Genomic DNA, 144,179 nt, shown 5'->3' on the forward strand with positions numbered 1-144,179 from the left:
GTCTGTTTGGCTATCTAGTGCTGTGCATACTTACATTTTTGCAAACAATACATAGCAAAGAAGAACCAGAGTCCTCACAAAGCATATAACCTATTTATTACCCATAGTAGTTAGCTGGTACCAGTTTATTTCAGCTTGGAGAGTAACCTGATCTTCTCCAGAAAGCAGCTACCACTTAAATTTTCATAAGCAAGAGTACTAACAGGATCTTTGGTAAGACACATGCTATAGAGAAATCCATCTTTTGCAATAATAGCTATTAAGAGCCATAAACTAATTGTAGATAATGGCCTACCATTCAATGGCAGTAATTCAGCCACTTTATTGAGATATATGGATTTAAGCTGACCATTTAAAGACCTCAGCATGCATGAAGAAAAGGGAATAGATTGTGAAAAGACTTGTTAAAAGTAGCAAAGATGATCCTGAGTTGTCTGTATATTATGGCACTGAAATAGTCTAGATTTCAAATGAACTTTCAGTGACCTCTTACTGCAAACAGGATAGTGATGCAAAACAATCAGCAGGCCATGAAGAAGGGCAGCAGAACAGCATCAGCTGAGCAGATGGGAGGTCTGTTCCCACAATGGGCTTCCTAAGCTGACAAACAGGATCTGGGGTGCCCTGCACCATGCAAAACAGAGTCTGGGGGAACATGGCTTATTTTGCAAGTATTGTCTTAAAAATAACTAAGGCCAAATAAATGCAAAAGAAAGAAAATATGTCCTACAACAAATATTTCTTATACTTTTGAGTATGCGGGCAATGGCTGCAAAGTGGTATTGCTGCCTGCGTGTAACTGAAGGTTATGCAATGGAGCTGGGATTAAGAGTCAAAGACCTTTTACACAAAGGGTGGTGGCAAGCAACTTCTCCTTGTTTCAGTCTCAGAGCTGCTTGATAACTCTAGGACATGAATTAGCCAGTTTGAGCTGTAAGTAGGACTGAGCTTTAGTTATCTTCAGTCCTTGTTTTGTCTTCCATCTTCTGAGAACTGATTGAAAGAGACACTAGTAGATCCTAGAGTAAGAAGATCCTTTCCGATCTACTCTTAGCACTATGTATTTTCATGTTTTTCTTTCCTTTTTCCAACCTTGCCTGGGGTAAACCTATATGTTTACATCTTGCCTACTTCAATAGTCTCGTGCTCTCATGACTTCGCAGTCTAGTTAAACCTTTACAGGTGTTACAGGATATTTTTCAGACAGATCCAGTGATTCCCTCCTTAATGCTTCACAGCCATCTCAAACAACACCTCTAACCAGCCTGATGTCTTTGTTTTTCACTCCACAAAAACTCATTTTAAAATAAATTTAATTCTCCTACTTATTCAATGAGTTATTTCAGTCTCATAGACAGAAAGGGGGCAACTATGCTTCCATTTTTTTTTTCCCTTGCTGACAGAGCTATGGGAAACACAGTCAGATTGGAAGGTTAAAAGGAGAGAAAGATAAAACACTGGGTTTAGTCAGTAGTCTCAAAAGGCAAAAGAAGAGTGACCCACTCAATTATGCTAACAGTTATGAAGCCGGTAAGTAAATATTAAGCAGGAAGCTTGGTATCAATATTTAATTAATGGATTAATGCAAAGATATCAGTCCTGATCTATAAAACAGTGAAGCTTCCTGAAAGGTAGATTATTTATTAAAGGGATACCAGTTATACCCCGACATGGAGAACACGTCCCTGGCAGGGATGTGGAAAAGGAGTGGTGGGATGAAGTGGGCTCTTCTCCTCTCTTCTGACACAGAGTACGTGGGCACTGAACAGGGCTATTTCATGCTATGCACGCCTTAGTAATACGAAATGTAAAAGTGTTTGGGAAGGGAGGGAAGCAGAAAACTGGCATAGAGAAACATGTTACAGAGGAAAGGGAATAGAGGTGCTCAAGATAAAAATAATGCGTGAAGAATGCCCATCTTACAGTCCTGAGATGCTGCCTGGGTCTTCAAAGGCACGTCTGCACCCATTTGCCTCTTTGAGTGAAAAAGTTCTCTCTCTCTGGTACCAATGGCACTCCAGTAGAGCTGTCATTCCTTTTTCAATAGGATCCAGCTCACCCATGATGAAAATGCAGCTGTCTGTGGGGAAGCACAGTGCATGGTGCACAGTGATGCTGCACAGTGACAGGGACATGAATTAAATGCCTAAGATGAATAAAAACAATGTAAATTTAAATAGGAGAATATGATTATTGAAGGTGAAATTAGGTTTGGAAACATGATAAGAATCCATCCATCTGTGAAAAGTGCCAGAAGATTTTTTAATGAGATTTTCAGCTATAACCATTGAGGCACCATCAGTCCTGAGGTGATAAGATTACAGTTTGAATGAGTGTAACTATGAAAACGGAACTGTATACAGGGAACTGACCTACTGTAGAAAACCAATTAGGGTCTACAGGGGGACTAATGGGCAAAGAAAACAGCTATACAAAGTATCCTATGGAAAAAAAAAAACACTTTGTTATAATTCAACAAACACTTGTAGATAAAATTGTGGTTATGGGTGACTTGATGCATAAGATAGTATAAAAGAAGAAATTAAAGCTCTAATAAATTAATGTTGCTTGAACCTATATGCTGTTAGGCATAATGCATTGCAAAGGACAGGATAATTAAAGAATAGGAAGGGAATTAGTTCTGGGATCTAACAACCATAATGTCTGCAAATTTACCTGTGATCTGAAAATCAAAACCAAATTGGACATTTGACTTTGGGAAAGTGGGTTAGGAGAACTGAATTAAAAATAGACTAATTACACATGAGAAAAGACATATGGGGATCAAGTTTAGAAATATGCTAGTAAGCACTTGTTAAGTCCTCATATGCCTCACAGAAGGCAGTTTATGAGGACTGAGGAGCCTCTTTTTCCACTGGGGTCAGTAGGTTCGGCCCAGCAGGCAGGCTTGTACAGGTAGGCATGACTGTCCTTTCCGTGATGCCAAGGGGCCTTACCCAACTGTACGGCAGCTGGGCTGCCCCTGCCTCTCCTGCGCATCTGCCTGTTGCTGTATAATCATATTTTATGTTCTGCTAAAGGGCAATGAAATGAGACTGGGTCCAGCACTGCAGCTACATGGCTGCTGATTTAGGGCTGGTTTCTTTGATTTGTAAAATAATGACAGCGTTTGCTTGTGTCTGCTTGCCTAAGACCCTTTTTGCAGACCATGACCCTAATATTTGAACCTCAGAGTTATGTACTCCTGGCTTTGGCTTTCTTTAGATGAACAATCTGTTATTTCCATCTGGTCACTATTTTCTTCCAAGTTTACGGGTTATGGTGGGTTTCACTACCAGAACCCATTGCAGTATTTTTGTCTTTCCTTCATGCAGTCTCTTTAGTGTGGGAAATGGAAGGCTTAGTGCTAAGTAAATATTAGCTTCTAGGCTAATCAATTTCCCCTAAATGAAAGAAAGACAATTTCCTTAACTTGAAATACTTGTCTCTCTTTTCTCAACTTCATCCTCAATGGATTCACTTTATAGATTTTTTTTTTCTTTTTCCCACTAATTAATTCCATTGTCATCTATTTTCCTTCAAAATGCCTTGCGGCTGATTATCACAGAAACAAACAGAATGCAATGAAGTACATTCCTAAGGAATCTGGATTTAGTGATTGTATGAACAACAACCTTTACAACTAGTTTTCAAGAGCAATCCCCACTCTAACCACAAAGCAAAGTTTTGTTAGAAGCATTGCTGTAGTTCCAGCTCGTATTTTAAACCCATACCCACAATACTGCTCTCTCAAGGAAAAAAGATTTGATATTTTCTCTTCAAGTATCACAATCATCAAAAATATGGTAATAAGCACAATATTTTTCCCAGGAGTAGCAAAGTAGCTGAGGTAAGTATGTCCATGAGCACTCAAACTAATGACATACTGACAGTATGTGCATTGCTCATAAGTGCAAAATAAAGATTTGACAAATTTTAATGTGCAAAGCGCTTAGTATTAAAACCATGCTGCTAAAACCACCCTAAACAATGAACTGTCCTACCGAGGTGTCTGTCCATTGTACATAAGGGTAGTTGAGACAACCAGATTAGGTGAGAAACTTAAGTTTAGAAACGTCCAGTAAATACCTAAAGCTAGCAAGATATATCCTAACTTTTATTCTAACTAATTGCCTTCGAACAAGTGTAGCCATGATTAAAACATTGTGCTTGTTGCAAGATTCTAAAGAAAAACAGACATTTAATAAAACAAATCCATTTTAGTATAATAAAATACATCAGGTATGGGATATTTTATGAAAATGTTTAATTCAACTGTTTCTTTGGAATGTAGTAGTCATAGTTTGGAAATTTAAGTTACAGTTCAGTTCTATGTGATTTTTTTTTTATGCTACTCAGTGTCTGAGAATACAAATGTCATTTAAAGTTAAGGCTTCGCTGTTCATTTTGAAACAACAATTTACAAGTGTCATATTGTCATAGAAAATAAAAATTTCTGTAAAAAAAATTTGCACAAAGTTTTATGATGGTACAAAACATGAAGCAATAATATACCAGTAAAATGAAATCATTTTACTACAGAAGATTTTTATAGTTTTTCAATAAAGAAAAAAATATGTTATTTTACACTTTAAAAATTATGAAACAATCTAAAACAATATAAACTGAACATTTTGTAACACTGCCTTTACAAATTAATAACTTTATAAACATATAATTTTTTTTAAATATATTTATCAGTGCAAGATACTTTTCAATGTAAAGTTGCAGTATCATTTTTCCTTTTTTGAAGGGCAACTTTCATTCTATTACCTTCAGAGAAATCAAATCTTCAGTGCTAGATCCTCATTATCATAGTAAGGTCTGAAGACCACAAAGGAGATACAATTCTTTTTATGTTTACTATTCTCAGTATGTTAAAACATTACAGAAAAACAAACAACCACCAGCTTTACTCTTCAAACAGACCAAGACCAAGAGCTAGCTGGTCCAGAATCTATTGAAATCCATGGGAATATTTCAAAAAGTTTTGCATCTGGGCTCCCCAGTGGGATTTTCTCTTCAAGGCAACATATAAATGTAACTCTCAGGCTAGTGGACTAGAAGTGTTTTGAGCTAAGGAGAGCAGATCCTAACACAACTGAAGCACATGGTGGTATGCTGAAAATAGTTTTGAAAAATCCATTATCTTTGGGTTAATTAACTAGCTGCTGCGATACCATGATGGTCAACTTACACTGTAAGACATAAATGAAAATTCTGCCTCTGCCAAAGTGAGCTTGTCACTTGGGCCATTTCATGGTCTAAATTTTGGGCTTAATTTTCAGGCCTTAGGTGCTCCGTCTCACCTTCTGGATGACCCAAGGTCTAGAGCCTGGGGAGGTAATTCTTACAATTTAGGTAAAGGTATGATGACCTGAAGTGTGTGTTTGAATATTCACTATAGTCTCTGCTTTAGGAGTTCTTTGAAGTTGCAACTGTCCACTGTTTTTTCTATTAAGTCTTCCTCTAAAATATTTTCAACTACCTACCTCATATTTTTAACCTTTAGTCTCCCTCCCTCTTCTTCAATTTCTGGGTTACTGGTTTCCACAGGATTTTCTGTTTTGTGATTAGTTTCTGTTTTATGATTAGCATTGTTTACATTGGTAGATATGCTTCAAAACATTTAATTGAGAAATAGGGGTGTATTCTGTTGCTGTAGTAATTCAATGGTGAATTAGCCCTTCTGTAGTCCTAACCCTGGGCAGGATACTTCATTGCTCTACTACAAAATCAGTTTTGGAAAGGACTAACTCCAGAAGTCACAATCACTTCCCTGGCTCTGTGGAGGGAATTCAGTGAGGAAGTAGTTCAGGACTTCACAGGACACTCCTTCCACCAGGTTTGCACTGGCTGAAGCTCCCCAGCTCCAGCTGTGTTGTGGAGGTCACTGCAGATGGCCTGGGGCTGCCCTCACACTGGTAGGAGGGGAGAAACCTTCTGCCCCCTCACCTCCTCCTGCGCTCTCCTGAGCACAACATACTTGTTTCTTTTTACCCTTCTGGACCAGCTGCATAAGCTGTTGGATATTATTTGTCCAATAATATTTGTCCCTAAATATTAAAAAATTGCCACATAATTGTTGAGCACATTTTCCTGACAGCTTAAATTATCTCAGCTCACGGAATCTATCACTATCTGCACTTCTGGTCAAACAGAAACCTCGTGGTATGAGATGTCAGTCAGATACAGCAGAATGGTACGAACATCCCCTACATGCACTGTGGGATTTTATTCTGCCCCCAGTACCCATGTGCAAGCCCAATTAGCATTGATTAGCATGAAAATACAGGTTTACTGAGAGAACAGAAGTCTGATTCAGGTAGTGGCAGGAGGAGGAAAGTTTCTCATTTTAAAGGCAATTGTTTCAGTGAGGGATTCATTTTCCCTAGTGTAATTAACAGGCAAGTTGTTCAGGATAAAAGATGTGTTTCATGACTTCAGGAAAAAAGATACTGTCACTTTATGCTGTTAAGAAGAAACCCAAAGTTCGACTTTGGAGGGTAAAGTTAAGAATTTTCCCTTATTTTTTTAACACAAACTCTAATAAAATCCTTTGCCATTACCAGCAAGTTAAAGCTGCAGTTTTCTTTCCTTGGCAATGGCAAATGTTTATGCAATCTACTCAGAGAGAGAAAGAGAGAATGAGAAGAAAAAGGGAGAGAGATTTTACATTTGAAAATACATTCTATATGAAAGAACAATAAAAGGGGATATTGCAGCTTTATACAAAAGGGTCAAGAGACATGAAGTTGAAATACAGAAAGCAGAACAATCGAGCCAGGTGGTCAAATCTGATTAGCAGTTGCCTTGCTTAGGCTACTTTCTCACCCTAAAATATACTTTTCTTTTAGTCAGTGAGCCATCAGTATATGATTAAAGACAAGGGCGCAACTGGAGAGAAGCAGAGCTGTAGTCAATGTTAACACAATGAGAAGCAGTACAAACAAAAAGGCACTTGAGAGGACATACACTAGCCAGTGCCAAGGACTTTTTTTGTTTAGATTTTAGGCAGTACACTCGGTTACCAGTTGTGTCTGATGATGGCACATACTCTTTTATGGAGTTCACAAGCACAAAATTTAGTACAACACTGAAAAACATCAATAAAATTTGACTGTATTGCTTCGTAAACAGAGCTGACACACTATATTGGTACTGATGCAGCAGTACTTTCAAAAACATCCTAAACCTTCTTTGCCTATGCACAACACGAGCAATTATACACAAATACAGGTGCAGGAGTCCACTAAATTGCTGTTACTCCAATAATTTCTGGGCACTGAGCTACAGACAGCATGTCCATCCAAAGGACCCCACTGAATACATTTTGTGACAGCATCTTGGATTTTGCACAGTAAAAACAAAATTATCCATTAACAGAAAACAAAAGAAAGGGAGAGAAAGAAAGACAAAATGAACTATAAGTCAATCATACTTGGTCTCAACACCAGCATTTGATTATTTCAAATAAAACCAACAGAAAAAGCAGACTGTACATGATTCAGATTGTTAACACAGGTTGGTGTCCATGTTTATCGGTTACACACTCATTGAAGCTCCTGAGAAAAGCTTGGCTCAGTGTCATCAATGCACTTTTCAGCCTGTACAGTAAAAGAAGATCAACAGTTCCCCAGCACGACCGAGCTATGTCCTTCCATCTCGATTCTCTGAAACTTCTCCACTCACTTTATACCTTCATGCTTCCGAGTAAGAATTCTGTGTGTTTAGTTTGTCTTTCTTCAGTTTTACACCATCGACCAGTTCAAAATTGTAATTCTCCAGTGCAGACAAGTTCCTCTCTGACATCCCATTGTGCCAACAAGCACAGTACAGGACAACTCCACAGATGGCTCCTAAAAGCACCCCAAGTGCGCTCATGGCTATGATAGTAATAAGGATTGGATCTAAGGTTTTCAGGACGTTGCCTGGTTTCCTGGAGATGTTGTCATCGTAGTCCTCATCTGTATGATATCGAGGCGTAAACCCTGAAACGGAGTAAAGAATTGCAAAATGTTCAGAACAGATTAGAGTTAGAGCTTTGTTTGATGAGTTGGAAATTTAGAAAAAGAATATAAAGTTTTTGGCATAAATTGCTACATAATTTGAAAACCTAGCTTCCTGGAGGGTAGTCATAAGCAGCTGAAAACTATAATGTGGCCCAAATAGTTGTTGATTTCTTCATACTGTTCTTCAGTCATTGAATCTGCTACATGATATTAGGGGTCTGACTCTGTCTTGATTTACATAGGAGTCTTGGGAATGAATAACCAGACCTTTTGGTTATATTTTGCCTGTGGTATTTAGCTCCAAAATGTTAAATAAATATTATACAGCTCAGTGTGAATATTTATAGTCTTAGACACTGATCAGGAATTTCCACCGAGTTTGAGTCCATCTCCACTTCACTGACTTCAGGATTGGACCTTGAAATGCAAACAGGGACAGAACTGACACAGCAGAGCACTCTGCCCCCTTGTGTAAATATTCACTGGGTATCACGTTTTCCCTCACCTCTTTGAGTTTATTAAGGACATAAAATAAACTTATAAACTTTGCTAATTGTTGCAGGAAAAGCAAAAAACTCTTTCTGGACAAATGCTGCTTTCACTGAAACCAATGATAACAATCCCACTGACTGTAACAGAAAGGAAAAAAAAAAACACCTAAGCTCTATGCCTGAAAAAATGCGACTATATTTTATTATTGGGACAATATGACAATTATGATCCATTTAATGATCCATTTACAGCTATCATCATTGAAAACGATAATGCTTTGGTAGACTGGTCATAAAATGACATTTTCAGCAAGGTCTGAGAAATGATTAGCCTGAAGAGTTTTGAGCCTAATTACCTAGACACCGCATGAGGCATAAATTGTAAGATATAATGATAGCTTTTCTTCAGCTTTGGGCATGCCTTCTAGATAACAAAATATTATGGATCTATAGTGTCTGTATGTATAGATGTATGCAATGTAACAAATATATAAAAATATAATTTTAAATGTTTGAGATAGTTATAAATGATAGAAAGTCTGTAAGATTGTGTGGCATAGAAGAATTAAAATATGAAATCATTAGTATAAGTATAAGCTTTTTTAGTATTTGATCTAGATAAATAAAAAACCTAGTACTATGAGCAGTTAAGAGAACCAATCTATAAATAAATAGATAAATAGAATACAAAAATTCACATGAAAATACACTTTTAAATTCATGTTCTTGTAACAATAACACAATTTTTACCTGTTTGATTACTTTCTGGGTCTTCTTCATCTATTTCATTCTCCACATCAGTTGATTCTAATGAAGCAAAGAGAATTGACATTGATTATTAAGGTTACAAACACTGATTGACTATCATGCTGGCAATAATGGTATAGCAGATTTTTCTGTGTCAGAGCATCATTATGTCAGCTTGACAGAACTGTTCATTATGATGGGCTCTGAAAATTAATGGAGAAAAAAGGATTTAAAAACTCCTCTCCACCCAATCTTGGCACAGTTTTAGAGTTATCAGCAGGGGTTTTCCATGCCTAGGAAAGAGAAATCAGTGTGATAAATTAGCATCTCATTCATTGTATTTACAATTTTGGAGCCCAATTCCATAACACTTCATCAGTGAAGGCATAGTTAATCACAAGAACAGTTTCACCGACTGCAGCAAGACCACTCATGTTTGGGCTGCAGACTGAGCTTTTGGCTTTGGCTCCTAAAAGGAGGACACCACAGAAAGATCGGGCACCGTGCCCTGCCTCTCTTTCCTGGTAATAGTCACTCTGGTGGCCTAGGATGAACCCCAGGAGATGGACTGCACAATGAAGAGACTGTACAGTCTTCTTATTTGGCAATGAAATTACCATGTAGTAGAAGCCTGTCATGTTATCCCCAAATGGCTGTTAGCCACAAAGGGTGAGGAACACCCTCTATTATTGTTCTCAGTTGTGCTGCCAACTCAGATGGCGTAAGTTTATACTTCTGATGCCGACGCTTCTCAGTTCTATTTCCTCTCCTATGTGAAAGTCATTGCTTAATCTCCATCGTGAAGGACAGGATTCAGTTTCTTGTGTTTATCTGTGGGTGCTGCTGCCAAATTACATGCAGTATGCAATGCAGATATGATCAGCAGTGACTGGAATAACTCAAGACTGGCCAGAAATAAAACCTCTGAAATAGTGGCTCAAGAATAGCTTGGCTCAGATGTGGAACAGGCCATGATCTAACATTACTCAGTGATATATGTCTGGGAGCTGGTGACTATAGCAAACGAGTCACAGCAACCTCAGAGCTGCAGAACAGCAGAGGACAGGGCAGGGGCCATTGCACCATGCTTGCACATCCAATGCGGGTTTGATACAGTGCTTTAAAAAACCTAGGATAGTTTTCAAGTGGTAAATGATCTAAAAAGGGTGAAGAAATTAAATTGGAATTTTGAGCATTACTTAAGTCAGGTAAGAGCATTAGGAAAAGCAGAATAATTTTAAGAGTACATCAATAAAAATACAGGGAGAGATGTGAGGATGTGAATGCGCTGTGACCCATCAGTAGGGTGCCAGTTCTGAACCAAAAGACAGCATCACTGCAGTACTGAGGTCAGCCTATGAATTAAGCTATGGGCCAAATCAGAGTGTTTTCAGTGCAAAGTTTCCGATATAGGCAATAATTATGTGTCCCTTTCTCATAGAAAAAGCAAACAAACAGAAAAAGAAACAAAGAAAAACAACCAAAACCAAAAACCCCCAACCCCTCCAACCAGCTACCTAAATAAATCATATTTTGGATGAGATATCGATACATTCTTCCTATTTGTACTTACTTCTGCAATCCTCTTGTGCTACGTGATTGTCAATATTAATGTCATCCACAGCAATTCCTCCATTTCCTTTTCCAATTTCTCCCTCTATAACCACCTAGAAAAATAAGATAATTTTCACATTGTTTTCATGTTAACACACAATTGAAGCATTCAGGAAATTTTAATTAGCTGTTAACACACGTCTCCAGTTGTCACGATGCCATATTACATATACTTTGATTGTGGCCTGTCAGTCAGCACTGTAAGTCTTTCTGAACTTACACATGCAAACGTGAATGTATATAATGTCATAACTTCACTGAAGTCTTCTACATCAGCAGCAAAACTGTGGCAAGGATGCAGTTTTGTGACAGATGAGAAGTGATTTCTAATGTATTTATTTGGCCTTCTATAACAAATTGCTTGTATCACTGTCATCTGAGATGCCATGAAATATGCCACTATTATTACTGTCACAGCAGCAGCACCTCATCTGTAGGTATAAACCTGTCTACGTAAATCCTCCAGTGACATTTTCTGCTAAGGCGTATAAAACATGACCAGCAAGGCCTCCATGGCATCATCTCTGTCAGCGTAGCGAACGATGGCCACACTCACCTGGTAATGTTTCACAGACTTGTGCAGAAGAACACGTCCCTCCTTCCAGCAGTTTGCCTGGTGCCCGCTTAGGGTCCACAGCACCTGGTCGTATTCATCTGGCTTTTGGTACCGCAGCTTGATCTTCAGGGTGCCGACGTGCGGGCCGGACATATGGTACCAGAAGGTCATGCAGTGGGCAGAGTTCTGTGAGTAAATCACGGGGCTCAGCAGCCGGGCAACTTTGCCTTTCTGGCTTTCGTCAGCTTGCGAGTAAATGAAGTTGCCATCTCCTGCTGTGACAGAAGGACTGCGTTAGAAATAGTGACCAAATGTCATTTTATTTGTTCACCGAATAAACCCCAGCCCCAGCCACCCCTGCTCGTGTTGCCTCCTGCCAAGTCTCACAGCTGAGGGCGGTGCTCTGGGAGCTCTGGGGAAGCACGCGTGCCCCAAGGAGAGTTTATTTCTGCTGGCCATTGTCTCCTGTGCTGCTCACCAGGACGGCCTGTGCCAAGAATTGCTCAGGAAAGGAGGCAAGAGCATGTTCAGTGTGACAACGTATGCTGCACTAGTCAGTGGGCACCTCTTGAGGAGAGCCTGTCCTCATGCAGCAGGCTTGGCAGAAATCCCCTGGGCCTGCTCCACACTGATTGTGCAAAGAGCTATTTTAATCTCTGTTTAGTCTGCGTTTGAGAAGGCAAGGTCAGAATGGGAAGAGCACTGGAGAAGAAGATAGCTGTGAGCAGCTACGCTCTGAGATCAGGAACTGAAATCTAAACAGTGTTCCTAAATCAAGTTATACTATTGTCACAAATGGTGCCAGAGATATTCCATTTGATTTTGGCAGCAATATATTGGGCTCCGTATTTTTGAGAGCCATTTTCCAGAAGATTAAGATTATGGTTGGTATTTTCTGAAGAGCAGAATGGATCTATACGTGTTGAAATCTGAACACTGGATCCCCTTAACTTTGAAAATCACTTGTTTAATCACACTGGGAGGGAAGCAGGGGCGAATGTAATTTGGTAACAAACAAATGCTAAGTGAGATACTGACTACAGTGAAGTGCTTGTGATTTGCACTAGCCAAGCCGCCATTTCAGTCAGGTGTTGAACAGCCTATTTGCAGAGGATTAGGGTAGAAAAATACAAAGTTCACCTGTTGTGGGTGAGTAAATTGCATACATTATATAGTCACATAACAGGATGGAAACAGCATTTACTGGCATATGTTATTTGCCTATATGTTCTTTCCAGCTTTGCTTCTGTGTAGAGAGCAGCACAACACGTGTGCAAATCTCATCAAAGAATGGTGACAGGGAAATCCAAAGGGAGGAAAAAAGGAAAATAATCACAGCGTTAGGATGTCATCCCAGACGACCTAACTGGCCAAAATTAATCATAACGTACATTTTGAAGTGGTGTATAGAATATTCTGCTGTCATAAAGCAATTGTTGTTGAATATCACTTATGTGGAGTTTCTTCAGCTTTATACAAGTAAAGCTGAGGGCAAGATATACCTGGGGATTGCTCATTGCTCTTCTGCCAATGTGCAAGGTGGCTTTGCTGGTTAATGGCCACACTGAGGGGCATGGTTAGGATGGCAGTGCCATTCAGACTGCTTGTGGTCTGCGTTCACACTCACCCCGCCTAGATGGCAAACCTTGCAGGTGAAGGTGCCCTTGGAGATGAAGGAAAATTCTGGACAATATTGAAAGTGAGTGCAGCAAGGAGCGAAAGGAGCTGCCTGGAAGACTTATTGAAGTTACAGTTGATGGAATGGATAAGCCTTCTGCACTAGCAGGGCCCAGCAGAAACAACAAAATCTCATTTGAAAAATATCATTTCTTCATCTCTTGATTGAAGACAGGTTCAGTCTCTCTATAATCCTTGGTGGCAAAGTGCAGATAGCTCTCATTTCCAGAATATTATTGCAGTGCTGGGTCAGGAACTCTGTCTTCATTGTCTTAATTAGAGCTTTACTTATGCATGCCTTTTAGATTTTGTCAGTCTCTGGCTAACATAGCTTTTAACCTCCTTTCAATGTCAGATCCTACTGAGCCATTTCACTTTACTTTACATCAATTTTTCCACCATTACAGCCTTCACTTCAGCTAACTGCATTTAGTTAATTTGATGCCATTTATTTGTACAATGCCATTTATAGTCAAAGTATTATAAGTTTCTTTTTTTTTTTTCTTTCCCTGAAACTACTGTACTTGTCTTAAGATTCAATTGAAAATGTCTCAGAATTTAAAAAGTCCAATTTTGTCTAATTTCCTTGTCATTCTCATTAGGCAAAGGGGTTGCAGAAGTGGGAAGGGGGGGTTCATCTCTAACACATTTGATTAATCTGCACGTATGCAAGAGAGAACACTGAAGTGAGAGGCTGTGCAGGTCACACACTGCCTTCCCCTTCTCCACTAGCCAGCAGCATATTTATTGCCTAATTATGCAGAGCCATGAGTTAGATACTACAAAACCAACCAATCTATTTCCGGTAATAATTCTGGAAAAACTCTGCGTGAGCAAAGGGATCACTGCAATCGCCAGCTCCTGTTGGAGAGGAGGAGGACATCGAAACAAGTCCATTGGGGAAATTTTACTTGCAACACCTTTCTGTAGCAGACAGTAACTATAAACAGGAATAGTTCATGAGGTTTGTTCAGGACAGTATCATTTAGTAAGTTATATTTGCAGAATATTTGGCTTTTTTTTTTTTTTTCCCCTACCCTGGATGGCAGTTATCCAAAGGCTAGTCAGAAGGAGGGAATATCTTCAATTCCTGACCATAAATGATCTTTATTCCCCAACAGAAGGGACAATTATGGTCAGTTGTGTCTACACATAACCGATCAGTTTGCCCAGACTTATCTTTCCCACAATACATATTTTAGGTATAACTCACGCTCCTGTGGTTTTGGAAGGCATCTTGGTATAAAACAGAACAACTTCTTCCCATGTAAAATGCCTAAATCATGAACTCATGATTACCTGTGTGGTCTTGAATTGGCCCAGTTTTGCTGGTCAGAATTGCCCACTTCAAATCCACCTGGTTGTCATGTTCCCAGTGGCACAAAGTTTTGTGAGATCCCCAGCCAAACCCACAGTTGAAGTTGTATATTGGCAACTCTGCAGGAAAAGAGAGAAAAGAAGGAAGGAAATATGATTATTAATTGCATTATTCAGATTTTGCATTTCAGAACCAAATGTATTTATTTGATATTTAAGGGAGCCATTCCCACTTGAAAGTCTGAGAAGCCATAACAAGAGCAGCCCTTCTAGGAAAAAGATGAAGAATGGCTATGTCTAGTAAATGATATAACTGTTTTTTGTCTCTTTATGAACCATATTTTGTGACATTATGTCGTTAGATTAATTCTTCTGATTTGCCCACATTGTCTGATACACATTGTCTGATAACTCTGTTGTAATATATATGACTCAAAAAAGAAAGCTCTGGCTTATCAGATATATTCACTGGTTGTTAATATACATTTGCACCATAACTGTGCAACAAATCACAATGAGATTTGGATAAAAATAAGAAAAGTCAGGAATACTAGTGAAATGTCCTTGCCCATAAAGGATTTCTGGTGAAACGTATAATACGTGGCTTCAGTGTGAAACAGTATTTCAGCATCTTCCAGACAAGTAGGCCCACAAGATGGCAGCATTGAAATGGACAAATTGAGACAGAAAAGGGACAAATGTGGCTGATTGCCAAGTGAACTGAAAATAAGCTTCAAAACAAGCTCCACGTAAAACAAGGGAAGTCTGGTATTATGGTCAGGATGAGATCATATCTTGTTTTCAGCTTCTCTTCAATTCTGCCCAAAGGTTTAATACCTAGTAGCTTATTTTATTCAATACAACTTGGAATTTGGATGGGAATATTATACAAAGATAGCACATAAATCCCGTGTATTTCTTATTTTCAGAACCAGTTTGAAATCTTTTGGGCTTTTGATTTCTACCCCACTGGTATGAACTTTCACCTCACCTTGAGCAATGGCAACTCCCACTAGAGCAATATTCTTTCTAAAGCAATGTGACCAAATTCTGAAGTCTTTTCTCAGACATGACTCACGCCTTATTAAAGGAAAAAACTTAGGTTTAATTTAACGAGATGCTTTGTGCAAATATAAACTGAGAACAAAGGACTCTGTGCTCCCATCACTATCAGCTCTCGGGGAACAATTGCGTTCTTTTGCTATCTCTCCCATTACGTAAAAATAAAAATTAATAATAAAAAAAAAGAGAGAGAGAGAGGTAATGTAAAACTTAGAATGTCTTTTGTTTATTGTGGGAAAATATGGAGAAATGTGGGAAGTGTGCTGGGACCTGCAGCCGGGCAGACCTTTGAGGTGGATCTCCTTCAGTCTGAAGAGGCAAAGACCTTCTCCACACAGTGAGCAGCCCAGGGAAGACTGGAAAGGCTTTTGAACTCACAAGCCAGATTTTAATAGGAAGTAAACTAGAACTGTTATTTTATGAACCTCAAAGGAAACCTCAAGTGAGTAGGTTAAGACAGGACAGATACAAAAGGGGTTCATCTATCACTCTCTCCTTGCTCGCTGTGTCCTTGTTCAGTGAGACCTTGCTCCCAGACAAAGTTTTAACTCAACTCACCGTATTCCTGCATGGCAGCCACGGTGCCCTCTCCCCTCTGGGCCCCTCAAAATGCCCTTCTGTCAGCAGAGAGGTCTGGGTGCATGGCAGATCCCATCCATCCCTTCTGCTACGGCAGCTCAGCACTGAGCCCTGTCTCTTCTCCTGCCTTTCATCTGCCCCATCCCACCCGCCGCCCCCGCCCTCCCGCCGGCCTCCGGAGGGGTCTACCCGACATTGTCACGGATGCGGCATCCTAACTGGGAACAAATGAATTAAACAGATACTGTCTGTTGCAGGAATTCAATGTGGAGAAAACGTGTTTCCTGGCAGACCCCAGCCCTTTCTAGGAAAGGGGAAGATCATGGTGAATAATCTCTCTTTGGGCTCACAACGTGGAAGAAGCAGAACTCAGCCTGTGCACACATGGGTACAGAAAGGCAATCCATTATGTTTCTTACTTCAGTATATGTTTTGTATTTTTTTTTCCTTTCCTAGACAATGGGACCGTGATCAAAGAGATCTTGTCCGAAAGGGGACATCTGAAAATCAAGGGGAATTTTTTTAAAGAAACAGAGTGACATTGAAATGAATTAAAGGGTTTTAAGTTTGTGAAAAATATCCTTTCATTGTCAAGGAGGCCTAGAGAGAGCTATATTGCATGGCTTTGACATCAGAGCCATGAAACAGAACTTTAAAAAAGGCCCTAGAAAACCTAAAACAAAATTAATTTTATTAATCCCAAAGGATTATATCATGCAAAGCTTGTAATAGCCTGCGTGGTATTCAAACCACAAGAAAGGAGAACAGTGGTAGAGAGATCACATACATTTGAAGATGTAACAGCAAAAATGAGCATATAGCACAAAGAAACTGAAAGGACAGGGATTGTTCAACTCTGAATAAAAATAAATAGCAGAGGACACAGGAGAAATATATAAATGAGTGAAGAATCTAGAGAAGGAAGATTACAATGTTCTGTTTTCCCCATTTCATAGCCCGCAAACTATGAGGCATCCAGTGAAGTTCAATACTGATCAAAGGAAATACCTTCTCATATAGTGTGAACAACACTGCTTCCCTTGAATGCTGCTAAAGCTGAGCACAATTCGAAGAAAACTGGACATTGAAATAGATGAGAAAAATATCCAAAATTTAATTGTTAATTCTAAAATGCATGGAGTCACAAAAGCCTTCTGCTTCATGGTTTGAAGCAAGCTCTGAACACTGGGATTAGAAGGAGAGCTTCAAAGCAGGACTAAATTTCACAGCACCATCTAATAAAGAATTTTTGTACACTTTCATTTGAAACATATAGGCCAGTAAACTGGCAAAGAGCCTAAGTCTGATATGCTTTGGCCATGCCTGTGTTCCTTGGCTTTGGTCTCACAGGCAGCATAGAGTAACATAAAAATGAACTTCTTTTCCATGCAGAAGTTAATGAGAATCCCCTGAAATTGAGCAGGATTAGGCATGTAACCTGCTCTCAGTCAGCTACTTTTTGCTAGGTCCTTACTGTTTTCTCAGAAGTGATCGTGTTAATGCCTTCCTTAGACAATCACAGCAATGGAACTGAAGGTCAAAGGCAAGGCATTTCAGAGTACTCTCATTTTATGGGCTCCTTAAACATGCCATCTCTTATTGTCTGTTCTTAAGTCTCTTCCAATACTTCTCCCAGGGACCCATAAAAAGAAAAAATAGACCTGCTAGCCAATTAATAACAGACACTTGTAGCATCAGGATAGGTTCATTAGTCGTATGGACAGGAGGACTGTCCCAGCAAAAGACATAATAGTTCAATTCTTCTATTAAAGGTCCCAGGGGGCTGATACAGTAGCTCACAGTAATCTACAGGCAATCTGTCCTCTTCTTTGTCCTTGAACTATAGCTTGGCAGCTCTTGGGAAAGGAAGGAAAGTAGAGAGGAAGGAAGGATGAGTAGCATTTGGTGAGCTCCCTTTGCAGCGCTGGCCCATTCCCCTGCTAAGATAATTCCCTTGCCAAGAGGTGATTGATCTTGGGGTTTGTGCCTATTGAGAGGATGAAGAAAACCAGCTATTATGTAACTAAATAGCACCACTTCAGATGAGAATCTGAGAGGGAGGTGTGACGAAATCCCATATGTCTTTTTGAAAATGTAGGGTACGTGATACTGAATTAAAACAGATTTATCCTCAAAGAATAACCAACAGCTGTACTTCTTGACCACATCTTGCTCACAGCTGGAACCATTACTGCACACGAACAAGAAAGTCATTTGAAAATCTAGTTGAGTGAGTTTCTTGCAAGTCCATTAATCTTTTGCGGCCCACAGACTTTGACATATTTTTATAACTCTTCTGACAAGAGGCAAGAAAGAGCATGATGGCATTAAAAATGCTATGAAAATTCTCTATAGGATGCTCTTGCCAAAGGGTACATCAACATTAAAATGAGAAATTACAAACATAATTTGGACCACTTCAAAGTAGTATATTGGGTCTGATTCTTATTTGCATTTCACCTTTTTATACTGCTTATACTGGTGGCATAGAATTACCTTAAATGATAGTAAATTTTAATTTAAGTGCTTTAATATCCCTTTACATCCCTTTATTGATGCAAAGTTGTCCTGCCATAAATGAGGATCAGACCTATTCTACCTTTAAATTATTTCTTTGTGTAGATTTTAACCTCAGGATTTCTTATTTATATTTTCCTGAAATACCTCTTACATGGATGAATAACAAGATAAGTTACTTCTTGAACACTGCTTTACAAAGGACTGAGCTTACATTCAGAGAGTACATAATGTAAATGAACTGCTTGCTCTGGATGTAAATATCTAAGAGTCAAGAGTTTCAGATAGTTCTGTGGAATTAAAAGAGATGTATTCAAAAAGGCTAGATGTTGGTGAGTCGTAGGACTGAGGCCTGAAAGGTATTTATCTTGACGGACAGGTTTGCTAAAGGCACCTTTTTAAGTCTGAGGAGCAAAGTAGATCTTCTCTTAAAAAAAAATCAAAGCTTTAAACATTTTTAGCAGTTTGAAATCATGATTCTTTTTTATTTTCTTACAATTCAGTCCCCTTGAAATGAACTGCAAAAGTCTCTTTGATGGAAAGCTTGTTTATACACAAGGCTTTCCAGCTATTTGCACTTAACTGTTTCCACAGTGTATGAAAGCTGGCGGGAATAGGATAATCTCAGGCTTTGACACACACAAGTGTGTTAGTCTGGGATAACAAGATTAGGGGTGTTTGCAGGCATGAGTGCAGGCAGGTGGACAGCAACGTAGCTGTTAGCACGTATTATTGCAGAAGTACCTGTGCCACGGCAGGAGCTGGTACGGAGAGGGCTGGGCAATATGTCCTGAATCACTGTGACATGAGCTGTTGTGGCTGGCAATGGCATGTGTAGCTCATGCAGGGTTACCCGCAGGAGCCTGCATCCTGCAGCTCTTCCTCAATAGCTCTTTGGCTTGGAGGTCACCATTTGCCTCGAGGTGTATTAGTATCTTAAGGTAAACCTTAGGGGGAGTTATGGCTGAAGCTGAAGGCTCAGTCCTTGGTGTGTTAAATGGATACCTCATTCAGCTTGAGAATAGCTGAAAGAGCTGGAGTGTGCTGATCCCCTGATCCTCGGCCAGCTGAGGCCAGGGGGAGCCCAAGCAGCTCTGTAGCTTCAAGGCCAGTTTAAACTATGATATTTGTGGCTGCTGTAGCAGGCTTTTGCTCCCTGCAGCATGGCCTCTAGCTCGGACACACTTTCTTGTGCCAAAGAGGTCCAGCCGTGCCCCCTCCATAGAGGGAGATGCACCACCGCCATGCCAAGGAGGCTTTCCCCATGTTGACGGGAATTTCTGGCTGCCCCTTTTGGGGAGTTTTCTGGCTGGTTTTCAGTGAGGGATTACAAAGCAGCTGGAAACCTTTATGTCTTAAACTGCAGATTTGGGAAACCTTATTTATTGGCGTCTGACTGAACTCTATCTCTGATCTTTGTAATGTGCTGCCATGTGGGAGCCTGGAGTTTGGGATGTGAACTTGTCCCTTATTCCCCGGAAGGAAACAGCTTCTACCAACACAATGCAGGGAAGTAGCATTGGCATGCTCTGAAGGGAACCTCATAAACTTCTTCAGTAGAGAAAAAACTTGGCTCATCATGCAGTAAACGAAGGTGGTGCAGGAGGGAAGTAAGGAGAGAAAATGAGGATATCTTCATCTCTGGCAGAAACAGTCAATCTATTATTGGAGAGTCCCACCCAAGCCAAAGGGATTAAACACAACCTGTAACTGCATCTGGTACTGTGGAGGAGCGAGGAAAACTGCATACCACAGAGGCACTTTATGAATTTTCAATTAGCATTTGTTTAAATGCAAGAAAACAGTCAAAAGAACTGTAAAATAAATCCTTCATTTCAGCCAAATAAAAAGCTACAAGATTGTTTCAGACAGAAAAATCCAAATGTTCTACTCAAAAACCACTGCGATACCTCCCTCCCCTTCCCCAACCCTAAATTTTGGGGTTGGGGGAGAATTGCTGGCTGAGGGAGAATAGCACGGAGAAGTGTCCTGCGAAGGCACTGGTACCCCTCAATCTGCCCCGCTCATACAGCAGGGCAGAGCTAGAAATAGTATACGCTGACCAAGCAAACTGTACAGCCCTGGAGACAAATTTTAGGGACAGTAAATGCATTTGCTTCTGCAATGTCAGAACGCAGAAGCCGAGAGGGGGAACAATGTCAGAGAGAAGCCAGCTCTATCTCTTTATCAGCTCGACACCACTGGTGTCCTGTAGGAAATTTTTGCATTATTAGTACCTTTCTTCTACTTGAAGCAAAAGAGGTTTGTGTCACATAGTTGAGGAAACAATGATAAACACTTACCCACCCTGTTAATAAATCACTTGCAAGACTGTGTCTGACTGTACCTTAATGGAGGAAATGGGAGTAGCTGAAAACTGACCTCCTTACCGCTCTCCAATCAGTAATGCACAGAGCTTTAAACTGGTGTTCCTAGTCTCTACGGCTCAGATTTTCTGCCCTAATCTGTCCTCTCTTCCACTCCCAGTAAATTGTACAGGATATTAAAAAATGCTATGAAAGCTGCGGAAGGAGCAAAGTAAGGATTTTAAAAGCTGCTAGTCATTGTATTGATTAAGTAAAAAGGACCTGCTGCCAGTGACAACTTCTTTCTCCCCTTTCAAGTTCATGGTAGCAGTTTATGTAACCCCATTTTGAGAAAAATTGCTAGAAAACAATATTGTAAAACTGCCAGCTCCCTGGTGGAGAAAACTGGCAAACTTTACTTGTCTTAGTTTTGTAAAACCATGGATATAAATAGTGAATGGCTTGTGTGGCTCTGTTTTTGTTTTCCTGGAGTTTGCAAACACACTTTGTGTTACTGACATGCCACATTTAGAGACAGTGCACTGTGTGATTAAGTTAGTTCAATTTTGTCAGCATTTGGCATTTGCTGATGCAGAAGGAAATCTTGTTCTCTGCTGTGTCTACATGTGGATGAAAGGAATAAAATATTTACTGTACAGAGCTGAGAGACCAGATGCTTCTTTACTTCAGAGACTTTTAGGGAATGGGGAGTCAGGAAGTACTGCAATTCATTATTTTGTCTCTGGTATGAAATTTGGGTATGGAATTTATTACGTTTTTAATAAGTTTTTTTTTTCTTTTTACCTGGTTGTAGTGTATTGTCTATTACTGTTGGCTTTTCTGTATTCAGTACTGTAGTACCACCTGGAAAAGAAATTATGCATGTCATGATACATGGGACACAACAAAGGACACAGCAATCATCAGGAATATCCTATATCTAAATCTGAAATATTACCACCTTTACTAGACATGTAGGTAACTGAGTATGTTAAGCATGAAAATATGACATTAAAGGTCTGGTTTCCTTTATAAAAAATAAAATAAAATAAAAAATTAGTATTTGTCATTAAATAAAGCTTTTTGTCTTTGGAGTCCTTGCAAATACCAACTAATAAATCCTCACCATGTCCTTACGGTTGTCCTCACTTTATAGAGAGTGATTTGCTCAAAATCACATGGGATATCAGTGACTGATCTCCCTAGCCCCTCCTAACACTCACCCATCTGTGCATTCAGCTATGACATGCTTGCCACATCAGAGACCTGAGCTCCTCCAGTCCCTGCCATGCTGGGTCCTCCCTGTGCCTTGCTTCTCGGCTGCGCTGTGGCCCCAGCTCACAGGAGAGGTGTGTGGGAATTGCCCAACTTTTGGCTACCATCTAAGGCAGGTTTCACTTCTGTCTCAAAAAGCAGGAGGAATTAAGAACTTTCCCTTTGTCTTCTTCTTCAAGCAGTTGAAAAAGAGGTGAGCGGGGTCACGGCCCTCTCCCTAAGCCCACTAATTTTAAAAATACTTGACTTTTTTAAGGTAAGCCTTATATTGATAAGGGAAACAAAAAGTAAATTAGCGCAATTATAAATGCGCAGTGGGGTGCTGATTACCAGTCAATAGTTTTTCTCTTCTCCAGCAAGCAAGTACTTAAAGCATTATAGAAAGGATGACTATGATGACTTCCAATGAGAATGAATGCCTGAGCTATATCAGCTTTATGTTTGTGAGAATGATCTGATGGGAAATGCTATACGCCACGCAAATAGAGCAGCTCTGTATGGGGTCCAAATAGAGCAGGAAGGAATCTGGCCTACAGCACAATTACAGTTAATTGCAAGGAAGGCTTCATTGTGATACTCACATATGTGCGAGTACCATCAGGGAAGTGACTCTAGCAGCCGTACCCAGGAGAACGCAGGCACCATGCTCGCACTGGGAGTGGATGGAAGAGGGGAAGGCACTGATAAAACCCCTCTGCCTTTCTCTGCTAGCCTTAATGGACCGTGAGATTTACATACTTTCCTTCTATGCATTTTGGAGGAAGAAAAGAATATTTGCAATGAAATTATTGGTAAAATCACTTCTGTGCATTTTTGTGTTATATATAGCATCGTAAGTAAAACACAGAATTTCTGCAGTGTCCACAATTGAGCATGCACTGGCCAGGGTTTCTAGGTGGTGTAGTAAATTATACTCAAGTGTCTGCACTTTGGTAGAAGGGCAATGTAGTAATTTTCAATTTTAGTAGTGAAAAAGGTTCAGTTCCCCAGAAAGCTGGTGTTCAGGAAGGCTGATAGCTGTTCCCTTGTCTTAGAGGTTATAAATGGCTCCCTAAGCACAGCCTGCAAAAATTGCCAGAGGGAGTTTCTTCTGCTCAATAACCTTTCCCGAAGGGATATGTGGGATGCAGTCCTGAGCTGCCTGAAGCACACAGACTATGAGCAAATGAAGAGGAAGGTGCCTGCATAGATCTGTCTCCTTCCCCTCGCACAGCCTGTATGTGAAATATGTCTCTGCCTATTGGGTCTTGCAAGACAACCCTCAGCGTAGGGCTTTGCAGGAAGCCCCAGGGTTTTCTGACCCATCTCTTTGCTTTCAGAAAAATAAAAAAAATACGTTTAGTAATATTGAAAGCTTCCTGAGCTACCTTAACACAATACAGACTATTTTGTCAGACTCCCTGCATGGCTCTTATTCATAAAGAATAAGATTAATCTGGAACACTGATTTGAAAAGCAGTGACAGTGACTGTGCAGTGTCTTTTCTGCTCAAGAATTGTTTTTCAATATTTGATTTGCAACATGCATTTACATGAGACATTGGCAAAGCTCAGAAAGCTGAAACTGCACTTTCATTTGTATCTGCTGTCGGATGTTCTACTTGGCTGCTTCCAAAAAGCTGATCTCTCTCTTACCTAAGATTTCCCAAAGTCCTCTTGGCCAGCTATTGCCAGGTTTTAATGCTATTTTATGTCATGGATATAAGAAGTAATAAACATTTATTAGATAAGTACACCAGGGAGAAGTGATGAAATAACCCGTGTTGCTCTGTCCAAAAATAAGCTTAGCTGCTGTAGCAGTATGGATCTGCTACAGAAAGATCTCCTCAAATGGGCCCAGAGCTATGTGGAGCAAGTGACCTCCAAGAAGAGAGAAAAAATGTAGTGGTGCAGTGTCAGCTGTATCAGAAGGACACTGGTTTGGTGCAGAAGTGAGAAAACAGGAAATTTAAGAAGCTTTCTCCCTTCCAAATGCAGACTACGCTATGTCCCTCCCTGCTATTTTTCTGCTAGTGATGGCAGTTTGGAGAACGTCAGCCCCTCTGTGGCTGTAATGCAGTGCTGGTGGGGAAGCTCATGGAAATCTTTCCGGTGGTATATGTGTGAGTATGCTTTGATGACACGAATCTGCTTTGTTTCTGTCTGAGAAAGATTTGGGGTTGATATTTGAGTCCTACGCTAAATTTTAGGTGTGGAAGAGTATCTTCAGCTTAAACAATATTTCATTTTGAGTTCTTCAGTCTCAGACAATAAATCTCAAAAGGTTTGTCCATCTTTTTTCTTAATAAGAGGAAGTTTGATTAGGACATTTGATTAGACACAATTCCTGCTCAAAAATATGCCCTCTGTTCCAACTAGTCACTATTATTTGCTTCAAAAATTACATAGCTGAGAAAACAATCAAAAGTATTGTCATATGTAAAAGGCAGATGTCTATGTTTTGACAGCACTGACAATACAAACTGCATACCAATGTCCATTTATGCTGAGTGATTAAATCAGTGCAAACATTTAGCTGGTTACTGGCGATGGGTATGAGCTACAATGAAGCTGCAATGGAATGAGGATGGTTTCTGCACCTGTCAGTTGGTAGTCATCACCTGTGCCACTGTGACAGTTCGCCTGGTCATCATCACACTCATCTACAGGCTTGCCTTCGGAAACGGTAGGAACAGCTGTAGGAGCTGAAACAAAATTCAGTTGCCCAGTTAAAAAGTGTGCTGGAGAATCAACGTGCAATTGGCACTAACATTTTGATGAGTACCATATGCTGTCATCATGTGTTGTTTTTGAGGAAAGGAGCAACTCTACTTTGCAGGTTAGTTAGTATTTCTTTGCAACGGAAAGCACCTGTTCTGCCTCCTGCCCTAGGGCACTCTGCTGTGTCTGAGCTCAAGGGCTGTGCAGCAAAGCCCTGGACTGGCTGATGAACGCTTATTCCTAAAAAACAGGAGTGGAGGTCTGGCAAGGCAGAATGGGAGTCTCAAGGAAGGACAGAAAACCCATCAGTTTATTGCATGGCCAAAGCACCTGTGAGCAGGCCTGTAAAAGGCAGCAGGAGGGCTGCGTGCTCAAGGTGGTGATTCTGCAGCACCTACCACATTGCCAAAGAAATCTCTCTGCAGAGCACGTATAAGAGAGGAAATGTCTGAGCAGAGTCCTGGTAACAGTGGCAGGAAGGCAGTGTGATGTAGAATCACTTTGTGCTCAATGAGAAGATCTGGAAGAAGTTGCTTTTGTTTTTGTTGAAGTTATAAATAAGTAAGACATCAATGATGTCAGTCATCCCTCCTGGCCACCTGCTTGCTTCTCACTGGTGATGACTTTCCGGTAGCTGCTGCATAACCAGTAAAATCTGACCTTCGTTATTACAATTAAGATCTTGAGATTTGTGAAAGACGCCAGAAAATATATCTAAATCCCAGTGTCTGCAAAACATATCACATCTGGAAAATCAGGATATGGATACCTGGTGTTATGTTTAAGTTTTATGCTCTAAGTATAGTTCCCTGGCTTAAGATAACCAGGCTGGGAACATGGTCCAGGCTTTGCCTGTTCTCAACTACTGTTATTTTCATTAACAATGCTTTACTGTATTATAAGCTGTACAATAATGCTTCTCTTCCGTGGATTCTTCTTTGCCCTTCTACTGCCTCCAGAGTCCACTGTCCACACAAGATCCTATGCACTTAGACTGATAATGTCAGAGGGGATGGTAGTTTCTGAAGTAGCTATATTGTGGGCTGAAACAAGGACCCCAGTCTGTGCTTTACAGGTATAATCTAGCCCTAGTTTAAGAAACACTTCTCTACCTGTTATGAATTATACAGAGTGTCTGTTCCCCATATCTCTTTAAAAACCCCTCTGGGAGCTCCCTCTAGCTTTCTGCATTGAGTTGAGTTTCTCATCTTGATCTTCATGCCCCTGTATAGCCTCAAGCTTGCCTACATCTCTGCCATCATTTCATATAAACCCCCTGGGATGCTCTGAGCTTCCCCTTGCTCATTACTGCTGGAGAGCTGATTTCTACTCTTGTCTGTGCTTATCTCTATGCTTCTCTTCTCATCTCAGCTCCTGTCCTCCTCAGGAAATCTCAAGTAACTTCTCTTCATTCAACTCCCTCTTTAAGACAGTTATACAACAAAGTTTTCTTATTATGCTTCTCTCATGGGTGCTTTGAAATTGACCTTGCCTATCCGTGGGTGACCTACAGGTGAGCTACCTTCAGAAGTGCATCACAGCGGGAAGATAAATGCAAGTAATGTGTCCCCGGGGAACATTATGCTTGGTGAAGCAGTTTCCCAAAAAGCAAAGGCATTTTGCCTAGTTAGTCTGCTCTTTGGCTCCTCCATCTCACTGAGTAACACATTCTTGTAAGGTGGTCCATGGGTTCACTTCTTGATGTCTAGGTGGCTACAGGACCCCTGTGGCAGGAGGACGTTACCCATGGGTTGTGAGTTTACACAGGGCAGGTGCTGAGTTTTCTTTTCTCTTTTCTGAGCAAGCAGCACAATAGTCTGCAGGAACTAAGAATTCCCACAGGAAATGAGGACTTCCTGCAGGAACTAAGAAGTATTTCCAACCTACCCACCTTCCGGGACAAGTAAAAACCACACTTATTCAGTCTGGCCTTCACTAAAAACAACACAGAACGTGGTAGTTCTCACAGAAAATACTTCCCACTTGTCTGCCTTGGGAATGAAATGGTGAGAAAGAAATGGAGGCAGAACATTCAGTTTCATTCATCTTGGGAGCCTGTTCAGCTACTTCTTTATGAGGTATCATAAGAAACCCCCAATAATGTGTTTTGTTACTATATATGTATTGTTAAGCTCTGTGATTTATAACCCGTGCCACTATAACATTATCCACCACATAAAAATGTGAAATTCATGTAGTTATCTGTAGTTATCTATGATGTTAAATAATTATTGTTTATATAACAAAAATCAAAGCATTATTATACCTCACGTCACAGCCCAAGGATAAATGTCTAAACTTTGCTTTTCCTGGTCTTTCATCTCTTGACATACTACTGCAAAATTAAAGCTTGGTATGGAACACAGGGGACCTCCCTTGCTCCCCAAAAAGAGGAGCACAGACCCTATCCAGACAAGTAATCATTGTCTACCATACTGTCTGGTGCGACTTTCACGTTGTTTGAAGGAGCAGGAGGCATAATTGCTGTATTTAGTCCAACACACCCTCTGCATTCTCAGAAAATGTCTCTTCCTGGGTTGTATCATGGTAACACAAAATATAAGTTCCTTTATTTTCTCGTAATAGCTCTATGCTTCTTGAAAGTATAATCATAAGGTTGCTTAAGGGAACAGAAAACCATGTGGAGAATATCCCTGTGATTCAACAAAGGAATGGGAGAAAGAATAATATTTGTGCCTTGGGCATATTCAAATGTCTGCAGAGAAGGAACTGATTAGTCCAAGAAACAGCACTAATGGCAGTCACGGAAGCGAGAGTCCAACGTGCTGCCTGTACAGGAACAGCAGTGTTCAGCAGTAGTCCAAGTACAGAATGTATGTGTGAAAATAATAAAGTGCATTCATCTCTAGCAGAGCAATTACCTTCGAGTTCACAGCCCAGCAGCTCCATTCGCAGTCCCAGTCCTCCGTGTGTGGCTCTCTCAGGGTAGACACGGATGAATCTTGTCGATACAGGTTCAAAAGTCCGCAGTTCAGGTGTGTCGTAGTTGGTGTTTCCTTCAAAAGTCTGCAAAGCATAACAAATGCTACTTGTTAAAAATGAAAATATATTTTCAACATTTTCTTCATTCTTTAGCTTTTTAATTAGGTGAGATGTAGGCCAGATTCTAACCATTTAATAAGTGTCAGACTTTCCTGCCCTAAATGAGAATAGAAAATACACAGTTTAAGCTTCTTGGAAAAGTAATGCATTTCATTTTTCATTTTTCTTTTTTCATAAACTCAGTAGCAACCAATCCATCAGGGTCATAACAAGAGCTGAGTGTTTAATGAGACATGTTTTTAAATGACGCTCTGATCTGGGGTTTAGCTGGGTGATATTTTCAACAGTTCTTAGGGAAAAAAAATGACTGAGGTGAAGATCCTGTCACCTTTTAAGTGGTTACAATAATAATCCAACTATTCAAGAGAAAATTTCAATCTGATTTCCCCCAGTGACAGAGTTTCACAAGTTGTAGTTATCTCAAAAGGCATAAATTAAACTCCAGGAACAGTAGCTGCAAGAGTTCTTCCAGTGAGACTGCTATTGAATAAGAATAAAAAGAAAGAAAGAAAGCAAGAAAGAAAGAAAGAAAGAAGAAAGCTGCTTCCTGATAAAACTGCAATATAATCTGACGGGTAAGGCAGGTCAGCGAATGTACATTTCAGACAAAAATCTCTAGTCTGAGTTGCACTCTGGGTTCTTCAGCCGTAAAACAGCTCTCAATGGCATTTGTTTGATACTTTCAGCTTCCCGTCAGTGAAATTTTGCATATGGAACATGTTATAATTTGTACTTAAAGCAACACCCTGGGTGCATCCATGGAGATAATCGGTCATGAGAATGAATTAACTGTACAAAGAAACAGTCCTTGCCATGAAGTGTTTACGAGCCAAGACAGGCAAACAGTTATTTTTAGCCTATTTTATGGTAAAAAGTAACTCCAGAAGATCTTATAGAGAATAAAGAACAATATATGAAAATGCATATAACAATGAAGTAAAAGTAAAGTGTTTTCAACTTTTCTTTGTATGAATTAGTTAAATTACAAATCATTAAAACTAACTTATATGAACTGTTTAGAAGCGCTGTTACTTCCAACAGATAGCTGTGAGGTCTGAAGCTTACTTCTGGAAGAAACCACCGCCTGTCTGCCTTTCATTTTGAATGATAACAAAACCCAACCTGCAATAAACTCTTCCTATTGACCTGGGGGCAGAGAAAACAGAAGCCATGGGAAAAACAGGCTGCATTGTCCAAGACAGAAAAAAAGCATAGGTAAAACCAATTGCTTCTTGTATATTTGGTGCAGTCCTAAAAGCCTTGCTTGTTTTTGCTCTGCATCTGTTTAATGAACCAATGGTCCAAAATCTCTTCTGGCCATTGGTTAGAGTGCCAGTCACAAAAGCCAATGATGATGGGTGGCTATGACCAACTGGATTAAAAGAAATAATTTCTACATTAATGCTTCTGCTCCTATTTCGTAGGGAAGACTTATCTCCAAGGTGCCTTCAAGGGACACTGGCTGACCTGGTGTTCTGACAGTGCATGGAAGACAGTTGTCAAGAATTCACATGTAGATGGCCTGTCAGATCTAATTAAAATGCAATTATATATTATTATATTTCAACAGCAATGTAGTGCAAATGATCAGAAAAGCTACCTACCGTATGAGAAAGAATGAATGCCATTTTATGTGCAAAAAGTAGACAGACACATGTATCTGAGGAATCCTTGCTTCCTTTTTAATAGTAGTCTTAATAACAACATATAATAATGAAAAATGTTTTATAAAAGACATCAATACTGGAGTACTGACACATAGACATTAGAATTCAATAGGCATCTAGAATTATATTGAATCATAATTATATTGAATCATTGTCCTTTGTAGTGCAGAGCTGCCTGTGATTCAATTTTGACTGTTCATTTAAAACACGTACTGATATTCTTTGTGGGGGAGGAGAAAAAAGTATACAGTAAAACTTCATTTTGTGAATGTCTTTTATATAGGCTATGTCACAAATCGCTTCTTGCATACTACTCACACTGCAAAAACAAGTATAATAAATAATTGCTAAACAAAAGAGAATATAAATAAGCAAGAGGGAAAAAAAGTCTTCCTAACAGCTTTTTAAATCAAAACAAATATGGCAGAGAAATTAAAAAAGGTTGTTCCAGATGGCAGGATATTCAGTTTCTTGTGCAAGACATGACCAGAGGAGGTGTGAAAAACAAAAAAGGTCATCAGTCGGTAAGTGGAAGTAGGAAAGAAGTATGGAAGACAAAGATGAATATACTGAGTAAGCTTGAGCAAGACTTTGGAGAACAAATACCAGCTGGACTTTGAAATGAGTATGGAGTTGTGCATGGTCATTTGAGGATCTGAGTGGCGTTCACCCCTCTGTGTGCTTGATAGAGGCTAAAGGGGGAAACATTCTGCACAGTCAAAAACAGCGGAAAGTGGGTAAGCTAAAGAGGAAAGAGTTATGGTAGTCCTATGGAAGGAGCTGCAGGTATGGATGACAAGATTCCATTGAGGACCAAGGTGATGTTTCATCCTTTGGACATATTCTGTTTTTACATTTAGCTTGTCATTGCTCTCTCTTTTCCTAACGTGCAGTTGTTTGTTTATTGAAAGTCGAGACTTTAACCAAGTGAAACGATGTGTTTCATTTCATAAAACAGGGCTGTTTCTAATCCACGTTCCTGCTGTGACTCATTATAGCATTCTGTCCCATCCAGCTCTACTTACATTTAAAAATACTACATTCCAGTATTAACATTTTAAATCCCTCAGACTCCCAAATCATAGGATTTATCTAATTCTCTTTAAAGAAAACTTGTGCTTTGGAGGAAAGTTTATTAAATGTCTTGAATTTTGGGGAAGGATTATAATTAGGCCACAAGAGATTTGAATTCCAGCCCTCCTAGCTCCATTAATCTTTGAAAGTTAATTTCTGGTAGTGATGAAAGCTGAGGATGGGCTCAGTGTGTTAGTTAGCACTCTAGTTTTCTTGTCAAACCGTTAACTTCTGACAATGATGGCAAGTGCTTGTATTAGAAAACAGAAAGCCATGCAGCAGACGGCGCACTGCTTTGAAAGCATATGGCATTATTTTTTTCCCTCATTGAGCCACAGTGCTCATGTACATGTCAAAACAACATCTATTTTAGAAAGAAAATGGTTAGATCCCATTGTTGATTTACACTCTCTTCACACTTTATGATGAAGTCAAAACTCATGGTAACAAGAGAAAGGAGCTGACTGCAAAGGCTGAATTCATTTAGTTTTAATCCCCAAAACAAATGATGAAAAGTGATGAGAAGTGAGAAAATGCAGACATATTCAGTGAGATTAAAACAGGAGAGAATGAAGTCCAATATTTACCAAATGTGCCTGGAAAAGCTACATCCCTGGGCCCACTCAGTTTTTCCTTTAACGAAATATAGGTTTGTCCAATTGAAGAGTCTCTATAACAAAACAGCTTTTACATTTAATTTTCAGACTGACACAGCTAAGATATGGAACAACTCTCAAGGTTTCCATCTGCCAAGCACTGTACTGATTTGCCTTTTGAGGGCACGTTTCTGGTGGATCAGATTCCCTGATCCTTCCAGTACTGCAGCACCAGTCCCTGAACAATTGTGTATGCCCACTGTTTCCCTCAAGGGAAAGGAAGGAGGACTGAGAAAGGGTTGTGACTCTCAAGGCAAAAATACACTTTGTTGAGCAACAGTAGCAAAACTAGATGGAAAATAATGAATGGGATTTGGGGTAAATTTTCTAAACAGTACATTTTATGTCCTGAAGAGCATACATTCAAAGACAAAGCAAAGTAGGTACATTCTCAGAAGCTTTTCTGGAGAGTACTAATTTTTCTTTTTCTTGTCATTTAACCCAGCAATTCATTTGACCCTTCCCTGTAAATCCCTTGCAGTTTTTGCTTGATCCTACAAACCAGCTGTCCTTTATTCCCAATCACACACCAAGATGCTTCACTTGTAATAGTACAATAGTACTTTCCACCTATGATGGGATAACGTCAAAAACGACATCACTCTTGCAGTGCGACTTAGATCAGACCATCATGGAGAGCCTGTGAAGCTCTCAAAGCAGCCTACAGGCAGTTCAGAAATCCAACAGGTACCCCATTGAGTTAAATAACACCATCCTCATTCAGCTGCTTAGAAAAAAAAGAAGCAGAGGAAAAATAATTCTGTGTCTCAAATACGCTCACTCACAGTCGGTGGAAAACTGCAGATGGAACTCTACTTTTTTGGTAGTGCTGGATATTACAGTTACATGGGATTTTGGAGTAACCTAGGGGCTGAAGAGGCGCATCACTCTTGGCAGAAGTCATCTTCTGAACTAGCTGCTGAATACACAAAACCTTTGCCAGAGTGGTTAATGTCCTGAGATCAGCTCCTGCACTCATTGTACCACTACCACAGCATCCCTTCAGTGTTTTTGTCCTACAAACCCTCCTGTTTAGCTTCATCCTAACATTGTGCCTTTCCAAGATCAGAGATAAAGGTATAAAAATTTAATATGAGCTCCTCCCCATGCAGAGAAATCCTCCTTACCTTTATCTTTTTCTTGCTGGAATCCATGATCATTTTCCAATCTGATCCATTGTTGCTGTAGCCGATTTTGAATTTTTTCATGAATACTTTGTTTTCTCGGTGCTTGCCTCCTTGGACAATTATGCCCCTCACCTGTTTTTCTTCACCAAGGTCTATTTGAAGCCATTCATTTGTATATGGATGAGTAGTTGGTGGCAGCGCCCAACCTGAACGGCTTGTTATGAGGCGAGCATTTTCTGGGATCCAGTTTCGATCAACTTGAGTAGATGCAGTAATCTGAGAGTCAGGAATGAGCCCAGACACCATACCCAGCATCCCAGAGCAAGGGTAATCTACAAAGAAAAAACAAATAAACAAAAAAACCAATGAACTAAATAGTTAATCTGAACAAACACCAAAACAGAAACAGGACATATCAATCATTTCAACTCTCATAAGCAATTTCTTATTTCTTTTTTATATCCAAAATAATCTTTTTGGATTTGTATATAATTTTCATTTGTTCAAACTTGCACATCCTAGTTTTGGCAGGAAATGGAAGTACCAAAATACCACAAGTATTTCTGGCTTGATGGGAACCAAAAGGATCAGAAAATCTTATTCTATTCTTGTTTTCTATTCTTCTTGCTAAGCCAAAGAGTGCAGGGTCACATCTGAATTTGTGAATATTTCCCTAGGGAAAATTTCCCAAATCAGCCAAAACCCAGTTGCAGATTACTTATTTCTTATGATGCTGGAAATTGAAATCTTTTATATATTCTATAAAATACAGTTTATTGTTGTACCTCCATTTTTCTATTGCATTTCTTTGGTCTCAGGCATTTTCAAAGGACATAGAAACTAAATAGTTACTTCTGTTATAGTCCCAGATAAATATAAATTGAAAGTAGGAAAAGCTACTAACAAGGAATGAAGACTTCCATTATAGACTCTAATACCAGTTCTACTGATTTTACCTTCATCTAATCTGGAAGGATTTCATAGATTGACTTGGAATTTTATAACTCTGTATTCATTAATCTTATTTTCCTACTCCATGGAAGCCAGTCCTAAGAAACATTTTCAAGACTGAAGAAAGACATTAAGGAAAGAAAAAAATCATAGAACTACTAAAAATTAGTGCAAGTAAACTGTATTAAGTACTATGAAATGACATTTTATAGAAAAATCAGATTTATAAAAATACTCAATAATTAACATTTACTTTAATATACACCTTGTAAAAGGTTTTATAGAAGATTATTTTTACTTTACATATACAATGTTAATACATTTTTGTAGGAGTCTAAAATAATTCTTGGTTGTGCCTGTTTATTTTTTTCAAGATAGTATTTTCATGGTAGTAAACACCTTTTGCTGTTACCTCAGAAAGTACTTTGGGCAGTTATTTGGGTAGGTGTCTGTGTGTTGTAAAGGAGTTACATTCCAAGAAGTGAGCACCGGTGGGAAGCTGGGTTTATATGTCTAGATGCTGGAATAGGCATCAGATCTCAGGGTCTGTACCTTGCTGTGTTTATAAAGCTAGATATGTATATGAAATCTGCTGAGATCAAACTACAAATAGCAGTCAGGAGAGAGAGGGACAGGAGGGTAAGGAAGGGAAAACAAGAAGTGAATTTGGAAAATAGCTGTGTATCTCAGGCAATTTGCAAGGAGCTGCAAAAGAACTACATGAAAAGTAATTGCACTTTATTTATTAAACTACTTAAAGTTGAACACTTAAAAGAGAATGCTAGAACATTAAGATAACACTGGATGTTTGTGTTGTTGGGTTTTCTTTCTCAATTTGTTTACATATCTACATTCAGACCACAGTGGAAATAGTGAAGATGCATTTCAGTAATACAAATAAAAAATGCAGCATAGGCACAAGAAGTTCCCTTGTTTTTAAAATCCTTCCCAAGACCTACCTGTTATCTTGCAGCCATATACTTCAAATCTCAGCGATACTCCATTTTCCCAAGACACAGGTCTAATTCGCACAAACCGTGTTAAAACTGGTTTGGCAAAAGGTCTGTAAACAACATCAGTGGGATTGCTATTCCCTTGAAACACCTTTATGTGGAAAGAAAAAGTATATATATGTTAGATTTTCTTTTAAATCGTGTTTATAATTCTGTGCTTTACAGATACTAGTGATACAAGGTCTAGCCAGGATTATTTTCGTGGGGGATGAGAAAAAAGACTTACATGGAGAGCTATCTCATTAAACTGCTAACACAATTTTGCAGAAAAATAAGCTTTCCTTTAGGAGGAAAAGATGTTCAATTATATTAAAAAAATACTTGACACCTGCCACGTCCCATAGCACACCATAACGCTGCAGAGCAGACCAGGGGAGCTCAGGGCCACCAGGAGAGCAGGAGCCCCCCTGAACACAGCAAGGCTCTGTCCACTCCTTGCCAATGTTGATGTATTCCTAATGCCCAGGTCTGTATGCAGCTCTTTGCAAATCAAGGATTGCCATGTCCTGGAATAATCTCTCACTGCCCAATTAGGAGAGTTTTATTCCTTGCACACTCACAGAACGATGCAAAAAACTACAAAACCTCATGCCCAAGTTAAAGGTTTGGATTTCAGTTAGACCATGTAAAAATCCCTGTATGGAGTTAAGCTAAAAACACATATTGTTTTGCTGTCCTTGGACATAAGTGTTTTTCTGAGTGTGTTGTGCAACCCTCGCTCTGTTAACCTTTTGTTTTTAAATCCTTTTAACAAACACTCAGTATTTCTATCTCCTTGCATACTGAGATGGAAGTCTATTTACAATCTATATAGCAGGTTCTAAGATTTTCTCTGAGTCCCCTGAGGCTAATGGGCAGATCAGATGAACAATAAGACTTCCACGAGAAGAGACAGGATTGTGCTGTGCTTTCATGTCGAGGATCCTGCAAACACACTCCTTCCTAGCAGAGCTGAAACGTTGCAATGTTCTAGTCCAAAGAAGGTGATTCAGCTTCCTGCCTCTTTCTCACGTAGAGGGAACTGACTTCCTGTTGTTTGCCAGGGCCGCGGGCCCCTGGCTTTTTATGGGATATTCTTCCATTTCTTACATACGGTGTCTACTTTCCTGTTTGTTACTTGCAATAACTGCACTAATTTGCAGCAGAGGCCAGAAGCACACAGCTGCCAGCTCATCAGGCCCGGTTATTTCTTAAATAATTTAATATTGGAGTTTCATACCCAGCAAGAGATTTTAAATTAATCTACATATCTTTTCAGCAATTATTATTATTTTTTTTCTCTGAAGGACATGCTGCCATTCTCGAGGTGTGCCCCTATCCAAAGCAGTGAGTCTCCCTAATGCACACAGCTCCTGACGAGTGCACAACTCGCTGAGGCTTCCTTCAGGACATTGGTGGCTGCCTGTCATTTTTCCGTAGCCAAGCCTCCTTAACTTTTGATTTGAGTAAAGATACTAGAGGGAGACCGGCTGTACAGTTTTTTTCTTGTCCTAATCAACAGCAAAACATTGTTATTTTAGAACCCTGATTTTTTTTAATAAACCCTCTGAATAAATACGAGACATTTAGTTCAGTTCGCTATGAATTAAAGACAGCACGTACAATGGAAACTCATGTAAAATACACTCTTGGAGAGTTTACAAATTGAAGCTGATAATGAAAATCGGGCATGGTCTGAATTTGAAAGAGGCATTTGTTCAGATGACGGGAACCAGAGCCAGGAAACTCTGTGTCTTGTACGTGCTGCAGTGTTGGCTCCTCCTGTGACTTTGGGCAAGTCAGATATTGTACTTTTGCAAATCATTACATAGTGCCCACAGTGAGGCATGTGACCTTCTAAAGTTCCTTCTCAACTGTAAAACCAGGATAACACCTGTCAAAGAGAGGCTTTCAGGATTCTTTATTATTATTATTATTATTATTATTTGGTTTGTTTGTTACAAAGTCTTTCAAAGAAGAAAGATGAACACACTGATCACTGCTACCATTTTGACTAGATAAGTGTAGCAGCCTTGGCATAGCACTTACAGATGAGTAAGGGACAGACCAGTAACCAAATATTTACAGCTAGATATGGTTACACTGACAACTTAATATTACACAGCCATTCTGAATCCTTGAAGAAAGACCACAGAAAAGCTCTTTTGAAGAGAGTCAGCACAAAACCTTTCCAGTTTCATCAGCCCCTTGGCAGTTGCTGGGGCTGCTGCCCCTGGGTATGTCCCAGGTGAGGCAGGAAGGGAGGCACAGCCTCACTGGGACTATTCACGTGAGAGCTGGAGCAGAACTGACTTCTCAGTAACGAGCTTTATGCTCACGGTAGCAGATAATGAAGATTTTTCTTATGAGTGTCTAAAGCTGTTTGATTGGGAGGTCACAAGGAGTAAATGCGCTGATAAATGGAAAGGTGATAAAAATCTATAAGGATGGAAAGGTATGCCTAATTATCTGCCTGCATGACCTCCACCACTGAAATGCTTAGATGTCTAACAAATTACTAATGACTCGGTAGCACTCCTGCAAGACAGCAGGGCTATGCTGAGGTACTGAAACCACACATATCCAGAGCTTTGCAGCAGACACATACATACATTTTTTAAAAGGTCCCCCATATTGTTTTCTCAAGGTCACATAGGAAATTCTAGCAAACTGGGAAACAGCAGCACACTCCAGGGAAATGAGCCAAACCACTCTAATTCTGATGGCTACAGCGGGCGATGCAGCACCTTTTCACCTGCTCGAGTCTGCCCACAAATAATTTCTGTGGCCCATCTCTATTGAGACAGTTTCTGTCTTTTGGATTTGGGATACTGTGAACCTTGATCATGCTGATTAAACCTTTATTTTTTTTAATTTATTTATTTAGAACAGATAGTAACTAAGGAGTTCAGTAATCTATTCCTTGGACAAAGAGAGGTAAAAGAGAAAAGACTTACAACAGGCTTGTTTCCCTCCTTAAGTGTAATCCAGTCCTCTCCATTGGAGCTGACATCTACGCGGTATGTTTTCAGGTAATATTCTTTCTTTGTTTCTTTAGAGATGGCTCCTTGGGTCCCAATTCCAGAAACGAAGCGGAGAAGGCCTAGATCCACCTGTGGTAATGAACGAATGGGGATGTGAGGTCAATCAGTTCAGAGAACAGCAGTGCTGCAGACGTGACCCCACCATCCCCACATGTTTTGCAGAGATAATAAGGATTTGTATAAGGGAAATTGCAGCATATTATTGACAACAACATGGTCATAGTCTCCTCTTTTGCTAACAGTGTCTCACAGGAGACAGGAACATTTGCCTGATCACTCAGGAGTGTTACCCACATGCCAGAGATTTATTTTTGCTCTACGGGGGAGGAACCAGAAACCCTATCAGTGCAACTGGCAATCACTAGACTGCAGACAAGTTACTTGTGAAGTTCCTCAAGGACCAGTCTGGTGAACAATCTTCCTTAATACTCTCATTAACTATCTTGCATAGATGCTAATGAAATTTGCTGAGGACACAAAGCTGCCAGGCATTGCCAATACAGAGGAGAGTAAAGCAGTGAGAGCTGAATGACCCTGAGGATTGGAGTATTAGAAATGGGATGAAATTTACTAGTACAATATCAAAGCCGTGCACTTAGGGAACGATAACAAGAATTCTGCTGAAACCCAGGAGCTCATCACTTGCAAACAGACAGGGAGAAAAGAAACCCATAGTGTATTACTTAGTCACAAGATAATTATGAATCATGGTGTAATTTGTAGGGGAAAAGGCAAATGTAGCTTGCACTGTATGAGGTATTTGCAGGAAAAAAAGAAGGCAGCATTAACACAAGTGCAATAATTCTCTTCCAACTGACAACTGTAGTGAACTTCAGTCATTAGAAAACACTGGCATTTTGAACTTGCTGGAGAAATGGAGGCTATGGTGTGCACACGAATGCATGTTGGAGGCTTTCTGTCTTCTTCCACCACTCTCTCTTTCTCTTTCCCTCATGAGGTTACATTGCAACCAAATGGAGGATTGATGTGGGTTAACCCCCTTTTACTCTCCCCCCTAAATTATTTGCAATACAGATCTGTTTCCTCATCTAGTTCATCTCACGGCATCACTGAAGTTGAGCTGGGAGGATGATGCTGGGTGCCAGAGCATGGCTACCAAAGTCAGCTCTGCTAGCAAAAGAAGCCTTTGTCCCAGCTGCCAAATGGCTGAAACTAGGCACAAAACTTTCTCACTGCCTGGTCAGTAACCACAGAGTATGAAACACCTGCCATTTCCTTACTTCCTTTCTTTAGCCATAGCAACAAACCGATTAAAATCAAATTAATCACCCTGCCTTCTCCACAGCTAGAATATTCTCTTTGTTTCCTAAAACAAGCCATTTAATTTCAACACAAAATTACACTGTTCACAAATTATTAATCAAAGCAATTAATTCACCTCAACTTCAGTTGTCCAGACTTTAGTAGCACAATAATAGGTTGAATTAACCCTTCTCATGTAAATGTCCTATGAATGTCTCAGGCCTTCTCATTATTTCCAAAGCATGCAGGATGCAGCATATAGGTCCCCTGTGTCCCACAGGCATCCTTTTTCCTGGATGTATGTCATATATCCAAAGGCGCTGGAGCGGTTAAATCAACATGCTCTGCATTCTCTCTCAGAATGCTGAAGGAAGTGCTACTGAGGACAGGCTGGCTGCTTTCTCAATGCCCATGTCATATACAAGTCATTTTGAAGTCTTCCAACACAAGAATAGGAGCCTTGTGTGCGACAAATAAAACTGGCTTTCAGCACAAAGCTGCTGCCCCTGCCACAGATTTTAAAGCTGGTAAAGTCTATACGCAATATTTCAGCCTTGGTCTTCGGAGGTGAAATACTGCAACATTTTGTTTTGTCTTGATAAAAAAAAAATAAAAAATCCAGTCTTTAAAAAAAATAAAAAAACGGGAGCACCGCCTTACAAAAACAATCAAGTGATTTAAAGTAACTGGAGAGTCTCAGATGTTAGATTGTTGCAATCTGAAAGTTAATGGGGGAATCTGGGCATCATTGCACTGAGCAATCTCAGCTTAACTTCAAATGCTCTCCAAACTGTACTCTGCTGATTGTAAAGTGTGCTGCACTGAGTTATGTCCAATACCACATTCACTTTCAGGCTGAAGTGCACTTGAAAATCTGGAAGTCTGAGGGAGTGCAGAGCTAAGTTATTTAAATGATCTGCTTCTCTTACAATTTGAAACAGCTCTTCAGTTTTGAAATGATTAGGGTCCCAAGCCTGTACCGTTCCAACTGATTTGAAATGATTCTAGTAGGGGCTTTTTAATATACAGTAAGTACTTCATTGTGAATAAAGTCAAGCAATGGCCTATTGCAAGAGTTCTAGACATCTGAGGACAAGTTAAAATTTAACATGGGGGATTTAGGGGAAGATTTGATTAGCTGAAGCGTGAACGGACAATTGCAGCTACCGATCACTGGCTGTTCAGGCACCTCATGCTTGTCCCATCAAAGAACTTCAGGAGCTCAAATTTTGCTCAGGCCCAGGCACCAATATTCAATGTACCCCCTTAAATCTTGGGGCATTGAAAATCCTAAAATACTTTAATTTAAAAAACCTGACAGAATTCAAAAGGTAGGCAGAAATTCTCCTGCCAGAAATTAACAGCTTACTGGGAGAGAGAGACTCTGAGAAGGCCTCCTTTTTTTTTTTTTTTTTTTTTGGCCTACAGGTAAGGAAGAGGCAATTCATGATGCTCCTGGCCCTGGTAACTGGGAAATACAATGTGGGAGGGGGGCATCTCCTATCATTAGGAAGAACATCTCCTCATGTAGATGTGCTCTCCCCAGATCAGCAAATCTTCATGTACTTCGTGAAAACCAGAGCTATGTCAACAACAGCCCTAGCTCACCTAGGGGCAGGTGGCTGGAGTGTTCAACTGTCTGCTGCAGCTTCGAATCCCTTGCAGAGGCAAGCTGCAGCCCCGGACCTGCTGCGTGCATAGGGATGTTTGCTCACAAGTTGATAGAGGAAAAAGAATCACATTTCTCCATCAGTGTTTTGTGAGAGAGGGACAGTGCATACAAAAAAGGTGGGGTTAAGCAGCTGGGAAGCAGAAGGGTTGGAATTAGTAGCTAGACTAGCTTGGTCTCAGCACGGAGGTCCAGAGGAGAGGTAGAGCTTAAAGCATTTTCATCCCTTTGGCTGTTCTTTGCTCTGGCCTCCAGAGGAACTGCTCCTCTCCAGGTGCATAAAAACAGAATTGCAACGCTGAGCACCTCTCTGTAGTGCCTAAGTGTGTTTGTGAATCAAGTTCTAAATTTACCAATCTTCTTCTCTAAGTAAGGGGATAGAAATAAATTATGTAGAAGACTACCTTGGAAACTGCATGAAACATCTTAAAGAAGCTGTTAAACTCATCTTCATTAATCACTTTGTGATGATTTTTTTTTTTTAGCTTTACCTTTTGTAAAATGCAAAATTGTGCATAGAGTACACATTTTAAATGTCACGGGGGACTGCTCAGGGTTGGAACTCAACCATGTCAACTGCTAATAATGACTGGAATCTGAAGGTACCAAAATGTAACAGAGGTAAGACAGCTCTTCTGTACTGTTACCCACAGGAACCACTGCAGAGTGGTAGCTAGTAGCTCTAGTATAGATGTGTCACCAAATGGTTAGGAACTCCTATGCTTTTTGGAGACTTTTGCTTCTTGAGTCATGAAATTTCCAGTCAGCTTAATATGTCCTCTCAACAGAGGCCTCCAAGTGTTTACATGACCAGAGGTAAACCATTTTTCTCAGATCCAGTCACTGCCAGCCAAGATATTAATATGAATCCTTAACAGCTAGCTTTTTGTTTTGGACTTCGTGTCCTTTTTGCTTCAAGAACTTGTGTTTCATGTAAAAATGAACTGCAGAGAGATATGGTGATGAAACACAGTACTTTTGAAGATGAACATCAAATGCATTTCCCTGCAATTATTTGACATTGAACTTTCTGCAAGTATGATAAACAAACATCTGGTATTTATTTTACAGGATGCAAACAATTTTGTAAGTTATTGCATGCTGTATGGCTGTGATCAAGATAGGCAGCTGTCTCCAAGCCTGAAATCATGACATTTCGTTTCCATGACCAGAATTTTAGATTTAACTAACTGTAGTACACTGACACATTTTCAAAATTTTGCTCGCCTTCATTCAGACTAAAAAGCATCTCCCTTCTGGAAAATGGTGCCTTAGGGCCTTATCCAACAAATTGCCTGTGTTGCAATGTGACCACCTTTATTGGTAAGTACAAGACTGGGAGCAGACCTGCCTAAAGGAATGAGCCTCGAACTTACAAGAAATGAGGAATATCTCTTGTATTTTTTTTTTCCAGGAGAGAAATGTTCGTGTAAAAAAGCCCCAGTTGTTCCTCTTTCTAAAATCAATTTATTTGCTGTGAAATCATATTGCAAGACAGTAGTGGTTTCTATATATGAATTATTTCCCCACTATTTATTCTGCAATATCTTTTAGCATCCAGGAAAAATATTTTTATTGCTGTCTTACTGTCTCCAAAAAATGTGGGTGGGTGACACATTTGTAAGACATAGATATGCAAGGGGTGGCATGCACATTTGATTTGAGAGCAGTTAAGGAGAAGGAAAAAGAATAACATTTAGCTCTGCACAATATATCATGTAGCAAGTCTTAGCAAACTGCTGGTTAACGAACAGCACACAACATGCATGACATGAAATGAATATTGCTTCTCCCTGTTGTCATACATAACCATGCCATTGTATGGAAGTCCTTATTTTCAGAATGAAAATCTGCCTTGCTAAATAAAATACAGTCATTGAGGGAGCTGTAGCAAGGGAGCAGTTTCACGAGCTTTTAACACTCCTACTGTAGGTCTGCTCAACAGCCTGAGAAAATAAAGGACAAAGTGCTGGAGTTTGATTAACAACAGGAAGCTTTTTGTTGTGGGCATCTCTTGTGGCTTGAAAAGCTGTATAATCCATCACTTGACACAACACACCAAAGTAAATATTTTTAGAGAACTGTGTCATTTCCCTAGATAGCATACAGTGCTCTGAGTTAGATTAACTGTTGTGATGCTTCACTGTTCTTCTGTCAAATATTTTAATTAAGCAAGATCTGATCTTTTTCATTAGTTAAGCCCATATTTTTTATTAGATGTTGCTGTTGTTTTGACCAATCATGTTCTCCCATGATGTATACAAAACTATCACTTAATTCTTTTATTCATTGAGCTTGAAGTAAAAAAGATTATAATGCTAAATAAAAATGGCACAGTCTCTAGTCGAAATTCTGAAAGGAGTTTTGTTAATTTGGTTGGAAAATTACTTCCAAAAGTCTTCATCCCTGAAATAAGTCATCATTACAAGAGCACAACTCCTTGATTAATGACAGGGTGTGAATATTCATCCTGAGTTTAAGTGAAAGTAGTTAAACCTATAAACCATCTCAGACTTTTGTGCAAGATTCTCGGTGTTATTTGTGACAGCTCCATAAACAAAGAAAGATGAAAATAATGCTGTTAGTAGGATCTCTCCTGAGTCACTGAAGTCTTTTTCATCGACCTTGACAGCAACATACTGAAAGCCCCAGAAGAGAAAGCAGCTAATCACACGCTCAACTTCTAGCCTGTGCTAAGCAACTGCCCTCAGTCAGTATGCTTTACTGAACTGACGCTTATGTGACTTGGCAAAAACGGGAAGGTATGAAAGCAAAGATGAACAAATATTCTTGCCAAAGAAATAGGAATGCTTGGCAAAGAAAAGGAAATGAACTTTCTTTAGCAGTTGAAATATTCCTCACACTCTTTGCCCTCTGCCCAAATGCTTTTCTGCAGCAGAAAAAACGTGAGCGTAAAGATTCCCTGTCTGAAAACAAAGAATTGATTCAAGGCAGGCTATCACATTAAGATACCAATGCTGGGATTGCAGTATTGAGTTCAGTGATTTCATTTATTTATTTATTTATTTTTGCAGAGGCAGATCAGCCGGTTTCTCCAAGAGAATATTCAAGATAGTCATGAAAACGTATGACTGACAGACATAAAAGAACCTCGGTCATCATTATGGGGCTGGCTGAAGAAAGAAAATATGCAGAAAGTATAAGAAAAATGAAATCCAGAAACAAAAAGGAAAAAAGAAAAGACAAGAAAAAATGAAAGAAAAGGCCTCTGTGTCTCTGACAGAGAAAAGATAATGCTTGTGTGGGCTGTGTTGCATCTGGATTCATGGCACATTCTCCCACTTTTATGTTAATTTTTTTTTGCATAAATCAGAAGCAACTAATTAAAAAAGAAATATTTAATTCTGACATGTTCTTTGAACTGGTGTTCCATCTGGTTCTGTTTGAATAGTAAAATCTGCTGTAGTTGTAAAAATTGGCAAGCAGCACTCTGGTGAAGAGAAACAAAAGAGACTCAGTACAGCAGGTTAATACACTAGCATTTCAACTTGAGACATTTCCAGAATTCAGCAAACCAAATCGCTCCAGTATGGAAACTATAAAGATCAAATGTGAAAGAGAAATGCTGCGAGTGGGCTGAGAGAAGCGCTGCCACTGGTACACATTAGCTCTGCGTGATATTTTCAGTGTGAGGCTTTGAAGGGGTTGGGTGTAGAAGCTCGGGCAATGCCCTGTTCCCCTGGAAGGGGCTAACTGTATTGTGCGAAACGCAGCCGGTGCCCGTGCAGTGGCAGGGAGCGATCCTGCCGCTATTCATTCATTCCCAAGCTCCACCTTATGCGTCCTGGTAGGGCTCTGATGTGACGCGATCGTTATTCAGGAGGCTCAGAAAATACCTTCTTCTTAATTTATTTCTTACTTCAAAACTACTTAAAACCTGAACACTGAGATACAATAAACTCTGATAACAAAGAGAGGAAAATGTAATAGTATTGGGATTTCTATAGACTCTGGGATCCAAGTAATCAGCATCTTGTGCCATTCGAAACCTCTCTGTAGCAATGAAGAGAAAGGCTGATTAACTCCCAGTGCTTTAGAAAAAGATTGTTTTACGTCTTGCAGGAGCATATCTTGCTGTGAAATATTACTTCTTTAAAATGAAAACCTTTGCTTCAGCACTACATTAACTTGCAAATGGATAACCTAAGACATTTACAATGACTTGGTCAAAAAAGGAGGAATGTGAATGGCCCCTTTCTCCAGCTAAGATACTTAGGAACCCTTGCTGAGCCATAAATGAGTCAGGAACGTAATACTTTTAATTAACGTTTTCTGAATACTTATTTGTAATTTACATTTAATTTTAAACCTGAGCTTAATCCTCTGATCTGGAATGAAGACAACTATTTAGTGCAGTTTGAATGTAACCTTCCCCAGTTTGTGTTAGAAACTATAGAAAAGGGAAACTCTATAGCAATACTTGCAGAACCACTCTTTTCTGAGAGAGGGACATAATTGTAGGACTTTTTTCCCCCCAAGTGTACTGAGCAACTAATGCACAAATGGGAAACAAGTAATCCAAAGCTTCTCTATCAGACTGCTTCACATGTGAATAACTGGGCTTTGGGTAGAAAACACTGAATTTTGCCTATGAAGTTCTCATGGAGCATTTTTTTTCCAGCTGCTGTCCTGTTGAAATCAGAGGGTAGAGGCAGCAGGGCTAGATTTGAAATATGTTTTGGCATTTTAAATAGAAGTACAATATTACACATCCATAAACACCCAGAAATAACCTCTGCTTCTTCCTGTTTAGCAGCATGCCTATGTTAATTGTGTAGGAAGCTCATAAGTGAGGGTATGATGTGTTATGCAGAATTAAGCCTGTCTCAGACCTTGATAGTGAAGATAGATCTGACTCTGTGATCACTGGATTCAGAGAAAGTGCCACTGAAATCACTGGAATTTGCTATAAAGTTCAAACTTTGGGTTTTCTATAAAAGTAGCAGCAAAATGTGGAAAAATGCCAGCATCTGAGATTTAATACTTTTAAAGCCTAATTTCACTGGCAGTTGGAATAGGTGTATAACCTGTGTCACATAGAAATGTATGTATTTTTTTTTTGTGATCTGTTTTCTCATCTCAGAAAATCGGCACAGTCTCTTTAAATCAGTCAGTCATCCACAGGAGTCTGCATTCATTTATTCTCTGTTAAATGGAACTGTCAGTTTCATTGCACAAAAATTCGATTTTCTATTTCATACACATTGTGTATGATGATTTTAATTTACTACTGGGTCACCAAACAAGTCAACACTTTAAAAAAAAATATGAGTTTCTGCTACTTTCTAGAAAAATGTCAGGTAACTACAGCTACATAGTGTGGTGAAGGCATCGTAAATGTTCAGGGAAAAGTAAGAGACAGGCTATACATGCCAAGATCGTCCTGTTTTACATGCCAAGATCGTCCTGTTTGGTGTTTCCCTCATAGCTTCAGATGTGGATGAAATCCTTCTGAGGCCGTGATTTGGAAGACCCGCTGTTGAGCATGGTGCTTTTGTCCCATGCTGGAGGAGGAGGAGGATGGGGACAACAGAAGGGATGCTGCAGGCTGGTGACTACCAAGGCAACTTCTCTGGTGCTAAAGCAAAGCAGGAGACTGGTTCCTCCTCAGCTCTGCCCTTCTCTCAGCAAAGCGTGTTCAAACTCCAGCTGCTGGGATCTCATATTCAGGGTTTTGCTGGCCAAAGCAGGGTGCCTGGTTTGTGTACTCCCACCTTGTCTCTCTAAAAGTTGCTCTATCTCTGTCTATGTAAAGGGCAAAGCTATTGATTTTTAAGTGCTGTGGCTTTGTAAAATAAACACAGGATGTATTTTCTTAGTTAAGCATATCACAGAAATGGGGAGCACCACTATGGACTGTTAATTTTTACAGCCTGATAACAGCATTTTAAAATTATTCTGTGCTCTGTCAGCCCTTCAGCCCACAGTTTGAACTTAATAGGATTTGTAATGGAAGAGCTGCTGCTGTCTGTGTTAAGGTTGAAAGCCACCTTAGTCCCTACTACAACCATCTATAACCTAAATGTGACCAGTCAAAATATTCCCTAGTTTTACATGCAATAGGACAAATTAGTCATTTCAGCATCTTCAGAGGATCAACACCAGAAATGAATTTGGCCAAAGTGTTCAACACAGGAGGCTGCAGAGAAGAGAAAGACCAGACTGCGCAGGTACCACTGGCTGCTGGAAGCTGTCTGTAAACAGAGCTCCTCTGAGGAGAAGCCAGTTGCTGTCGAAGATGCAGGAACCCAAACTCAGCTTAATGTTTGGTTCACATTCTCTGCCAGTAGGCTTTGTTTATAACACAGCTGTGAAGTTTACAGTGATGACTTTTTAAAGAATTTTTTTTTTTAAAACCTTGAACGAAAACGTTAGAGGTGAAGCAGAATGGAAGTATTTCTCTGTTGAAATATACCTTTTTTTTTTTTTTTTTTTGTGGAAAGAAGACAAATTGCTGTCTGAAGGGCAGGTATTTACCACTTGCGAGAAATGTCATTTATCCTTCCACTTTACCTATTTTGCTACTGCTGTGAAAATGTCACCTAATGGGCAGAACAGAATTAAAGTGGGACAGAGAAGCAGAATAACACAAGGGCAGGGGAGGCAAATAATAACAACAGAAAATCTGGAGCATGGATGCCGGAATGGAGAAAGACCCACAGGACTCATGAACTCTTCAGCTTCATACTACTGTGCAGGTGTGGAAAGAGTGAATAAAAATGCACAACCGTCTCTGCAAAGCACTCAGCAGTGAACCTATCATCTCCAGCCCGGGGTCAGCCCCGTGAGAGCAGAGACCTTTAGCTCAGTAACAACTCTGCTTATTATAACATGCCTCAGCTGTGTGTTCCTACACAAGACTGTGTTTCTACCACTACCCTTAGTCATTTAACTTCTAGCCTTAAGCTCTGCCTTGCCTGCAGTTTGACACCTGCCTGGTCTTGTAGATTAATTTATTTCTGCTGGACACAGAAAAATCTCCTTTTGAGATACCTTCCCTCACCTCTGCATGAAGCATGGGCTGCGGTGGAGCAGATGCATTGTGGTGCTGGATGGGCAAGGCTGCCTCAGTCCACGTGGGGTCTGCAAAGCATCCGGGAGAGAGCTCCCCCGCCAAGCAGCATGGCACAAACAACTGTTTTTTCTTGGCTTGATGGCAATTAAAAAAATCAGCAAACAATAACAAGTGGTTTGAGTCAAGCTAAACACATGAACCCATTGAATGGGGGGGAAAAAAAAGAGGGAGAAGAATCATGCTGTTCTGAATGTTTTTAAGTGGTTTTAATTTCTGTGAAATAAAGTAGAAGGAAAAGATGTGATTAAAAAAAAAACAAATAACACAACAAAACTATGTGGCATTTACTTTAAAAGCATATTTAAAGGTTTTCATTTCTTTCCCTCCTGGAACCAACTATTTAGCAAAAGTGAGACAAATTTACAAAATTATTTTCGGAGTTGCTGATTCAGTGCTTTTGCTGGACACATTTTTAATTCGCTATATCAGCTCTATGAGGCCATCTGTCTTGCAGCCATTGAGGGGATGTGGGGCTGGACCGGGAAGTGGCTGTATAGGTAATTACAGAGTTATATACAAACCACTCAGATCTCTGCATAATGTATCCCCTGAAAGAACTGCAACTATTATAATGATTAGGCTGGTGGTGAAGGCTCAGAGGGGCTCTGCTTCTGCTGCTCTTCCATATGTTGCATGCAGGATTGCTCGAAGCCACACAGGACTCCCCTCTGTATTAGGGCTGATGCTGAAACATGTCAGTGGGATGTAGAGAGGATTTTCTTCTAAACTGCACTTTGCACCTGCACTTCTGGAGCAATGAGGCTGCCAACGGCTGCACACAGCTCTCTGAGCATCCCTTCAGCCTCCCCAGAGTGATAAATCTATGGCTGGGAACTTTCTGGTACTAAAATAGCTCTTAAAGCACTTTGAATAATCAAAAAAACCTTCATACTTTGTAGGGCCCTTTTATTTCTCCCTCTCCCTCTTGTCTAATTTCAGTACTTGCCTTTGTGAAACTCTACCATTTATTCCCATGTCACAGTAAATAAAGGTATGAATGTATCCTGCTGGGTCAATTAACCCCAGTTCTGCACTGTGTCACAGCCTGCACTGGCTGTGATTTCCAGAAAGGAATATTCTTTTGTCATTCTTTGCCCGTGTGCAAACGTATGTTAAGACCATGAGATAACTGTAACACTTTTCCACACAAAGCTAACTCTGCTTTTTGTAATTTCTGGAGTGCAGTTATGAACTGTAAAATGACATGAACCACATGCACAACGTGTATTCTTAAGTGGTAGAGAAGACAAAGGACTGACAGTTTTTGTACTTTCATGTCAGTGTGCTCCCTAATGATGGGCAAGCTTTGCCACAAAGCCTCTGAACCTCAGTTCTCAGGCAGTCCTTCAAAGGCTACAAGAAGTGGGAAGCTGAGGTTTCCCAGGTTTCATGTTCTATGCAGAAAGATGATGCTCTTCACTGCAATATCAAACTCCAAAAGAAGCAGAAATAATAAGAATAAAACCAAAAGGCATTGTTGACTTGCACTTCCTTGGGCTTTCATGTGAAATATTTAGATAAGCTTGCTCGGTAAAGTCAACCCGAGCAGCTGCCTGATGTAAGAATAAACCTGTTAATGAAACAAATGTGCTGTGCAGCAGCAATATATAAATACTGACTGCATTTTTAAGTGAATACCTGATAAGGAAATAAGCTATGACACAGATGAAAGGTCGAGACACCAAGTGATGAACTGCAATTATTTTCAGAAGTGGTGCAGGAATAAATCTGTACTAATCTATATACCAGTTTACATCAACTATGCATGCTTGTGGGTTTCACTTACAAAGGAGCAAATAACAGAGAAGGTAGGTTACCGCAAATGTAAGGAATGAAGACAAATGTGGAAGGAAAATTCCACCTCAGAGGTCCCTCTCTTTCTGGTGTAGCAGTGTATACATAGAAGTGTTTTAAATCAATGGAAGTATATTTTCCTTGCACGGGAGAGTTAGTGTTAAATAAACAACTGATATTTCAATCAGTGGAGGTGAGGGGATCTCCCAGGTTGTGTTGTGAGGAGGCCACTTCTTACCTCTCCCTGGCCTTTCTCCAGAGCCCTAACTGCCGCAAGATGCAGAGGGATAATTTTACACCACGTCAGCTGATATTTCCAGGGGCGGCTGGGCTAGAGGTTTGCCCTGTGAGAGCCCTGGGTGCCAGAGGCACGGCTGTGGGGAGAGGTCCGGGTGGGCAGGAGGAGGCCAGGGGCAGCACACCAGGCCTGCTTCGCCTGTGGACCTCTGACCCTGTTTCCACTTCATTCCAGATCTGTGCCCTGCTGGAAAACCCAGCAGTGCAAATTTGGGCTGAATGAGCCATTTCTGTCATATTAGCCAGGACACACAACATGGAGTTCATCTTACTGTATGGTCCTGTGTCAGCAGCAGAATGGCAGATAATACCCAATCCAGAGTATAATGTCTATTTATGTTAACCTCTGTTAACTTTTTTGAACAAATTTGAACTGGCAGAGTGTGTTTATACCAGATTATGCTTTTTGTCTTATGCCTTTTGTCTTATGGCTGCAAAGTTTTGATCTGATACTCTGATACTAGGATTCTTAAAGCTGAATGATTTATGGTTGTGTTGAACCTCAGCCATAATACAAACTGAGGATCTTGTACTATTAGCAAACATGCTTTTTTGTTTTTTATTTTATTTATTTATTTATTTTTTTTCTGGGCAAGCTGTAGGTCTTGCTCAGTGTTACAGGATGGGAGAAAAATTATGCCACCCAGAAACTATCATCCAGCTTGGTGGGAGTGTAAAGATTTGTGTTATATGCATTAGAAGAAACGTTTTGATAGAAAGCATACAGACTCTGCAGTAAAAGTACCCAGAAGGTGTTGCTCCTTGCGGGTTTGAAAACCCACACCATTATGAGGATTGATGACAGCAGAGGTTCCCAGTGACCCTGGTAATAGGCAATCAGTTTCCCTTCAAAACCACACGTATGTGGGTCTCAAGTGGCTCTGCCTTAAGGCACTCTCTGGCCGGGCACCCCACAAGGATCCCTGCCTGTGGGCGCCGCTGCCACCACTCATTGGTGTGACCTGATAAAGCAAAGGCTTGCCATGCACAGTCAGCCATGGCTCCTGCTCAAGGGATTCAAAAGTGAGATGCAAAAAGTTTCCTAAACGTGAAGACTCTGCACGTTACTTTTTCAGATGCGTGTAAACGTGACTGCTGTTCTTAAATACAAACATTAAATCTACTCTGTAAAAATGCAATTACTGCTGCCATGGCAGAAATCAGTCGTCCCTTTTGAAGGAATGCCTTGAAAATGCAATCATAAAATCCCTGCACATTATGGATTTCATTAACATTGTACTCCCCTAGGATTCCCAATTGCACAATAACAGCAGTTCTTTAAATTTTAAATACCACAGACAGGAACAGTTTCACTAAAACCAGATGTGAAACCCTTGCACTGGCCTTCTTACTGGTTCTAAGTACTGAAACTGGCTGGTAATTGATACCTATTAACATGTTTGTTGTTCAGATTACAGAAATGGAAACACTATACTATTTTTCCTGTGAAAGGATACATTAATGAGGGACAATGACTTACACTGCAATGGCAGTTCCCTGCTCTTGATTAAATTAAAAGTCTGTTTTTATTTTTTTATTTTAAATTATGCTATTTCACACTGAAGGGCAGCCGACTGTGGAAAACCTAAGCGTAATAAACAAGGACATTTAGCTTAAGTTTGAGGAGCTAATAACATCCCATATGACAATAAACTAACTTTGTGCTTATTTTTGGCAACCCTTGCCTCGTGCATATCTTTATTTCATACATATTAGAAAGTCCATAGACTTTATTAATGCAATTTTAAAGAAGAAATTCAATCTGGAGTGACTCTGTTTCTGATTATGGAGTCACTCCAAATCTCAAGTCAGTTAAGCAATTTTAAAAAGTGTATTTGAAGGTAAAAACAATGGAGAAGTTACTGTTCAGACTGATGATGTGAGTATGTTATTGATATTTTGAATCTAAGCTTTGGCATTTATTTCAAAACAAGTAAGGAAAGGAACGAACAGGCAGCTTTCGTTTCACAGAGCCTGGCAGGCAGGCAGCATTTGGATGCACCCAGGAGCTAGTACCTTGTCAGACACAAAGGAGAAACCCTGTTTTTCCACCAAAGAATGGATTTCATGTCCACAGATGGAATTCATGTAAATCCATTGCTAACAGCAAGACAACATTATTTTCTTAATTATTTTCAGTGAAATGGTCCAAAAGACGTCAACACCTCAAAGGAGACAATCATATCGCATGCCCTCTAGACGTCCTCTGTAGATACCAATCTCCCTTTGCTGATACGTAACTGAGGTTTTCTGTTTCTTTTGTCTTAGCAAAAACATTAACCTTGAAGGGAGGGCTAAAAGGAAAGGAAAGGAGACCTATAATATTTCCCCTATACAAAAAAAAAAAAAATACACTAACAAAATTAGTATTTGGAGCTGAATTTTCAAGCTGTTTTAGTCATGTATAATTGTACATATCTCAAATATATGCCCTAGTTGCATATGTGTCTTGGCAGTTTAAAGGCAGACATTGCTACTTAACCAGCTGCAGTGTGTGTGCAGGTATGGAAACCTGCAAAAAGTGGAATGATCAATGAATAATGATATACATAAAAACTCTGTCTCTCAGACAATGGCATATAGGCAGAAATTTTCAATTTAAAAGTTCCAGGTTCGTCACAGCTGTATCCTTCAGCCTCCTTTTTGCTACTGAATAATATCTAGAGCTCTTGCACTGTGCCACAAAAACTATTTAAGTTGTGCTGCACAAAAGCATATACTTCACACAAATGACTAGTTTACAATAGCATACAGAACAAAACAGAACAAAGTGACCTCAGTCCTTCATATAAAAGTGCCTTCCTCCTTTTAGAAAATATTACGATTTTTTTCAACGGGTAATTTCAGAGCATTTTATTATTTGCATGTCCTTGGTTGTTTGTCTGTAAGCTCTTATGGAGATGAACATCTGTTCCTGGGGATATTTGTACAGAGAAAACATGGGATTTCAATACTTTATCCAGATACAAACCCACAGCACATGCTTACTGCCAGTGGCATCAAGCCTTTGTAGAAGATGGTGGTTCACGTGCTCAAGGACACTGCTACTGAGGTACCTGGTGATCTGAAGTGCTTAGCACCCATCTCAAGATAGTCAGTTAACTTTAACGGGGAAGTACCTAAAGCACATTTGGAGTCTTGAATTAGTAGTATGGTTGTTGAATAAAACTATAATAATTAATTATAACAACTCATATTCTCATCACACAAATGGAACAAGAGAGGAGTTAGGCTGTTGTACCTTGTGAAAAGCCAGGGGATGGCAAGTCCACAGACTATCTTATCAGTGTGGTTGCTTCTCCTACACAGATGATGAGTGTTAAGATGAGATGCTACACAAGCTTAGTGGTAGGTATGATTAACAGTTCTTCTTCAACGCGTGTAAAGCACGCGTATAAAATGCAATTAATCTTCAAGCAGGATTTTGTAAGCTCAGTCTTGCAAACAAGATCCAGCTCTGCAGTGGAGGCTGCTACAGCTTAGTTTCTCTGGTGCGAAGTCTGCCTCTGGGGTGCTTTTCCCCCCAGCATGGCTTCTGGGCAGTGGAGGAAATGTCCTAGTGCAAGAATACTCAGGGAAATGGTACATGCTACCTTTTCCAAACCAGAGACTGGGTGAAGTAGGTGAGAGCTGTGGCATGAGCAGGATAGCATACAATAAACCTCCAACTTCTTGGCTGATGGGATACCTGGAGGCAGCGTAAAGCTGCTCAGCATTTTGCTTGGTAATTGTTTCAGCCACTGAGCACCCTGGTTTATGGCAGAACACAAAGGAGGCTGAGAAATTCCTGGGCAGGAGGCTTGAGGTACTCTCAGATGTTTTAAGCATAAACCGCAGAGTAGCTTGGATTCTGTTATGTGTTTGTTATTAAAAAAGTTAATGGTTAAAAAAGGCCTTTGAAACTTTTTCTCAGAAAGATCTAGTTCTAAGTGAAAGGATTAAGCTATACGTATACGTATGTAGTCATCATAACTTAATAAAGTTAATAAGCACATAGAACACATGAATGAGATTTGACTAGTTCTCTTGTTTTGATTATCCAGTCATAAATGCATAAGTGACAGCAGAAAAGAAGGAAATAAAGAAAAAGTGCCAGCCTTCTGACCATATGAAACACATGGACTTTGATTCTGCTGCATTCCACCCTTTTTCTACATGCATTCCACAGATTTCAAGTGGCAATGATTAATAACAAGCCTAGCACTTAGATAAGGCTGGGGAGATTTTAACTTTTATTCCGAAGTAAGGAAAAAGGATTAACAGAATTTTTTGCCACTCTGTAGCCTGATTAGGTCCATCATACACAATTACCAAGTTGCCAAGAGCTCAGGACATGTAGGGGCTCCTAAACAGGATACCTGAGAGTCCCATTGTGTGCCAAGGATCAGAAATGAAAGATTTCCCCCTCTTTCTTCTCTTTACTAACTACTACTCAACATGTTTTTAAGCTTTCTTGCAGACAGCAAACCTCACAGGAAAAACCAATGTGAACATTCTTATTGATGGCTAACGAGGCATTGTTTTTATATGTCAGTTAGTAATTTCCTACAGAAAACAACAGGAGCAGGAAGAAAGTTTCACATACATGAACAAACTGTCAATATCACTAATATTGGTCTAATATGCTCAAGTTCTTCTCTTATTTTTTTTTGCCAAAAGAAATAGAAACTAGAACACAACAAGAAGTGTAAGTCAACCCACATAATCAAGATAAATCAGTATTTTTCGCCTAACGAAATTAATACTGGCCTGTTACTCTAGACTGCTATTTGCATACAGTAATTCATACAAGCACTTTTATCCTGTTCAGGAATCATGCACCATAACGCCTTAGAGCTGGTTACAATTAGCAAGCAACAAGCTTGAGCAGACCTGCTGAACCCAAGAAGTCCCTTCATGGGGGCACATGTTTGCAGGATTACTCCTACACTATCACTGCAAAGCCCGAGTGTCCAGTCTTGCTAAAAAAGCTGTGTTTAAGGATGTGGAAGAATAGCCACTGTACAGAGACAGGTAAACTCATCTCATATGTGAGATATTCTAGAAGGGATTTAGGTCTTTTGAGGTGAAATCTGAGTGCATGAAAACACCGTCCTGTATTAATGCTTAACTATAATCAGCTTGAGACATAGCACATGCTCAGTTTACTGGGACATTCCACTTTAAGTGCATGTTAAGCTAATATTGACTTTTCCACTAAACCAAAATCTCTGTTATTTGTGCCCAGAAGACTGAAAAAACAATAGACGTAGGAAGCAGAAGAATTAATCTTCCTGACCTTTCCTTTTTTTTATACCTTTGGGAGTAAGTCTTTTTGTGTGTGTCTAATAAGGAATGTGAGCTATTCACTTGCAACGATTCTTAGATTATGTGGAAGTACTTTACTGTATTATTTTGCTCTTTCTTTTGCATTCCCCACGTTCAATAAAATTCCACAGAGTATTATTAATAATATCTTTAAAGTATTATCTTTTTACCTGTATCCATTCCCTGGTAGAATCTTCCCCTGGGGTCCATCCATTTTCAGGGTAATTTAGCCGAGACCTTTCTGAAGACCAGATAGCACTGTACTGGGAGGAGACAGTGATTTGATCAGAGTGAATTTCTCCTGACTCCATACCTAGTGGTTCCATGCACTGGAAATCTGAAGAAAAATAAATTACCATCATTACTATGGTCAGCTTTTTGATATAGACTTTGAATAATGAGAATGTTTTCCTGCTTTGAATATGAATATCTAAAGAATTTATTTTTATGTGACTTTGAATTCTTTAGCAACTTTAAGTGAGGCAGTCGGGGCTTATAGTGTCATTCTTAATACTGTCATTCAAGTTGCCATGGCAATTCCTGCAATAATAATGCAATACAAATATTTTTAGCCCAACATTGTTGCCATTTCAATACAGGACAATAGAATTCTCTTTTCTAGGGTAGCACACTCACTTCTGTAGATTCATAATATAAAACAATGTATGTTCAACTCATAATTATACACAAAGCCAGGAAAGACAAACCACATGACTGTACAAAACAAATTTATTTTAGAACTATTTACTCGAGTACAAAAAGTGTAAAATGTTTTAAAAATATTATCAAAATTCAAGCTATTCTTTTTAGGTCCTGGACACTGAAAAGAAACAGATCAACTAAATTTGAATCCAGGTCAGAAGAGTATTGACACAAGGGAATTACCACCTCTTCTGTAATGTGCTGTATTTTAAATGAGTTGACCATCTCCCTCCAATCTCTTTCTGTTGACACAAAAATTACCTAGATAATTTAGAGTCAATTGACAATCCAGTCCATATAGCGAATTCAAAGGCTGATAGGGCATGGAGTCTGAATTCTTTTCTCTCTCTTCAAAAAGATATTACTACTGAAGCAATAGAAGCCAGTGGCCTTAGATGGATCCTCAGAAACAGCTGCTTGTGAACCTCTGCCAGGGGTTTACCACCCGTATTGCAAGGGCAGAACATGTGCCTATACTACAGTTTGGGAACTTCACCATATATTAGTATAAATCATTCCTTTACTGGTAGCTTAAGATAAAATGCCAGTATGTGAAGTAGAGGCCTTGACATTTGGGTACGTACTTGTTCTTAGCATACCTTGTCTGGATCTGAGAGAAGTAGCTGTGTCTCTAACAGAGGGGTGGGTGCTTAGTAAAAGTTTTCAAGACCCCCTACTAGAGACTGCTGTCTGGATTCAGTACTAAGGTCAGGACTACCATTTCCACGTTACTATGGGAAGCCTGCTCTGCTGCTGCCTCTGATTCACCTCATCTGTTGAGCAAATGCAATCTTGAGCTTTGAGAGCTACAGCTTACCGCTTCTGTGCATTGGACCTAAAGAGGAGGAAAGTAGAAAGCATTCTGTAAAGTGTGAAAGTGAAAATTTACTTAGCCTTGGAGACGAATTTGTAGTTAAGGTGCTCCATAACTGAATTATCAAGCTTGCTGAAAAAACTGCATTTCCTGTGATGTACCACCCATTTCCCCGTTTCCCTGCTGCTTCAGTGTAGTAGGGGCCTTGGGTGAAGTACAGAAACTGAACTACTTTAGGGTAAGACTTCAAGTCAACTTCTGCTTGGAATCAGAAGGATTAGCCACTACAGAGGACACAAGTCATGGTAGGTTGGAGTGTTGTGGTTTAACCCGGCCGGCAGCTAAACACCACACAGCCGTTTGCTCACCCTCCCCCCTCCCACTCTGGGATGGGGGAAAGAAACGGGAAAGTGAAGCCCGTGAGTTGAGATAAAGACAGTTTATTAAGACAGGAAAATAATAATAATAATAATAATGATAATAGTACTACTAATAATAATGTGTACGAAACAAGTGATGCACAATGCAATTGCTCACCACCTGTTGACCGATGCCCAGCCTATTCCTGAGCAGCCTGGCCCCCCACCCTGGATAGCCACCCCTATATATTGTTTAGCATGACGCCAGATGGTATGGAATACCCCTTTGGCTAGTTTGGGTCAGCTGTCCTGGGTCTGTCCCCTCCCAGCTCCTGCTGCACCCCCAGCCTGCTCGCTGGCAGGACAGAGCGAGAAGCTGAAAAGTCCTTGTCTTGGTGTAAGCACTGCTCTGCAACAATTAAAACATCAGTATGTTATCAGCACTCTTCTCATCCTAATCCAAAACATAGCACCCTACCAGCTACTAGGAGGAAAATTAACTCTGTCCTAACTGAAACCGGGACATGGAGTCATATTAAAAGATCTAAAAAACAGGTGTCCATTCTTATGGATTCTTCCCATCCATGCCAGCTGGGATATGTCTCATTACCTCCTCCTTGCTATGCATCTACATGGAAGCTAATGAAGATGCAAGGACAAAGGAGAGGTGAGGACAAACAGGAATAATTTCAGTTTACTGATTTTTCCTGTGTTCCTTCTTTGATTAAACAGCTACATCAACTCCGAATCTACTCAAAACTCAGTCACAGAAAGGAGAGTTTGATTTAAAGCGTGTTTTATCATCAAGCAAAGCAAGGAAATCTGCAAGGACATGTTGTAACACAGCCCATTATTTTCCTGTGTCTCCCTCACTTGGTTTCATTCTCTGTGCAAAGAGTAAGCATGAAAATGAGGCAACTGGGAGAAAAGTAACAGAGAGAGAACAAAGCTTAGATAGCTTATGAAATGGTTTAACAAGAGCATGTATTATTAAATGGGTTCTTTTTATTCAAGAAATCGATCATCAAAGCTTTTTCCATGTAATAAAAGAAGGCTTTGGATAGTGCATTCATTGTTCATGTTTCATTGTTTTAATGTAACCGTTCAATTGCTCCGCATTCCTGTGTTTCCTCGGTCAGCACAGTTTTTCATGATAATTCTTCCAACTTCCTGGCAATACTGAGGAATAAAACTGCGAGGAAAACATAGCTTTTCAAAGGGTAGCTGTACTTAAAAAAAAAAAAAAGGAAAGAAAAACAGAACCAACCCTCCCCCGCCATCTTATTTATTTAAGGTTTCTTTAAAGTTTAATGCAACACCTGGTGTGCAAGAAGACATAACAGAGAATATTCTCAAGAAGCTCTGCAGGATGAATAAATACTGACCTTCCGATACACTGCTCTGCGACACGCTGTAGTTTGCTGAGAATCCCTCTTTTGCTATTGCACTGTCGGTGTAAAATACCATTGAAAGAATCCCTGTTGAAGAGCGGACGCGGCCTGGGTTGTTCTGCCCACAATAGCGCCCTATGTGTGGGCCAACTGCAAAAAGACAGAATATAATAGTAAACTACCACTTCTGCTGCAACAATAGATGACACTACAATAGCTTCCCAAAGAGATTCCCTCAGCAGGAATAAGTGAACCTCTACAACAGTTTAAAATCACAGCCTCATCAATAACTTAGCAATGAACAATAAATTGCTTACCCTGCCCCAGTAATCTTACTTCTAAAATGTTCCAGATAACACTCCATAAAACCTCTGAAAACGTAAAGAACCAGGATTTCAAAAACATGTCCTTTAAAGTGCACAGAGAGGGCAATGATGCACAAAATTACATGTACAAAACAGCAAAAGTATTTTCCAAAGTGTGGTTGAAGCACCTATTTATGACAAGGACATCTGAATGTCCTGATTTGCCCACCCAGCCAACAAGATGCTGAATACCCTTAGCTCTGGGAAAAGCTCATACAGCATTTTCCAGGATTTATGCCCAATGCTGCAGACAATCTGTTAATTTTATAGCAGATTTGGGAAAAAAAAAATAAAAATGCTCTTGTATTGAGGCAATGACCAGATTCTCTTTTTTTCCCTCCTGTTTAGACTTTCAGGACATCCTCATGGATTGTTCACCCATATGCTCAATATTAAAGAATATTGTAAAAGAATTCAAGAGAAAAATATTAATCCGTTCAAAAGTGCAAGGCTTTCTTAAGTATATCTCCATGTCACAGAACAAGCACACATGCACATATACATGATTTCTCTCAGTGTTAATAATGTATAAACTGGTTCCTGATATTTTTCTGGATTTCCTGTGCAGTGAGATAATCTTTTCCCTTAATTAAGCTACTCAAATCACAACTAACATATGTGGCCTTCTTGCACTTGAGCATTCCCTACAGATAGGTCTCTAGGCTGTTGAGTAGTGATACATCTGTGCTTACAAACAATAAGAACAGATAATGCTAAAACGCCATGCATGGAGTCAATCATAAAACTAATCAGAGAACGTCATTCTGATGCTTACACCGCTGGTTTCCAGGCTTAAATTAACACCTTGTCATATCTCTAGGAACTCCATTTAACTTTCAGTTTAAAATATAAAATGTTTATATATCCTAATTATTCACAGTTCAAAGAAAATCCACAGCTAACATCATTTTGTAGTCATTTGTTGGCATTTTCCAACAAGTAAAACAGTTCCAGCTTGGAATAACTTCATTATGTAAGCTACACATTTCTGTAAGGCCTTCGAGTTGCCAGAAAGAGAGAGCTCAGATGATACAGCTTTTCCTGCCAGCAGCTATTTTTCAAACCATATTCTGGCCAGAGTTAGTCTTCAGTTACTTTGGCAATCTCAGGGCATTTATAGTACCTGCCAGTCCAGCCTTTTTCACCAGGGTTGTTCAATGTGGTATTGACAGTGTGGAACACCCTATAGAGCATATGAGTTGGTTTCTTTCTCATTCTAGAAATTATTAAAGCTTTACAGTTTTATTATCTGTAGCAAGAAAGTAGTTGTTTTGACTGTTATCATTACTAGCCTTTTTAAAACAAAACAATACCCTACTTCAGGCTCCAATTGCTGCAGTTCTGGTACATATATAAAATTCTGTATGTGTAAACAGCTCTGATCCTGCTCTTTCACATGATGGTCTTTTGACATTACAGTCGCTGATCTTGCTCTGAACTGCAAGAAAACAGGGAGTATAAGGCCATCATGTTAAGACATTCTGAGCCTCCTTCCTCCCATTTCCTGCGGGGAAGCCTCTTTCAAATGACAAACAGAAGAGAACTTTGTTTAAAGCAGACAGGCTTTAAGATTCCCCATGACTCACTGGTTTATAATTTTTAAGACACATCTAATGTTTCTGCATTTCAGTCTTCTGCAGATTGGCACTGCTATCACAGTACTATTCCCTTTGCTAGCTGTGTAGATGCGGGAGCCAAAAACTTGCAGAACATGACAGAAAAAGGTATTGAATTTTTTTGCACAACATGTAAACCTTACTCGTCTGAGCTAATACAGTATTGATCTAAGCAGAACTGGATCAAATAGACATTCTTACTTTTCTTATATAAATAGCTAACACAACTAAAATTCTTCTTTTTTCCTGCCTTTTTCCTTTTTCCTGACTCTTCTTTATGACCTGAAATGAGCTTTCATAATAGACCAGATACAGCCCCAGATGGGAATTTTAGGCTAGCAGGTGCTGAAAAGTCATTAGGCCCAGAAAGCTCTTTGCAGGCTCTGCCTGTAGACCATCATGTCACTTTGCTGGCATCCCGCAGGAAGGCTTACTCCAAATATAAGCCACTTGGAAATGTCCTCACTCAAGGTCACTTCTACATTACCTGCAGAACAGAGGCATTTTTGTGAGCCTGCTACTTCACTTGACTGCACATGCTTTAGCTATTCCTGAGACTTTGGCTCCTCTCTCCACTGGCATGGTATGTTGTAGTAGAAAACAGCTACTTTCAGATTAAATGATGGAGGAATAACTGAGAAAGCTGTTTTGCAAGCTTTCACCAAAATGCAGAGCCTAATTTTAGTGCTTGAATAAATCCTTGGTTATTCTTAGTAAATATGTGTGAAGGTTTACAGGATCTGAGTTATCATGTGTATAGAATATAGCTGACGGCTTAAGGCTAAATAGAAACATTGTCCCTACTTATTCTTCTTTTCTTTTGCTTCATACAACTGACAGCATAAAAGGTGAAATTAATTCCAAATCTGCTGTTTGCCCTTCTAGCCTTCAGAGACTGTAAGTATCAGCTAATTTTGAGACTTGTTGAAATATGTATTTGTCCTTTTGGTTGAAATCTGAGCTTTTGGAATACAGTAATAATTAAAAAAAAGCAATGAAAAATACTATATTTTATTAGAACATTAGCATATGTTTAATATTCTATATTTTTAGAATATTAGAAAAAAATTCTAAAATATTAGAAGAAATGTTCGGCTAACTTCCCATTTTACTGAATTTTAAACTTGGCCTTTATAAGTGTGCTGGTGTGCTGTGAACAGTATTTTCACAGCAGTGTGATTGTTATTGGCAAAACATTTGCACACTATTTAGGATGCTAAAGAGAAAAGAATTGAAAAATGAATCCTGTTCTCACAGTCCACTAGTCACACTGAGCTTACATACACTCTTATATTGTAATGGTTTCTCACAAGAGTGTAGAAAGCAACCACACAGAGGAGGAAAACATCCAGATTAATAGCAACCTTCATTTGCACTGATGTTAACAACTGCAGTAAAGTCTCCTGTTTTGCTCTGTAATTCAGTGGAAGCTCTCGTTGTATTGACCGAAGCAGCAATGCTCAGCCTGTGGTTCTCAAACCGTATGTAAACTTCTTTAAATTACTTTTGAGCCCTAGTAGACAGTCTATAGAGTTTCAAAGAGAGCTGCATGATGAATATGTGCAATTCGTCACTTAAGCTGGTCCTGGTTTCGAGTGGGCTATTTTTCTTCAAAGTCATCAATGGACTGTTCTTGGCCAAGGCTCGTTGAGGTGTATTTGTGCTTTGGGCAAAGACATTTTTGGTGTCTAGTTTATTTATTCAAAATCATACATTTCTATTCTGTGATCTACTCTCTCCTGCTCCTGCTCTACCTGTTACTGTCTTCAAAACACCATCCCTTTTCTGCACAATATTTGCAAAATGCACATGTAATTCCCAAATATTCTCCAACAGTGTTTCACTTTTTGCTTTCTTTTAAAGAACAGACCAAAGGGTTCCCGTGGCATACAGTTATGTAGAAACAAAATACCAGGATTAAGGCATTCCTGAATGCCTACCATTCCCATCCTGAACCGGCAAAACACTAACACTAGTGCTTAACTTCAGACCTGTAAGTGTCCTCTGTGAATTCCTTTTGAAGTGAGTCTAACCGCTCGTGTGTTCCGAAGATAAGCACTTGTTTTGCAGAATCAAGATGCAAGTACTCAGCACCTGCCAGATTCAACCAACTAAAAGGATGACCAGGAAGGCTGAGGACTTCACGAACATGACAGAGATTTCAGAATTAACTTCTTCATGAATGATCATTATGGTTGCTGGTGAATTTTCTGAACAAAAAATATCCTTTTAAATATCATTGTTATTTTTTATTTAAGAGAAAATTTCTCTCTCTCTTTTCTTTTTTTTTTTTTTTTTTTTTTCTGGGGGGAGGAGACTGATGCAGGGGTGCTGTTCTCTGCTCAGGGACTGGCAGTACCTGGCTCAAACATTGATGCCTACTTTCCAGAGTTAGGGGAGAGCACCATGTTCAGTAGACTGCCCACCTCATTCTGCGCTGGTTACAGTTATGACTACTTTCCACCAAACTGTTCTCTGTGTCATATTATTAAAAAAAAAAAAAGAAACAACAACAAAAAGAATCATAATCTCTGCAAACCAGAGCTGTGTTGCTTGGATCAGGGAACTTGAACTGAAGGACATACATTTTTTTCCAAACATTTTTAGAATAAAAGTTTATAGTAAAACAAAACAAAGTGTTAAACTCCTTGTACATTGCTTTCCTCTAAGGCCAGCTGTCTGCCCCATTATTACAGCTAGACATCCTTCTACTCTGTGTTTATATAAGTGTAGTGCAATGGGGGCTTTAACCTCTACCTCAACTGGGCATGTGAGCAGTAATGTAGTATAGCAAAGTGAAATAGCTTCCTTCTTTATGTCTATGTCCACATGAGGAAATAAAGCTGGCCAGGGAGCATCCTCTGGACCTGCGGTCAGTGGCCAGGGACTGTTCCTGGGACCAGACTAGCAGTGTGACACAGCTCGCTCACATATGGCTTTTCCTTTTGAAACAGGATGGCCATAACCAGCGTGCCTGCTGGGAACAGCCCCCAGCTCCTGCTGCCCTCCAGACCATGCTTGGGAATTACGTGGGGAAGTGTAAGCTGATGTGGGCTAAAACTGTGCAAGGGTGCATGCCAATGATTAAGCAGTACACACAACCAGAGACTGCTCCTCAAGCCTGGTGCTTCAAAACATATCTTCAAAATGTTGTTTCATGGACTATAGGGAAACAGGAACAAAGACTCATCCTGGAGGAGCCTCCCTTGCTCAAAGGCAGCCACATTATTGAATATTTTTCAGAAATGTACTACTTCCATGTAGATGCAAATTAGATTTATGTTGCCTCTCTTCCCTCCCACCCCTATCTTCAGTCTATTGCCAGATCATACCAGCAGTTTCCTGTGTCATCTTTGCTCTTTGGCTGAAACAGTTCTCCCTCTCAAGTATTCATCCTGTGATGCACGTATACAGAAGCAATCACATCCTCTCTGCCTTTGTTAAGTTAAACAAGAAAGTCTGACTGCTGGCTAAAGAGCCTCCCACAGTGAAATGATGTAGGAAATGCTTCCCTACAACCACTACAAGCTCCAACAGTTTGTATCTAAGGAAACATTTCTTTCTAGTCTACAAATTCAGCTGAATATTTACAAACATGTAAACACCATTATTGGATGTCAGGAGCATTTTGGATTTAGACAGTTTGTGAGGGAATTGGAAGGCAGATAATGCCTGTTGTTAATTGCTCTTCAGTATGGCTCAGTCACTTTCTTGAACCAGGAAATTACTACTTTGAAACCCTCTGACACTAACAATAATGCATTTCTTTTTGGTAATATTACACATAAATTGATTGATTGGATCATCTTTTCACAAGTCAGTTGAAATCCAAGTTCTACAGGAATTTAGCTTGAAAAGATTTGGCCTATATACAAATAAAGCTATTATTAAATGTTCCAGACATCATTATTGTGTTGTTAGAATACTGTTTTCCTAACTGAGGCATTAAATACTAAGTAATCTTTCAGTTACTGTTATGGCTCTTTCTTTGCTATTTATTGGAGTGAATTGAAAAGAGCCATGATAAAACCATTAAGCATAAAACAAAAAGGAAGAACAAATATATGTTAAAATGCATGTACCTATTTACCACAGCATCAATAAATACTTTAATTAAAATGATATTGGGGATTTATCTAGGAAAGCAGGCAAGTTTAGATGTGTTATTAAAATATGTTCCTGAATTTATGTTTTCATTTAAATGAAATATTGATGTAGCATTAGCAGTTTGTAGAAACTGCCAGAAAATATCTATTAATATGGGTTAGCACACCAGGGGAAAACTGAAATATCTGTAATTAGCACCCAACAAAACAACATCAATCATGAATTTTCATCAGTCAATGAATTTTGCAACAAGTTACAAAAGCAAGAAGAAAAAAGGCAGCTACATGATGCTTCTCTTTATCAGTCTGCACCATACATGGAAATAGTGAAAAAGGCATCACAAAAAGTTTTACATAGAGGTTTGCACAATTTGTATGGGTGGTTAGGCATCCTAAAGGTTAAGTACTCAGCTTGAGCAGCCCCTTTTAGGCTGCAGCTGACCTAGCTGGGTCCATGGTTGCCCTACCTAGAGGGGACTTAGCTATTGTGGGAAAATTTACTTAGATGAAAAAATAAAGAAGTCACACAACTAATTTGTTTACCAGTCTCAGTGTAAAAAAGGGATGTGAGATTTGATGTGAGGTGAAATGAGGGCTCATTGGCTCCATAGAGTTAGCAAATATCTAGTTAGGCACTTACTGAATTACACAAAGTCAAGTGTGGTCAATAACGAAGTGGAAAATTATTGAGATGTCAGAGAAGTATGTTCCAGACGGGCACCAACACACCCACCTTGGCATGTGTGCCCAGCTAGTCGGAGATTATAAATTAGCAAAGTAAGATAAAGCCTTTGGATTTGTTTATACTGCTGGAAGAGAGAGCACTGTGGGAGAGGAACCCTGTGGTGCCTGATCGCCAATGCCACCTGAATGGCAATGGGACTGCCCGTTGACCTGGGGAACTGTTCAGTGAGTGTTACTATGGATGCCACATTTGCTCTGGCAAAGAAATTCTCTGCTTGGACAGCAGTTCTGAAACCTGGTTCCTCCTCAGGCTGGAGAGTTAGTACCTGAACTCCAATTTGTGCAAGTTTTTGGATATTACTGGAAAATCCTTGTGTTTTATCTGTAAAAGTTTGAGACTCATTATAGGGTTTCATATTTTAGTGTAGGAAGTCTATCACATATTCCCTCTAAAAATGCATTTTTTTCCCAAGCCAACTGTTCAAAAGTACATAGATTTCATAAAAAAAGTACTTCACACTGTGATATGCTTTACTGAATGAATTTACAGAGCGTTTTCCCCATTTCTCTTTAATTCAACTCGTTTCATATAAATCAAACAAGGACCTTTCTACTCTGGCATTTAAAAAAATGAGAATATGCCTTCTGCAGCACACTGTGGAGTAATGGTTATGTGTATCACAGTCCATTTTTCTCTTACCATCAGGGAATCCGTCCCAGATTTCCAATCGGTCATAGCGACAGAACGCTCCCCCTGGGGTATTTGAATCAGGTTCTAGTTCAAAGCTTTCAAATTCCAGTATAATCTCTGACATCTTTGGTGCAAAGATAATATAAGTGCATTCAAGGCTATTGGGATATTTTTCAGGGAATCCAGGGGACTTTATCACTCCACTTGATGAAGTAAAGTTTCTGGAGCATTCAGGTCCTGCGAGAGAAAGAAAAAATCACCTGGGTTAACATTATGCTACTAAGCAAAGTAGTTAGCTGGAAAACAAATTAGGCTGTATTGTCTCTCCAGCAGCAAAGGTGGCTTTTCAATGAAACACCTCATTTTAATCACTGTATTAATCATTCAGCCAGCTTGTTTGTATTACTGATAGTCAGGTTTTAAAGCGCAATTCACATACACTGTCTGATCTCCAATTTTCAATTTGTATGGAACAATATGAAAACTTGTACCAGCTCTAGAAAAAAATATGACAAATACAAAGTCATGTGGGAACAATGAAAGTGTAAGCTGCAGAAATCTCGACAGAGCCCTAGAGAAATAATTATAGCCCCTTCAAGCTCAAATCTTTAAATCTTATGGCTGACAGGCTTTTATTGGTGAAATAGATTTTTTTTTTTTTTCCAAAAGCGGGTGAGTGAATTCAGTAGAGGGAGTAGTGGTTTCAGATTCCTGGAGCACTGACTCAGTAACTCTGCCAGATGTGACCTATGCCTCCTTGACAAACTAAATGTGAAAGGTAATTCGTACATGTACCAAGGGTGAGTGACTCATTCTGAGTGGTGTTGACACAGGTGCACCAGTAAAATGTTGCTGTTAGTGCAGGCATGATAAACTGTGTGATTACAGGCGGTGTTGCTAGAAGTCACCTAATGTCAATGTTGACACATTGGTTTCCCCAATGTCCCCACCATGGCATAAAGTGATGCTCCAAACACTGCTCTTGGTAGAGCAGGAAAGTGGCGCTGCAGATGCGAGGCCAGGTCACTGGACTTGCCTTTGTGAATACAAGGGACTAAAACAAGAGTCCATCTCTTGTTGACAGATCATGTTTCTCCTTTATTTAAGTCCCTCGGGAATCCTCTCTGTGGATCCCACATCTGCAGGTGTGCTTGCAATAAGCCGCAAGCACTGCCCACACATCTTCCCATGGGGTCAACTCAGGTACCCCCCTCTCTGACTTTTGACACTCCCAGTTTAATGGAAAGTGATTTACAGGTTTTGGGACATCTGACCTGGGGAGTTTGGGTAGGATGACTCAGATGAACCTCTTCTGACATAGAGTAAAAGAAGGACACAGGCAACAGAGTTTGGTTGCAACAGGTCTGTGCCGGGGAATGAGTGCGTGTGAGCTTTCAGCATGGATGAGGATGCCCAGCTTCCTTAGAGACTGTAGTCAGGAGCCTTAGAGGATTTCCAATGCTTAACACAGATCATTGAAGGAAAACAGTCTGGCTTGTTGCATATATGAATACTCTTATTTCACCATAGAAAATGTTTTCCTTGTGAATGTGCCAAACATATTACCCCCCACAGATTTGGCCACCTCCCAAGTAAATTTAGCATGTAAGAGAGAGGGCTGAATGAATTTAGTCAGTTCAGGTATTTTTGTCCTTCAACAGACACTGACGGGAAATGCTTGAGCTATCACATCAATATTCAGAACACTTCATGGCATATTTTGGAAGATGTAGATATTAATGCTCATGTAAACTGGCCCATTCCAATTTGGGAAATTACATTTTGCCTATAATTATATCACCCCCGTACACATTAGCCAGATATTTCTCTTCTCTCCCTGTCATTCTCTTGTCTCCTTGTCATGTATGGGAGGGTTATATCCTAGTTGTTGCTCCTCACTCCCACCAGTAGCTGCTGTTCCAGGATACAATACCTTTGGAGTATGCCATTCATAGCATAAAGTGCTCTGTACTCCTCTTGGAATCCAATAAAAGATGCAATATAAAATGTAAGCCAGGATCATTATTGCTATATTAAATACAGCCAAATCCTGGCTCTGTGAGTGCGTGATCATCAGGCTCCTTACACTCACACATGGCATCTCAATACCAGCTTGCATTGTTTTAAACATGTTCAAGCCAATCTGGTGCAAGAAACAAAAAACTGTTTTCAGAAGAGCTGCCTCACTAAAATGCCCTCCACAGATTTTGAACCTTTATTGACACTGTGAAGAAACCTCAGGAATTAAATGAACACTGAGGCTACGATGAGCTCCATGAAGCAGTCTTCATGGGAAACTGGCAGAAAAGGCTCTTGCAGAGACCTAAAAAAATGGATACTTTTGAGGCGGGAGATTACATGTGTGTGTGTGCATGCAACATAGTAAAAGGGATGAGCTGAAGGGAAGGGAGAGGAGACAAAAGAGAGAGCAAAGAAAGAGAAAGGGATCATTTCATTTGCTCTCTATAGGTGTCACTGAGCCAGAAGATCATTTGCCTTCTTGGTTGACACTGACGTTTCTTTCAATTTACACCATAAACTAAGGTTAGGAATGTTGGACGTGAACTATCTTGATCCTCTTCTAGTCAGTAGGCCACTCACCCATCCTATGGGAGGCTGGCTGCCAGAGCCAAAATAAGGAACATTTCAGGTGAGCTAAATGTTAGGCAATATGGATTTCATGTTGTTCTGGAACTCAACATCTCCTTCAGTGCTTTGATGGCTGAGGAGCTGGATGAGAAGTTAAGGCAGATCCTACTCTCAAAGACCTTAATGCATTTATCACTTATCACATGTGCTGGTCTCTCCTCACAATTTCCATGACTTGTAGCAACTTTGAGCATCAGGTTCAGGATTCAGCTTAGGGTACAGGTAGAGTAATGCAAATTTTTTTTCTTCTAAAACTGAAGACGCTTTCACATCCTGGGATGTAGGAGTGCTGAAGTGCAGTTCAGCCTTCGTCTCAGTGCTGCAGGAGCTTGGGACTGGGATCATTTTAATGCTTCTCATGTCTGGGAAATGATAAGCGAGGTGGTGAATATGCTAAAACAGGGCATGCTAGTCTGGTGTGCACATCTGAGCTTCATCTGCATAACAGGGTAAACTGGTCAGCTTTATTTGGTACAGAAATTAAAATGCAAATTTGGAATAGCATCTATGCATTAACTTTGAAGTTAAAAAGGGATGTGTTCCCACAGCAACTATAACTTGTACCCTTTGTGTACACACAGCTTTTTCTAATGCTGTACCTGGTGATAACTTTTCTGCATTAATATACAGTTTATGTGGAATGAACTAGAGTTAAAGTTGCTCCGGGAGCCATAATTTTGAGTTTCCTGACTTTCGCGTGTGTAAAAACACATTCATAATGCCAACTTAACGTGCTTAATGTGTATCACTGAGAAATGTAAATGACCACACAAGGAAGTAAGCACAACATTCCTGTCAGAGTTCTGACTTGCCACTACACTATTAGAAAATAAATAAAAGCTTTTCTTCTTGAAAACACTCAGTTACTAAAATAGATTGTTTCACAGGTCATTCTTTCACTTGTTCTCACGTTTCAGCCTTGGTCTTTATGAAAGATGGTACTGTATATATATAAGCGCTGAGAAACTTCAGGACACAATTTCAAGAGTTTAGCCTCCTAAAGACACCAACATAAATAGAGATATTTTTCAGGAAAGCTTGGTGTCATTTGGATGCTGAGCTCTTTCAAAAAATTTGACCCTAAAGGTCACCAAAAGAATTTCTGGGAGCCCAGAGTGGATTTACAGACAAGGAAGATGGTGAACAAGAGGTCTGTGGCCCCAATTAGCACTGTGCAGAGCAGCACTAGTGTGCAACTGAAGAGAGACCCCACTACTGAGATTCTCCTCATTAACAATACGGCTACCGCCAAGTGCGTGTGCTGAACACAACTGAAAATCCAGCTCTGATTTAGGTACGTAAAAGGGACTTGAACTGGTTCTTAAAACATAGCAATGTCTGGGAGTGGTTTGCATCGGAAATTTGGATTTTTGATCTGCTTTTGTAAATATGACTCAAATTATTGATGTTGAAGTCAGTATTTAATTTTGGTTGGTTGGTTGGTTGGTTGGCTGGTTTTGCCTTGTCTTAAGCTTCTTGTCTTTTTGTATACTATCTGGTTGTGGTCCTATATTCTTCAGGAATGGGATATATGAATTATTTATCTCCATCCAACTATAGGGAAAGCATATGACAAAAAAATTATCTCGTGGTCTTTTTAGCTATTGATTCAGAGAATTATCACAGAAAGACTGTCTATAGGTCTGGTTAACCCTGGATTGTTTCTCTGGGCTTTTTTTGCACCCTATACCGCTATCTGTGCTCCCTGCACAAGCATCCAGTAGGACAAATTTCTGAACTGTGTGACCTTCCCCACTCCCTTACCTCCCTTACCTCCAAAAACACGATTTGTGAAAGGAACAGCAACATCATCTGCTGCCCATGTGTACTCTGGTCCTTTCTGAGCTCACAGCTGTCTATTGGGAATGCAGAGCAAAGCACTAACCAGAATAAGACAGGGACTCAGAAGGTGCTGTTAAGGCAATAAAATGGTAAATCATACAGCAATTATTATCACAAAAAAAGAAGAAAGCTAATGGTTTTAAGAAGATCCAAACAAACAGCTGATGAAGACTATCAGATTACACCCAGAGGAGTCAATCCTCAAATGCAGCTGACCCATTGGATTCATAACGATTTACACCCATTGAATACATGCCCCACATTGAAATGACAAGGGCAATACGATTTTATCTTTCAAGCATTTTCCCATATTCCTGCCATTCCTAAAAATTGTGATGAAAGCAAAAATCACAAAGTGATCAGCTATATAACAATAAATTGTTTCTCACCTCTTTTGAAAACTTCGTAACGGATAGAAAATCCTGCTCCATGTGTTTCATAGTCGGAAACAAATTTAATGAAAAGATATGGTCCTGAAGACACTAAAGGAGGGGGAGCAATTTTTCCACAGTACTTTCCCCATAAGCGTCCTTCAGCATTATCTCCATCAATCACTTCAACATAATCATACCTGGTAGATAAATGGAAGGAAGAAACTTTTAACTTCCAGGAAAGAAGGAGACCTAATTAATTTAGAAACCATAACACAACATAGATAATCAAGAAAAATGCTAGCTTGCTTGGAAAATGCATTATGCTGAAAGATGTAAGCAAAATGAAATAATTAAAATGGACTACATTATGTCTGTAGACATCATCTGGCAACATGGAACTATTAGGAAGAATGGTGTCCATTATGCTTGCAGACAATGTCAGCTAAAGTAACCAATTAACAAGAAAAAAAAAAGGAAATCTCATGAGCACAATTCTGTATTATTAAATTGTGTTTCTTTGTCTGTGTAGTGTTGTTATCAATACATAATGCATAGCATTCTTTTCAAACTGTGAAGTTCTGTTATGAATTCAAAAATGTCTTTTTGGCTGGAGCTCTTTATGAACAATACTTTGATTTCCATATGCTGTCCTCCAAACATATGTCCACAGAATAATAAATAAATCCATAAACCTTAGTTTTTCTTCAAAACTCCACCATGTTGCAGCTCAGTGATAGAAAAATCTGTTATTTTCCCCGTTATTTGGACAAATAATTTTGAATCTCAAAATCCGCACATCAATCAACACTTCAGTTTTCTCAGACAAAACTTGTTTCATTACAAATCACCTTTGCTTAGGTATTTGAATCAAGAAGAGCACGCTGCAATATTCATGCTTGTCCAGCATATGATTACTGAATAGGCTGGGCTAAATCCTTCTCTGTTACTTGCTAGATTCTCAAGGACTTCATAAGAAAAAGCAATAATGTGCAATAGTGATAGGCCTGGGAGCACCAGTCATGTTAGGGTTCCTCAGCTGGGTGACCAGAAATGCCAATACGTGAGGCTGGGTCTCACAAATTGGATTTCAGTGGGCTGGGGAGAGCCCGGCAGCTTGGTGCACTGAGCCAGCGTGGAGAATACAAATGAGCATCATGGTCACGGAGAGGCATGAGCTGCAGGTGCGGAGACAAGTCGGGTTTTAAGTTTTACTAGCAGATGATTTCACTCAACCCTAGGCGGGAAGGAGGGGCAGACACAGTCTGAAGAATTGGTTTAATCTTTTCCTAAAATGCGGTGGCATTTGGAGGCTGGGTTCTGGTCTGGTCTCTGTTGGATTGTAGTGAAAGGCTTTTCTCTGCCTGTAATTCTTTGTATCTCAGGCATGCTGCCGTTTTACTTAACAGGTTGCTGTTAGCCAGACAATCTCATTTACTTTTCATTAGCCTACTACAACTGACATTAAAATGTAGCCATTAATTTGTTTAGACCTTTATTCTACTATTAGGTTCACTGAAATGTTCTGAACATATTAATATACACGGAAGAGCTAAAAATGACAGTAAAATAAAGCGTGTCTGACATTTTTAAAGAGATCAAAGGAAAAAGAATGTCTTTGTGATGACCAATGTCATTTTTAACAACCCTGTTCCAAACCGTCCAGGGCACATTACTTATGTTTACATGAAGTCCCGTGAGACAACTGCAAAGATGATATCACTAGTTAAAGTGGCCGGCTTAAGGCTCCTTAAATTAAAAATGACATTACCTCATCAGTTAAAACTGTGTGCCAGCTTTGGTGTATATCAAGTAGAAAATAAAGCTGACACTGATGGAACTGTAAGCATTAACATATGTGAAATATTGTGTTAACTGCATTTCCCCCTATGTATTTGATTTTTCTAGTAGCAATTGCTCAGCTAGTTAGCTTCACTGTCCCATTTCAAATTGGTGGAAATACAAAGAGGAAATGTTCATTTATGAGAGAATTTTACAAACTCTTTGAGTAACCTGCATTTTTTTAATGAAACCTCTGTTCTTGCTACAATTTCATTATGATGGATAGGAGGATCTGAAAGTTGTGAAAGGAGTTTTTAGAAGACCTCAGAAAGAGTGGTTTTTTTTTGTTTGTTTGTTTGTTTTTCCATTAGAAATATACTTAAGAATACCAGCTCTAAGTTCCCTGGAATACCTATTGGATGCACTCAGGGCTGTAGGCTGCTGGTTTTCAGACCCTAAGGAATAATAAGTGCTAAGACTTTTTAACTAGACAACCTTTCTCCATATCCTTAACTGCTTATTAAGGAGAAAGAGTAACCACTCAAAACCACAGCATTCCAAACACTGTGATGCAGAGAATTTTATTCCAGCTCAAGAGCAGATGCTTAAAGTTATTTGCGTTTTGCATCCTCTGACATTAGTGGGGTTCAGATATGTCAGTCCCTTTCTGATTTTGAGTGACATTCTTTGCTCTTCTCTGACAGCATTACTTCATCAGTTACCTAGGTGCCATTTAGTGCTCAAGCCTCAAAAGCACCTGATTTTTCAAATTAATATTGAGAACTCTACTGCTGAATTGTTACATATTATGAACAATTTTATCTATAAATGTTAATCCAATTTTTCATAGCTTTACTATTTGTATAAAGAAAGAAAGAAAAAGGTTTGAATTCAGCATCTTTCTTCTGCTGCACCTTAAGAATAAACAATCTTCTACAGTCTTACTAAAGCTTTCATATACCACTAAAAAATCATCGATGAGTAAGTACCAGCTTTGCTATTATATGAAATAATATTAGGCAAAAAACATTCAAATTAAATTCTATTGCTCTCCCAGGTTTCCTCCTCTATAGCAATAGCCTGCCCACACCTTTCCATTGTCCCTTATAGTGACAGAACTGTAATTTACAGTGCTCTTTCTGGCTGCTATGCAGTTGTAAATGAAACAATTTGGTTACAAAAAGGCTGTCTTCTAATGGATTTTGCAAGTTATAGGTCATGCAGGCCTGCAGAGATTGGAGGATTTTTTTTTTCTATTGCTCTGAAAAATTACTGACAGACAGAAAAGTTTAGATGTGAGACAATAGGTATGAAGTAAGATTTGAAAAAGGGAGGCACTAGAGATCGTCCCTACAACCTTCATGTTTTAGGGATCATGGCTTTCACCTGGCAACCAACAATGGGTTTGAATTCTCCCACACTGGCAGCAACATCTGAAATCTGGGCTGCAGTAACTGAGTATTTTTGTTATAGGGAAATTAACTTTGGATTTTACTAGTTTATCCTTGGAAACCGAAGTCCTACTGTCATTTTTGCACTTTTCAATATCCTACGAGACCGTAGTGTATCACAAACAACTGTTCTTGTAAATAGGGGAAAGTACAGTCACAACTCGAAAGTGGAGTTTCTGCCAAGGAAGCTCAGAAAGCAGCTTGCATCTCCCTCTGGACTTGGTAGCAGTTCTTCTCCATAAGTATGTCAGGAGAAGAAGCTGTGCCAGGGATGCAGTTGGCACATTGGCTTCCCTGTGAGGAGCCTGAACGTGTCACCTCCGCAGCGCCCAGACAGCCTTGGCACACAGCCCAGAGTACTGAGTTTGCAAATTCGGATTTCCCACTTGGCAATTCTTCGCTCAGTTACTTCTGCCAATGGTGTGGCAAATATTTCTTGTAATGTTATAGTCCTTTAGGGTTTATGGCATGGAGATGTAAATATAAACACGGTGCTAACCATTGCTCTGAGTTTCAGGTGAAAGACTAGCACGTGAGTTCATGTGTGAAAATAGAAAAGGTGTGCCCACGCCAGTGGCTTGTCAGCGGCTTTACTCATGAATCCGCTATGCCAGCATGCAAAAAGCACTCCCTTTTGCTTGCCTGGGTCTCTCCGGATATCCCACTTGTGTTCACTTTCAGCTAGCATTGTAATAAAACTCGCGGTTTTGTTTGGGGTGGTCTCTTGAGGGAAGCCTGCTGAAGCTCAGGGTAGGGATCTTGTGCTGCCCCACTCCTCCCAGCCAGTGCTTGGGCATGCTCTCACTAGGCGGTCCTAATTTTATGGTTCAGCAACACAATGGCTGGGAAATATTCCCATTGGAGTGATGAGGGAATCTAGAATTCCTCTGCAAATTCTTAAAGGAATTGCAAAAAGCATGCGCTTTTTTTTTTTTTTTTTTCTTTTGAAAGTGTAAGTTATAGGTTCAAGGAAAAGGCCAACCCATACCTATAAAAATGAGCAATGGGCAATGAAAAAAACATAAACAGCTGCAGAATACAGATTTTGGTGGATTTTTCATTTCCAGTTTCTAGTAGGTGATAACAGTGCTCACGTCTGTTTTCAGTTGTGAACATGCTGGCGACCACTGAAATGCACCACAGCACAACGTGAAGGGAAGTGAGAGTGCTGGAAAGCCCTGCCAGTGCTGCAGCCAGCTGCCCTGCCAAGCTACATGCTTCTGCACATTTTCCTATTATTAGGGCAGCAAAAGCTTATGCCTTTTGCCTTAAAAAAATCCTTGCTAAGACCTACGTAGAACTCAGCTGAAATGTAAATTTATGTTATGAAGCAATCAGTGAAGTGTATACAACTATAATTTACATCTGAATATGCCGTATTTTTCTGCAGCCTACTATGACATTCACCTATAGGGCAGTTATGAATATTTTGGTTATTCACCTGTTAGAATGAGAAGATGTTCCACCTCTCTGTTTCTTTTCTTTCTCTGATTCCCCTTTCACCAAGTTGTTAAATCTCTCCCTGATTCAAATTAGCCATGCTGGACAGACTATCCTTGGTTATGAGAATTTGTTTCCCAGAATATATCTTTCTTTTGCCTTTATTCTATAATAAACTTTTTTATTCCTCACGATTCTCCATCCTAGCTGAACAGAAGGCAATGGAAGAGGAAAGTTAAATAACAAGTTTCAAGTGGTTCTGCTCTGTGGATTTGTGCCCCATTAGTGACTGAAGATTAGCGGTGTGGGATTTACTGCAGTGCTTGTGGCACAAGGCAATCTGTATCCCAGAGCTAAGAGCTTAAGAACGGCAGGCACTCAAGGGATACCAACCTTAATCCCAGTTTATTAGCGACAAGAAAAAGAAGCACATGCTGTTAAAAATAAAAAAATTAGGCACAGCCCCGAAGAGGCTGTTTTTCTGCCAGGAACCTCAGCGTCTGTCAGGTTGTTCTACATAAGAGCTTTCGCACAGCCCGACTGCTCTCCAGGGCTCCTGTCCCCAACCCTGGTGAGGTGACACCTCTGAGGGGGTGCTGAAGAGGCAGCCTTTGCTGATGGCTTGGACTCTCGGTGGCAGTGTCCACCCAGAGGGGAGGTAACTCCCACTGCAAGAAGACTTCCCAACAGAAGTCTTCCTCCATCCTGCCAAGTCAGCTGTTGATGTGGACATGTCTTTGGCAGAATGAGTGAAATGACCATTCTGTTTTTCTTGCTTTCTTTCTTAAACCTATTTGAAACCCCAGGAGATCATTTCTCAGAGTGGGAACACACACACAGTTGAATTAGCACCAGCCAGGGCACGCACACTCTGTGCAAACAGGGGAGGTGGGAGCGAGCTCCCATGGCAGGAATCTTTTCAGCTGGTTCTGGCTTTGCAGGATTCACAGTGTGGATGGCGCACCCTGAGGGAAACAGTGTATCATCTGAATCACACAGTTCTCTGAAGTGCTGGATATTTAAATTAGCAATTTGTAATCAGTTAATGATTTGTAATTTACTGAAATCCTTGTCAATCTGGGAGGCTTTTGTTTCAGTTTGTCTTCTCTAAGCTGCTGTTTTCATGGTCTTCATCCAGGGCCAAAACTCACTGAAGTTACTCATGCTGAGCTCCTGTCAACCTAAGAGATTTCTGGGAATAAGGCCATTGGGATTTGGCCACTGTTCAGTAATTTACTAATGCCATTAACTGACAGTGGGTCCCCATTAAGAATGAACTAGTGAGGTTCTATTTTAGTGCAAGACAATGCTGTAGAGAAAAAGAGAAAAGATGTAACAAAGACATCAGTGAAGATCTACAGTTACCCACTGTAACAGTTTGATTACAACTAATGCTAGCAACGGTTTTGTTATTACGCTGGTTTCTGGAATCATCTAATGCTTTGGGATTTGACCTTTTATGTTAAAATCAAGCTTTTAATTCTCTGCAGAGCCGGGGAATCTGATATACAATATACCTTAACCAATAAAAGTTGAAAACCCAGAAGTAATAAAAATAATCACTACTATTTTAAAATCTGATTATCCTTCATCTTATCACAAGCTTCTGGTTGTTTGGCTCATGTGTTTTGAATACCTGGGACTGGCAGAACCAAAGATCTGAACTAAATAAGCAAGATTATATCTGTACTTTTATCTATACTGCTCCACTGAGAACAGCAGAGAGATCTTCAGCTGCTGCAAATGAGATTAGCCCCTTTATGTCCATGGATCTAAGCCAGTTTACACTGATATATGGTTAAAGAGGGTGGAAGTGGTGACAGAATATTTTTCCTTATATTTATTTAGTTCTATTCTATTTACACCAAATAAAACCTGGAAAATTCTTCAACAGAAATGTGAACACCAGGATTCAGTCCAGGAATGAATGTAACAATGTCACACAGAATCGGAGGCTGTGGACCAGGTTTTACCATTTCAGTTTTGCAGAGTCCTAGGGGAAGTAAGAGCAAAATTCATCTGCTAAGGTCTTCAGCATGTCTATCTGCAAAAATCATTTTACCAATGAAAAGATCTGATCTTGGAAGTTAGGGCAAACTCCACTGATTTCATTGCTTGTCACACACTGTAATAAATTATAATATAATGATCCTAGTATATAAAAATGAAAACGTCTTCTGGGAAGAAACATTCAATTTTAAACCTCTTCAGTGAGGAACTTCAGTTCATAACTTTCTGGCATAGGAAAATGCTGTATTTTCACAGAAAAAGGTTTCTGTCTGTCAGATAAGACAAATTTACAAATCCATGACTTCCACTTTAAGTGGGGAAAAAGAAACACTTAGGAGTTGAAAGGCTTCAGAGACGATGGAGCTTTCTAGTGTCAAACTGGTGAAGTTTAGTATTTATAGGAAATTCACATGCCTCTAATTACTCTAAACTCAGTTCCCAAGTAAAATATGCCATCTGGAAGATATTAGAGTCATTTACAACTTGTTCACCTCCCTATTTCACTGCAAAATCTTACCTCTTGCCAACTTCCCAGTGTTCTTCACAAAATAAAATACAGGCTAATTTTTACTGGTTCTTTCATAGCTACTTTATCTATGTTGAGCCAGCTAAGGACTTAAGAAACTGGAACAAAGTCCATTTCTTTTTTTAAGTAATTGCTTTTATCACTGGCTATATTTTAGTTTTGTGCTCCTTTGTATGCACATTTCAGGTATGAGGGTTATGCTGTGGTTTAGTTATGTATAAAGCCACTAAGTCAACATGGTTAGATTTGGAAAGATATTATAGGTGATAAGAGAGAGAAAAAAGGAGGCACAATCAATCATCTTGCATAAGGCTTGGCTTATGAAAGCCCCAAAAATAATTTCCCCAAACTCAATTACAGAGATGTGTTTTTGTTTTTATGACCTCCCAAGAGACGCCCATCCATCAGAACACTTCTCGTTAGTTGAGCAACTTCACCCAAGTATGCCAATCTGTTTATACGTGGAGCTTTGCAACATTCCTCTGAGGTAAAGTTGTCATTCTCATTTTACATATGTGGAGACAGAAGAGAGAGATGGAGTGCCAACAGTCTTCTAGAAATTTTGCAAACAGCAAGGAACAAAGCCTAGATAGCCAGATATCGTGTTTTAAGTAACGTCAGTCTAGCTCCTTCTGAAATAATGGAAAGATTCCTAGCAGCTTCTGTGGGTGTCAAATAAAGCTTCTTAACAGAGGCTCAAAACTTGGAAGTTTTCTTAAACCATACAACTAGAAGAAGGGGCTGAAAAGTCTCACATAATTAAAAATCAAATACATTAGTGTGATTTCTGTAGGAGAGCTAGACTAAATTACTTACAGAGACTCGTGCTTATATACACACGCACTGTTGCAGGGAGCCAAACTTTATCTGTATGCCTCTGTATCCATTAAACATTGTTTTCATGTGCCTAACTAGTTTAATGGTTTGTGGTTGGATTAGCGCTGTTAGCATGTACTGCTGAATTCACTAAAAAGCCTGGTTAATTGCTAAGTTATTGAAGCTTCAGGTTTGGTTCCTCAAATGCCTGAAGAACAGAGAAAGGGCTGAATCAAACCAAAATCAGGCTCTTCTGTGATTATTTTTTCTTTCTGTGAAAGTAGAAAAGGAATGCTTTAAAGGGATGGCAACCTTATAGTACTCCATTTGGGAGTTTTGAACTGCTGATTAATTTGTGATTATCCTGTTGGGATCTATGTGGTATATTAATCACAACCTAAGGAACTTGACTTTCAAAAGTATTAGGTAGATGTTAGCTTTTCACAGAAACTGTGAAAGTTCAGAACATAAAATAAGTTTCACGCTTTTGAAACTCTCAAATATTTTTCCCTTGTGGGCTGTCTACAACCTCTCTGAGCAACACCCGTAATTAATGAAAGTAAAAGAGGCTAAAGGAGAAAGGAAATTGCAGACATACATATCAGCATTAGGACACAAGTTACGGCAATTTTCTTCCATGGCAACCATGTCCTGAAGCTCTGTAAATGCAGTAAAATGATGGGTATTTATTCATTTATTTTCAGTTAGGAACTGTATTAAGAGAGCATTAAGGATGCAGTGTTAGGCACTCAGAACTCAATATTTCTCAATGTTTTTCTCTTTGTTCTCTTTTCTGCATCACTTTCCCTTTGGGCAGGCCATTGGCCAAAATGAAAAATCCACTGTTGGATTAGTGTCTTCATATACACAGTTGGTATTGATATAAATGATTTCTCTTGGTCCTGCTTGCCTGGAAGTGTGACACATGTAAATGAATGCATTGATTTTTGCTGAAACTGCATCTAAAACCTGTATATAGACACACAACTACAGTGTACGGCATACTTACAAAGAAGTAGAGTTATTGGAGAACATACAGCTTCATTGCTGACTTTTTTGACCTGTCAGCATTTAATTAGAACTTTTTTCTGTTTGTTTGTTTTTGGTGGTGAACATGGACTCGTAAGTTATTGTCAAAGAAAAAAGAACGTATTTGAATTCAGTAAAGAAGATCAAAATTTTCAAAGCTTTTCTAGCTTGAAAATTAATTCCTAGGGTGTGTGAAATGTGGGGAATTACTAGCTAAATATTGTCATAATACTGAGAAGACCTTTGGCAGTTTGTTGTAACACTTAGAGATGAAAACCCTCTCTCCTTACTTCTCTCATATAATACAAACATGGAAAGACAAAGTGTCTGACCATAGCATCTAGAAGCACTCTCTGGCACGGGAGGCACACAAAGCTGAATAAGAAGCATTTGTAGTTCAGAGATCAACCCACTTACAATGTCTGCGTGCTTCCTGGCGGGCTGTTATCTCAGCACAAAATCATCTGGTTGTGTACATTGCCACTTTAACAAACAGCCCTTAAGCAGCATGAGTAATACGTGTAGCTGGCAACTTTAAAGAAGCCATGGCTTTGGGAAATCTAAACGATATTTTGCAAGAAGAGCGCAAAGAACATTTACTCATGGCGGCTGCTTTCAAATTTCATCCTCCTGGTCTCAGTAACTGGTCTGAAGAGCTGCCTGAAAAAGTCCCACGGTTCTTCTGTTTTGCAATGGGAACATGCGAATGCATGTATGCTTGCTTCCCTGTGCATGAGTTTTTATATTCCTTGAACTACAAAAGACCTGAAACATTTTAGCTCTCTCTTTCCAAAGTTCATTATCGTGCAGAGGAGCAGCCTGGGAAACTTTCAGCACAGGCATTTCAAAACAACTAAAGCAAATGACAACAGAGAAGCAGAATGGAAACTTCTGCAAATTAAACTATATAATATATATATATATAATATATATAATGGCTACCAATTATATTCTACTGATATGTTGTCCAGCTTCAGTACAGACATTATGAACAGAACTAGTATTGATAACTGAGTGTGTTTCCTTATAGGTATAGTTGGTTTTTGCACACATGGTTTTGTCAATCCAGCATGTTAGTTCAAACCTCCCCATAAGGTTCTGGTCTTGAAGTCTACATTAAGAAATTCAATAACATCCTCAGCATCATTTTCTTATAAAGTACATGGATACTTAATGTTTACTGCAAAAAAATCAGTATTTCTCTTAAGCTCAGTTTAGTACAATTCTAGTACATTTGTTTTTTTGTTAAGAGAGCTCGGTTAAACTGCACCAATTTGGAACGTCAGTATATAAAATTTTGTCCCATTGAGCAATTTTGTTACCATTTTAATGTGTGTATCATTGAACTAAAAAGTTTATATAACTTCAAAGAATATATTTATATTATGGTGAAATATATCATAGATGTTTAAAGCTGCTAAGCCTGAAGTTAGTTCATTTGTATCCTGTATCACAGTGAATGTCACAGTTTTTATGAGTTTTGTGACCTTATGATTTATATGGGTCTTGAGAAATAACTATGTGTTTAGAATGGAGGAAAACAGTGGCCAATAAACATTCCCAGTAGCCTACAAACAGGAACAGCTTGTTAGCTGAGGTCAGCCGTATGACCCAGCGCCTAGTGAAACTGCATTGTTACGGCTGGAGCATGGGGCAAATCAGCCATGCAAAAGAAACCCACCCCAGTGATCCACCTCTCATAAAAATGTCTTCCTTAGAAAGAGAGGCATGTGATAATGACTTTCAGGAAGGAAAATGTGCACAGCAGATCAGCGTCATCCCTGGTGCAAATTTACAGGGTTTAGTTGAGTTGCATCAGAGGTGCATTGACCTACACTGTTTTGAAACTGAGTTGAAAACCTGCCAGAATTCACAAGTGTCTGCTAAGGATTTTTGCATAGTTTTCTTCTAGTACTAAATACTTACTTGAGAAAGTAAGCAGGGTAATGAACGTACACACAACCCAAACACATACACAGCTCGTGGGCTCCAATAATTGGGACCATACTGCATAAATGCGCCAGCTCAAATCCCCAGCGGGAGCTGCACATATGTCAAGGAAGTATTCATTAGATGGGATGGAGTTTGTCTTTCCAGTTCCTTTTCTTCCCTCAACAGTGCAACTTTTTGAGATACAGTCTTTTAAATTTTCTGAGCATTTGGACCTAAACGTAATACGTATATTATAATATTTATTATCTATATAATATATAGATATACACACACTACACACAAAGCCTAAGTCAGAACTAATGCACTCACACAGGAATTGCTGTTTTTCAGGTCTACAGTAATGTTTTCCTGTAACCACTCTCTCTCATCCTTGTCCTGTCTGTTTCTACAGCTGTGATCCAGACAACAACATAGTCTTTTGGAAATGGCTGTTACTGGGCCCAAGCAAGCACGGGGTAATGGTGTAGACTTGCCTTCTGTGTTTCATGGGTTAGGCTTCTGTCCTTGCTTTCTGCTCCGGGAGATGGACAGTGTGACATGGAGCTATAATAATGCATTATCTCAAATATCAAGGGAGCCTGCAGTAACACAGTGAATTACGAACATAGATGGTATTGCAACTTCATTCCCCTTCTAACCCATAAGAGAGTGGTGCTCTAAGTCTTCATTAATCAATTACAATAAACAAGCCTTGAAAGGCAATAAACCATTATAAGGCTGATGAAAACACCTATTCTGCAATTAAATGGATAAAATCCTGATTCGATAGCTTTTGTTTCATTTACACTTCCAGTCAGGTATCTATTAATGCATTTATTTTTGTTTGTCTATTTGGTAGTGATAAGCATACAAGAGCAATCTCTGTAAGGCTCTGTGGTATTAAGCATTGATTCTTTCCTCTCCTTCACTCACGGCAAGCAGCACACTAACCCAGACAGACAAGCCGTGAAATACATTTGGGCCAGATCCTCTCGTACGTGCAGAGAATCCGAGCAAGATAAGCCAGGTCTTCCTTTGCAGCTTAATAATGCAAAAGACAGGTTTTCACACACTGGGGAGAACAAGGTTTGTTTGCCTTATGCATTCTTAAAGGTATAAATTGTCCAAAACAGTAGTAGGAAGTCTGGGAAGGAAATGAGATAATGCCCCATCCCTTTCCTTGCACCGAGTCCCCTGAGCTGGCTCACGGAGATGTCTGGCTTGCACAGAAGGAGCTCGGGACTCCTTTTGGCAGCAAAGTCTCTGCCCGCCCCTCGAGCCTAGGTGTCAGTGTACAGCCCCCTTTAAAATTTTACAACATAACATAACCTCATTTTGTTATGTTGTAAACATTTCCAAGATACAGGATCCTGTTTTTTATTAGGGGGTGAAATGGTAATAATCCCCCCCTCTTTCCTGAAACAGGCAGAAAACCCCTTTAACAAATTAAATGTACACGTTCTTCATTAGCTTTAACCTGAGCTGGGTCTCACGGGCACTGTAAAGCCGGTCCTCCTTTCTCTCTCTGAACAAAGGGATGTTAAGAGACTAGCAGAATATTACTGAGGCAAAACTCTGCCCGACTCACAGTAACAACACATGTTGAGGCAAACAGATTCCTGAAACAGCTCCAAAGAATTGGATTTTCATGTCCTTGGCATATAATATCCCATATTTCATCTTTTCCTCTTTTACGACACATTTCTCCTAAAACAGACACCACGAAGTGTCCTCCCCCCTCCTTGCATGACTGCCACATGTCCGGTTTAGGAAGCACACCAGGCAGACGACTTTGAGAAATATTTCAAACCTTTGGCCCTTCCCCTGTGAAAATTCCGCATGGCAATTCACCAAAATCAGAGCTAGCAGCGGGATAAGAGAGGAATTCATGAAGGATTGTCTCTTTTTCTCATAGGAATAAGGATCATGGAAGAGCCTCGTGTGCCAACAACAAAAGGATATATGAGCTGGAAAGAATCTGAGTAAGGTTTCTGTGCAGAATTATGCTCTGGGAAAATCACAGTATTTCTCATTAATGCTACTGCTCAGAGCAGTGATAACTTCCACCAGAATTTGCTATTCTTGCATTTGGAGATGTGATTACAGCACAGGGACACATGTCTGAGCTATTTTTACTTAACCGGTTGAGGTACTAATAATGTCATAGGCTCTGTTCAGTGCTGGATGTTCCCACTGGGGACAATAAAACCTATGCCACTACAGCTTTGCCACTAACTGGATAAAGTTTTTGCACCATTACTGATACTGCAGTCATGTCTTCAACTGCAGTGTGGACACAGCCATCCAACATGTGGCAGGTTAGAAGCTGGGAGTCAATCAGCTGCCAGAGTCTGACCCTCAGTGTGATGGGGCTTGGGTCATTCGCGGAGACGGGAGATGACAGCAGAAAGAGCACAAAGCAATGGACTGCAAGGCTGAAAGCACAGGCTCTGTTCCCATGGCATTGTTATTCAGTGAAGCCAGGTGTCAGCTAACTTCTCTGTGCCTCAGTTTCCTACTCTGGAAAATCAGTGATGTTTCCCTGAAAGCATTCGAAGCTGTTGGATGAAGTGAGATGGCTACGACAGTGACACTGTCATTAACTCAGTGATTTAATACATCCTTTGTAGATAGCTAAATGTAGTTGAAAGAGCTGTGTTCTTGCTCTTAATCCTTTCTAACTTTGATTTAAATTTTTACCTTTGCAAATGGACAATGAGCAAGAAGGACAAAGGGACTTGTAATACTATGTATTTTTGTGAGTCTCCACTTCAAAATGTGCATAATGAAATACAGCACTGTGCGACTCCTGCCACTACATCATGCCTCGTTCTCATAAGCACATTATAACAAGCAGTAACATTTCTTTATAACCCAGAAATACTTGTGGATATAGTCTTGTCTAGGTGTGCAGACATTTACACAATTAAAACCCCAAAGCTTTAATAAGTGTTCTGCATACATCCCTACGTGCGGGAGGAGGCTACTGTGATCCCTAAGCTCCTTAGAAGAGGTACTTACGACAAACCTGAAGAACAAAGGATCTGGGGGAGAGTCTGTTTTTAAGCAGAAAATGATTGTCTGACATCTGAAGGACCCAGGATTGCCCTGAATTACCCTGTGCTGAGCATCCTGCTGCTCTGGTGATCTGGTGAGCTGAGGGACAAGCACTGGTGTGCCGTGGTAAGGGGACCCAGCAGGTTTTCCACGTGTTTCACTCTTGACTAAACAAATTGGTGAATGAATTCAAAGGATTTCTTCTGTGAGGAGGGCTATGTCCTGTACCTGAGCCCAGGTGTGAGAGGTTGGACACCCTTCCCCAGACTTTCTAAGTAAGTGATGAGGGTGGCTATGCATCAGCTAGAAAAAACAAATAGGGAACAAGGATATGCGATACCTCCTTCACATTCCTGGCAGTATTTTATTTTCAAAGCTCAGCTGATTAAGCTTTTTCACCCTTTGATAATCAGCATACAACCCAGTAATTGTACTGTGGGATGGAGTTTTACCACATAAAGTTATAGCAAAAACCATCTTGTTTCATGAAAGCCTTAGCCAAATTGTATACAAGATAGATTGCATACACACCATGAAGTTGTCAAAACATTGTGATTTGATTAATGAGGCTGTTAATTTTGAGACTTGTCTCCCATACAGATCCTGAGGCTCTTCAGTCACATCAGGGCTTGTGAGGTTAACAGTATTCCCTGCCAGCCTTGCCGTGAGCCTGTCACGTTGTAAGGACTCTCCCTGTTTGCCATGCAGGAGCTGCCTTAGCTACCTGGGGTATCAGGAGAGGAAGCAGGCACCATTAGCGAAACACTTCCCTACAGCAAGTCATGCTGGCTGTGAAGTGCCTGTCACCCAGTATGACTGGTGCCCTTTACACCCAGAGCTTAAGCTTGCTCTTCTCCAACACAGATTTTAATGCTTTTAATCCCTGAGGATGCAAGTCCCGCTCGCTTCAGCTTTGCAGTCCCCTGCCCATGCTTTAAACCAACACCCCTTGCATGAAGAAAAACAGAGAGTTGCTATAAGGTAAGTGACAATGGTTTCTTATGAATCCTAAAAATAGCCCATCCTGTTTTCCTTATTCCATAATATTTGTGTTATTCTATGGAAGAAGCCCTGGGGCATTAGCATAAGTAAGGAAGACAGAATGGTGCAGAGGTCTTTGCACTCATTTCAGCCCACTCTTCATACACAGACACGGAGACATGCAAACCCCTAATTAGAAGGTATGAAGAAAACTGTTTTTAAGTGTGATCGTCAATCATGTGTAAATTGATGACCTTTTATTTCCATTTCTTTCATTTTAAACACATCAGTCTCAGCTGACTGGTGCTTTATTAAATCTGTACTATCCACTACTCACATGATGTAGAAACATAAATTACTCAGTAAACCAGAGAAGTTTAATACTCAGCCAGTCTCTTACCCAGGCCATGTGTTTTACCTTACAAAACCTGCGATAAGAACAACAGTATCAAGAACTGATATGTTCATGAAATACTTTAAGAGTTAGACTGTACCACCCTGGTTTTGTTTATGCCAGCGAGCCTACTCGTGTGAAAAAGGATTTAGCAGCATAGAGCTTGGACACAGAGCTGCGGAGAAAGGTTTTACTGTTCCTCAGCATGACATCAAGTTGGGCCAGCATCTAACTTGCTGCAAATAAGCCAACATAAATAACAACAACAAAAAATCTCTTCTTATATGGATTTAGTGATTTCAGTTGTCGCACGCTCAAAACCCCCCAAACTTTTAAGACATGCGTGTGAATTAGAAATGCGTAATTCTTGAAGTTGAATCACTTAACAAAATTACAGATAATCCTTCTTATATTCCCCAAGTGCCTACATTCCCTAAATCTCACCTAAGGCAGGTTCCTTTAGTTCCAAATTAGTTTTATCTCAGTCAATACTGGTAAAGAATATGTTACAAATCCTCCAGCTTCTACATGATTCAAGTACCTTTGAATATTACGCTGTTTTACAAAAACATGTTTTCAAACATTATCCAAAGTGATGCTGGAAAGCAGAAATACAATTTCTACATGCAATTTGCACCAGCCTGTCAAAAACAGCATAAAAGGGAGAGAGGTAAACAGGCTACGTGATATGTTTTGCTATAGTTAAAAGCAAGAATGCATCTCACCTAATAATTTAAATAAGATCCTGTCACCTGACATTTTTAAAGCCTTTTGATCTCTTTCTTCTAGTTCCCTGGGTTGTGGCTTTCTAGGGTGCAGTGGATGGAAAGCTATGGATTATTTTTTTGTGTTGCATATGCCCCCCTTCACTTTGCGAACCCCCCTGTTAGTGGGCAAAATGAATGTTTGCTTTTGTGAAGCACCGCTCCATTGGCGATGGTGGAGAACAACCTTTACTAAAGCTTCTGAAAGCCATGGGCTTTTTAGACACAGGCCAATCTATAAAACTGCCAAGTTCAAATTTGCTGTTATTATCAAGGCAATAATTCTTTGGCCCTTTGTTAAGATGATTTGCCAATTTTGTTGGCACAAATTAGGGACTGAGATTTAACCTCACGTAATTTGATTTTGAAATTGAATTTAACACACACTGTCCCCCCCAAATAATTCAGAGGTAATGTATTTGTTTTGCAATTTTCTGCACTTGGATATAATGCTAGGAAATGACAAATTTTATCTTTCCAGAGCAAAGACAGAAAGAAAGATACGCTGTTATCACCAGTTTAGTGCAAGCGGATAAGCCTGAACAATCTGAAGATAAAAACCTTAGCAGAATATTTAGAACTTCAGCCTCACATAAAGCCTATGCATTTTGTCACTGAATGCAATGTTAACGCATTCATTAACTCTGAAAGTGGAAGGGACTGGTGAAAAACTTAGAAATACTGTAACTGAAACAAGAAATAATGGACATAAATATGAAACAGGCACAAGAAATCATAGAGATTGGGGCAGCCTTTTTCCCTGTCGTAACCCAATTAGTCCTGAAAGAATTATACGAACTATTATTATGTCCCCTTAAATTTCCAGCGGGTCAGATGTGGTGCAGGAGACTGTAGGCTGCTTTGTAGTGAGCAGCTCAAAGTATTTGCATTCAATTTACATTTAGAATATGTAACACAAGCTGAGAAGAGGCTGGACGACTCCTTTCAGGGAGCTGCGTTTTATCTGTGCGAGGCATTCAGCCCCAGCCTGCCTGCTCCATTGGCGGGCTCGTTTGCTCTGGCAGGGACCTCTAGCGGAGCCCCGCACCCCTCCCTGTTCAAAGAGAAATACTTATTAATTATTCTGCAAGCCATCTCTGATGGAAAAGTGTCACTTCTAGCCTCGGCTGTCTCCCTTGACAGCCTGCTACTTTGCTTAAGCGATCTTGCAGTTACAACATTTTTCATAATATTGAACCTAAATTTTCCTTGCTGCAGATTAATCCTGCTCCTTATCAAGCACAATAGCTTCACGGCTCTCAGCCGGTATTTCTAACACGAAACAGGAATCTTGCTCAGAGTACGTGATGTCAAACTGACCTTTGACTCTCACACTTTAAATACATCTCTTGGCATCCTGTGCAAACGAAAACAGACACCACTAGCTTCCTAAAGATTTTACAGCTTACTTGGGCTAATTACTCAGTCTCCAGCACACACAGCTCTGCGCTTACCTGTCTGGAGGAAGTGCAGATCACAGCAGCAAGGCGAGGTTCCTCAGATCTATCGTGCACCAGGTACTTCATTAATTACTGAACAGACAAAGGGAAATCTGTCCATGGTTGCTTTTTCCCTCCCTGCTACTGTGCTGCAATCCCATTACCCATTTGGCCATTTCATTATGAGCAAAAGTAGATTTGGGTTCCATTGCCTGTTTCAATTCCTGGTGTAGCTTAGCCACAGCCAGTGAAATTCCAGTAGGAACACTTTGGCCCACTGTGTTTAAGTATTTAACCATCTGCACAAAAACCACAAAAGAGACGCCCAAACCAAAACCACTCATTTACATAATAAGGATGTGAACCTACTGCAGCCATGTGAAACTATCATTTTTCACATGTGCCTGTGAATCTTTTCCCAGGCTTTTGCAGAGGGAGGGGCAATCTGAGGGTTGGGATCTCTGAAGTGAAGAGAAACGTGTGGGTGGGGAAAAATGAGGGTTTTAATTTTTTTTCCCTTTTATTCTTTAAGAAGTATGCAGCAATTGCTTCTGTATTTTAAAGAAATGGTAAAAATACCCAGAGGTTATAGATTGATGTTTTTCCTTAATGTTTATACAAACATAAATGCACAGCTAAAATAAATACAGAAGTAAAAGGAATACACCCACCTCTACAATTACAAAATCACTTTCCCGTGGGGAAATTTCATCGTATCCCCATCTGTTAGAACTTGGATTGTGCCACGAACCATTATGGCTTATATCCCTTAATTATTTTGTATCATATGAAATGTAATTGTGGATATTCTACATCTTCCTTGCAAATCCTGAATTTTCTTTCTTAAAGCTACCTATATTCTTGGCCTTCTGTGTGGTGGAGATGAACTCCCAGGGCTAATTAGGTGTAACAGGGTAAGCCACGGTCCCAATCCCACGGTCTCAGCAGAAGCTAAATTCTCACAGAGATGATGGAACTTACTCTAGGCTGAGAACAAAAAGGGAAAACCACAGCCAGACCAGTCTGCCATGCAACTCAACCTGGGAGCAACAGGGGAGCTGAGCAGCGGCGCTCCTGCGTGGAGGACCAGGCAGGAACCTGGCCCAAAAGGGAGGCCCAAAAATCTGCATTCAGCCATCACACCCTCCTTGTCTCTATTTCTTTTTATGGAACTCCATGGATGCTGGTAGCTGAGGGACTCACATGGTGTCCTGTCTGGCTGCTGCAGCTCCACCAGAGTCAAAAACTGACAGGGCTCTATCAATTTAAGTGGACACAATTGCAATTGTTGAAATTTTTCACTGGTCTTCTACAGTAAATAAAACTCTGAGATACTAATAACTCCCAGCTACAGCTATGTTTGGGATGCAAGTTGAAAAGCTGATCTGTGGCTGTGTGCAAGCACATTTTGCACCCTCAAAACTGAACTGAGCAGACCAGAGTGGTGGCATGTTCATTACCTGAATTTCACTTGCAGCTTGTCACTTAGCAAGGGATCTATTAAAGTATGTGTATAAGAGGTGGACAGAGAAAGAGAAGCCATCCTGTTTTGCTGCCAGGTGAGGAGGGAAGCCACTAAATCTGGGTCTGCTCTCCATTCCTGAACTGAATGCAAGAGAGGAGGCTCAGGGATGGAAACCCAGCACTAAGAGAAGAGTATCAGGCTGGAAGAGTCTGAAATGAGCTTCCTCATGCCACTTGCAAGCTAGAAAAGGAAAGGAGGGTTTCCTCTGAGGATTTTGAAAAGAAGAATAGATGCATCATGATCACTTCAGTATTATTCACCCTTTTTGACATAATCTTTGTCTCCTTGGTTTGTTCCTGTCTACTTTCACATGAATTGAACAGTGTTGAAAATATACAGACATTTCTACACAAAAGAACACAAATATATCATTTGAATGTGAAAGAGGTGCTAAACAGTCCTCTCATTTAAATGATGGCTAGAGCCAAGAGACACGGGGCCTAAGATGTATGAGAACAAGACACAAAAAGACGCATCTCTACCATGTTTAAAAACACATTTGTTTAACTACACCATGCTGAGATTACATTCAGTATTTTTCCCTAGGCCTGGAGTTGTTGAGACAGACCGAACATAGCTGACCTTTGGAGTGGGATTTTTGTGAAATAAATAAACTGGATGAGAGAGTATAAAAGTTACAAACTTCTTTAGCATGCCATATGCGAAAATCTTGTAAACAGTCCATAAATATCACCTGCTGGGTAGGGCTTGAGGAAGCTGCTGCAGAATTCTCTGCTAACATCTTTCCCCAACTCCCGAAACATTGAACCATCTGGTAATGATGCTTTATTCTATAGCTTTTCTGTTGGCATGTGCCTATAATTACAAAACATGCTATTACCAGCTTCAGTCTAGAAGCACCACAACCCACGGCTGGGGATCAGAAGCCCTGACGCTCTGACAGAAATGCTGGGAAAGGCAAAAGCACTCTGAGGGACACCAGCACAACATTTGTCTTCCTATCTTTGAAGGCAATTTTACTGACACTAAAAGTGACTATTTTGCTAAGTATCGTGGTCGCAAAATTGAGCTCTTAGTTTTTCTTCCAGGATCTAACTTCCTGATGAAGAAGTTAGCATTTGATCTAATTACCATTGAAAGTAAATGCTATTTTCCTTTTTTTTTTTTCTTTTCTTCCAATAGCTACACAGAGATGGACCAAATTCAACTGTGCAGCAGCTTTAAAGCAGGGTAACTTGTTAGTTACAAGTTATGTTCTGAAATAAAGAAGCCATTGATTGCTTTAAGAGTTCATTCCTTATTGCGTTGATTTTTGAAATAGACCCATTTTTCAGTTACAGATCTGCAGAAAGCATTTTAAGGCCTTCCTTTTTACATATAGAACTTCTAAAATACAAAAATGACGTATTTTTCTTTTAAGAATTTAGGTTTAAATATTCATTTTTTGGCAGACTTTCATCTTGGGATTGAATTTTATAGCTCATATTTAAATCCCTAAAAATAGGGGTTTACAACAGAATTTCTGACATGTTCTAAACCACTGTGCAGCAGCCCTGGCTGGCACTGCTCTAGCTAGCACTGCTTTTAATCTACTGTTTGAATATACTGCTTAAGAAATACTTTAGATTTTAGTGGACAGAATAGATGCAGATCCTAAATGACTTGCCATGAGAAATGGAATTAAGAACAGTACATATGGTTTAATAGCTTTATCATTATGAACAGGCACAAAGGCTGACATTTTAAAGTCATTATCCTCTTGCACAAGCTGGTACAATTATACTTTTAATCAAGAATTTCAACTTCTTTTGTTACTTCCTGCCTTTCTGAGTTCCTGTGATATACAGTTCCCATTTTGGCCTCATCCTGTTTTGTCCTACTTCTTGTATGCTAAGGAGTCTATTTCTACTGTAGGCCAGCATTTTTCAAATGCAGCAACATACAATAAACACGAAAGATTCCCTTAGAGACACTGTGTTGTTTTTTTTTTTTAGCTGATCAAAAGGCCACTCTGACATCCGCTTCTTGCTCAATAAAAATATTATTTAAGGAAAAAGAGAAACAACTCTAGATTAGCATTGCATCCTTGGCTTTGCTAAATCCTCAGCAAAAGAAAATGCTGGCATCATTGCTGCTTACCCTATTGCTGCTTAATTTTACCCACCCTATGTTAACTACGCAAGGTAGAGAGACAACAAATCAGTCTGTAAGTGACAATTTAGTGTCCCCTATTTTTCCTGACTTTTAAAGTACACAACTACTTATTATAATTTAGCAAAACATCTGAAACTTGAGGAGGCTGCCCTGACAATTTGCCAGGAGTCTACGAACTGCGTCCAACCTGCATCTTTCAAGTCTTTTGGTGTTTTGCAGCAATAGCAACTTCAGGATTTGGGCTTCTTGATCTTGGAACTTGGTTTAAGACAGGGTCATTACTTTGACCCTGATTAGGAAAAAGTTTCAAACTCAGACCTAAATGGATGCATGTGAACAGTCTTCTGAATTAGAAGCATTTCGTAGTGCCTCATCTTCCACACGGTGTGGTCTACAGCGATTACAAGCCCTAGCATGCAATGCTCTTTCTTAATAGAAACAGTCTTGTTCATGTGCTGAAGCAGGAATATTTGGACCTTAATTCAGTCACGTTACTAAGCACGTGCCTAATTGTAAGCACCTGTTGGCCACATTAAATTAAGCATGGTTTAAGCATATGGTAAACAGAGCTGAGGATGCACTGAGGGAAGGCTGAGGAAACTCAAGTGAATGAAATGTGTTTGCTGAGTTAGGCGGTCTATGTTGTATGCCGTTCCTATACTTTGGTATTTTCTTTCCATTCCCTTCTACTTCACGTTCTTATGTCCTGTCAAATTTCTTCTTTGCTACAGAAGATCCCTCACTGCCAACCAGTGTGCTCCTGTGGTGCATGTGCTCTGCAGGAGCGACTCTGAATGCCACAGACCAGTGAGCACAGGTTGTCAGCTTGCCCCAGGGGGATTCAGGACAGTTTTGAGCCAAGCACAGTGGCAAGCCTCATCTCAGAAGTTGCGTGTAGCACTGCCCCAGCAAGTGCGCTTTTACATTGTAAGCACATCAACAAGTGATACGTATTAAAACAGGAGTTTCAGTTCTTGAAGAAAATGTTTACTGCTAAATAAACAGAACATAAAGTTCCTGTGCTCATTTTCTGTTTTCATTTTTACTGGTAACCTGACTATAGCACTTGTTGTGCATTAAGCTTGTCACGTGGTGAACTATTTCCAAACCTCTGCAAAATTTTTCGCCTCGCTGACATGGGCAATACTGTACCAGCCCTGGCGGCCAGCTCCGTGCCCACCACGACAGAAATGAAGTGGCTGCAGCTATCTCAGTCTGCCACCTTTCCAGCCCACTTCAGGCAGCTATTTCTGAGGACTTCAGGAGGAATTTATTTCACTCTACAGTAGTTATCTAAAAGTCAGGGAGGTGCTCTGAGCTAGTTATCCCTTGGTAGTCTGGGGAGAGAGATAGAGGCATCTATAAGGAATGATTTAGCCTGTTGATCAGCCTTAGGATGGAAAGTATTTTTGCTGGAAATATTTCCCCTCCCATAAATCAGAAGAGAAGCCCAAGTATCCAGGTTAGAGGAGACACCTAGGTTTTAGGAGTGTAAATTAATGAGATGAAGGATACTCTCTGCATTTTGTCACTATTTTACCCATAATCATTTCTAAGTAGCACTTGCTTGTCACTCTGGCTCATGCCTTGCACTTCCAGCTGCATGGCCACTCTGCAGCAAATATACTGTTTATTTCCTACACACATGCTAACACTGCTTTCTGCTACATGTTCCCTCCACACAGTAATTAATATTGTGCAGCACTTCTTTTGCCAGCAAGAAGCTTCTTTTGTAGATTGTTCTTTCACAACTGTTTCTTTTTAGACAGCATTAGTAAGCTCAGTTTTGAATTGCCAGAGGAAGAGGGAAAATTGCAAAAGATTGCAGCATTGGGAAAGGCAAACAGGAAAGTTTTAGACACTAGCAATGAGCTACAAATCTTCTGGAATTTAAATTGGAGATGAAGTTATCAGTGTGGATGAGAAAGGTGTAATGCCGGGGAACAAAGATGAAATTTAGCTCATAATTTTGGCTTCTGGCCCTTACTTTCATGTGTACACAGTGCAGCTAGTAGACACCTGTGCTGGGGACTTGAAACTTGGCTGGTAGTTGCATCCGCGTAGTGTAAAATGGCATATTAGGGCTTTGATCTAATGCTGTGACCTAATCTTGCAGGAAGGACGACTCTGGCTCCAACACTCATGCTCTGAGTGAGCTTAGTGATTTTTGCGGGTGAACACGCAGCAAGTTTGGAGAGTTCAAAAGTAAGGGTAGCTGCTCTTGTGGCCAGAGCCAACAAAGGCAGACACTTGGCAAATACAACCAATTCCTGCCTCTCTTATCTTTGACATGCTGCCACAGCTTTACAAACACCTTTCAAAGGAAACGTGCTGCAGTCGGGCCAAAGTAGCTGCATGCCCTTCCACTGGTTTTGGCTCACCAGGGTTCTGAAGGGCTTGGGCACGTAAGCACGGAGGATGCCGGGCGTTCCCAGAGGAGCACGTACTTTGTGCGCATTAAAGGCAGCTGAAGCCAGGAGCCAGCCAGCAGAGCACATGTCCCTGCTGTTTGCAGCCTGCAAAATGCAAGGAAACACTCCCGGTGCACATGTGGGAGCTCTTCTCGATGAGAGGACTCCAGGACCCGTCTTGCAGATAGCGGCTACGGAGATGTTTGAAGTCTGATTTACTGCAAATTGGCCGCTTGTTGTTGGGCTGTTGCGTGTGATCAGAATGGGTCATCCCTGCCAAGGGATGTGAATACCGTTCTGTCAAACAGCATCTAAGCTCTTCCCTAAGTGGAAACAATTGCTTCTCCTCTCTTTTCAGGCTCCTCTGCAAGTTCCTTAGGTGCCACTGACACAGTTCATGGATCAAGTATGCCAGTAATGCTAATATTAAAGAAATAACTAGAGAGAAATATAGGAATAGATTTTTTTTTTTTTTCGCCACAGTAAAATGTCAACTTCCACTACAAAGAAATATGCAATAATGTTACCATCTGTGTCACTTTATTCAGGCCAGATCCGCATTACAGCTAGAACAGCGTTCCCATGCTGAAACACTGCATCATTATTAGCAATTACCAACATAGCTCCATTATTAGCAATGGGATGTCTACAGCCAGTTCGCATCGTCTGCGCTGCTTTTATTTATTTTGGAGAGACAATGAACATAAAATGTCTCTGCTGGACTTTGACATGGTATGCACAAAGGCAGATGTCTGTTGCAATCTAGGGGGTGGACAGGGAGGAGGTGACGGAGGGAACTGCTCAGCCACTGAAAGTTACTTTCATCAGTGTTTCCTTTGGCAAAGCCTGCTCAGAAAATGTGTGGGGAAAGGGGGAGGGTGCTGAGAAGGGGGAGGAAGGGGGAGATGAAAAAAGCTAAAGATGAAAAGTGTTTTTTTTTTTTACTTTTTTTTTTAAATTATTTTTACCATAGTAAGTTCAGAAGTTTTTTTTTTTTTTTTTTTTTTTTTTTAACTCCTCTTTTTACAGATAATTGCTAATTATTTGAGTGAAGGGCATTTTTTTTTTCTGCAGATAACTGTCTCTTATGCCCTAAAAGCCTGTAGAGTTAGGCTGAAATAGCCTTTACCACATACTTTAAAAAAACAACTAAGAACCAGCAGACAGCGAATGATCTATTTAACACCTGGGAAAAGTAGATATACCGCAAGAAAATATTAACCTCTGTTCAAAACCAGATGATTCAAGAACGTATTTTTAAAGTGCCTTTTGATTTAGACACCAAATCAGTTTTCTGGTTACTGGGTCAGGATGCTTAATGGCTGCATCAAACACAGGGCGATGCACGAGTGAAGTCCTCAGCTCAATGACAAGGGTATGAGATCTGCTCGAATGTCTGAGCGCACAGTTGTGACTGCTTCTCTTCAGAATTTGCCAAGAATGCGCATTAAAAGAGGCTGCAGGGTAAAAAACTACAGCTGCCTGACAGACAGGCAGCAGCCTCATTTTACACAACTCTTGTCTGTACTCCACTGAAATAAAAACAACAGGCTGATTCATAACTTCCAAATTATCCATGCAAGAAGAGTGGATTTTTCCCTGCTATAATGAGAGTGTAGGAGCCTCCATCCCCGATGCTGAGCTGCGATCTGCCCCCTCACTGTAGCCGCTCCAGACCATACACACTAAAACAGGCTTTAACAGCTCACTTATTAAGAGCTTTTTCATTGCGTGCGCTCGATCCAGCCCTTAGCAGAAAGCCTATTTTTGATCTTTTTCTCCAGACCTCAGTCTTGGGCCTGGATACTCTGGGTGGGGTTGGTGACACTGGCTGCATCCACAATCTTGTGCTCTTGCCATGGACTCAGGGATATGCACAGCAGCAGCTCCCGAGGACTGTGGGCAAGCTCTTGGACATCTGCAACCTTCACGAGCTTTGGGCAAAGGTTACCCCCCTCTGGACCAAAGCTGGCAGTTCTGGCCCTGCATCCTGCCTGCCCCAAGCCCTGATGCTAGATAGCTCATCCTTAGGCTCTTTAAAAAGGCATTTTCTGGGCTTAGCTGAGATGGTGGACCAAGGCCCACTCAGGCAGGGACAGGTTTGTGGCCTTACCCCTCAGCTCTCCTCCTGGGATGGCCAAGAGGTACTTGACATTTTCATGTGTTTTAAAATTGAAAAACAAGAGGACTTTTTTTTTTTTTTAAATTAAAAACATGAAATCTAAGGTTTTAATATGAATAAGGAGAGCTAGTGAGAAACTAGTACTGACCTGGGCAAAAAGGCTGGGATATGACATGAAATAAAGGGTCTTAAGCATCCTAATTCAGAATGAAAATGTCCTCTTTTGTTTTTATGGAAGCACTTCGTTTATATGGATTACTTCATTTTAGCCTTTGTACATATAAAATGCAACTCCTTTGAGTAGGAAGTTGGATGAGATGATTTCCTGAGGTCCCTTCCAACCCAAATGATCCTATGATGGAATGAAGCAAATTAATTACAACTCAGTGAAATTATATTTTCATCTAAGAATCAAAGAAAAATAATCAAATAAAAAAGATGTTTCAACATTTTCTCATCAAAAATTGAAAGAAATTCAAGCCAAAAATTGAAATGAATGCTGCCACTTCTCTTTCTGGGGGAAGAGAACTGGACGGTTTGAATTTAAGCCATTACATGGCAATTGGCTTTGGAGCCAAAAGACTTTGCCTGTTTATATATTACATTAATGCTTCCTAATATGATTTAAACTACTTCTTCCCATGGAAAAAAAAAATATTGTTAAATGTTTTCAACTAGTAGTAAGCTGTGTTGCATTTTTCAGTGCCGTTCCCACACAAGCAGAACCCACCAGCCATCTAAGATACGGTTTCACTGTTTTTGAGACTGAACTTGTCTGGAAAATTCTTCAGTACTCTTCTGGCAAGAACTATGTAAGATCATGCTTTACTAGACAGAATTTTTCTCTCCAACTTCCTTAGTGTAGATACAGCAAAAAAGGTGTTCCTTGGGATACAACAAATGAGCGTGTGCATGGGTACATGTGCAGATGTGTGAGATTTCTCCAGCACATATAGCTGGGGCCACAGGAGTGACAATTCTTTTATAATCCCATTTTCACATGCTTGGAGCTTTCTGAGCTGTATTATTTTGTCACGGAGGTTTACATGTGGCCCCTAGCTCAAAGGTGATATTTTTTCTGAGGTTTCATGAAATCTATTAATCCATTTTTGAGATCCAGAGGGTAAAGAAGTGCTTTTCCTGACTCCTAGATTCTTGTAGCCCTCTTATGGCATTGATTTTTACACAGTATTCTCTGCAGAGTTTAATAGCAATCAGCAGCCTGATGTGCCTTAATGACTTCCTCTGTGCATTCAAAAAATGGCTAAACTTGACAAGTTGAAACCTTCCAAGGGGCCAGTGCTCACCGAGTAATAGCTCCCAGGTCAGTTTGGGATTATTATTTTAGAGTAATAACAGAATAAAGACATTAAGATTTCCTTGACTTCATAAAAATGTTTTGAAAATTAGTTTTGTCCTCAGAACAGCCCCTGAGTTTAGAGCTATATGGCTGCTTCTCAGCTGGTGCACATCAGAGCAGCCGCACTGCAGTTAACGTAACTGCAGCAGGAAAGGATCCGGCCTGTGAGGGAAATACAAAGCCATCAGTCACAACTTTATTGTCTTCACCTGAAACATGCCAACATAAAAATGGCATAGTTAGGGTGAGGATGGGACCCTTAATATTTGCTGTTTTGCACATTTTTTGTGTGTGTGTGTGTGTGTGTGTGTGTGTGTGTAATACTTGAAAAACAGCAATCCCCTGAAAACATAAGCTTGTGCAATGTATAAAAGGAAATGGAATAAGAAAGTGTTTTTTTTTTTTTTTTTCTGTGTCAGTCCACTTAGTTTATCTCCAGTACATTTGCCAGGCAAGAACAGTGGGAAAGTGCAAGAACCCTGCAGCAGCCAATATGAGCTTTGCCCAAAATATGCCAGTAATTTACAGATCTGTGCCTTCCTTAGCCAAAAGTCATGTCCTTGTGCTTATTGGCCTTTATTTTTGTTTTTTTCTCCTCATCTCTGTAAATTCAGTTTGAAGTCAAACAAAAATTTTGCTTCCATAATTGTAGGATGCCTAATGTTATTACATATATATATACTCAGAGATAAGGATGGTAGACTAAGTGGGATTTTTTTTTTTCCTATTGATTTTTTTTTTCTGTGAATTCTGTTTTCTGTAAGTTTTGGTCATGCAGTGAGAGGTGAAGAAACATAGATAAGCAGTGAAATCAATGGAAGTTAATATTTTATTTTCCTTTTGATTATTTATTTATTTTTCTAGAAATCTATCACTTGAGTGATAGAAGATTCAGGGCTGTGGCTGAGGAAAGAAGCAGCATCAGAAAGCTGGGACTGTAACAAGAATACAGCATTGCCAGCTCTCATGATTTTTATCACCAGTGTCATGAAATTTGATGGCAGGTTTTAAAGCATCAGCTGCTTATATCATGGTATTGGCAAATTTCTCATTTAAGATGAAGGAATTTTCTGGCTATTATTATCACAGGGAAAATCACCAAAAATATACTAAAAGGAAAAAGAAATCCTCAGTCCTTTTTGAGATTCAAGGAGTTTTATAAAGTTTCACAATATTTTGAGACCTGACATGATATCCAAAACTTCGAGAGGATGATATGAAGAAAGAAAACGACTGTGTTTTAGTCAGGAGAGTAAATCACCCACAGAGAGGAGATGGGGACGGACTAGGCATCAGGGGGATCAAGTAAATCACAAAGCAGCCCTAATTGTTCTGAAAGCAGGTTAGGAAAACGGGTAGAACCTGCACCATACACCATGAATTAAATGTGCAAGAGAAAATGGGGTATTTTTTGAATTTCATTATTGCTCTAGCAGTACAAATGCATTTGAAAACTCATGGGCCTCTTTGCTCTCCTACATGCACTGTGTGCTAGAAAGAAAATAATGTCCAAAGTCAGAAAAAGTTTACAAGATATACTGGCACCAGAAAAATGTTCTTCAAAAAAGGGTTTTCTGGAGCCTAAAATCATTTTATTCAGTTCAAGTGAGAACCTAGTCCCACACAGGTGGGGAGAAATTTTGCTGCTGACTTAAAGAAGGCCAGAATTTTATCCTATGTGCAAGGGAGAAGTCTCCCCTGCTGCAGACAGAGCAGGCCCCAAATCTTTCTGTCATCTGCTTCCACCCAATAACAGCTTTATAGAAGTAAGTTAAGAATGAATAACTTAAAAGCTGCCCAAGGCGGCTCTAAAGTGCTGCTTTCCCTCGCTGCACATGAGAAGACAGCCATTAGCGCTGCTGCTGCGTGGTTCACGGCTCCTCGGGGGCCGCTGCGCTTTCAGAATGGCCTGGTTTCGTACTGGCAATATGCACACACTGGAAATTGCTTGCATTTGGATGCTATTTGGTGTTCAGTTTTGAGTTAGTGCTGTGTCTGTTATAGATTCTTCTCATCACGGATAATATGTCTCTTGTGAGCACGAGTCCTATTCTTCATTTTTGTTTGGATAACACTTCTCTCTGAAAGTCGATAGATTGCCACATGCATTTTTATACAGCAGTATATTGTTTAAAAAAAATAAATTAACATCTATAAGATTAAGAAATGCAAAACAATGGCAAATAACTATTACACTGCACTACACTTCCACCCAGAAGTCTCTAGGGACTTCACAAACATCAATAAATGTACCCTCAATATATTTGAAAACACGAGAAAGAGGACTTTGGTCTATATTCTACCTTCTTTTAAGAAGTTCCTACCCATTCTCCACAAGTATTGAGGTCTGATCTTGCTGAATGGCAGAACTTCACTCTAAGTTAATACAGTTTGAGCTACAACACTGGTCTTCTGAAAATTTCTAGGGTGCTGTTAAAGTGTACAGTCAGCTCTCGCTCAGCTGACATAAATCTCTGTAGATCCACTAACTTCAGTGGAGTGTTCTTTGGACAAATTAAGATTGTGGACCATGAAAACCAGCTTCCTTTCCTTAGATATTTAAATTTAAATAATCTGAAATCTTTCAGATGAGAAATAGCTGAAGCTGAGATGTGATAAGGAAGGATATATTTTCCTTTCTATGCTGAGCATATGGGGACATGCAAAAGTTACCCGGTGATCAGATGTTTATTTTCAGAGCACTCAGAATTTGATTTCAGAGCATCAGCTGAGCTGTGGTTACACCTATGAATGTGTTTTCAGTTTGCAGCCTTGGGGGTGGGGGGAGGAATAACTAAAAAAGGGATAAACTACATTGCACGTCATATGGAATATCACGGGGTGAGAGTGTGCATATGGATGATTTCCATGGAGTGAGCGAGGTGCTTGAAGGTCACACCACAGTAATTTATCTAGCTGCCTAGTGCGGCAAGTTAAAAAAAAACCTTCCTGGAAAGAATAAGTTACAGTACGCAGAGGAACTGCTTAGCTTAGACACTTTGCCTGAGATAGCGTTCAAAGAGTAAAAGCTGGGAAAAAATCTACTTGTCAGTAAGTACCCCAATAAGTACATATAAATATGTACATGTATATATATATATATTGCAATCCCAAACTTGCAAGCAGCAGGGGAATCTTATTAAATTTGCTCACAAAATTAGCTATTACAGTACACAAAAATCTCTACAAGAGTTATGTACCAGTCTATACACTGTTTTTACAGCCACTTTAGCTATACCAGTTTAGAAACCATTATGGATAAAGCAGTACAGCCCCTGCTACAAACTGCTGACACTAGCAAGGTTTATTTCTGCAAATGTACTGACATAAGGCATCTTTATACTAGAATAAACGTATCCCCCTGTGTGTGCTGAATTGTTTTAACTATACACAAAGAAATCCCTAATTGAAGTCATTAAACCAGTACAAAAATCAGTGCATGAAGACTAGGCTTTAGAAGACAAAGATTCAAGTCTCAAGGAGCACACAAGTATTGTTAATAAAATATACATATATATATGTAAAAACTTAGAAAGTAAAAATGTAATAGGCAACAGGGGTACGCTGATTGCCTGGGAAATTTGAGACTGGCTCTTGGTAGTAAGTTTAAGTTTAGTTTGGGGGAGAGCTATTTGTGTGGGAAAGGCTGAGGAGCACTGGTTTCTTGAATAATGACATGCTATGATGGGAAGAATGAGAAGCAATTTGGGCACTATTAGCTACACTGTTCAAGAGTAATAAGGAACTTGAAAATGATGTCAGAGAGATGAGATAAAGAAGACTATTATACTGTCTGAAGGCCATCATCTAGTATAGCTGTGGAGCATAAATGAAAATGGAAACCAGTAAGGAACATAATACGATATGTTTGTGGTATTTTATGTTTGAGATGCTAGCAGGTGCAAGACTATTGGGCATCAGCGGAACAGTCTTCACTTGCTCCCCAGCTCCCTGTGGTCCTGCATCTATTGTATACACCTACATTATATAGTACATACGCTATATATAAAAAACAAAACAAACCAAACAAACAAAAAGATTTTTGAAATGCATTAGAATGATGTTAGACTATATAGAGTGGTTAAAATGTGTACTTGCTTTAACTGTTTGCCATCTGAAATACACAGAGATTAACCTAAATTTTCTGCTATAAATACATGTAAGGAAGTTTTGTATTTGAGCCCAAATAGGAATATACAAATAGATAAAGTTTATAGAATTGTGATACAAGTCTCAGGGGTTTTGTGGGAATGTCAAAAAAACAAACAAACAATAACAACAAAAAACCACTCAGCAATCAGAACATATGCCTTCCATGCTAAAACATCTTATGCCTCTGTCTCCAAAACAGATTATGGAGATGGCTATGAAACAGAAAAAAAAAAAAAAGGAAAGAAAAAAAAAATAAAAAAAAGCTTTTATTTAAGAGCCACCTTTGCATATTTTTCCAGACTTAACTAAAGCTACTCAAATGGAGCAACAGACTAGCATTTCCTATAAGAAGGGTTTTTAGCATGGGAGACGTAAGCCTCCCATTTTGCATCTGGCAAAGTTGAGTGATCGCTATGGAAATAGGCAGCACAGTCTACATTTCTGCATGGTGATCAAGCTAAAGCTTTTCTAAATTGCTGATCTGCTTCCCTTGTTACAGATGAATACATCAGACGAGAGTCGGCAGAAGTTGCCTGGCTTAATGACAGATTGGCACAAGATTCTACACTGAGACAAACTTCAGTTCTTACCAATGCGCTTAGCAATTTGTCCCAAACCTTCACTGTTATGAGCTCAGATTCTGGAGCACAAATTATAAGTTACATATGGTGATTTATGAATTGAGGGGACAATAAAGATTGAAGCTGAGTTTTCTACTGTACAGTAAATTTCTCTGCAAGCACCTGAAATCCATTGTTACAAAAGTGACTACTAATTTGTATAGTGCCACAAATGTATGTCCTAGCTTTCAAGCACTGCTAGCCCTGCACAAGTGAGTCTGTTGTTTTAATTGACTTCGGTGGGACTGTTTACGTGAACATGATGAGGAAAAATTTGGAATTTGGCTGAGGGAGCATTTCTCAAAGCTTGAGGCAGAATAATCACATGCGTGTGAACAGACCTCTCAATTTTCCCTAGGTGCCTAGCTTCCAATTGAAGAAGGAGTGTATTAAAAAAAAAAAAAAAAGAATATCTGTATCTTCTTTTCCCATATGAAAAGCAGTGGGGAGCAGCCCCAGTGTAGGGCTGAGCTCTGTGGGCAGTGTGGGTGCTCCCAGCTGCAGTGGGGTGCTTCAACCCCTCTCCTGCCCCACAGCCCTGATGGGCTGTGTCTGCACATGGGGGCAGCCCACAGGGCAAATGTGCAGTGGAGCTCGAGCTGGTGGGAACGTAAGGAAGGGATTGTCCCAGGCTCCCATTCAGCGGGAGACATATGTATTTAGGGGAGGCAAGGGGCCACTGCAGCTCCACATCAGCGTGGAAGGCAGCAGACAAGTGCCCCTGTTTCTCCTGTACAACAGCTGGTTATTGTACTTCTGGGATGTGCATAGTTTCCTCTGGAAGAAATCACCACGTCAAGTGGGTGTCTCTTCCATATATACATATATTTTCTCAATGGTGCTTTTGAGCCATCTAAATTCTTCATTTTATAGCATTACGTAAAATATTTGTAATGTTATTAACATGCAAGATAAGTCTAAATAAGGACAATCATTTTTTGTTTAAATGTATTATGATCACACAGTTCACAACCAGCTTTGTGGCTCACAGTTTCCAAGTACCTTATGTGTGAGAAATGATCAGAAATTTTATTCTTTGAGGTTACGATTTTAAAAACCTTTGATATTGCCCATGAAAATCAATTTCCTCTGTGGAAGTTTAGGACTTGGGAAGGGGGGTTATTCTCACATTTTTGTGAATTCGTACAGAAAAAAGAAAATGACCTGTGCTCCCAGAAAGTTGGCAGGTGACTTATTAAACCACTCTCAAATCTCCTTCAGGAAGTTCATTAAAACTCTATTTGGAAATGGCCAGGTGCTTGCTTCCCACAACGCAAGAGGGAAATCTGTCACCCTGTTTAAAAAATTGTTTGGTTACTTGGGATAAAGAAATAATCATTATACCAAACTGTGTGGTTTTGTGATGGAAAACTGTGGCTTGGTGAGAAAAGTGCCAAGGTCAATGCAATGAAAGACCCACAGTGAACTCAGACCTGATTTCAGAAGTCAGTGGTGGATGGAGGCCAGGAGAACAAAATCTTTTCTGTGGTTCACTTTGAAAACACTTTTAAGATTTGGGATAAAAATAACTCTTTAGATTGAGAGTTTTTAGCTTGAAAGAAAATATCTTTAGAAAAGATTTTTATATCTTTTATGAGGATTGCTAATGCTGACAAAATTACCTTGTTTGACAGTGGATCCTGACCTAAATATTACGGCCAAGTCAACTAACAGGAAAATAGTAGGGCTAAGCCTTTTTCATTCTTTATACTGCCAAACCACTGCCTCTTGCAATCAGGATTGATTACAAACACCCAATTAAGAGGCATTTGGAACATGATCTGAACACTAATCCTGTCTCCTTTTCTCTTTATACCTAATTATCAGCCTTAAGATGGGTATTAGCGCTTTAATTAGTAGATTTACTTTAGGAACTTCTAATAAACTAACAAATCTATACTGTATGTATAAATGTATGTACGTATGCACAGTCTTAGAGATGTGCACGTAACATATACGTCTGTATCCAAGTTGTTCTGTATGACACATAAGTCTAGACATATACATGTGAGTGCATGTGTATCCTGTTTTCAGACATAATTTCATTCTTTGGAAATACTACAAAAGAAAATAATTGAATTTGGTTTTACATCAGCTCTCTCTATATCATAATTATCAATGTTATAGCTTGCAATAAACTATAATTAAGAAACTAATTTTCAGCAACACGTAGATTTTTGTTTTAATTAGATTAGCACGGGGGAGGGGGGTGAAGATGAGAGTGGGGTGGGGTTGACTGGAAGCATATTGAATGTTTCATGGTGTTAATGCCAACGATTCTGGGTTTCAGTTTAGAAAGGACTCAGCCCTCTGTTCTGAATTTGTTTCTGTGTCTGCAGAAAGGCTGAAGGATGAGGCTCATGGGAATCCATATCTGACCCTTAGATTTTTTTCTGTCTGAAGGGCATCTGGTTGTAGCACATCAAGATAGAGTTTTCCCCACAGTTCACTTAACTGTCCGGATTAATATAAACACCTGCATAAAACTGTTGTTATAATTGCACTGTGCTACATACAGGGACCCAAATCAAGGCTCTACAGTGCCAGGCATGTACCCATGTCCACAGAGTGCAAAAACAGGCTCTGCATCCAGCATCTCCATCCCTAACACATACAAACAGAGATGTCTAGTTATGACCAGGTAGTTTGGTCGTGGTTCCCCTAAAAACTTTTCCTGAGAAAACTCAAACCCAAGCCACCACTCTAAAAGAAAGAATTGTTAGCCAGGTTAACAATAGAGACTTTCACAAGAGCTAACTGCTTAGATAAACAACAAAAGAATCTATTTATTATACTGTGTAATCAGAAAAACAATTTAATTTCCAACTTCTTTCAACTCTTATTTGGTATCAAAACCACAATAAAATAGCAGAACTATTTTTAGATACTTTTGTCTGATATGTGTATGGAAATACACGCTGAATCCTGTAGCAAAGACCAAATGCTGTGATTCAGAACCTTTAAGTTAAGGAAAAGTATTATCCATGTGCACACACATGTAAGCAATAACATACTCTGACTCTACTGCAACAGGTTTTATTTGCTTCCCTGATCCTGAGCACGCTCTAGCCTAACTCTTTTCCTTGGCACCATTTACCACAGCCTTCCAGAGAGTATCACATAGTGGTGGTCACCAACAACTCACTACCTGAGAAAGCCTTTCATGTACTTTAAATGAAACAGAGAAATGCTCTAGGATTGCACCCAGAAACATGAGATATGTCCCTCAAGTCCACTGCAGCAACTCTCACCCTAAACTCCACCAGAAATGCTTTTTTTTCTTGATGTGGGGACCAGAATGAAGGACGAGCACCTCCATCCCCTCAGTAATCCCAAATAATCTCTTAGTAGCCCCAAGCAGCTAGGTGTTCCTATTGAAGGAGAGGTTTCTGATACAGAAAAGGGTCTGGAGAAGCCACCCCTTCGGCCCTGGTGCAGCCTTTTCAGCAGGTCAGTGCTGAGCTCCACATCCCTCTCATGGCAACATTGAGCCTGGCTTCGACAGGGAGGCAGGCATATGCCAGCCTCCTGTGGTGAGGTGCTTGGTGGGGTGGCTCAAGGTATGTGGGATGGGTGATTTAGCTCATTCAAATCCAAAGACACACATGGACATGGGCATTACTCCAGCTGCCCTCAGCAGATGATGAGGGGACATTCACACCTTTCTTATGTACCTTGTCCTGAGGCAAATGGCTAAAAGTCCAGCCCTGATGCCCAGAGGAGCAGGGCCAGGCTGTTAAAATTGTATTTCTGGTTGAAAGCTCAGAGGCCTTAACTCATACAGGCTTCTCTACTGTGCTCAACCATGGTCAAATATTGTTCCTGTCTCTCACAGGCCCAAAATAATCTGCTCCTTTGCTGTCTCTGCTGCTTAGCTGGTGTTGTCAGCTCACTGCAGTACCTCACTGCCTACCAAGCTCAACAGCAGCTGAGGAGAACAAATTGGGAAACTCTGATTGTCATTTGACATCAGCATGACTGATGCAGTTATAAAAGTCTTACAGAGCCAGTGTTCCACCTTTCTTCACAGCCAGAAAGAAGAATGGGATACAGCTCTGTGAAAGTGGAGGACAAAATTCCCACTGCTTTCAACGATAACAAGACAGTATGGGGTCCAGACCTTGCATTACTCCTGAGATGACCTTTGAACAGTTTTTGGGAGCAATTCAGGGCTGGAAAGCCCTGAGCCAAGCTCCAGGCACAGCTCCAGGCAGTCAGAAAGCAGCTATAATATGTGCAGCCCTTAGTAGTTCAAAGGATCCTTCTGACACATGAGGCTTGACGGCAGCCCAGCTGTGCCCTTCGAGCACAGGTCTCCTAGGACATCGCTGCATTGCCACAGCAGCTCAGTGCCACCTGGGGCTCAAACTGCCTCTGCACAAGAGAAATACAAACCACGAAGTCTCCAGAAAGCAGCCTTCGCCGTGTGGAGGAATGGGAACCAGGATTTAGACAAAAGTAAATGAAAGCTTAAACTTTGCAGAAACTAAAGAAAGGCTGAGCCATGGCTTGCCTTGCTCCTGTTTATTTTACCAGCCTCAGTTTGTTATGCCTACAGATTTACAGCATAAATCCATTGACATTATTTAGAAATACAAAAGATGGATGAATTTCTAACATCATTAAGGGCTACAGAAGTTCTGCAGGGCTACAGTTGCACTCAGTACGTCTGGCTAGCCATGCTTTTTTCCAGACTCAAGGGTCTGGAGGAACTGCTTTCTTCTATATAAACAAACATAGGTATTTTTTTGCTCTGCATTTTATAACTGACGGTAATTTCTATACAGCCCTAATCTCATCGGTGTAACTAATCCTTGGTAAACACAATATAAAGAATAATTACCTATGACATCTCTCCTATGACTGAAATGTTCCCAAAATGGGCCAAATTTTCCACCCAAATTGATTTGACAGCACTGTGTATACACTCTATAATTGTCGCGTAAGGATGATATTTATTCTATACATCTATAAATGATGGCCAATAAAACAATTGTGCTGTGTGGTATGTCTATGAAAACCTTGTAAAACAATACAGTCAAGTCTGGCAACAAAGTCAATAATTTGTCAGTAAGAAAACCACTTTTGGGCTTTCTCTACCCAGCCCTCCACCTTTCTTAAGCCCTTTTCTTCTGAAGCTTCACATTCATTTTCTTAATGTTTTTAACCTAGTGTCTGTGAAATTTTTATTGCTCCCTAGATAATGACATCTGATCTGAATGTAACCACACACCTCTTTGCTCAGCAACATTTGTCACAAACCATTATAAATTATCATGCTGATAGTGTGCATTGCTGGGAAACCGGAAAAGTTCCATAAATTCAAAGTACTGTATCAGTGACATTCTTGTTTATTTTCTAGGTATAAAGTTTTACTGGATTCAAGATGGCTACATTTACACAGTAGGATACTTCAGCAACACGAGACTTGTACAGCTTGCACTGAGTGCTGAAAAGCATTTACCACATGCAACAAACATTGCAGCATTTTAACTAATATGTCGCCATATGTTTTGTCTCTTCTATTGATTTTTACCATGCTCCTGACTAAAACAAATGCATGGATGTTATCGGAGCTTGCTTGAAAAAAGTAAAATAGCAAACAGAAACCGGTTTTCCCTTAAAGTAAACCATAATTTCTGTTTCTTTGCCTCCTGAAGAGGAGGCATAACATTCATTAAAGTTAGAAGTTAAAAAGAGACTGTGTATTTTTTCATTATGTATTAATATTCTTGATAACAATCTGTGGTTGACATGATTGTATGCTTCCCGTTGAGACCCAGTATTTCCATTATGCTGTTTCAGTAGTTCTGACTAGAAGATTTTTTGTTAGATGAACATAGCTTGTGTGAACATATTTTTAATAATTTGCATATCTTTATTCTTCAAAACTGTGAAAGTTGAGTCCTTTGGACTGTCTCCAGAAAAACAGGATTTTTCACCATGTTTGCCTGAAACAACTCAAATGATCATCAGAAAATCATACATATATGAATTTTATTAGGAGTCATTTGAGAAATACTTATCCACTAAAGCACAGCATAGTAAGTAGGTAAATCGAGGGCACATTTTTAAAATGAATCCCAGACCCTAACATACAAAGAGACTCACTGCAAACAGCTTCAGTACATCTAACACTTAGATTTGCTTCTTTTGATTCTCCTCAGAGAATCAACCTTTCACCAGTTTTACATTTCAATATGCCTAGCCCTCTATATACAGTGATATTTACAAAAGTTAGGCAAGGCCTCCTGATTTTCTTGTTGACACTACAGAAAAAGATGGTAACCTTTCCAAAGTCATACTGTTTCCCCCCTTGGGCTCAGGGGTTCTTCTTATTAAAGTTATTTCCAACTCTAACCAAGGTATGAGACGCAATGAACAGCATTATAAAGAGGATTTTGGGAGCTGGGCCAGAAAGCTAATCTTCTCTTCTAGTCCACTTTAATTGTATGGGGCATTTTTTGTTCCCAGACATGAATTCCCCCATCTCTCATTTTCTATCTGCATTTCATATTTAAGTGCTTATTAATTTCCAGTGATAAACCTTTCAATAAGCTAGTGTGTAACCTAAATTGCACATTTCTAGATTGCACACTGAGTTGATAATAAATGAAGAATATTAGGAAACCAAAATGTACTTAGCTGCAAAACCAAAAAATCTTGTGATAGGTTTTATTGCACTATTCTCCATTTGTACGCAATATTTGGTATGAGGAATGTGAATTTTGTAAGTAGACAGTGAAATTTGAAACCACAGAGCTTGTTGACAAATTCCTGTTGCTGAAATCATTTTCTATTATTCTGGTCCTAAGGTTCTTGGCACAAACACAATCCCTCTCAAGTTAAAAAGAGCAATTTTAAATATAAGTGAAGTAGCAGCTGAGTAATTTATCATACCCTAGAAGATTAGCATTTCAGCATAGACCAAACGACGGTAAAGTCATCACCATCACATACTGCAAAGACAATGCAAACAACCCTGTTTAGAGACTTCCTTCCACCCACTACCATCTCATTACTGCACTGGGCCCCCTTTCAGAGGAAGAAATAATGCAAGGGGGAGAGTGGACAATGAATATTGAGAAGGGAGCGATGAAGGGAGGGAGTCAATCTCTTCCCTGGACCCAGTTCAGCTCAATCTGGCACTGTTTAGCACAACACTATGCCACAAAGATTACTTGTTCCTTAAATAATTGTATGCTGTACACCACTTTACTGCTGTCAAAGACCATGTTGGTTTTATAGCGTTGGAAAAACATGTATTCTAGCAAGGAACAAAAAGGGGCAGACACTGAAATATGTTTGATTTAATTTCCTAATCTCTGTCTAAAAGACAAAGAGAGAGAGACACACGCAGACATTTTTAAGCATTAGCACTGTCCCACAGAAAGAAAGTAAAATCTGTATCAAGAAGGCACGGGGAAGTGAATCATTGCCTGAGTACAGCAAATTAAAAATTAAAGAACGGGAAGTGAGCGTGTGAACATATGGTGTGAATATGAGCCGCAGCTCCAACACCACAATAAAATTTCATTTTAACAAAGAGTCAGTTTAGTTTTATGAGCATAGGGTTTTCCTGCGTTATCACTTGACTGTGGTACTGAAATGCTGATATATAAGAGATTATAAAAAACAACAACAAAGCGGCTAAGCACCACCACACTGCATCATTAAAGAACTTCATTTTAAGAGAAATCAATAATTATGATCTAAGTAATCTATTTATTAAACGTTAGGAACAAAGGCTTGCATGATAAAAATTAAGTGCTTGAGTACAGTCCCTCTGTAAGTCCAACACTCTAACCTCACAGTCTGTTACTACCACTCCTGATGATGCTAAGCACCACTGTACAGTACCAGAGCCTGTAAAATACTGAATATGCACATGAAATGTCAAGCACCAATGGCAACTGAGTTTAATCTCTCTCTGACATGCAGAGAAAATCTTAGCTGGTAGCATTAATAAACAATGAGTCTTGCAGTTATCAGAAGGGGATTAAAAACCCATGATACTCAAATTTTTAAACAGTGAATCATTAAAATATTTTCTTCATGAAATAAGTAGGCTGAATTTAGAGGGCGTATTAAAGAGGGGAGTGATCCGACCACGTGTTGTCTTGTGCAAACTATGTGGTTTCCAGTCAAAGACCTGGGGAAAAGTGGAGAACAGTGTTCTGGAAGGCTCTTACTCCCCTTCCCACTCTTGGAAATGGATGGTCAGTGGGAATACAAGCACAGAGGAGCACAGGAGCCTTGTTTTTTCCCCTTCCTCCTCTCAGAGCACTACAGAAGAGCAGGAGGAGGGAAAAGAAGAGCTACTGGCTATAAATCAGCAGCAAGGGGAGAAAGAGGGAAATACATCTATGGACCTGCAGTCCACTGCATCTTAATGGGTGAGAGTAAATGCCAGACTAATTCTGCATTAAGCAGAGCTGGCAAATTACAAGGTGCCCGTTTCTGCCACAGGCTGCCAGTAGCCGTGGGGACGCAAAAAGACTATAACCGCTCTTTAACACTTTAGAGCCTCATTCAAAAAAAAAAAAACCAAAAAAACAAAAACAAAAACAAAAAAAAAACCAAACACGGCAAGCAGGAAAACGAACGGTGCTTGGCGTGGCAAAAAGCGCAAGCCGCGACCTCAACATCCTGCCTCTCCCCACCCCGGGGAGGCCGAAATCCAACCCACATCCCCCGGAGCAAAAGTTGCCGAGCCTCCCTTCAGCCTCCCCTCGCCCCACGGAGGAGGCTCCGCAGGGAGGCTCCGGCAGAAGGGAGGCTGCAGCCGGCGGCGGGGAAAGCCCCGCGGAGCCTCTTGGAGGCCGGAGGAGCCCCTTGGAAGTCGGGGGAGCCCCTCGGAGGCCGGGGGAGCCCCGCGGAGGCCGGCGGAGGCCGGAGTTGCCCCTCGGAGGCCGGCAGGTGGCGCCGTGGCGCTCCGGAGCGCGGCGCCCGCACTTACTTGCAGTCGCGGTCCTCCAGGTCGAAGTGGGGGTTGAAGTTGATCATGATCCTCTGGTAGGGCTCCGGGGCCTGGATCAGCCACTCGCACTTCTGGCTGGGGTGGTAGGACTGGGGGTAGCCCGGAGAGGTGAGGTACCCGGGGTTTAATATTTTGATGGTGTCGCCGCATTTGTCTGCAGTGGGAACGAAACAGATTTGGCTTTTTTTGTGGTTGCCCCCGGCAAGCACCCGGCACGGCAGCCTTCTTCAAGCAAACTTTTACCACACGCTTACGGGAAGGCTGCATTTTCTGAATGACAGGGGCCTGACACTCCTTGCCCACCCATAAACCCACCGGCAGAACCCACCGGCAAGAAGCAGAAGATCCCCCGCTCCTCAACTTCTAAAAGCTCCCCTGAGGAAACAGTGCCCCATACAGCGTTCAGTCCTTGCCTCCTCGCAGCAGTGCTAGTGCTGCCTTAGAAGGGTGTCAGAGCCTCAATTATCCCCCCAACTGTAATCTGCTTAAGTATGAAGTTTTAAGGGAAGCTGGGGGTGGGGAAGCTAAAAGGCTGCCATTTGACCCCCTGTCCAGCTCCGTGAGAAGCCTGGTCTGTGTCACTGACCACTGGGATTGTCTTGGTGGATCCCTGCTTGCTTGCAGCAGACCCTCCCGTTGTTTTATCAGTCCATAAATCTAGGCAGTTCGAAACTATCTATGCTCTTCAAACCCAGGCTAGCAGAGAACAAAGTGGTTTTAGTGAAGCAGAAGTCATCCACTATTTATTCCTTCAAGGAAGTTTGTTCATGCTTGGAGACTGCATCAAAGTAATGGAGCAGAACAACATCCTTTCCTCTTCCCTCTGTTCCTCCCTCCCTCCCCCCCAACAACAACAAAGGTTTATTTCTAATAACAAAATAGTTGCCAAAGTTTTCAGAATCACTGAGTGTAACTCTGAAATGTGGCATGCTGCACCTTGGTCCTTTGGCCAGTGTTGTCAAGGTTGCATTTTAAGGCTTGTGCGAAAAATATAAGGAGGCAAGAAACCCAATCTACGTGCTTGCTTGCTTCACTGTCCAGTGCAGATTTGTGTTTTCACTTCTTTACTACTATGGTTTTCTACATACAAATCTTTGGAGAGGAAAAACTTTCCCCACACACTATTTGTTTACTTTTGAGCAATAAATATGACAGTAAATTACAGAGAGGAAGACTGTCTGCACTCATAAGTGAGCCTATACATCACTACATCCCCAAAATGATACATAGGGACTGCAATGCTATATCTAATACCCTCCCTGTGAAAGCAAAATGGCATTCTTTGCTCTCAGCATGAATTTATAAATGTAAGGGATTTTATTGCAGGAAAACCAGGTCAAATGGAAATGAATGAAGAAGTATACATCAAAAATGCATAAAGCTACACACTTTATAGATATTATTTGCTGTAAATTAAGAGGGAAGGAGATGATACGTACTCAGCTGTGGGGTCCACAATCAGATATTGCTAAGCATGTTGCTGGGAATGGCTATCTTATTATTTATTTCTGCTTTGCCTTTGCAAAACAGACTGTTTTCCTGTGACCAAAACAAAAGGCGCTGCAGCTCAAAGCTCAAAAGCTGTCACTGGTGATCTTGCTAATCCGCTGTCTGGGGCTCTCAGGGAATCTTGCCTTTTCCTCCCTGTGTAAGCACACTCGGAAAGTGATCCTGTCTCATTAAGCCCACTCCAGCCCTGCAAACAACATGGCAGAGTCTGGCATCTGTTAAATGCCTGAAATAAAGCAGTGCTGCTTCTAGTCACTTGACAGAGTCACTTCAGAGGACACTGAGGTGGACTTGCTACCACCAGCGCTCCTTAATCTGCGACTTCTGGGAAAGTGACAGGGTAATAAGATAATGCGGTCTGCTAGACTCCTTGGCTCTGTGCAATCTCTCTCACACTTGATTAAGAAGAGCAGTTTCTAATGACTTTGGACCATTAGCTCTAAATAAGGTTAATGAATTAATTTAGCAGACACTAGTGCTGGACATAGGTGAAGGTGGCATCAGTGGGTCTGGGAGGTTACGGAGAAGGCTGATGGCCTTGACACCAGCAGGGCCACCACATTAACTGCTCATACAGGAGGCTTCTGCCCAGCACCCTGCCCCACTCCCCATCTTCTAAAGGGAAGAAATGAGCAACAGGAGTGCAGGATGCCCCCTCTCACTCCTCATAGGGTGCAGGGCTCGGGGCACTCCTGGCTGATGTAGGACCAGCGGGTGGCTGTCCGTGCCCCCCACCTGCCTGGGGTGAGTGAAGCGCTCCCGGAGCATCCCCGTGCCTGGCTCGGTGCACGCCTCTGATGCCTTCGCTCCTGTGCCACGGCGCTGGGGGAGGCAGCTCGTCCTGATTAAATTAAGCAGCCTCCTCGAAACATATTGGGAAAGAGATTAACTTCCATCATAAAACACGCGATTTTAATACTCTCTCTTACATGACACTCCACTTGCGGTCTCTTATTAAAACAATATACCAGCCTAAGTGGAGGGTGCTCCCTTCTTTTAATTACTTTGATTGAAAACCCAGTCAGGCAAAAGTAAATATTTGATAATTAGTTAATAATAATTGCACAGGATCTGCCGGGAAAGGAAAACTCACACGAACTGTTTCGTGTGCGAGAGCTAAACATCAAGCAGTCCTACAATTAGACCGTCTTTAAAAATGCATCATGCAGTAAAAGATTCACGGTGCCCGGGCATTGTGCGGGCAAGGAGGAGCGCGGTGCTTTTAATTAGTTGTGTTTTCGAGGGCTGCCTGATAGTAAACTAAGCTACATCGGTCATGTGTTACGGGATTTCTCTCTGAGAGGAGAGTCTTGAGCCTTCACAGAGAGGCTCAGCTTCTCTCTTGGCACCGTGCAAGTTGCACGTAAACTGCAGACTTCGCAAAGGGGTAGGCGAGAGGGCTCTCCGTCTGAGGGCTGCCCGCAGGTACACGTACAGCTAGTAACATGCACGGTACTCTGAAATACTACGCTTTGGAAAAAAAAGAAAGGGGGAAGAAAGAGCCTTCCTTTCTAAATGCTCATTATCTCTCAGATATCGGAGGCGAGACTTATTTAATTGCCTATGGGAGGAACCACTATGAAGGTAATTGGCCGTCCTGAGCCTGCGAGAACGAGCACCCTGCTTGATAAAACGACCCCAAAGAGCGGAAAATAAAGCCGGCGGCCGTGGCCATGCCCGGCCGGGGGGCACCGGGGCTCGGACCCCGCCGGTTCGGTCCTCGGGCACAAAGTTCCCCGCTACCGGGCGCGGGTCGGGGCCGGCCCCGGGGCCGCCGGGCCCCGTCGCCAGCCCTCGGTTCCCCAGGCTGAGACCCGACGTCCCCCCCCGTGGCACTTACCGCTTCGCAGAGCCCTGGCGAGGGTGAAGGTGAGGGCTGCGCAGTGCAGGAGAAGTCCCCAATCCATTTTCCCTTCCGAGAGCAGGGAGAGGATGAATGATAATAACAATAACAATAAAAAAAAAAAAAAGCCCTCCACACACAACTCTTCCTAGGTCTTAAATCCTTCGGCCGGAGCGAGGAGCAGAAAGCAGTGTCCGCAAGGGCAGTCCCCGGGGCAGAGGGAGGCTGGCTTCTCTTTCCGTGCCTCAAGTCGCCCGCATCCTGTCATTCAGCTCCGGCTCCCTCTCCCTTTCCCCACACTTGTTCCTTCTCCAGGCGCCGCTGCCCCTGCCATTCCCAGCGAGACTACAAAGCCAAATGAAAGCGAGGGGATAAAAAAAAAAAAAAAAAAAAGAAAAAAAAAAAACACACACAAACAAGACAGACAAAAATCCCGGCGGCTGCTGTTGGCACCTCGGGGCGGGCTCCGGGGAGTGCTCTGCGGAGGGGAGAGAAGGAGAGGAGACCGGCGGTGAGCGGGGACGGGCGCCGGAGTTTGGCAAAGTGCGGCCCCCCCGCCTGCCCCGCTCCCCGCTGCGGCCCCGCCGCGGCTCCCCGGGGGTCGGCGGTGCCCGGTGGTGCCCGGAGGTGCCCGGTGGTGCCCGGGGGCTGGGGCTGGGGCCGGCCCCGCACTCACCTGCCCCGGTGGGGAGCGAGCGGGCGGGCGCGGCGCTGCCGCGGGGAGTCCCGGCCGGCCGGGGAAGGGGGAAGCGGCCGGGCGGCTCCTGCTCGCAGCCTGAGGAAGAGGAGCGCAACTCAGCGGCAATAAGAGAGGCCGAGGAGCCGCCGTCTCCCAAGCCCCAGTCCCCTCCCCCTCCCCGCCCTCCTCCTCCTCCTTCTCCTCCTTCTCCTCCTCAGCCCCCCAAGACATCGGCAGCGCGGAAGAGCCGCCGAACAAACAGGGCACAGCCCCAGCCCTGGCACCCAGCCGGGGCGGGGGGCGCGGAGGGGATAAAGGGGGGGGGAGAGGAGCGGCTTCCCCGCCCCGGCAGGTAGCGCCGAGCTGGCCGGGGGCACCCACCTGCGCCCCGTTGGCTCCTGCGTGGCTCCTCGCAGCCGTGCCGAGCCGTGCCCCTCCGCCCACCTCCCCTCTCTGCACTCCCCTCCGTGGCGCCCCGTCCCTCACCCACTGCCTTCTTTCTCCCCCCCCAGGACCCACGCGTGTCCCCCCTGAGCCCCCGCTGTCCCCCCGTGGGGCACCGCCATGCCCTGCCATGCCGCGGGGTGCTGGCTGTGCTGGTGGGGCTGAGCTGTGGGGATGCCTCCCCTGGGGGGAGCCCCGGGTCGTGGGCTCACCCGGACCCACCTGCATCTCCGGGGGGCGACCTCCCCGCACTCCCTGCCTCCCAACCTCCTTCGCATCCCCGTTGTCGCCCAGCCTGTCCATCTCCCCCAGGAGCTGAGAAGTGGCCGGGGTCCCCCTGCTCCCCAAGGAGGCTACGTAGCACGAAATCTCCATCAGGGAGGGTTGTCTTCTGAGCAATCCCTCCAAGCTGGCACCAGCGAGCTCTGAATCCTGCTGCTTTGCCTGCTTGGTCTGGCGCTCACCAGCAATGGGGCCTGTCCCTCCCGTGCCCCATTGCCCTGCCTTACAGGCTGCCCCTGCACCCCGGGAGTTATTACCTAGCTGAGCCTGACCGCTTCTTTTATGTGGAGCGCTTTGAGCTCCCGCTGTGTGGAGGCAATCCGGTCACTGGGGTAGGAGATAGATGAAGAGCTTGAAGGCTGAAAACTGAAACACGGCGTTAAATGGTCCCCAAAGATGGGTCTGCACTAGGAAAATGACCTGTGGCCAGCGGTGGATGTCAGCCACTCTCATCTCCCACAGCAGAGTCTGAAAACAATTGTTACTGGTGCACAGCCGAGGAAAACTGTTAACGCTTCGTCAGGAAAAGGGCCTGTTAGAGGACCTGCTCTGCAAGGAAGATTTCTGAAGGATGCAGAGGGAAAAAAGCCGGGCTTTGCTGGGACAGGGTCACCCCCCCAGTGCAGCCGCAGCAGTAAATCTCTGTCTGCTCTGAAGATGTAACCATGTTTGAAATAATTTTCAAACATAGCTGTAAGTCTGCAGCCACACAGATTAACTACAAATGTGTTACATCTGTGTTCAGAAATCGTACACAGATTCAGCCTCCTCCATCCCTTTGTCTCCTGTCCCGAGTCTAAGCCTTCCACACTCACACTCCCTCGCTGCCCTTTTGAAGCCCCCGACTTTAAGGTCAGCTGAAGTCTGGAGATTAAGTCTGTAGGAAATCTGTCTGCTGCTTTCATACTGCACACTCTCTCATCACTACTTTCTGAATTTTTGCCAGCCACTCCCGCTCTCCTCTGTGATTGCAGTTCTGCAATATCATGCACTAAAGCAGAGTTTGATCCTGTTACATTCTCTGCACACCTCATCCTCTCCTTCCTCAACCTCCGACCTTGCTCGTGGCCATGCCCACATCCATGCCCGTGTCCGTGCCCATGTCCATGTGTCCATGCCTCCAGACAGGCCGTGGTCCTTGCCTGGAAACCAGGCAGGCTGGAGGTAGTCAGATTGACTTACTTCAGGCTCATTTCCCTGTCTTTAGGCAGTCTCTGGATCGTCATATACAATACCTACACACTTCTGTGATTGATTGGGATGTATACATTCTGGGTAGCACATTAAGCCCTCTCTCTGTTTTTCTCTTAGTGAAGTAACCAGAACAAGGGAGGTGAGAAGTAACAGTGCTCTCTGATTATTAAAACTCTCATGCTGCTGGACAGTCCTTGAGATAAATTGGTCCTGTCCAATGTGTGCACATCGTAGTCTGCATTGACTGAGCGACAATATACACTTTAAAGTACATCTATTTTTAAATTCTGAAGTTATCTGCTGATGATAGCTAATTGGTGTATACGCAAGTGTATACATAAATGTTAGCTTAAAAAACCCAGTCTCAGAAGCCACTATTAATTTTGTAAGTGAAAAGTAGCAGGCAGATACCCAGAGATTGTGCATATTGTGAATTACAGATGGCTCTCTTGCCATCATTAGCATTGTCCTGTTGGGTGGTGTCTATGAATCTGAAGAGAGGGAATACCCATTCCCTGTTGTAAAGACGCTCCAAACAAACCAACCAACCAACCAACAGCGGAGTTTTTTCCATTTGTTTCCATATCAGCTTAAAAAGTCACCTTCTGCAGATGTGGGCACAGTGTGCTGCTACCTAGTGTGCATTTTAAAGATATTCCATTCTCTGAAAGAAAAATTAAATACTTAAACACTGACAGAACGTGTACATTAGTGAGGATGGTACAATGTGATAAATCATAAGACTAATGATGAAGGTTGCTTTTATCACCTCAGCCTCCCTTGTAACTGCTAATCCATATACCAAGGCTTACTTCAGTGTGCTCAGGTCTCAAGTATCAGCGCTTCCTTCTCTTGCACATAGAGAAATGTACAAGGCCACAGCTGGACAGGAATGGCCTCTGTTGTGTCTGAAGTGGCCCACTAAGGAGGACTTCTCCTTTTCCTCAGCACTCTGGACATTTTGGGTTTCCCACCAGGATTTTTTTTTTCTCTTGACTTCTCAAAGCCTGGGAAATATAGCAGAGTCTGGTACATTAATGTCCTTTCTTATCATGATGTGAATGGCATTGGTCTAGATTTTCTACCCATCTTTTTCCCTCTGGTTCACGAACACAGGTGCATGTGTCTTCCATGTATGACTTGCCAAGAAATGATGAGTGAAGACATTTTATCATTGGTTTACATATATTTATCTGAAAATGTTTAATCTTTAATCATCTTGAATATAAACTGGCATCAACTGAAACATTCAGAAGTTTCTTTTTATAATCCACTTCTCACATTTTAGTCACGGTAGTTTAGATCTTGATCCTGCAACTACTTACATATTTGTTCAGCTCTCCATTTTCACATCAGTAATGGGATTTTATGGCGAGGATGAGTTAGTGTTACAAAGACTGAATCTGAATCCAGTGTATGTAAAAGCTAATGGAGTGGCAGGCTCTAGGGTTTGGGTTCAGGCCCATCTTTGCTTCGTAATTTGACTTGGTGCTTATAATGTTTTTTTGGAGATTGTCTGCACTTCTGTTATAAACCTGTTTCTCAGGAAGTTTATAATTCAGCCATAAAAAATATTTGCCTTGAGCTAAATCATGTAATATAAAACTTAAAATTCCAAAGGAAAAAACAGTTTTCCCATTTTAACAATAGCAGAACAGAGCAACTTTGATGTTTACTCCTTTATGCGCTCATATAGCACAGTAATGCATTTAATTAAAAACTAAGTCTGGCAAATGATTAATCTATGGCCAAAGACACCTTTATTTTTTTATTATTTTGAAAAAGAAACACAACAAATTAAACCCATCCATATTATTAAGTGCCTGAAAATTGAGACTTCCTACAAATATTTAGAGGAGAACTAGAAATGCATTTGCTTTATGACTAGTACCTACTAATGCCTTCATATATGTAGTCTGGTACTCATTTATAATTGCCTTTCTAATGTTTTCCTTTTCTTTCACTTATCTTCCCCAAGAATCTCTCCCAAATTAGACTTCTGTTTCATCTTCTGTCCTGTTGCTTTGGCCATGTGAATCACTACTTGGCTTCCTATAGCTTGCTGTACTGTACTGAAGGTATTTACCCTTATCTTTAAGATCTGACATACATTTTCTCTTGTCTATATCTCTCTGCTCTCAACTGTTTTATCTCCTACATCTTTTATCCTCCTACTCAGTCTCTCACACCCAACGCTTTTTCACCTCGTCCTCTCATGTTACACCTCTTTTCCACACACAACCGCATGCATCTAAATGATCCTTCCTCTTTCACCACTCATCTTACCCTCTTCCACATTACCAGTGCAAATATTTTTTCTTTATATATATATATAATCCAAACTATCTGGTTTATACATTATTTAAACTTACACATGGCCATATATTGCAAGATATACTTAGAACCGTAGATTCATTTGCATTTCTGTTACCTCCCCTTTGACTACGTTGTTAGGGTTACAGTGACTTTCCAAATATCTTACCAAACTCCTTGGAATCACTACTGTGCCATCTCACAAATGCCTTATCAAAACATATTCATCATCCTGTCTAAACACATTCCACTCCAACAAATTAACACAACCCAAAGTTTTTTAGCTGATTATCTGATTATCAAAAGTCAAATATTTTCATCTGTGTCAAAAGCAAGTCATCAGACATATCACTCTATTCCCATTTCCTTTTTGACAAGCTCGTCAGGTCTCTCCTAGGCTTAATTCCTTTTCTGCCTGCAGTACTATGGCTGCCAGATCTGAGCATGGTCAACACCATGTTATTCCAGGTTGCCCCACTCCTTTTCTGTTCTTCAGTTATACTTGCATGTTCTCAGTGTTACTTGCTTTTTCTCTGAGATAGGAAGTAGGGGATATAGGCAGCATGAAAGTGTATTTATGGTAGTGTGCTTTCTAATAATGCCTGTTGAAATCAAGGGGTTCTGAAATAGCTCTTTCTGTGATGAAGGAAATAATACGTACCAAATCTACTGATATGGACTAAGAATCTGATTATATTTCCACTGAAGGCAATGACAAAATCCCACTGACTTCAAAGAAGAAAAGAAGCCCCTGAACAATGATAATGGACCTTTAGATTATAAATTTGTTTTATCAACTTCAGTTTCTTCCATTTGGTTGCACAATGGGTATATCAATGTCTGTGTTTACACTAAGATAACCACTGCAAGAAGCCAAAATAACAGTTCCTTTCAAAATAAGGCTCTGCTAGACTGAAGGTCTATAATCATTAAGAAGAAGGTGAAAATACTGTTAGATGTATCTTTGTATTTCTTGTCTTGCTTTGTGTTTGGCTGGAAAATTAGTGTCCTGCTCATGTAATCTATTCGTCTATACAGGTCCATATAATTATATCATATTATTGGAAATTATATGCACTACTTTGTATGTTACATCTGATAGAATAATACTAGGAAGGGTGCAATGTTATTAGGGAAATGGAAGCTGTCACAGCGGTGCTGCATGGTTGTCATGCACCCCCTTTAGCTACAATGCAGCAATCATTGTAAACAAGCAGTCGCACTGCATTCATTACAGATCAGATTCCCTTTCTCATTCATCTCTCATCTTTCTCAAGAGATGTTCCCTATCACAATTTTCTTTGTCACTTATTATAGCTGATGTTAAATGGCTTTTCAGCTAAATGCTTGTTTGGATTATTTATTAACTAGAGAACATTTACATTGGCATACTTTGATGTTATACATGGAATGGAGGACCCATTTATAGACTGTAGTGGATAAACTAGAAATTCAGGGAATTGTATTCAAAGGGCTTAATTTTCAGGCAGTGGATTGCCTCCAATTAGTTAGCTTCATTTGAGGAAACAGAAGCAACGGGTAACACATAGATCTTTGCTCAGGAGTTTAAATGTAGCGGTAGGAGTATTATTCAAATAAATTAAATACAATAAGTTTATATATCTACTGCTGTTGGTCTTGTACCTTAAGAATATGGACTGAAATCTGGAAGGAGCTTTAAGGATCCATGGGTTAATTGTGTTTCAGTCCAGAGCTTGAAATTGAAAAGCAAGAAACATAACTGATCTGATCAAATGGGTTCATATTCAGAATGTTGGTTTCTTTCAGTATTTTCTTCTTATTGCTATGTCTGTAGAAAAATTGCTCTGAAATGATGTGTCTCATAAAATTGCTTTTAAAATAAAACACAACAAAGTAACATTTTGTTTTGTTACTCTAACAAGAAAATCCAGTTAAAGCAGAGAGATATTTTGGCTATGGAATAAGGGTGGGTAGGCAATCTTTTTATATTGAACCTGTGGGGTGCAGAAGATGGATGTAAGAGAAACCCAATGGAGTGACAGCATATTGGACTCTCAGACTCCCCAGACAGAAAAAGAACAAAAAATAAAGAAAATGAAAAACAGTCTGAAGAAGGACTGACTGAATAGGAAATTATGTTTTAAAAGGCATCACCTATTGTGTCTGTTCTCCCTCCTGACTTTTCTACTGCAGTTTCATCAGTATTGGGACCATTCACTTGCCAATAAAGTTAACTGAAGAACTCCTGTTTTGACTTAAACAATATTTTTTGCCTAATTTATGAAAAAAATGGGTTTCCAAAGAAGCTTCCACAATAATCAAAGTAATTTTTAACACTTCTCACAATCTTCTCAATCTTATTTCATGAAATAAGAACCATTGTATCAGATTTCTTGTAATCTCCCAGGTATGTCTTTTCATTTCTTAGAGACCTTTCTGAAATCTAGTTTTTACTAGGTTTTATATAATTCAGCCAGGTTCTCAAGAGGAAAATCACAGTTGTCCATGTTGTCATAGCAGCTAAAACTTTCCTTTTCATGAAACTATCACCAGGCCCTTGGCTTCGTGTAACCAAATAACCAGAAACATTATTAGTTTAATGAAGAAGCTCTCCAACAGGCTGTTTCCAAATCTGTAAGTTATCTGTCCAACAAGTATGTCACTGCTGTGTGCAGTATTTTATTCACAAAGGCCATCTGGACAGCCTTGACAAAAGATTCATATCATTTGCCAGAGAACATCTTGTTTGCTGTGAAAAAAAAATAATAAATTCACTGTTTTTCTAAATCTATCCGGAGACATTGCTTTTTTGTTCTCAACTGCTCCGTTGGCTTTACTGTGTTGAAGCTTCTTTGTCATGCTTTCAGAATTTATATGTTTGAATTTGTTCATCCCTGTAGTTATAATCTTATGCACACTTTTGCTCTTTAAGATTATTTCAGACTCTGATTAGCAACGATAATTGATGTATTCTGGTGAGATTCATGTTTGCATGGAAACTCCGTGACATTTATGTGTTATGTTGTTTTTGAGACTTCCTTCATGGCTTGTTCACCATAAAATATCATAAAACTTTCAATTATTTTCTCCTCTTTTGGGTCAAATTCTTCCATCATGAAGACCTTAATGAGTAATAAACAGACAAAAAATAGGTATCACATATAGACTGGAAAAAGGTCAAAGTCCACTTTAATGTCTTAGCAACTCCATGTACTGAATCCAAAGGGTGCTTGGTTTTTATTGACTGGAATGAAGATGATTTCATCTAGGCAGAAAATACCATGTTGTGACCAATGGCCAAGAGCCCCACTTCAAATTAATCCTGCAAGATACCAAACGATCTTATAAAACATTGAGTTACCTCAGCTACCGCACCACATGGAATGGGAGCTGATGTTTTTTCAGCTCCTTAGTAAAATGCTGAGCATCTTGCTTCAAAGCTCTGTATCCTTCATGCAGAAAGTTCACATGCTAATATAAATTCAAATGTTTTTGACCCAATTACCCATAATTAGAAAAGGACTTTCAGACCTTTGTGATTCAGTATCTGGATGAAACATTAGAAAATTAATGAAATTGATTTTTGACATGCGCAGTATCATTTGCTGAAAATAATTAAAATATCATTTTTGAGAATGATGGGAATTTGCTTGATTTGTTGGAAATGCTCTTTCATATTTATTGCCTTGAATTTTGTCTTACAAGATCATTTTGTGGCATGCATATATGATTCTAGTGTAATCAATATAAATATAATACACTGCATTTGTCAATACATTCAGAATCTCTATGTCTACATTCAAGTAAAGTATAGATGCTCTGTTTTGGGGAGCTTAAGGTGAACTGAAATTAAAAACAAAAGTGTATAAATGGTTCTTAATTATGTAAATGAGGTACTTGGAGTAAGAAAATGAAGTTCTTGATGAGACTGTGTTGACGAATTATTTGTGCTTTTAAATGTCATTTTTTAATGACTGAAGAAGACCAGGGATGAGCTGGTGCTCATCCTTCTAAAGTAACATGCTTTAGCAGATGAAATGTGAGCATTTTACACACTGATTGCTTTCAAAAATAAAAATTCAGCTCAAAAGCTTAGCATTTATAACCATAGTAGCAAGACTGCACATAGATGCTAAAACCCAGCAGAGGGCTGGTAACAGGTATGTAAAGGAGGCTAGGGATATTCATGTGTAATGCTTCCCTCGGCGAAGAGAGTTACTGGAGAGGTTAAGCTCACTATTACTGTCTGCTGCTGCATGCTGGCAGCACGCTGCGGTGTTGCCAAGTGAAGCACGCTCAGGTCCTTTAGCCAAGACATTAACCTATTGACCTACTGCCCCAGAAGGAGAATGCTGCCAGCTATAATCAGCTCCCATTGAAGAGTAAGGTATTACAAATGTTGGAAAGAAACAATTCTTTAGCACTGAATGTGAAGATTGAGAAATTCTGAGAGGTACTCATCAAAATAAGTCAGTTTTTCTTGGGAACTCTGCTTGCTTATGCCCTATGGAAAACTTATTTTTCATGAAATTCAACTTAATATATATTAAACAAGATTAGGATAATTTCAGTCAGCTGTCAACTTATTTTTGAGTGTAAAGACAAGTTTATTTTTCTAAAGGATGAGAACAAGGAAATAACGTCACTCTGTAACTTACTGTTATTCAAATCCCTACTTATATCAGCTTAAAATAAATTCATATTTCAGGGAATTAGGCAGAACCTGGATATACTGTTAAACTAACCAGGGTACAGCATGGACCTGAGCGCTACTCTTAATTGCCAGCTTGATTTTGGTATGTTTTCGGTCAGGGTGAGCTAGTGCTTGCAGGCAATACCTGAGTGAGGGTCGGGAGTTAGCATGGGCCAGGGACCATTCCCATCTGGGCAACTGAGGAAAGTCATACCACAATCAGACTAGGCTAGGCATCAGGTCAGAGCACAGCCCCCGACCCATCTTATCAATTAGTATGGATATAGGTTTAGTAGCTTCACAGACAGCTACCCCATCTTTACAAAAGCTGGTGTTGTCCAGCTAATGGAAAACTATCAAAATAAGAGTTTAGTGAAACGAAAGGCTGCTTGTTTGGGGAACGTGTTTTTGGTGTGGAGAGGAAGCAATCAAAGTGAAAGGTGCCCCTGTGTTCTACAGCCTGTAGCTCAGCTTCCTAATGTGGAATGTGGTCCCCAAGTTGATGCCCAGGAGCAAGACACTGGAGTGGATCCAGGCAGGGCTTTTGGGAATGCAAACGATTCTTTATCACTCTACCATTCAAATTAGTGCTATTCATCTAGAAGATGGTGGCCTAGATTTCTCTGTGCTGCCACGCCAGGAGGCACTGGCTTCCCAACTGCTCCAGCTAGCAGAAGGGCTAGGAAGCTTTTGAAATGGGCTAGAAAGCATCCAGCAGTGAGCTGCTCTTCGTCAATGGGGAAATACTGAAGGCAGTGGGACAAGACCTTTCTCATGGCATGTTTCCTGCCTTTTGTCATACCTCTTGCCTTCCTATTCTGGATCTGGAGCCTGTTCAGTGTGGTGCCCATGGTGTGTCCATATGGTGGATCTTCCCACTGCATTGTGGAAGGCGTAGCTAGATCCTTCCGATCCCAGCCTGGGCCAACTGTGAATGGAATAAACACTGGAGTGTAGATAAATACCAGGAAATTAAGCAAGGTCAAGGCAGGGAATTGCTTTTAGATGTTGGCTTTGGGATACTGTCACGATATTTCTGGAATACTTTCAAAGCTGTGTGTGGATTTGGACTGTGCCTACTGCAAGAGTGGATGGGGGTGGCGTGTTGCAGAAGCTATTTCATTTTGCTGGTTAAGTGTAAGTCAAAATCAAACTCTGGCAGTTGAGCTCACTGTATTTGGGATAAGGGAGAGTGCATAAGGCTATTTTGCAACTGAGGTGTGGCGGCCGTTTTTAGGGTAGCCTCATGTCTTCTGATCTGTGAGGGAGGGGAATGTCAGGAGGGTTGTGTATATGGATGCAACCATTGGCAGTTGCCAAGAAGTCATTCTTGGTTGGGAGATTTGCACAGCTTATTATGTTAGATGACATGGTTTTTCTTAGGTCTTGTGGGCAGTGACCTGATCTGTGCTCTAGTTGGTTGTCATTCCTAGCTGCACATTGCTCCCTGATGTTGCAAAGGGAGACTGTCACTTTGAGGGCTGACAACCTCTCCTCCTTGCTGGTACCTTCTCCTTTTCTGTGTAGGCTGTCTGGTGTCAAAAGGTGTGTGAGCATGTCCTCCAGCTTCCTTCCAGTGAAATCAACTGTCAAAGAACTGACATTAATCTCTGAAAGAGGAGTGGGAGAGGCTTCTGAATGATGCAGTGAGGCTAGGAGAATACTACAAGATACCTTCTCACCTAGGGTTTCTCTTGGGTCCTGCTCCACAGCAGTGATGGGCAAGAAAGGAGACTGTAATCATATTGGCTGCACCACAGCCTCAGACCATGGGCACTGAAGGACATGGTGGCGGCCAAGTGTCTAAAATAATTCATGCAGCTTAGCATGGATCTGACGCATACATCAAATATCACTGGATCTGTTATTTCTATGGTGATACCATATGTGAGCAATTTATTTATTTTTAACTTCTCTCTTGTTCTTTTGAACTTGTGTGGTGTTACCAGTATGGCCTGTGGATGGTGCAATATCCTGCTGTTTCTTTTGGGACATTTGTTTGGACCTCCCCTCCTAAGCTTTATTTTTGAACACTGAAAGCATGGCTGTTCTCTCTGTGAGGCTCAGGCCATCTTCACAGTGCCCCTCAGGCATTTGTTGACACGATGTTAATAACACTTGTCATCAGGGCTGGGTCTATAGGCCAGGCTGCTAATGTGGAAACTGTTCTGCAGCCTCAACAGTGGGATTTTAATAAGAGTGATGTGGAGAGTATACACATGCCTTGGAGTGTTGTGTGAGTATTTTGGGTTGTGTGTGATGGTATGAGGTCTTCTGGGATAACAGTGGAAGATGGTGACAGATGGAGATATCTGAACATGGTATGGCCTCATCCATGCTGTTCGTTGGTGAGCACTAACCCCAGGATGAACCCAGACTTGAAGAGATGGACAGGGAGAGTCCAAAGGAGAATGCAGTGTGTATGTCAAGGGCTGAATCTCCAAGCCTATACCCTCACCCTCTTTAATTTAACAGGGTATGGATATGCACTTAGTCTTCAGTGCAGCTTCTGCCTTTCCTTGGTAGTAACCATGATTCTATTGCTTTCATAAATTACAGTGTTATTGCTGTGAGGCTGAAAAGACACTTTTAAACAATTTCATTTAAAAAGTCTTACTTTCTTCCCTATGATCCACCTCAGTTTTCTGACACAAGAGTGTGTTTGTATTTCAAAGGTGGCTTAGACTGAGTCACATCCTTGTGAACTGTGGTCACTGTCACTGCTTACACCATGTTCTGATTGCTGTTTTGCAAAGACATTAATGAGTTTCCCAGATCAAAGCCGGCTCTTTCTCAGCATAGTTTAACATATATAAACAAAATCTGTTGCAGTAACTGTGAAATCATTTGCATTCATAATTATAGTGTTTTTTCTCATAAATTGCAATCATATCCAAGAAAACATATAAAAATAGAAATACATTACTTATGCTTTATTGTTCAAAATGGGCTTCTGTTTTATCAAGCTGCAATGATAAAAAAATACACTTACTCAAAACAAGAAACCTGGAATATCATACTGTGGCAAGGTGGTGACAGATCAAAATCAAGTATAGTGTAGTTATCTCTTAAAAAGGAGCTGGAACCTTTGAAATTTCTATCACTGTAGCATTGAAAGCCCCCAACTAAAAACAACACCATACAATGTAGACATAAGATGACATTATTCTAGCTGAGGGCCTCAAATGAACCAAAACATTTGAATTTTTTATAAGGTTTTACATTTTTGATGAAAACATCTTAGTAAGGAACTGTTAGTAGATTCAAAAATATGTCTGCCAGATAAATATTCAGGTCTGTTCTGTTGTGAAAGCTCTTGGAAGTCACGATGGATGTGCCGTTGATCAAAAGTCTCAGCCGATTTAAAATGCTCGGTAAAATCCAATTAAGCAAAGTAGAGACCAAGGAATTGAAATGTCTCCTTTTCCATCCAAGCACCTGCATATCTTTAGAATTTAAATTATTATTGGCATACATAGTCTGCATAGTAAATAATTAAATCTTTTTTTTTTCTTTTTTTTTTTTTTTTTTCCGTCCAAGATTTATGAATTACATCTAAACTCCATTTACTCAGAATATTTGAGATGCAAGAATCATTCAGATAACAAGGTCTGAACTGGTCAGCTGTAGCAACTGAGGAAGGAATTTGATTCTGCCGCTGTTACTCTCAGAAAGAGATAACTGAATCCTCAGTGTCTTACAGTGTTTTGACAGTTTCACTGCTGATGGAGAATAGCATTATCTGACATGGATACAGAAAACAAAATTTGTCTAAAAGAAAAGATTTTTCAGTGTTCTGCATTAAATATATAACAGTATAACTCCTGGCTGCAGTATTCTACTTAAATTTTCCCCCGTAATGGATGATTTAGCTGCAATGAGAAATGACAGGCTTTTTTCATCTAAGGACTACACATAAAGTCCTTCTGGAATTTGAAAGGAGTATTTTAATGTCCTAAGAATTCCTTCCTGCAGGTCCTGGTTTTAGCTAGAATTAGAAAAGGAAGTGCTGAAATGTCGTAAATAAGACTATTCTCTTGAGTTTTCCAAACCACTTTTGCTAATCCAAGAGGCTGGTCAGAAAAATATTGAATCCTGGGAGTGCTCATCTAAGCCATGCATTTTGAGGAGCAATGTGTCATGGATGGGATCTTTCAAATAAGAATCGAAAATTCATGGCTGTTTAGATTGATTCTTGGTGTCTGTTCAGTGTAATTTCATGAAGATCCTATAACTCTAGTGCAATATTAATGATAATGTTAAAAAGCTCATGAATACAGATGCAATTACTGTGAGATTCCCAAACCAGTCCTTTGTGATAAGCATGGTGATAATCCAAAGCTAGGGAACAGTGAAGGGTCATTTACTGTGCCAAGCTTAACACATTTGGACCCTGCTGGAGTAGTAAGGGATGCCAATTTTGAAGCTGAGAGCTGTTTGTTTTAAAAGCATTGCTACTGCCTCCTATTTGTTTAATTCTAGATCTCTAACATTATATTGTCAGAAATTGCTTTGAGAGTTCACTTGGCAAAAAGTGTTTGCTCAAGAAGATGGGACCCAGGTCATTTAACACTAATTCATTGTTGAAGCCAGATTCAAACAGGGAGGGAACCATCCCTTTGCTGGGGAGGGAGACAGGATTTTTGCCAGAGAAGCTATCTAGTATGTGCTCCATGGCTCCCATTGCCAAGCAGGAAAGCAGCTGGTTTCAACACGCACTATTGTTTCCAGTTGGTCCTCATCTGTAGCCCCATATAGAGCACATCACAATAATTAAGTCTAGAATTTACAAAGGCATGGTTTGGAGGTGGCACTGTCAGAAGCCAAGAAGACATGTGATAGATGCCTAACCAAAGCAGATATGAAATGCTGTCTTGGGCCCTCAAAGCCACCTGTGATTTCAAATAGCAATAGGAATCCAAGCTCACTCCAGGTCAAACCACCTCCACCCTGCCAAATGGGAAATGGAAAAGTAAGATTGCCCCTATTTTCCCTTAGCACAATAACACCTTCTCCATCTTGTCCAAATTAAGCTTCTGTCGGCTTGCCCTTATCTAAGTATTAATCTCTGCCAGGCACAGGCAAAGCAAAGATGCTGCACCATCTGGGTTTGATGAAAATGAGGCATAGAGCTGTGTGTCATCTGCATCTTGGTAGTACAACAGCCCAAATTGTGTTATTATCTCTCTCAGCATCACATAGAGGAGGGGTGCTAAAATATAGCCTGGCAGAACCTGTGTGAAAGTGTTCTTTGGGCAGATGAGCAATTGATCAAAACCGCTTTCTTTCATCTCCTGGGGCCCAAACCTGTTTTAGATGAAGCCTAAAGCAGTTTTGCACTTGAGTTCAGTAGAAACTAGAGATGACATTTGGAGAGGAAAGAACAAAATCACTCAAGTGAGTGATAGCATAAAAGCTATGCTGTTTATCACAACTAAGGACCATGGGTATCAAAGGCTGCCAACTGATCTAAGAAATTAAAACAGACATCCAAGATTTTTGCCCATTGCTAGAAAGAAAACGACAGTCAGTGAACCTAGAATAGTCTCTGTGCTATTCTCCTTTCTCAAATTAAAAAAAAATAAATGGACAAAGGACTTCATCTTCCTCCTTGAAGACCATTAGAAAGGAGATTGTGGAGTAATGTGGTAACAACAGAATAGCAAAAACTGAGATGTGATTTTTTTTTTATGAAGATCAATGGCTATATAGTTTTGGGAAAACGCTCTCTTTAGTTCTTATGAGGAATCAGAAATACCTGTTCTAATATGTTTGTGCTCAATTTGGTTCCAAAATCCGTGCTGCAAATTTAAGTCCTTCCTCAAACTTCAAAACTGTTTTTGAGTAAAATGTACAACATACTACCAGAGAAGAGGTCACATATATCTCTTCCAGGCCAAGCTGTGTGACTATAGGTAGAGATACTGCTTGGCTTGTAGAGCGCTGAGGGTGACGAGTTCATGTGTGCATCTTCTATCCCCCAGGTATTTATTGCAATGAAGTAGGTTGGCTTGGTTTCTCCTTTGGGGCCACTTTTGTTCTTCCAAATGGAGATCCAGCTTCCACTACCCTTTGGGTTCTGCACAGCTTAAGAGCCTTATATATTTCACCTCAGGTCACACAAAGGTATATTAAGGATAAGTAAAGATGTAAATATAGGGTGAAGCTGAAGGGAAGAAATAGTTGCTTTTAACACAGTTTCCCTAGTTCTTAATTTTTTGTTAACCACGGCATAGAAATGTGCTAATGTCCTGTTGGAGTGGACACACATGCACATGATTGTGCTTTACGTCAACCTGCACACGTCCTTTGGATGGGATAAAAGAATTCTCTTTTAAGAAATCTGGACTACAGGCTCACGTGAGTTGAAAGGAAATCTTCATGCATTTAATCCTAGCAATTTTCTGGAAATTTGCGAGGAAAAAAATGACTCAGATTAAAAACTTAAGCTCTTATACTAGTTAAGAAAACCCAGTACCTTAACGTGATTAACATTAATAAGTAGTGATTTTGAAGTGGCAAAAGTGGCTAAGCCATGGTGAAGCTGTATTTTAGGATTTTTAAGATAATAATTTGTGTATTAAGCTGTGAAAAATTGGTCTGTGCCAGCAGGAAGCTGCAGGTTTGATAACTAATGCAGAAGGTGAAACAGAGAAGAGAAAATCCTCTACAAAAATTGTGATTGAATGTAATAATGATGTGGGGATACATATGAAAAGTAAGAGCTGAAGCACCTATGTTAGAAATAGCTATTTCAAAAAACAAGTAGTTTTCTGATGATCCCTGAGGGATGAAGTATTAAAAGAATAAAAGAGAAAAGGACACTTTAACTCATGTTAATATCTCTTTTTAATTTAAACACAGTTTTATGATAGGCACTACTTCCTTGGAGTAGTAATGGCATTTAAAAAAGAGTATGCACGTTAACTTTTATGGTGTCATCATGACCTGTAAGTATTCGGATGTGGTGCATGAAGACAATGTCATAGCTTTCTAATTGTAGAATTCCAAATCATTTAATAGTTTATGGACAGTAAAAAACATTATGGCTTTTATAGGAGGGAGCAGCAAGTTCTTATTGTTATCTTTGCTACATTGTCTTTCTTGGATTTGATATAAATATTTTCAAATGTATTTTATTATTAGATCTGGTAAGTACCCAGGGTCATAAGAAATAACACTGAGAAATGAAATTTCTTCTTCACAGAAGCTTCCATTTGTGTGCTGGTGCAAGCTTTATAATGTGAATGTGTTTCTTATGATTTTAGGTTAAGCTGTGCAGGCTGTATTCAATATACTTACATTAAGATTCTGATGACACAAAAGTTCAGAGTTCATTTTGCCTAAAGCATTCTTTCCCTATTGAGATTTCAGTGAAAAACAGTGAAATGTGACCAGAATAATCAAGTAATGACAAATATTCTAAGTTATCAGAAAGATAAAAAGGACTTTGAAATAGAGCTCTGAACGTGCAAAATATTGGAGAAAACATTTTCTGAGAGAAAAGAGTTTATACGCTATGTATAGATTAACAACGTTCTGTTAAAAGAGGTGATTGAAAGGTGAAATCTGTCCTCTCAGCAAAGTAAATCAACAGAGAAAAACAAGAAGTCAAGAGGTCTTTCATAATTTGAAAAACTATGTATGAGCCATGCATACTTACAGTTTGTATAAATTAAAGATGTAGTTTTATAACATTGATGGAGCAATGCATCATACAAATTAGAAGCATTTTCTAGCCAAAAAACATTTTAAAGAAGATAACAGATCTCCTACCATTTTCCTCTTTGTGGAATAAAATAGATTAAATCTGACTGGAATCTACAAATGGAGAACAAAAACATTTAATCTGGGTATGAAATCAATTGATCAATTGCCCCAAATTGTCATGCTTTGTATGTTCTTTTTACGTTTCTTATACCAGTAGATGTATAGAACATTTTTTTTTTTTTTTGAGCATTTAGTGGTGTGAACAGTACATGGTTGTTTGCAAAGGGGCTTAGACATCTCACTAAAGGGACTGAGCTGCGTGTGTTCCCTAAGTAAAGGGGTCTAAAGACCACATTTTAGAGTCAGCCAGATGCAAGGGGCTATAAAAGGAATATCTGGAATCAATTGTTCATTCAATTGCATGGTCAGCATACATATAGACATAATTACTTCTATTCACCACTTCTACCTGCATAATTTTCACTGTTTTAAATTGACCAGAGCAGATACATAGGACAAACTGTTTGGGATGAACAGATCTGTCATTCTGCCATAGCTCCCCTGAGGCAAACTGTTTTGCAGGTGGGCACGCTGAAAGCACACCTAGCACACTGGCAATACTGACTGCCACACAACGTGACTTTCACAACAAATGTGGTTGGGAGGTTCTTAGAAACAGTTGAATAGAAAAGCCTGTTGAATATTGCCTGGAAATTAAAGACCTGAAGTTTGTGCATGTGGAGAAAATCATTGTCCCAATACTTCAAGCATTCCCAAATCTAGAGGTCAAGGTTTGGACTGAGAAACATACTTTGAGCTTGGTGGTTACTATGTCTTACTCAGGAAAAGGAGGTAAAGAAAGAGATCACTAAAGCTATCAATGTTCCTGTTTTTAATGTGCTCCAGGCATAATGAAAAGTTAGTTCATTATTCCAGTGTCAAAATAATTAAAACTTTTTTCTTTTTACTTTTTTTTTGTAGTATCATAAATAAAGTTAATGCATAAATTGCAGTTTAGCAATAACTTGGAAAAAAAAAAGCATTTCAATGGGTATTCATTAACTTTTAAAAAATGAATTGCTCTTACTGTTTTTATTCACTTGAAAGGGTCACATTCTATGTACATAAAGCATATCATGGAAGAAACATTAACAAAACAGTCAGGATAAGGCCCAAGCCCCTGTGAACTCCGCTTAGTCGTGGTAGTACCTCCTTTCTCTTCTATACCAAAGTTACTGGCTATCAAGCAGTTTTAAGTTAAATTTTGGAGAATTTATACTGACAGCAAATTTAAAAATCTAATCACACACATAAAAAAGGTCATAGTGGCACTCACATTATCAAATAATAATAAAAAAGTATCATGTCACCAGAGAATTTACTTTTTTGCATTTTGAATTTTAATGATCAAATACATGCAGTGAATGGTTCACAGATGCGCCATGTAGCAAATATTACTCGACAAATTGTTATGAACAATAGATACGTTAAAGGAAGATGTTACCTGTATGTAGAAAATGCATAGGCATAAAAGAAAAGTTAAAATTAGTCAAATAAATTATGCATTGCAAATCACTTTCCCAGCTCTTCTGATATCCTATCCCTTTGTTGTAGCTCCTGCTTTCACCATATGGAGAAATAAAATGCATTTCTAATTTGTTTTCTAATAAGTACTAATTAGTCCAGGCCTTTGAGATCCATAAGGAAATAAAGTGTGTCCTTGTAGCCTTCCAAATAAAGCTCTAAAGCTGCAGCTGGTACAGTCCCACATTGCTGTTCCTTCCAGCCTCCAAGAAGAAATTGAAATCATCCCTCATTTAGATTTTAATATGAGTTTAAGCTACAATCAAAATGACTAAAAGTAGCAGCAGTCATTTAGTCAATGGGCAATGTATGGAAGCTGTGCCTTTGTGGTGACTTAGAAGAGCATGATCCGAAGGAAAACATACAGAGAATATTAAAATAGGAAGAAGCAAATGGTTTGAAACTGTTTTTTTCTCCGATGGTACTGGCAGCAGAAATGGTTTCCCAAGAACAATGAGTTGTGCTGTGGAGGGGCCTGCTCACACCACAGAGTGCTCTGGAGCAGACATGCGGGCTGAGGGAAGCATCTCTCAAAACTAATGGCTGGAGCAACCAAAGTGCTCATCCAGCTGGTCTCCTCCACCCGATGAAGAATTTCATAAAGTAACCTTCAGCACCTGTCCATCTAAACTTTGCTATAAAACTGAACTTTTTCTTTAAACTGTAGACTCACCTTTTCAAGGAGTAATAATGCATTTGGATACTTTGCGTGCCTCACTTCTTCCAGCACAGGCCTGCTTTCTGGGATATGCACCCTGGTGCATTTTTAGGGGCTCATCATGTCCAGATGTCATCGTATCTGCAGATACACTCCTGGTGTGTGAGGAGAGCAAGGGAAATGCCTCACCACCTCCAGTATTTCCTCTGCTCCCTTCAGTTGCTTTTTGGGGTCCCTACCTGTGCTTCTTTGCTTTTGTCTCTCACTTCAAATCTTTCCCCCAAATGTCCTTTCTGTAGCAGGGAAAAATGCCTGCCTATTGCTCCATCATAAATAAACTGTAAAGAGAAAGATGATTTTGCCTTGTAGAAGATTCTCATATTTTATTTTTTCCATCTGTATTTTGGAAAAAGCAAAAAAAAAAAATCCAGATATTTTTAACAGGAGAAAAGAAAAGATGTTTGGTGATGGGCCCTGCTTCTGTGGGATCATGCTGAGGCTCTCCATGCCCCACAGTGGCTGTGGAAAGGCTGGGCAGCCACAATGGCATGAGACCAAGGAGACTGCCAGCAGAGACTTGGCAGGCAGGTAGGTCCAAAAGACCTGCTCAGGGCTGTTGTGATGTTGTCAAAAGCAAACGACTTCTGCCAAAGTTCTCAGCGTTTATGAGATGGCAACTTGGGCAAAAATATTTCCCTAACATTCTTGTGACCTGCTGTAAGAAAGTGTGGCTGTATCTGCTTGGGTCTGGTGATGAATGGCAAGAAGTTCAGTGAGGGGTGGTAGCGTCCTGCCTGGGAGTACTTGCCCATATCTTGAGACCTGCCCAATCTTGAGGCTGGAGAGAAGACAGGTCTGCTGCCTGCTGAAGTAATGTGAAGGTTTAACCTTGGCTGGAAGCCGGGTGTCCACCTCTCTCATTCCCCTCTCCTCAGCAGGACAGAGGGGGAAAAATACGGTGAAAAAAGCTCCCCCCATGTTGTGGGGTGCTGCTCCGAGGCAGCCCGGCCATTTGCTCATGTCGAGGCTGCTGGTGGGGCACGAGCTGCTCCGCTCTCTGGTGACAAGCTGGTTTCTGCAGCTCACAGCGGGCTCTGCTTCACTCAGCTGAGCATTAAGCACGTGCTAAACAGAAGCAGATGAATCATCCTGCTGACATGAACTTGAGCTGATGAACAACAAGCAGCGAAGAAGAAACAGCAAATGCTTTTGTTCATGCATGAAACTCCTTGGTTGTGCAGGGATACTGTTATCTGTATGAATAATACCACATATGCCAGTGTTTGCCTGAACACCTGAGGAAAAGTGGAAAAATGCAGGGTACTGATGCTGCATAATGGTAGTCCTTGGAAATTTTACAAATAATGTTGCACTCTATTTTTTTTGTGTGTTATTTGGTCATCTCGTGTAAGGACCATCCATAACATTTTCTGGCATGTGCAATAAGCTAAAATGTCTTTGATTTAGCTGGTCAAACTAGGCAAAACCAATTTGCTCTGTTCACTTTCTAAACATTATAAATGCACCCACAGAAAGTGTTTTTGGTGGCATAGCTGAACTAAACAAACCTTTCTAGGCACAGCCCTATGTGTGTTGGGGTGCCTGCCCCCCAGACATTCAGTGTTTGTGAGTCTGGACATCTACAGGAAGAAATCAAACCTATGCCTCCTAATTCATGACTGTAAGTATTATCACCTTTTTATTTGGTGGGAGAGTAATTGCCACCATGTCTGGAAAGAAGTGTCTCTGTTGAGAGCCTGATGCTGTCAGTAATGCTTCAAAGGAAACTCAGGTGGAGAAAGGTCTATTGTCTAAGGTGCCTATTGGCATTACTGATAGAGTTTTACAGGATATCAGAAGGGGGTATATACAAAGAAATGTCTGTACGCACAGAGTGAACTTCATAAAAAAAAAAGAAAAAAAGAAAAAAAGTCTTTAAGGAATCCAGGCTGTTCTTGAGTTAGCTGGCAACCATGACCATGGGGAGAAAATTCAGAAGAGCAATTAGTGAAAAGGCTACCCAAGCTCTGCTATATATGCCTACATTATTTGCTCTGTCTAGCCTGTGGGGATGTGCTAAATTTCGTTTTGCAGACACCCTTGTCTTCCTCTTCTCTTTCTGGGAATGATAACTTCTAAAAAGAACACTGGATGTCACATCCGTTTTTGGTGCATGGGCTCTTAAAGGAGATAGACTCTGATGTGAATTCCTAAAAAGTGGTTGTGAGCCAAGCTCATGTTCTTTGCTTGTTTGTTATTTTTACTGGTACCTCTTTGGCTGCTTCTAGCTTGTGTGTTACTTTTTCTGCTCATTTCCATAAATAAAACCTTCTTTCTCTGCCATGTTGCTGTTCCCCCTGATTATATCCCGCTGTGGCCTTGGTGTAATAGTGTTTCTTCTTTTACTTAAAACAGCATGCAATTGCATTTTGAGTTAAGTTAATGGGGGATGGAAAGGATGTAGCCAAATCTCTACAGGACTCCCTGAGTCTCGCTGTAGAATCTCTACAAAACCTTCCTATGGGTCTGGCTCAGCTTTTCTGCTGATTTCTGTTGGCTTTGTTTATTACCTACCAAAGTAGAATATTTTGTATGTCACTTGCTATTTAATGAAATAGCCTACAGTAAGCTGGATTTCTAGTATTAGCTTCCAGGGAACCAGTAAGAGTCCAGTTATTGTTACTTTTTAGCTGTATTGGTTCTCTGCCATCATTAAAAGAATAAAGTATTACATCTGCTACCCTTGCGTTACAAAGCAGCTACATAAAGCTCAATGTGAGCTTTATTATCTGTTGGACTTCCCATAATGTCTAGCATACAATACAGTGCACCTATTTAGCAAAAAGGTTCCTTCTGCAACTGAACCTTCTCTTAGAAATAGAAAAGGATTTTCAGGCTGTGAATCTGCAGGTAGTAATTTTAATAGCCACTAATGTGAATTAATAATTCTAATAGCCTCATTTCTGATGCATTATCAGAGTACTGGAGACTGGGTTGCCATGGCTGCTGTATTTTATCACTCACAGCTGTGTAAACTCTTTTAGGCCAGCTTTATTATTATTATTATTATTAACAAAAAAAAAAAAAAGAAAGCTTTTGCATGACTTCTCACTGAGGTTTTTCTTACAGCCCTCATTCACCATGGACAAACAGAGCTCCTAGAAAAGTTTTTTTTTTTTTTTTTTTTTTTTTTTTTTACCACTCTGGCACTCTGGCAGATTTAGCCATACTATTAGCACCTTAGAAAAAAGTCACTATCCAGGGAAACATTCAAGGTAATACCAGTTGTCATCATGTCAGCTTATTTATCATTAGGAATGTATGGTGTGCCTTATACTCCTTAAGAAATTCAATTGCCAGTGAAATATCCAGTGAGACAGAAGAATATGTTCTCTGTTTGCCAAGATACAGCAAAATCCCCAAAGTGCAGCATGTTTTTTGATTTGCAAAACTGTTATATGAGGATGGGATTTGCATGGATATAAATTTAAAATTTGGATTTTAATAACAAGGCAAATTTCTAAGTATGCAAGTAGCTTCATTCCTATTTGGCAAAGACCTTGAGCACATGGGACTTAAGTTCTTGCTTAAAGTAAGCCCTTACTTGATTGCTGTTTTTATAAGATGGTCATCTAAGGGTAAAAAATAAAAGTTCAAGAGGTACAGCACTCTGCACAGGGTTTTTTATCTCTGATATTTTCTTTATTAAAATAAAATAATTTCTGCCATTTGTGGGCAATTCAGTGGTAGCATTGATTTAGGGAGCACCTTAATCATGTTGGCTAACATCACTAGTCCATCCATATGTATAAATCTTTTGAAGGTAGCATTGCAAACATTAATCTCAAGGAGATACTACCAGATTTGTACAATAGTTATACTTCAATGTCTACCTTATTAATGGGTGGACCTTAGAGTGGAGATTTACATCTGGTAATGAAAAAAAAACTTTCAATTCCTTATCTGAAGAGTATCCAGATCCCTTCAGTCAGCAAAACAGCTCTGAATCTCACAGTAAGAGACTTTCTAGAGATAACAATGGTTTTTCCCAGAAGTGCAAGAATGGTCTTTCTCTCAGAATTTCAGCACTTCCTCTTCTGGCTTTGGATTCTAGAAAAGAAAGGGAGGGACATTGTAAAAAATCTAACTCAATGTCTTAAAAGCAAAAAACAACAACAAAAAAAACTAAAAACAAAAAACACTTATTTCTTTCTGTTTTGGTGCTACAAGTAGACAAAGTGAGACGAAGTAATTCGCCTGTGTTCCTATGCTTTTTGTTCACCCATACCTTCTTTACGTTATGATTTTCATGTGAGAAAACTGAAAAATTTTCAAGTAAATCTTGTTCTGCCATGCTAGGAAGTGTTGCAATTCCTGCTTAATATGAGAGTATGAGATGGGATGGGATGAGAGTAAGGATGGAACGCATCCTTAGAAACTTGTTTGCAGTCTTTTTTAGGGGCAGTGGGACAAAGACCTTCCCCTGCAGTTTGGGCTCTGTTAGACAGACCATGCTTGTCCTTCAGTGGATACTACAGCTTGCTTTACAGCCTCTCTGCTCTCATTTGCAGCGTACTCACCTTCACATGATGCCTCATTTGCTTTCACAGTTGTTAAGTCACCTCAATTTTTGTACTTATAGTTAATGTACATTTTGTACCCTTTTAAAACCATCCTAAAAGGATGACCATGGCAAAGCCAGGATTAAGAATCTTTGACAGATGACAGTCTTCCTCTTCATAGAAAGCATTTTTGTCTATTAAATATTAGAGCAGATAGACAAAATTAAATCTCTTTAAATGTCCCAGAGTATGTCCTTCGTTGTGATGAATCACACCAGCCACATAAAGCAGCTAGCACAGCACTAAAATGAATCCTCACATGGCACAACTAACCAACAGTTTCTCTGCTTACTTGGATTCAGCAAGGCCTTTTCATGTAATGTAGGTATAATATAACCCTACAAATACATGCACACATACATATAGTTAATTTTAAGCACAAACTAATGTAAAAATATTCTAATTTTAACTATGGAAAAATAATCCAATGCTTCAGGATTTATTTATTTTTTTTCTTGACTCATTATGCTTATTAAAAAGAGTTGATAACTGAATCATTTTAGATTACAGAAAAGTACCTTTCTATAGCAAACATAGATACTCATACAGTCTCCCTCAAGAAATAAGTATATAATCAGATTAGAAGATATTTCAGATTTGGACAATGTTAATTAAATTACTTCTAACTTTTACTGGCCTCTGTCGATCAATCTCTTCATGACCTTCACAATCCATCAATATAAGAAAAAAAAAAAAAATACCCCAAAATAACAAAAATAACAACAAAAACCAGACCCTTCTATCTCAAAAAATGTCTTTTTCTTATTAAAAAGAAAACCTGTAGTTGGGTGGATTTGCTATCCACTTGACCTCATCATGCATTAACATTAGCTTAAAAACCCCACATCTATATTTTTACCTTCACATTCTTCCATGGTACAAAGCCCATGTAAAGAAATTCCTCGTGTGCTCTGGTTTTCTTTTGCATACATCATTTACCATCTTTCGAGGTAAGGAATTTAAATGTATCCTGATGCCTTTATCATCTTGACAGTTTAAGGATAAAAGTTCTGTCCAATGTGATGAACAAAAGACTTTCCCCTTTAAATGTATAAAGTAGAAGATGTTTTCTTTATATCTTTTAGAAGATTAAATGCCACATATTATTTTGCATAACATTTAGGAGCTCTTTTACTTGAGAAGCCCAGAATATGTGTCTTTGAGGTCCTATTCTGATTCTCTGCATTTACATAGTGTAATTTTAATCTGATCATGTGTCTCTTCGCTTGCCACAGTAATGGATGAGGACATATTCTGCCAGAATTCTGCCCTTTGGATGTGGATGATGTGCCTCAACAGTAGGCAATTTCAGGGGTCTGGAGGTAAGACTGCATATTTAGTTGCTCCTGCTGTGAGTACTATGTGCTTAAAATTTTCAATGTTACTGTTTATATAGAAACAACAACAAAAAGAAAAAAAAAGGAAAAAAAACTTATTAAAATTAGCTTTGTTTTATGAAGTAAATTTAATTACTGTGATGCCAGTATGCATTAAAGTGAAGGTTGCTGCTATGAAACCACACAAACTGAATCAAAACTGTTTTCAGTCAACAGTGCACAACCACTATATCAAATTCAATCTTGGAGTATACACAAGCCGTCTCAATTAAAGCCATGACATTGTGTTAGTCAAGACCGATTTTTTCCCACTAATTTTTTGTGTAATTTAATGGGTGCATCTGGAAGAGAAATGCAGCCTAATGCCTTTATCTCATGTGTAGAAATGATTCATCATAAGATTCACACTGTCACCCTCGAGGATAGTTCACTGACCTTGGATGACCCTGCTTCAGAAGGATGACCCAGCCTCAAAAGTAGAGAAGTGTTCAATATGTCACATTTAGGAATGTGCAAAATATTCTTTTGGACTGATAAATAAATTAATGCTTCTGTGGAGTTTTGGAACTTCATTGAGAACAAAAGCTACTTCTGATAAAAATATGAAAGTTTTTCTAAATATTTTTTTTTTACTGCTCAGAAAGAGGATGCTTGCTATAGCAATGACACTTTTTGCCAAAGTGCATAGTAAGAGTTACTCACAATTTTATTTTAATTCACACTTATAAATTTTTGGAGCAAGAAATCTTTAGTTGCTAGGAGAAATAGTAATGTCTTTCTCTGATAAAAATATATGAACCTACATAAAATGAAAAATAGCAAATCAGGCAAACTTGAGATTTGTCTTTTACAACAGAGACTTCACAAAGACATATAACTTCGAAAAATAAAAGACAAATAAATCATTTCTTGACTTTTATTACTCAGATTCCTTTTCTGTTCCTCTAAATGCTACTCTTTAGGATGCTTTAGATGTTCACTAAGAGACGCTTAGCTGTCTCTTCTCCAGATATTTTTTCCTCCTTTCTACTCAATTTTTCCTCATCAAGCAATTGAAAACATCTTTACTTCTTGCCCTGAGGGAATTCAACCATTTAACGTAAAATTACCCAGGGATTCTCCAGATGGAATACGTGAGACATTTCCTAAAGTACCAAGTGAATGCTTTCTATGCATGGTGAACCGAGGAAATAGTTTGTGTTCAGTTCCAAAACTCATCCAGCTAAAATACAATGGATGTTTGGTACACACAGCCTCAGGTGCCTTCCTAACCACATACTCCTCAATTCTCTCTCTCCCTTTTTCACTTATATGATCACTGCCACTGTAAAATGTAATATCCACCTCCCCCCCCTTCTTATATCACCATGAATAATGAAGAACAATTTTGCATGAAGCCACAGTTCTTCCTAATTTGAATCTAAGCTGGGCTAACACAAAAGGAGTTTTTCAGCAGTGACCATAAAAACTGTTGAATTAACCCCCCTGCAGACAGACCCACTAGGCGCAACCCAGTGCTGCAGTCCGTGTGAGGTGGGGTTCTCCTGCATGCTTTTCTCTGTCTCTTGGGCAGGACCACTAACATGCACAAAGCAGTCTGGGGATGTCATCAAAAATCTCTACCTTTGTATCAGAGGCCCAATTTGTAAAGTATTCTCCATAAAATAATAGTAAACAGAGATGTGGGAGTAGTGGGAAAATCCGCTATAAAACTTCCATTAGTAAATGAAAGTGGCTGTCATAATCATGTGAAAAGTTCAAGGAGGCAATCTTGTTAAACAGCCATTTTGCATAAAGAAATTTATACTGCTATAGACCTTTTCAAATAACTTTGATGTTTTCCAGAACAATTTATGAATGCTGAGCTTTGGAAGAACAAAAGATCAATCCACAACAAAATACAGTTGGCTAGCAATGGACGTTTGATCACAGCTCATACAACTCCATGTTCATTTATAACACACTTCTATGCAACTCAGGAGGCATTTGTCTCTGCTGAAGAGCTCCACAAGGTTCTTTGATTCCATTTCATATTGTGAGTTGTTTTAAAATGTTCCTGCAATCACATTAAACGCTACAGCAACAGTGTTCCTAACACAGATGACAAATTACTCTTAAATGAATGGTGCCAAAGCCAACGGCCTCAGACACAACTAAAATAGTGTGTTTTCATTTGTATTGCCCTCTGAACCCTTGAAATCTGTCCTTGTCTTGAGGTAACCAGCCTTTTGAGGTTAACATTCACACATAACTCTGAATTTCTTGACCTGCAGTCTCAGAAACTGCAAACTTCAAAGACAAAGGACAAAAAATCAAAGAGTTTTAATCTGTCTTCTAGGCCAATTGTTTCCCATGTATCTAAATTTAACAGCTAGCCCTCAAAAGCTGGTGACCAAACCAGTCAAATACAAGTAACGAAACATTAGACCGAACACTGGAACCCATGTCCCTTCAAAGTACTACGCAGACAGCCGTGTTCAAGACAGGATCTGTGATGTACACATGATCTGAGTTATGCACACATGGCTGTGAGGTATGGGGTAAGGTACAACCAGTTGCTTTTGTGGCAGTGTTATTGGTACACCTTGAAGATGCTCCACCTATGCTATATCCCTTATGGGCAGTTTCATTAGGCTGCTACATTTGTCTCTATCAGTGACTGGCCATGTGTCTGACTGCTGGGTCTCTGTCTCCCTCCTCTTCCTGTATTTCCAAGGTCTCTGTTCCATGGTATTCCTGGGGGTCTTACTGCAGCCTTGTGATTGCTCTCTGTTACATATGTCCTTATCGTAGAGTCACCAGTAATTTATTTTGCCCAACCGTGGTGTTTCAAAGCATATATGTATGTAACATATTATTTCCCTTTATAGGTATTTATCTCATAATTTAATTTTTAAGAGGTTAGAATTTAGTTTTGTTCAGGCCTTGTTTTGTTTAGTTTTGTTCTGTCTTAATATTTATGGCAACTTGTTCAGGTAGCTGTAGTCCTATGATCCAGTTGTTTAAAATGTATACCCCCTGCATTGGCTGGTTTTTGGTACGTGGAAAGAGCAGTGTATTTTGAATGCTTTTATCTTTCCTCATAAGGTATTGTCTTTTCAATAATTATTTGTAAATAACCTTGGTGTAACACGCAAAAGGTTTTGATAAACTCTGAAATATTATAATGATACACAGCAGTATCCTGGCTTGTATTATAGACAATACAATAAGTGGATAAGATGCTGTAGAACTATAAAATATCTAATCCCATCAAAAAATCCATATATTGTTTCAAGAAGTGATGCCCATGTTGTGCCACTTTGCTGGACTGTTCAATCTTCTTTTAATTTTGCTGGAATTCTCTTGTTGAGTAAGTAACTCGTTGTAGACTCATAGGTATGAGATTTTTTCCTTAATTCCTTCCATCCATTGGCTCTGTTGGAGTAAAGTTTTAATCAGTGTAAAGCCTGTGATTTTCAATGTAATGTCCTTGTAATTTTCAATTACTGTAGTAGGCTGAATCGTATGTTTGATTATGCACTTGAACCCATCTGACTGAATGCTCAGAGCACCAAACATCTTCAGATAAAGTTTTGGTTTCAATTACAAAATGTTGTCTAACTGCCAAGGTACCACATGACAAAGTACATAAAAAGTGTGCTTTTTCCAGACTGAAAAAGATAACTTTTGCATTAAGTGATTCTTCATGGTAATGAATATTTGCTGCTGTTTTCCTGGATCAGGAGAACAATTGTTGGGCATCACTAAAAATACTTGATTAGCTCCTTGAAAACAAAAGTATCTTTCCACTAAATTGGTACATGTTTCCATACCACACAGATATGTTCTTTTGTTTGTTTGTTTGTTTGTTTTTCTTTGATTATCAGTATACCTCCACAGTTAAGGAATTTATGGTCTCCATAATTTTCTAGTGTTTTCATAAGGCAACTTGAGGTCATTAATTATACATACTCATTTTAAAATATCTTAAAATATTCC

The 144,179-nt window shown here is 40.2% G+C and overlaps 1 protein-coding gene across 4 annotated transcripts; it reads right to left on the bottom strand.

Moving 5' to 3' along the window:
* Positions 1 to 4,250: 4,250 nt before the first annotated feature.
* NRP1 (neuropilin 1) lies at positions 4,251 to 115,516 on the bottom strand. Of its 4 annotated transcripts, none has more exons than XM_083824633.1 (18): positions 115,377 to 115,516; positions 114,698 to 115,178; positions 111,328 to 111,502; positions 70,461 to 70,642; positions 65,590 to 65,817; positions 58,113 to 58,268; positions 55,023 to 55,189; positions 37,340 to 37,495; positions 34,350 to 34,494; positions 32,440 to 32,771; positions 27,735 to 27,879; positions 24,753 to 24,836; positions 21,683 to 21,742; positions 14,397 to 14,534; positions 11,421 to 11,692; positions 10,824 to 10,917; positions 9,254 to 9,310; positions 4,251 to 7,991 (listed from the first exon to the last, which is right to left on the bottom strand). In XM_083824633.1, exons 2-18 carry the CDS (start codon positions 114,762 to 114,764, stop codon positions 7,702 to 7,704), a joined length of 2,748 nt encoding a protein of 915 aa, XP_083680759.1. In that variant the 5' UTR covers positions 114,765 to 115,178; positions 115,377 to 115,516; the 3' UTR covers positions 4,251 to 7,701. The 4 variants fall into 4 exon arrangements, with proteins under 4 accessions (XP_083680759.1, XP_083680758.1, XP_083680757.1 ...); XM_083824632.1 differs by having other exon boundaries at positions 11,421 to 11,695; XM_083824631.1 differs by having other exon boundaries at positions 24,732 to 24,836.
* Between the last annotated feature and the right edge of the window lie 28,663 nt (positions 115,517 to 144,179).

Source organism: Anser anser, assembly GCF_964211835.1.
Source record: "Anser anser genome assembly, chromosome: 2".
Classification (NCBI taxonomy): domain Eukaryota; kingdom Metazoa; phylum Chordata; class Aves; order Anseriformes; family Anatidae; genus Anser; species Anser anser.

Excerpts from the sequence above, each read along its gene's own strand:
- NRP1 (XM_083824630.1), bottom strand. The coding sequence starts at position 114,764 with ATGGATTGGGGACTTCTCCTGCACTGCGCAGCCCTCACCTTCACCCTC. Across the intron at positions 21,743-24,731 it reads TGATGACTACCAACTGACAG|GTGGTACTACAGTACTGAAT; the intron begins GTGCAGAAACCA and ends TTTCTTTTCCAG. Across the intron at positions 14,535-21,682 it reads AGACAATACACTACAACCAG|AGTTGCCAATATACAACTTC; the intron begins GTAAAAAGAAAA and ends CTTTTCCTGCAG.